General features: G+C 44.6%; 1 protein-coding gene across 8 annotated transcripts; it reads left to right on the forward strand.

Moving 5' to 3' along the window:
- Positions 1–44,054: 44,054 nt before the first annotated feature.
- On the forward strand, positions 44,055–121,229 carry ESRP1 (epithelial splicing regulatory protein 1). 8 transcript variants are annotated; one of them, XM_029063276.2, is made up of 17 exons: positions 44,055–44,205; positions 44,347–44,488; positions 45,169–45,297; positions 46,693–46,806; positions 49,248–49,362; positions 68,222–68,320; positions 68,430–68,484; positions 70,340–70,450; positions 70,596–70,728; positions 70,842–70,884; positions 73,056–73,357; positions 81,278–81,496; positions 87,935–88,133; positions 94,328–94,496; positions 106,868–107,018; positions 110,662–110,771; positions 116,600–121,229. In XM_029063276.2, the coding sequence occupies exons 2-16, from the start codon at positions 44,357–44,359 to the stop codon at positions 110,734–110,736; spliced, it is 2,046 nt and encodes a 681-aa protein (XP_028919109.1). In that variant the 5' UTR covers positions 44,055–44,205; positions 44,347–44,356; the 3' UTR covers positions 110,737–110,771; positions 116,600–121,229. The 8 variants fall into 8 exon arrangements, with proteins under 8 accessions (XP_028919109.1, XP_028919111.1, XP_028919110.1 ...); XM_029063278.2 differs by lacking the exon at positions 44,055–44,205 and having other exon boundaries at positions 44,317–44,488; positions 87,935–88,121; XM_029063277.2 differs by lacking the exon at positions 44,055–44,205 and having other exon boundaries at positions 44,318–44,488; positions 119,565–121,229.
- Positions 121,230–130,848: the final 9,619 nt, after the last annotated feature.

Genomic DNA, 130,848 nt, shown 5'->3' on the forward strand with positions numbered 1-130,848 from the left:
GGAAGGATGGTGATGCCATCTACAGTGATGGGAAAGTCAGGGGGAGGACAAGGTTTAGGTGGGAAGATAAGGAGCTCTGTTTAGGATATGTTAAGTTTGAGGTGACGGGAGGACATCCAAGAAGAGATGTTTTGAAGGCAGGTGGAAATGCCAGACTGCAGAGAGGGAGAGAGATCAGGGCTGAAGATGTAGATTTGGGTATCTTGTGCATAAAGGTGATAGTTGAAGCCATGGAAGTGAATGAGTTCTTCAAGGGATTGGGTGTAGATGGAGGGGGACCCAGAACTGAACCTTGAGGGACCTGCCTGCAGTTAAGGGGTGGGAGGCAGAGGAGAAGCCCACAGAAGAGACTGAGAATGAGCAGCCAGAGAAATAAGAGGAGAACCAGGACAGGGTCAGTGAATCCAAGGTTGGATAATGTTTCCAGGAGAAGGCGGTGGTCGACAGTGTTGAAGGCAGCTGAGAGGTCGAGGCGGATCAGGATGGAGAAGAGGCTGTTGGATTTGGCAAGGAGGAGATCATTGGTGACCTTTGAGGGGGCGATGTCTGTGGATCGAAGGGGACAGAAGCCAGATTGGAGGAGGTCGAGGAGAGGATTGGAGAAGAGGAATTTGAGACGGCGGGTGTGGACAACGTGGTCAAGGAGTTTGGAGATATCCAACCTAATTAAAAATCATGGTAAGAAAAACACGACCACACCAACTGCAACCTGGATAGTTACCTGTCTGAGCAAATATTATAGGCACACAGGGCATGTGAGTACATACTTATAAGTAATCTGAGTTATTTAACAAGAAAATAAACTGATCTTTCGACATCTTTTGATCACTAATTGTCCTTTCTTTAGCCCTGAGCACACAATTCAGGCTTTTTCATTTTATGCAGTAAATTTCTTGGTAGTGTATTGTCTTATCTAAATGAAAATACAAAGAATATCCAAACAAAACTAATGTTAAATGAATGAACAGGGTGGGTGAATTGACAGTGAAATGACTGTACTGGGGTGAATGTCAACATACAGCCTCAACAGGGGCAACTGACCAAGTCAACAGACTGACCTTACTAAGCGCTTCCCAAATACCACCCCCACACACACCACACCCCTCCCAACACACACACCCGGCTTGGGATATGTGGGATTGGGTGACTTGCTTACCCCAAATATTCCATGTTGTCCACCCTGGAGACGGTACACCAGATTTTTTTAAAATGGTACTTGTTAAGCACTTCAGTACGTGCCAGGCACTGTACTAAGCACTGGGGTAGGTACCATTTAATCGGGTTGGACACAGTCCCTGTCCCACATAGGGCTCACCGTTTTTAATCCCCAATTTACAGAGGAGGTAACTGGCACAGAGAAAGTTAAGCGACTTGCCCAAGATCACACAGCAGACAAGTGGCAGAGTCAAAATTAGAACCCAGGTTCTCTCACTCTCAGCCCCGTGCTCTTTCTATTAGGCCACGCTGCTTCTCGGTTGTGTGAAAGCATAAAAGTAATTTTGATTACAGACAATTTGATAATCTTGTACCTACCCCAGCAGTTAGCACCATGCTTGACACACTGTAAGCACTTAATGAATAACATAAAGAACTAAAGACAAACACATACTCTGATTCATTACATACGTAATAAAGAAAAATGCATTTGCTTTTTCATTTGTTTTTTTGGCCTGAGTGATCCCAATCTCCTACTTCACTCTGGGCTATGTAAGTCTGGAAGATTACATTCCTTCAAATGTACTTAGAATTCCCTCTTCAATGTATTTTCCACAAAATAAAATCATTTTCCCTTACTGTAATCATTTAAATGAAGGATCAGAAAAGCACAAATGTGTATTAGGATGACCCAGCGTTGTGCATTTTAATATTAACATTTTATTAAAAATATACATGAAAAGAAAAATAGATCCTGACTGCTGGAAAATATGAGTTATTTCCTAACAAGACATCCCCTGGGGTAGTTATTGTAAAACCTGCTTCAAGGTGTTGGACTTCAAAAGGTTGTTGTTATCCAGCTACAGCATCCAAGCCACTATCCAGACAGACAGATAAGAGTTTGGCACTACTAGAGTCCTTTAATATGCTGATTTTAATTATAGACTTTATCATGGAGATTTCCAGCTATATCCTATCACTAGTCTACAGTGCAGGAACATGGATAACTATAGATTCTCTTCACAGTGAAGTATGACTTAGAGTATTTGCTGTAGGAAAGAGAAAAAATGTCTTTCATGATTATTACTCTGGCTGAAATGTGTACAGCATTTTAAAATTTATCTCCATCTAAACTCCCTTGTGGGTTTCTTTGTCTTTTCCTACTGTTTTGCCCCTTTTCTGCTGTTCTAGGTTTCTCTATCCTTCTTTGGATCCATGACCTCTTGGTCTTTCGCTGTGTCCAATTCCGTTTCCTTAACCCCGTTGTCATTTTCCCTTCTGATCCTCTCTGTCATCTTCTTTCAGTGTGCTTCTCTGCCTTTGTTTGTCTGTCTCTTTCCATTTTCCTCTCTCTCTTCCTCTTCCTCTGTTTGCTCTCTGTCACTCTTTTAGCTCTCTCTCTCCATCCTCTTCACCCATCACCCTCTCTCCTCTCCTTTCAGTTGTCCAACTCTTCTCTTATGAAGCAGCGTGGCTCAGTGGAAAGAACACAGGCTTGTGAGTCAGAGGTCACGGGTTTGAATCCCGGCTCTGCCACTTGTCAGCTGGGTGACTGTGGGCAGATCACTTAAATTCCCTGTGCCTCAGTTACCTCATCTGTAAAATGGGGATTGAGACTGTGAGCCTCATGTGAGACAACCTGATTACCCTGTATCTACCCCAGCACTTAGAACAGTGCTCTGCACATAGTAAGTGCTTAACATTAATTTTAGAGAAGCAGCGTGGCTCATTGGAAAGAGCCCGGGCTTGGGAGTCAGCGGTCATGGGTTCGAATTCCGGCTCGGCCACTTGGCAGCTGTGTGATTGTGGGCAAGTCACTTAACTTCTCTGTGCCTCAGTTACCTCATCTGTAAAATGGGGATTAAAACTGTGAGCCTCACGTGGGACAACCTGATTACCCTATATCTACCCCCAGCACTTAGAACAGTGTTCTGCACATAGTAAACACTTAACAAATACCAACATTATTATTATTATTGTGTCATTGAGTCGTCTCTCACCCATAGCGGCTCCAGGGACACATCTCTTCCAGAACGCCCCACCTCCATCTGCAAACGTTCTGATAGTGTATCCATAGAGTTTTCTTGGCAAAAATCCGGAAGCGGTTTACCATCGCCTTCTTTCGTGCGGTCAATTTGAGTCTCCTCCCTCGACTCTCTCCCGTGCCACTGCTGCCCAGTACAGGTGAACTTTGACTTGTAGCAGATTGCCTGCCGCTCGCTAGCCACTGGCCAAGCTAGGAGTGGAATAGACAGGCCTCTGCTTGACTCTCCCTCCCAAAGCCAAGACTGGTAGAGGACTGGAAACGCTCCAGGTGCCATCCTAAGAGGGTCACTGCTTACTGACCAATGGAAAATTGCTAAGTGTTAGACTATAGCCTGCCTCCCATTCAGAAAAAAATGCTGCCTAGTCAGGATTTGGAACGCTAGAAAATAAAACACTGAGATGTTCCCTGTGAAATAAACAAGCACTGCTAATATCTGGGGGTAACTCATTTCCTTAATTCACCTTTTTATCCATTTTTGAAAACAGTATTTTCCCATTTCCCTAGTAATTGTTGGACTATAATTTACCATCGTCCACCTCTGGGACCCGATAATAGAAATAATAGTGATAATAATTGTGGGTTTTTGATAACCGCTTACTAAATTTGGTAAGCACTTCCTAAGCCCTGTACTATCTATCTTTACTGGGATAGATATAAGATCATCGAATCAGACACATTCTCCATCCCACAGAGGACTTACAGTATAAGGGGGTTAAGAATAATAATAATTGTGGCATTTGTTATGCACTTTCTATGTGCCAAGCACTGTACTAAGCTCTGGGATGTATATAATAATGTTGGTATTTGTTAAGCGCTTACTATGTGCAGAGCACTGTTCTAAGCGCTGGGGTAGATACAGGGTAATCAGATTGTCCCACGTGAGGCTCATAGTTAATCCCCATTTTACAGATGAGAGAACTGAGGCCCAGAGAAGTGAAGTGACTCGCCCACAGTCACACAGCTGACAAGGGGCAGGGGTGGAATTCGAACTCATGACCTCTGACTCCCAAGCCCAGGCTCTTTCCACTGAGCCACGCTGCTTCTCTATCAGATAATCAGGCCCCGTGTGGGGCTTACAGTCTAAGTAGGAGGAAGCACAGAGTTGGAGAACAGGTAATCTAATCCTCATTTTTCAGATGAGAAAATTGAAGCCCAGAGGAATGAAGTGACTTGTCCAAGGTCACAAGTGGTGGAGCCAGGATTAGATCCCAGATCTCCTGACTCCCAGGCCCAGGCACTTTCTCAACCCTACCTCCCGAGGACCCTGATACCTATCATCCACCTCCCACTCACCCTGTCTTGTTCCCTCTTCCAGGTCCTCTCTGTTCCCCGAAACTGAAACTCTCGGCTTCCTCAAGGTTTGGCATCTCTCCTTAGAGTGGGGTTATGCTTTAGGCTGTTACTCTAGCAGAGGCAGCATTCTTATCAAGATAAAATAGCTCCTTACCCTCAGCTTTAAAGAAATCAATCTGCTTACCCGCTCCTACCTTACCTCACTGATTTCCTACTACGACCCAACTCGCACACTTGGCTCCTCTAATGTTAACTGTGCCTGGATCTCATCTATCTGACCACGGACCCCTTCGCCCATATCCCCCCTCTGGCCTGGAAGTCCCTCCCTCTTGAATCTGTAACCTTCAAGCACTTGACATTCAACCCACCCCCAGCCTAACAGCACTTAAGCGCTTAGTACAGTTCTCTGCACACAGTAAGCACTCAATAAGATTGAATGAACCCACAGCATTTTAATTTATCTTGATATCGGTCTTTTCCACTAGACTGTAAGCTCATAGTAGGCAGGGAACATGTCTAACAACTCTACTGTATTGTACTCTCCCAAGGACTTAGTACAGTGCTCAGCACTCAATATGTGCTCAATCACGGATTGATTGCTGTTCTAGGAGGGATTTAACATGACAGGACTTCCTTATTCATTCATTTGATTGTATTTATTGAGCGCTTACTATGTGCAGAGCACTGTACTAAGTGCTTGGAATGTGCAATTCGGCAACAGAGAGAGACAAAATCTCTGCCCAACAATGGGCTCACGGTCTAAAAGGGGGAGACAGACAACAAAACAGAACTAAACAAAACAAGTAGTCTGGCGTCAATATCATCAAGATTAATAGAATCCGAGATATATAAACATCATTAACAAAATAAGTAAAGCAATAAATAATATATACAAATATGCACAAGTGCTGTAGGGAGAGGAAGGGGGAAACGCAGAGGGAGGGAGTACGGGGAATGGGGAGGGGAGGAGGAGCAGAGGGAAAGGGAGGGCTCAGTCCGGGAAGGCTTCCTGGAGGAGGTGAGCTCTCAGTAGGGCTATGAAGAGGGGAAAAGAGTTAGTTTGGTGGAGGTGAGGAGGGAGGACAAGGACGTGGGCCGAGGTAGACGGCGGGACAGGCGTGAACGGGGGACGGTGAGGAGGTGAGGGGCAGAGGAGAGGAGCGTGCGGACTGGGCTGTAGAAGGAGAGAAGGGAGGTGAGGTAGGAGGGAGCAAGGGGATGGAAAGCTTTGAAGCCAACAGTGAGGAGTCTTTGTTTCATGCAAAGGTTGACAGGCATCTTTCCATCCAGGGTGAAATCCTAATTGAAGATGCCCTAAGTTTGATTGTAGAGAAGCAGCGTGGCTCAGTGGAAAGAGCACGGGTTTTGGAGTCAGAGGTCATGAGTTCAAATCCCATCTCTGTCACTTGTCAGCTGTGTGACTGTGGGCAAGTCACTTAACTTCTCTGTGCCTCAGTTCCCTCATCTGTAAAATGGGGATTAAGACTGTGAGCCCCACGTGGGACAACCCGATTCCCCTGTGCCTACCCCAGCGCTTAGAACAGTGCTCTTCACATAGTAAGCGCTTAACAAATACCAACATTATTATTATTGTATTTAGTTGTGTTTATAGTTCTTTTATGGTGGTAGTAGTATTCAATCAAGCAGGGGTATTTATTGATTCCTTTCTGTGTACAGAGCTCTGTACTAAGCCTTTAGTATGTATTGAGCACCCGCTTTTGGCATTTATTGATGCTTACCTTGGGTCAAGCATTATGCTTAGTCAGTCAGTCAATCAGTAGCATTATAACAATAATAATAATAATATTGGCATAATAATAATAATATTGGCATTTGTTAAGCACTTACTATGTGCCAAGCACTGTTCTAAGTGCAGGGGTAGATACAAGGTATTCAGGTCATCCCACGTAGGGCTCAGTCTTCATTCCCATTTTACAGATGAGGTAACTGAGGCACAGAGAAGTAAAGTGACTTGCCCAAGGTCACACAGCTGGTACTTATTGAGTGCTTACTGTGAGCAGAGCACAGTGTTTAAGATAGCATTAACAGAGTTGGTGAGAACTGGAGTAAGCACAGGATAATGCATCGCTGAAATAGAAACAGAGATAAATACATTATAACTTATTTTACCTGCCATAGAATGCTGACAAATCACTTAAAAATCTTTTGGTTAACTGTATTTTACTCATTTAGACCTCGGGGAGACTCCACCTCCTCCCTCCTGTTGCCTTAGTCAGAAGTGTGGCCTAGTGGACAGAGCACAGGCCTGGGAGTCAGAAGGTCATGGGTTCTACACCCGGCTCTGCCACTTGTCTGTTGTGTGGCCTTGGCCAAGTCACTTCACTTCCCTGTGCCTCAGTTTCCTCATCGAGACTGTGAGCCCCACGCGGGGCATGGACTGCGTCCAACCTGATTTGCTTGTATCTACCCCAGCACTCAGTACAGCGCCTGGCACATAGTAAGCGCTTAACAAATACCATAATAACAATTATTATTATAAGGCTTTGAAGTGGGGGAGAGTGATTGTCCGTCACTTGGATATGAAGGGAGCAGGACATGGGTGAGGGATTGGTGGTGAGATAGTTGAGACTGAGGGATTGAGAGAAGGTTGGCTTTAGAGAAAAAAAGTGTGCAGGCTGGGTCTTAGTAATAATAATGTTGGTATTTGTTAAGCGCTTACTATGTGCAGAGCACTGTTCTAAGCGCTGGGGTAGATACAGGGTCATCAGGTTGTCCCACGTGAGGCTCATAGTCTTCATCAGAAATCAGAGAGGTAAAGCAGGAAAGGGCAAGGTGATTGACGGCTTTAAAGCCAATAGTGAGGAGTTTCTGTTCGATGAGGAGATGGATGGGCAACCACTGGACGTTCTTTACGAGTGGGGTAACGTGGAATAAATGTCTTTGCCGAAAAATGACTGAGGCAGCAGAATGAAGTATGGACTAGAGTGGGGGGAGAGACAGGAGGCTGGGAGGTCAGCGAGGAGGCTGATGCAGTAATCAAAGTGGGGTAGGAGAAGTGTTTGGATCAAAATAGTAACAATTTCGAAGGAGAGGAAAGGGTGGATTTAGGAGACGTGATAGTTGAACTGACAGCTTGGTGACAGATGGAATATGAGGGTTGATTGAGAGAGATGAGTCAAGGTAACACCAAGGTTATGGACTTATGAGACAGGGAGGATGGTGGTGCGGTCTACAGTGAGGGGAAAGTCGGGAAGGACAGGTTTGGGTGTGAATGTAAGGAGTTCTGTTTCAGACATGTTATGTGTGAAGTTTCACTGGGGTATCCAAGTAGAGATGTCCTGAAGGCAAGAGGAAATGCGAAACTGCAGAGAAGGAGAAATATCAGGGCTGAAGATGTTGATTTGGGAATCATCCACACAGATGATATTTGAAGCCATAGTAACAAATGAGTTCTCCAAGGGAATGGGTGTAGATGGAGAATAGAGGGGACCTAGAACTGAAGCTTGAGGGACTCCCACAGTCAGGGGGTGGGCGGCGGCGGAGGAGGCTAAGAGGCTAAGACTAAGCGGCCTGAGAGATAGGAGGAGAACCAGGAGAGGACAGTGTCAGTGAAACCAAAGTTGGATAATATTTCCAGGAGAAGGGGGTGGTCAGCACTGTCAAAGGCAGCTGAGAGGTCGAGGAGGCTCAGGATGGAGTAGAGGCCGTTGGATTTGGCAAGAAAGAGATCACTGGTGACCTTTGAGGGGGCAGTTTCAGTGGAGAGAAGGGGGCAGAAGCCAGATTGGAGGGGGTCAAGGAGAGAAGGTGTAGAATACAATACACTCAGATCAGTAGATCAGGAGTAGCTTGGCCTGGCGGTTTGAGATCCAGAGGGCCTGGGTTCTAAGCCCACCTCTACCACTTGCCTGCCGGGTGACCATGGACAAATCAATTCACTTCTCTGTGCCTCAGTTTCCTCATCTGTAAAATAGGGATTTAATACCTTTTCTCCTTCCTACTTACACTATGAGCCTCATGCAGGATAGAGACTCTATCAATCTAATTATCTTGTATTCAATAGTATTTATTGAGCGCTTACTATGTGCAGAGCACTGTACTAAGCGCTTGGAATGAACAAGTCGGCAACAGATAGAGACAGTCCCTGCCGTTTGAAGGGCTTACAGTCTAATCGGGGGGTAGGGAGGACCCCTGAACTTGGCACACAGTAAACACTTAACAAATACCACTATTATTTTAAATGAGACAGTCCCTGTCTTATTTTTTTTTAATGGTATAAAGCGTTTACTATGTTTCAGGCACTGTACTAAGTTCTGTAGTAGATACACGCTAATCAGGTTGGACACAGTCCATGTCCCACATGGGGCTCACAGTCTTAATCCCCCATTTTATAGGTGAGGCAATTGAGGCACATAGAAGTGAAGTGACTTGCCCAAGGTCATACAGCAGAGAATGGCGGAGCCGGTATTAGAACCCAGGTCCTCCTGACTCACAGGCCTGTGCTCTATCTACTAGTTCACATTGCTTCTTGTTCTTCCTCTGCCTTAAACGGTGGGAGAGGGCCTGTGTTGGATCTGATTATCTTATTTCTACCCAGAGCTCTGCATAATACTTGACAAATGCCATATTTATTATTTTAAAAAGAGGGGGAAAAGCACACAGACTTTTTTGTGGTATTTGTTAAGCACTTACTGCATCAAACACTTTTCTAAATCCTGGGGTAGATACAGGTGAATTAGATTGGACACAGTCCCTATCCTGCAGTCTAAGTAGGAGGGAGAACAGGAGACCCGAGGCACAGAGACGTTAAGTGACTTGCCCAAGATCATACAGCAAGCACTGGGATTAAAACCCAAGTCCTTTTGACTCCCAGACCTGTGCTATTTCCACTTGCCTAGGCTACCTCTCAAACAAACCTTAATGAAACTGAGGCGTTTATTTATACAGCTTTTCCCCTATGCCAGAAAAATCTCAAGAACATGGCCGAGAAAACAAATAAATAAGTAATTTAACTGTAACTCTGGAAAACCTTCTAAACACCTCCTCACTTGGCCACCAGATGGGCTCTAGACAGTCGAGGCAGGCTTTCCTTTATCCACAGATGTTCCCTTCCTTGGACTTCATTTCCAGGATCTGAGACATTCCTGACCTCCAGCTTCTCCTGGGGGTTTCCTCTACACAAGCCAGCCAGTGGCTCTGCCACCTGTCATCTGTGTGACTGTGGGCAAGTCACTTCACTTCTCTGTGCCTCAGTAACCTCATCTGTAAAATGGGGATTAATTGTGAACCTCACGTGGGACAACCTGATTACCCTGTATCTACCCCAGCACTTAGAACAGTGCTCTGCACATAGTAAACACTTAACAAATACCAACATTATTATTTTCTTCAGATGGATCAGTGTTCCAATCTTTAATATCTGTTTGTTTTCTGCTTCTGCCAAAGTGCTTGGGAGACAGGGGCCTGTGAGATTCGAAGACTAACTGAAGGTCTAGATAATTTCAGCCTCTCCAGCCTCACGATTCAGGGGTCAGCCTGTCAGTCAGTCAGTAGTATGCATTGAGCGCTTACTGTGTGAAGAGCGCTTGCGAGAGTACTATACAACCATATAAGAAGCACATTCCCTGCTCACAACAAGCTTACAATCTAGAATAGATTGCATCTAGTGTAGACTGCATCTAGGAGAGAAACACAAAAAGAGTTATAAGTAGGGTACAGAATGGCACTCTAAGGTTTTATTCCATTCACCTTCAAAATATTTATTAAAAATTAGACATGAACCCAGAAAAAAACCCCAAAGTTTAATTTATTTAAAATGTAATTAAGGTTTTCTTAACATTTTCATGGAAAAGTGTATCGATCCATCCGAATCCTTGTAAAACACTTAGCAGATGTCAAGCACTGTATTAAGCACTGGAGTAGGTACAAGATCATCAGGTCCCACATGGGGCTCACAGCCTAAGTAGGAGGGAGAACAGGTATATTACAGATGAGAAAACTGAGGCACAGAGAAGTTAAGTGACTTGCCCAAGGTCACAAAGCAAGCAAGTAGAGAAACAAGAATTAGAACCCAGGTCCTCTGACTCCCAGGTTTGTGCTCTTTCCACTCGACTTAGCCCTACATTTGTTGTAAGTCTACAGAGAGAAATGTCCCCAACCCTGACGAAAAGCTAATTTACACCTGGGCCTTCACTACTTCTCTGTGCCTCAGTTACCTCATCTGTAAAATGGGGACTGTGAGCCTCACGTGGGACAACCTGATTACCCTGTATCTACCCCAGCGCTTAGAACAGTGCTCTGCACATAGTAAGCGCTTAACAAATACCAACATTATTATTATTCAGCTTTGGAGGACCCCAGAGCAAACCCCAAGAGCCAGGTGGATCCTGGACCCAGTGGTCTAGACTGGGATGGGTCAAGACAACTGGCTTCAATCTGGAAACCCCCGCGGAAAGTGTAGGGGGCAGGTCCAGGGCAGGTCTAAACTGGCCTGTTCCAAGCAAAGGATTCTTAGGTCATTAGGTGCTTCCAGAGTGGGTCTAACCTGCTCAGAGGAGTGACCATCTGTTCAGGGGCACGTGGGCTGGATCCCCCAGATTGGTGTGGAGCCCCTTGTAACCTCGCTGACTTTTTGAGCGGACTGGAGGAGTTGTTGAGGGGGGAGGGAGGAGGAGGGTGTCAATTAGGTTCTGGGTCTAAGACTAGAGGACATGTCCTGGCTTTTAACTGGAGTAGGGTATTATTAGCAATAGTATTATTATCATTACCCCTCTCAGGGTCGCACAAGGAGTTTCCAGGACTCTACTGGTCTCAGCAACGGGAGAGAGAGTCAAGCAGAGGCCTACCCACTCCATTCCCTGCTTGGCCGGTGGCTAGCGAGCAGAAGGCAATGTGCTACAAGTCAAAACTCACCCACGCTGGGCAGCAGCGACACGGGAGAGAGTCGAGGGCAGAGACTCGAGTTTAATGCATGGAAGGAGGCAGTGGTAAACCACTTCCGAATTTTGACCATGGAAACTCTATGGATCCACTACCAGAATGATTGCAGATGGAGAGCGGGGCGTACTGGGAGAGATGTGTCCGTGTTGTCGCTATGGGTTGGAGACGACTCGACAGCATAAGACAAGATTAGTATCATTATTTTTATTATTGTCGGTATTATTATATTTGTTAAGCACTTACTATACGTCAAGTACTGTTCTGAGTTCTGGGATAAATGCAAGCTCTAGGCTCCTTGAGACCTTGGAAAGTCCAAAGCCAGGCCGTCCAATGAGTGGCACGCAATTGGAAAATAGTATCCGCCTTACTCCCCTCCCCCCTCCCCAGACCCCCTGCTGCCCATATAATTGGCAACTAGGGGTATTTAGGTGAAAGAACCTTGAATGTAGAGAAACCTCCCCGCCCCCCTTAATCAAATCATAGTTTGCTTAATTTGCCTACTCAGTTTTTCCTTGTAGCTTCCTGGAAAGCCACTCTCTCTTCATTCATTCATTTATTAAATCGTATTTATTGAGTTCTTACTGTGTGCAGAGCCTTGTACTAAGCGCTTGGGAGAGTACAGTATAACAATGAATACCTTCCCTGCTCAGAATGAGTTTACAGTCTAGAGGGGGAGACAGACATTAATATAAATAAGTAGTTATGCCGATGGATCTTCTGAAAGTTACTTGACCAATTGTATTATCATACTGCTTCTTTCTAGAATGTAAGTTCCCTGAGGGAAGGAAGCTTACGTATCATCTATATACTCCTATAGGTTCTGTAGCAGAGTGAAGGATGTTCATCACCAACTTCATTAAAACTCAGGGATTACCTTTATAGCAAGTTAGAGACTGTAAGTTGAATAAATTGCTAATTAAAAATAATTACAGTGTTACAGTATTGAAGACTGAGAATGTTGAGTACAAGCCCATAGCAAATCTACTAATGTTCCAATAACGAGTTCACACTTGGAAACAAAGAGAGCGGCAAAAATTTTACCGGCCTCGACAGTTGGTCCTCAAATTAATGATTCGGTTATAATGCCAGTTTATAAATATGAGCTCAAAAGTGTATTCAAAAACAACTACTATTAAATGTCCTGGGGCAGAATCATAATACTGAAACAACCCTGGCCAAGCAGTTTTGGCCAGTATGCAGGACAATTTGTTTGAAAACCCTTTTTGTTGTTTTAATGGTATTTGATAAGTGCTTACTTTGTGCCAAGCACCATACTGAATGCTGAGGTAGATACAGTGTTGTCAGTTTGGACACATTCCCTGCTCCGCATGGGGTTCACAGTCTTAATCCCCATTTTACAGATGAGGTAACTGAGGCACAGAGAAATGCAGTGATTTACCCAAGGTCACACAGCAGAGAAGCGGCAGAGCAGGGATTAGAACCCAGGTTCTTCTCAGGCCCGTGCTCTATCCACTAGGCCACGCTGCTGATTCCATAGAGCGAAGGAGGTGGAAACCAGACTGGAAGGGATCAAGGAAAGAATCGGAGGAGAGGAACTTGAGACGGGTGGAGACAACGGATGGAGACAATTTGCTCCCGGAGTTTGGAAAGGAATGGTAGGAGGGAAATGAGGTGATAACTGGAGGGAGATTTGGGATCGAGGGAGGGTTGTTTTTTTTTTAAGAGAGCGCATATGAAAGCCTGTTTAAAAGTGTGGGGAAGAAGTCTTCAGAAAGTGAACAGTTCAAGATGACAGTCAAGGAGGGAAGAAGGGTAAAGGCAAGTGTTTTAATAAGGTGTGAAGAGGGTCAGAAGCTCAGGTGGAAGGGGTGGGTTTTGAGGGTCTCAGTTCCCTCGTCTATAAAAAATAGGGATTAAGAGTTTGAACCCAATATGAGATAGGGACTATGTCTCCAACCTGATTAGCTTGTACCTACTCCAGTGCTTAGAACAGTGCTTGGCACTTAGTAAGCACTTAACAAGTAACATAATTCTCATCATTATTATCAAAAGTAAAATGAACAACTACTTCCCATTTGCTGACTCAGCTCATTGAGGGCAGGGAATGTGTCTTTTTATTGTTGTACTTGCCCAAGCGCTTAATACAGTACTCAATAAATACGACAATGGAGTGAATGAATGAACCAGGCAACCTAACCCTCTTCCTCTCCCTGCTTTAAGGTTTCATTCCCTTTCATTCACTCAATAGTATTTATTGAGTGCTTACTATGTGCAGAGAACTGTACTCAGGGCTTGGAGTGTACAGTTTGGTAACAGATAGAGACAAACCCTGCCCAATAACGGGCTCACAGTGCCCCTCTCCTGTGAATTTTTTTTCCCTATTTCCCTGACTCTCCTGTGAGCCCCTAGACCACACATGCACCTCTAGAGTGAGTGCCATAGAGCGGACTAGTGTCCTAAAATCTAAAGCAATGTGCTGTAAATCCGAAACATTTAGATTTGTACATCTGGAAATGTTTTAAATTCCACGGGCCCTGCCTGGAAGCGTCTTAGTTCGAGGATGACCTGTAAAATGAATTACCTCAGCACCCGGGGTGGTTCTGCCTACACTAAAAGATCGTAAGGAATTGGGTCTGGGGGACAGAGAATACTCGATACCGAAGACAGTAGTCCTGAAAACCTGCCTCTAAACCAGGAGATGGCAAACTCCTAGAAGGCACGGACTGGAATAATTTATCTTAGTTTGTGCAGCTTCCATCCATAATCTTGGTTAAGTTGGAAATCCAGAAGGTGACCCGTGAGGAGATGGAATGGGAGTTGGAGTCAGTACTCTCCTACTACAACTCAGCCTGAATACTTCACTTCTCTAATGCCAACCTTCTCACTGTACCTCCATCTCGTCTATCTTTTTTTTTATCATATGTATTGAGTGCTTACTGTACAACTCAGCCTGCATGCTTCACTTCTCTAATGCCAACCTTCTCACCGTATCTCCATTTCATCTATCTTTTTTTTAATCGTATTTATTGAGTGCTTCCTGTGTTACCTCCTACCTCTCGCCCAAGTCCTACCTCCTTATATCCAACAATTACCCTCCCCCATCTCCTTCAAGAGGCCTTCCCTGCCCAAGCCCCCCTTTCCTCTTCTCCCACTCCCTTCTGTATCACCCTGACTTGCTCCCTTTATTCATCGCCCCTCCCAGCCCCACAGCACTTACGTACATATCTGGAATTTATTTATTTATATTAATGCTTGTCTCTCCCTCTAGACTGTAAGCTCATTGTGGGCAAGGAATATGTCTGTTATATTGTTATATTCTACTCTCCCAAGTGCTTAGTACAGTGCTCTGCACACAGTAAACACTCAATAAATACGATTCACTCATTCATCGATTTATTCAGTCGTATTTATTACGTGCTTACTATGTGCAGAGCACTGTACTAAGCGCTTGGGAAAGTACACTACAACAATAAATGACTGACTAACTAACTGGTATGCATCTGGACTGGCAGAATTAATCCATTTTCCTTCTGTGTGACCTTAAGCAAGTCACTTAATTTCTTTGTGCCTCAGTTTCCACATATGTAAAATGGGGAGTCAATACCTGTTCTCCCTCCTACTTAGACTATGAGCCCCACGTGGGCAGGGCCTGTGTCCAACTTGAACAACTTGTATCTAGGCCAGTGCTTAATACAGTGCTTGATACATAGTAAGCGCTTTAACAAATACCAAAATGAATACTGCCCAACCCATCCAGGTTCAGCTTTGGGTTGGCTCAATGTGACCCAACAGATTGGAACTCCCCAGGGCCAGGAGGCCAGGTCTGGGCAGGCCATTGACCCAACCCAGTTCCACACGCCGACGACGTCGTAATTTCGCTGATGCTCAGGGGTGAGGAGAGTGTTGGGAGAAGGAACATTTGCTGGGAAAAGTAGGGCAGCAACAAGAGATGGAAAGAAGAAAAAGGGATGGATTGGGGTTATAAAAGAGCAGAGTAGAAAGGAAAAAGCACAAGAAAAGAAAATGTCAGGTGAAACCATGTGGAAAATAAAATGCGTGAAGATCAAAAAAAAAAAAAAGGGAGACAAGAAAGACCAAGAAGAATTTACCCGAATTAAAGCAACGCCTCTTCTCAGCCCTTAAATACTGTTTCCAGAAAAGCCAGTTCAGCTACTCAGAACTGACACAAGCAAATGTTTGCAGTAGAGCAACTTCCATAAGTAATAGTAAAAAAAAAATTCACTGGGACTTGACCCTTTTAAAGCTTTGACCTTTCTTGGCTACTTTGTTCATCTTCAAGCCCTGTCCTTTGAATGATTTTTGAATTGAACCCTCTTACTGATTATGTAATCATTACTACACTTGCAGTGAAATTCCTTTCATTATTTTTAGAGAAATGAAAGACTGGGGGGTGTGTGTGTGTGCAAGTAGGTAACTAGGGGAGCTGCTTGTCTTACATTATTTTGTGAAAGCTGAAAGGTGAAAAAGCAATTGTGGTTTTTTTTTGGGGGGGGGGCTGTTCGCTGAGGTCATGTGACTTATGTTGGGTCATTTTCAGTTTTAATCTTTTACAGTATTTACTTCTACTTTGTAAACAAATTAAAAACGAAAGTCCGTTTCCAAATCTGTAATGCTAAAATCAATTACGCCACATTGTGGACTAATGATTCACTCAATTTGATTTTTACAGTGTGACCCAATGCCTCAGCTTGATGATCCCAAAAGAAAGAGGGGAAAAAACCCACCTCACATAAAAGCCAAGCAAGCCGTGCGCTTTGGCTTTTTAAATTTTTTTTAAAGAAAGCTCAACATTCCTTTTGGAAAGATGTGATAAACCCAGAAGAACAAAACACTGTGCCGAACCTCAAAGTGAACTTGTTTTATTGAGGCTAAAATATGCCCGAATCTTTCATCCTCTAGACTGTAAGTTCGTTGTGGGTATCTCCCAACTCTGTTGTACTCTCCCAAGCTCTTTGTACGGTGTTATGCTCACGGGAAGCGCTCAAAAAATATGATTGATTGCCCGGCAGCTCTGACAAGATAGGCAGCATTGTGACTTCAAGGAACAGGGAGAGTTTGGGGTGATGTGGTGAGCGACACTGTCCCTGTGAGTCAGAGCTGTTGGTCCGGATTTTGAATGAAATACAAGTTCCAAGAAGAATCTCACTGAAGAGATTTTTCCATAAGAAAAATCTTTTAGGTGTCATTTCCAGGTTTTGGCCGCATCAACAGAGTTTCTGAGGGCAGTGATCCATTGTACCCTCCCAAGCTCTTAATACAGTGCCCTGCACACAGTAAGCGCTCAATAAATATGACTGATTGCCAGGCACTTCTGGCAAGGTAAGCGGGGCTGGGACTCTGAGGACCAGGAAGTGTGGGGGGTGATGTGGTAGCCACCCTTTCTCTGTGGTGGGCAACTGTCCCTTTGAGTCAGAGCTGTGGGTGTGAATTTTGAATGAGATACAAATTCTAAGAAGAATCTCGCTTCAGAGATTTTTCCACCAGAAAAATCTTTTAGGTGTCATTCTCCTTCCAGGTTGTGGGGTATCAACAGATCTTCTGAGGGAAGGGATCAGTTTTATACTCTCTCAAGCACTTAGGAGTGTGCTCTGCACACAGTAAGTCTTCAACAGATAGTACTGAAGGATTGTCTGATTACCTCTCTCAGATGCTCCTCCCTGATCTGCTTCAAGGAAATAATGACTGGTACTCTTCTATTTCCTCTCTCCATAATTTATTTTAATGTCTGTTTCCCACTCTGGAGTGTAAACACCTTTTTTTTCAAAAAAAAAAAGGCATTTTCTTAGCACTTACTATGTACTTTTTATGCTATTTGTTAAGTGCTTACTATATGCCATGCACTGTTCTAAGCGCTGGGATAAGTACAAGCTAATCAGTCCATGACCCACATGGGGCTTACAGTATTAATCCCTATTTTATAGATGAAGTAACTGAGGCACAGAGAAGTTAAGTGACTTGGCCAAGGTCACACAGCAGGTAAGTGGTGGAGCTGGGTAGAACCCAGTTCCTTCTGACTCCCAAGACTGTGCTCTATCCATTAGGCCATCCTGCCTCCTTGTGAGCAGGGATCACATCTACCAATTAGGTATTATATTCTCCCAAGTTCTTAGTAGAGTGCTCTTCACAGAGTAGTGCTCATAAATTCCATTAATTGACTGATTGATTGAATAGTGAGAGGGAGCAACCCTCTAGACTGTAAACTTGTCATGGACAGGGAATGTGTCTGTTCTATTGTACTCTCCCATGTGCCCTGCACATAGTATGTGCTCAGTAAATATAAGTGACTGACTGACAAAAACAGTGCCTTCAGAAATAATAATAATAAGAATTAATAGTAATAATAATAATTGTGATATTTGTTAAGTACTTACTACGTGCCAAGCACTGTACTAAGTAATAGGGTAGATACAGGATAATCAGGGTGGAAACAGCCCCTATCCCACATGGGGCTCACAGTCTAAGTAGAAGGGAGAACAGGTATTGAATCCCCATTTTCATTCATTCAATCATATCTATTGAGCTCTTACTGTGTGCAAAGCACTGTAATAAGCTCTTGGGAGAGTACAATCAAACAATATTTTTCATTTTCCAGATGAGGGAACTCCAGCACAGGGAAATTAAGTGACCTGCTCAAAGTCACACAGCAGACAAGTGGTGGATCTGGGATTAGAACCCAGGTCCCCTGACTCCAGGGACCATGTTCCTTCCACTAGGCGACACTGCTCTGGACGCATGTCTCCAAAAGATAAATTCAGTATAGGAGCTTTCAGAAGGGGAACAGAATAACTGGTGCCCAATCTACTCTGGACTCCTCCCCAATAACAGTAAAAGCTCCATGAATGCAGCTGAAGTTGTGCTTCTATTCAAGGACCCTGCAATGGTGCCTAAAAACTTCTTGGGGCCCAATGTCTTTTGGGCCTGAGATCCATATGACCTGAAGTAGTGGTTTGTTTGTTTTTAGGTGCCTGGCGGGATACTAATTAGGCCTTGCAACTCCCCCAGGAGAGATTAACCAACACTACCAAATCAATGAATTTAGAACAAAGCAAATTGGGAATTCTGGGAATTTACTTAGATCTGGAGCCCCATGTGGGATTAATTAATTCACTCAATTGTATTTATTGAGCACATACTGTGTGCAAAGCACTGTACTGGGGGAGTACAATATAACAATAAACTAACACATTCCCTGCCCACCGCCAGTTTACAGTCTAAAGGGGCAGAGGTTGTGTCCAGGCTGATAAACTTGTATTTACCCCAGCGCTTAGAATAGTGTTTGACATATAATAAGCACTTAAATACCATAGTACGAACCAATAATGGATAAACGCAGTCTCACTCTTCAAAGACTTCTCCTATGAAGAGCGGTCCCAGATGAAGATGGATTATTATTATTATTATTATCAGGTGCCGTTGAGTCGTTTCCGATTCACAGCGACTCTATGGATGGATTTTCTCCAGAACATCCTGTCTTCTGCCATAATCCGTAACCTTGCTAATGATTCTTCCGTTATCACTGTTATGTTCTCTATCCATCTAGCTGCTGGTCTGCCCCGCCCCATCCACATTTTCCCTAGCATTAGTGTCTTCTCCAGAGAATTAGTCCTCCCGATTACGTGTCCAAAATATGCTAATATACTAAGTACTGGGGAGAGTATGATACAACAATAAACAAACACATTCTCCTCCCACAGTGAGCTTACAGTCTTGGGCGGGTGGGGCAGGCATTAATATAAATAAATAAATGACAGATATGTACATAAGTGCTGTGGGGCTGGGAGAGGGGAGGAACAAAGTGAGTAAGTCAGGGTGGTGCAGAAGGGAGTGGAGAAGAAGAAAGGGGAGCTTAGTCAGAGAAGGCCTCCTGGAGGAGACATGCCTTCAATAAGACTTTAAAAGCGGGGGGAGAGTAATTGTCTGTTGGATTTGAGGAGAGAGGGTGTTCCAAGCCAGAAACAGAACACGTGGGCTAGGAATTGATGGCAAGTAGGTGATATCGAGGTACAGTGAGATGGTTAGCAATAGAGGAGTGGAGCGTGCAGGCTGGGTTGTAGTAAGAGAGAACCGAGGTAAGGTAGGAGCGAGCAAGATGATGGGGTGCTTTAAGGCCAACGGTGAGGAGTTTTTGTTTGATTTGGAGGTGGATGGGCAACCACTGGAGTTTTTTGAGGAGTGGGGTGACATGTTCTGTTTTTGTAGAAAAATGATCCAGGCAGCAGACTGGAGTATGGACTGGAGTGGGGAGAGGCAGGAGGTTGGGAGGTCAGCAAGAAGGCTGATGCAGTAAGCTGGGGGGAGAGGATGAGCGATTGTATTAACGTGATAGCAGTTTGGATGGAGAGGAAAACGTTATTACTGCTAGTACTTCTGCTAGAGCAGATATTTTCAGACGAAACATGCAAATAATGCCAGGCATAACCATCCTGCAATCCAGACCTGTGGCAATAAAACTGTACAATAGAATTCCTATTTATTTGCATACAATGTACACTCACTATGCATACTGTCATCAGTAGGTCAGTGTATTTATTGAATGCTTACTGCGTGCAGAGCACTGACCTAAAAGCTTGGGAGAGTACAATGTAGCAGAGTAGAAATTTTACCTGCTCACAAAGAGCTTACTGTCTAGGGTGAGAGACTGTACATAAGTGTTGCAGGGGCTGAAGGTGGGGTAAATAAAAGCTACAAAGGCAATGCAGAAGGGAGAGGCTCAAGCATATTATCTAATTTCATTTCATGCTGTGTCTTTGTGCTCGGCTTCTGACATTATCTTGCTTTCTTGTGTGAAACGAAGTTGTACTTGAAGAAATGCAGCTCAGGTCACACTGGGTTCAAGTAGCTTATTGCCAGTACAGAAAATGTGTAGGCCGCCAGACATCGGGGCACTGAGGAGTGTTCATCTCATTATCACACATTATCACTGATGTCAATAGTCATTTTCCCATCTCCACACTCACCAACTCTGAATTAGGACTCTCCAACCACAACTTCCTCTTTCTCTCCCTCACTTACCCTCTCTGCCAAGCGGTTCTTGCCCAGAACAGAGACTTTCGATCTCAGGCCCCTCTTTGTTACCCCAGGCTATCCTGCTTAGTATCTCACTACCCAAACTCTGCTCTATTGAGGCATAAATCCACAGCCTTCACTCCACCTTCTCCGCAAACTTAAGTGGCTCTCCCCCGTCCCTCCATCAATCTTGTGCCACCAACCCCTAACCGCGGATCCCCTCTTCCGTATATTTTGCATCTGCCGCCGAACTCGTTGCGGGCAGGGAATGTCACCGTTTATTGTTGTATTGTACTTTCCCAAGTGCTTAGTACAGTGCTCTGCACATAGAGAAGCAGCGTGGCTCAGTGGAAAGAAACCAGGCTTGGGAGTCAGAGGTCACGGGTTTGAATCCCGGCTCTGACACTTGTCAGCTGTGTGACTGTGAGCAAGTCACTTAACTGATCTGTGCCTCGGTTACCTCATCTGTAAAATGGGGATTAACTGTGAGCCTCACATGGGACAACCTGATTACCCTGTATCTACCCCAGCGCTTAGAACAGTGCTCTGCACATAGTAAGCGCTTAACAAATACCAACATTATTATTATTATTATAGTAAGCGCTCAATAAATGTAATTGAATGAATGAATGAATAAATGAGAGCTGTTGTGAAGATTCCAGGCTAACTTTGGCCATTTCAAGTTCTGCTCTCTCTTCTGCTCAGGTTCATCCACTCTCCCACCCTTTCCTCCCGCAACCCCCATCTATTCCAAATCTTTAACTCCTCCCTTGTTGATTCCCATGCCCACAGCTCACACCAACTATTCCAAGCTCCTTCCTTTAGCCCCCAGTGCCCCTAACCTCCAACAGCTTTGCTATTTACTTTGATGGTAATACTAATAATAACTATGATATTTGTTAAGTGCTTTCTACGTGCCAGGCACTTTACTAAGCGCTGGGGTGGATACAGACAAATAGGGTTGGACACAGTCCCTGACCCACACGGGGCTCCCAGTCTTAATCCCCACTTTACAGATGAGGGAACTGAGGCCCAGAGAAGTGAAGCAGCTTGCCCGAGGTCACACAGCAGACAAGTGGCAGAGTCAGGATTAGAACCCGGATCCTTCTGACTCCTATGCCCCTGCTCTTTCCACCAGACCGTGATAGACACTATGAGGCATCTTTCCTTCCTCACTTTTTTATCATTCAAGAATACCCTCCATCATTACCAATGGTATTTATTGAGTGCTTACTCTATGCAGAACACTGTACTAAGCACTTGGGAGAGTACAATAGAGATGACAGACACGTTCCCTGCCCACAGTGACTTTATTCTCCTCCATCCCAGCTGTCTAGCAAGAGATATTCTGTCTCTCAAGAGATCTTCTGTCCATATTCTAATTCTATCCCCTCTATTGGTGCTGCTGACCCAATTTCCTCTCATCTCTTAAAAATCCTTGCTCCCACTTTCTTCTCCTCTCTTAGGGTTGTCTTCAACCACCCTCTCGGATGACTTCTTTCTCCGTTTACTCAAATACAAATCTACTCTATATTTAAAAAAAACAAAAAACAACCTCTCTAGAGCTCACAGTTCCCTCAGTCAATCACATTTATTGAGCACTTACCATGTGCTGAGCACTTACCGTGTGCAGAGCACTGTACTAAGCACTTGGGAGAGAGCACAATATAACAGACATTCCCCACCCACAACGAGCTTCTAGTCTAGAGGGGGAGACAGACATTAATATAAATGAATCAATGACGGATTGGTATGTAAGTGCTGTGGGACTGGGAGGGAGGATGAATGAGGGAGCAAGTCAGGGCGGCGCAGAAGGGAGAGGGAGAAGAGGAAAAGAGGCTCAGTCAGGAAAGGCCTTCTGGAGGAGATGCACCTTCAACAAGGCTTTGAAGGAGGGAGCCCTCTCAGCCCCCTCCAGTCATCATCACAATCAATCAATGGTATTTACTAAGCACTTACTATATGCAGAGCGTTTTTCTTAATGCCTGGGAAAGCACAATACAACTGAATTAGCACTGCATGTGGATTCTAATCCCCGTTTCGCCACTTGTCTGCTGTGTGACTTTGGGCAAGTCACTTAACTTCTTTGTGCCTCAGTTACCTCATCTGTAAACTGAAGATTAAGGCGTGAACCCCACGTGCGACAGGGACTGTGTCCCACCTGATAACCGTGTATGTACTCTGGCGCTTAGAACAGTGCTTGTCATGTAGTAAGCACTTAACAAATACCATAATCATCATCATTAACAAATACCACAATAATAATAGCTATTATTCTCCCAAACAGTACAGTGCACTGCACAGAGTAAACACTTGATTATTAATATTCATATGATTTTAAAATCACAGCTCCTCCAGGAGGCCTTCCCTGACTAAACCCTCATCCAGAGCTTAGAACAGTACTTGGCACATAATAAGCGCTTAACAAATAGCATCATTATTATTTGCCCTACTCCCTCTCCCTTCTGCATCACCATAGCACTGGGATTTCTACCTTTCATTCACCCTACCTTTACCTCCACAGCACTTATATACATATCCACAATATATTTTAATGCCTGTCTCCCTTTCTAAACTGCAAACTTTCTGTGGACAGGGAATGTGTCTTGCCAACTCTGTTAGACTGTACTCTCCCAAGGGCTCAGTACTACACTCGGCCATCGATGAGTCCATCAATCAATCTTATTTACTGAATGTGTAATGTGTGCAGAGCAATGGGAGAGTACAATAAAACAGAGTTGGTAGACACATTCCCGGCCTGCAGAGAGCTTGCAGTCTAAAGCGGGAGACAGAGCTCATTGTGGGCAGGAAAGGGGTCTGTTTATTGTTGTAGTGTACTCTTCCAAGTGTTTAGTACAGTGCTCTACACCCAGTAAGCACTCAATAAATACGATTGAATGATTGAATGAGTGAATGAATAATGTACATAAATAAATCCTGACTGTGTACGTAAGTGCTATGGGGCTAGGGGAGGGGTGAACTGGGGGAGGGGTGAATAAATAATAATAATAATAATGATGGTATTTGTTAAGCGTTTACTATGTGCAAAGCACTGTTCTAAGGGCTGGGGGGATACAAGGTGATCAGGTTGCCCCATGTGGGGCTCACAGTCTTCATCCCCATTTTACAGATGAGGGAACTGAGGCACAGAGACGTGAAGTGACTTGCTCAAAATCACACAGCTGACAAGCGGTGGAGCCGAGATTAGAACCCATGACCTCTGACTCCCAAGATGGGGCTCTTTCCGCTGAGCCCATCCAAGTGCGAAGGTGACACAGAAGGGAGATGGAGAAGTGGAAATGAGGGCTTAGTCGGGGAAGTCCTCTAGGAGGAGACGTGCTTTTAATCAGGCGTTGAAGGTGGGAAGAGTGATCATCTTTCGGATACGAAGCGGGAGGGCGTTCCAGGCCAGAGGCAGGATGTGGGCGAGAGGTCGGTGGCAAGAGAGATGACATCGAGGTACAATGAGTAGGTTGGCATTATAGGAGTGAAGTGTGTGGGCTGGGCTGCAGTAGAAAATCAAAAAGGTAAGGTAGGAGGGGTCAAGGTGATTACGTGTTTTAAAGTCTATGATAACAAGTTTCTGCTTAAGCAGTAGCAGGGTGGCTCAGTGGAAAGAGCCCGGGCTTGGGAGTCAACGGTCGTGTGTTCTAATCCCGACTCTGCCGCTTGTCAACTGTGTGACATTGAGAAGCACTTTGCTTCTCCGTGCCTCAGTTCCCTCATCTGAAAAATGGAGATTAAGACTGTGAGCCTCACATGGGACAACCCGATTACCTTGTATCTACTCCAGTATTTAGAACAGTGCAGGGCACATAGCAAGCACTTAACAAATACCATTATTATTATTATCATTATTATTATTATTATGTGGAGGTGGATGGGAAACCTCTGGAGGATCTTGAGGAGTGGGGAATCATGGTCAGAATATTTTTGAGGAAAAATGATCTGGGCAGCGGAGTATGGACTGAAGTGGGGGAGAGTCAGCTGACGCAGGGAGGTAGGAAAGGGGTCTGATAGAGTAAACAAGATGGGATAAGATAATCAGTCAGTCGTATTGATTGAGCACTCACTGTGTGCAGGCCACTGTACTAAGTGCTTGGGAGAGTAGAATTAATACAAAGTTGGTAGACACGTTCCCTGCCCAGAACAAGCTTATAGTCTAGAGGGAGGAAACAGACAATAGAGAAGCAGTGTGGCCTAGTGGATAGAGCACGGGTCTGGAAGTCAGAAGGACCTGGGTTTTGATCCCAGACCTGACACTTGTCTGCTGTGTGACCTTGGGTAAATCACTTAATTTCTCTGTGCCTCAATTACCTCCTCTGTAAAATGGGGATTAAGATTGTGAGCCCCACATGAGACATGGACTCTGTCCAACCTGATTAGCTTGTACCTACCCCAGCGTTTAGTAGAGGGGCTGACACATAGTAAGCACTTAAGAAACATCGGAAATAACAAAACAAAATTAAAATATTGATAAATTACAGATGTGTATATAAGTGCTGAGGGGCAGAGGGTGGGGTGAAGAAAGGGTGCCAATCCAAGTGCAAGGATGAAACAGAAGGGAGTGGGAGAAGAGGAAATGAGGGCCTAGTCTGAGGAGGTGTCTCAGAGGAGGATGTGCTTTCAATAAGGCTCTGAATGTGGAGCGAGTGATCGTCTGTCAGTTAGGAAGAGGGAGGATGCTTCAGGGAAGCAGCGTGGCTCAGCGGAAAGAGCATGGGCTTGGGAGTCAGAGGTCATGGGTTCTAATCCCGGCTCCACCGCTTATCAGCTGTGTGACTTTGGGCAAGTCACTTAACTTATCTGTGCCTCAGTGACCTCATCTGTAAAATGGGGATGAAGACTGTGAGCCCCGCGTGGGACAACCTGATCACCTTGTATCCTCTCCAGCGCTTAGAACAGTGCTTTGCACATAGTAAGCGCTTAACAAATGCCATCATTATTATTCCAGACCTGAGCTGGGTAGGATAGTGGATAGATAATGGAGTAGGTTGGCATTAGAGGAGCAAAGTGGGTAATGTGGGCTGTAGTAGGAAATCATGGAGGTAAGCTAAGAGGGGCAAGGTGATTGGGCACTTTAAAGCCGATGATAAGGAGTTTCTGTTGGAAGCGGAGGTAGATGGGCAACCACCAGGGGTTCTCAAGGAGTGGGAAAACGTGGACTGAACATTTTTTATAGAAAAATGGGTCGGGCGGTCAAGTGAATTATGAACTGCAGTGGGGAGAGACAGGAGGCAGGGAGGACAGCAAGGAGGCTGATGCAGTAGTCAAGGCAGGGTGGGATAAGTGCTTGGATTAATGTGGCAGCCGTTCAGATGGAGTGGAAAGGGTGGATTTTAGCAATGTTGAGAAGGTTGAATTGACAGGATTTGGGGGCAGATTGAATATATGGGTTGAATGAGAGGGATGAGTCGAGGTTAACGCCGAGGTTACGGGCTTGTGAGACAGGGAGATTGATGATGCTGTCTACTGTGACAAGAAAGTCAAGGAGAGGACAGGGTTTGGGTGGGAAGATGAGAAGTCCGTACATGACTAATTGATGGACTGATCCACTGATTTTCTTTTAATGGTATTTGTTGAGTGCTTACTATGTGCCAAGCACTATAATAAGCACTGGTTTACAAGTTACAAGATACAAGTTTCTCAGGTTGGATGCCGTTTCTGTTCCACGGTGCTCACAGTCTTAAGCCCCATTTTCCAGATGAGGAAACTGAGGCCCAGAGAAGTGAAGTGACTTGCCCAAGGTCACAGAGCAGACAAGTGGCAGAGCCAGAATTTGAACCTAGGTCCTTCTGACTTCCAGGCCCTTGCTCTATCCACTGAATCACGCTGCTTCTCTGATTCGGTCGAAGAGTGCCAAGCAGAAGAGAGAACTGAGTTCTGGGGGTATTTTAGCCCAGTAGCAGCACTGGTACCAATACTACTAATAATAATAATGGGACTTATTAAGTGCTTACTATGTGCTAAGCACTGTTCTAAGCACTGGGGTAGATACAAGTTAATTAGGTTGGACAAAGACCCTGTCCCACATGGGGCTCACAGTCTCAATCGCCATTTTGCAGATGAGGCTACTGAGGCCTAGAGAAGTGAGGTGACTTGCCCAAGGTCACACAGCAGACAAGTGGTGGAGCCAGGATTAGAACCCATGACCTTCTGACTCCTAGGCTTGTGCCCCATCGACTACGCCATGCTGCTTCTCATCACTGGTAATGATGGAGTCCTACCTCACCAGGCAAGGGCAGGGGAGGGAACGTGTGGAAGGAGATAGGAAAGGGAGCATGGGGAAAAACAGTTTCAGACTTCTTGCAGTTCAGGGTCCTCTCAGACTTCGTCTTTCATGAATTCATTTATTCATTCATATGTATTGATTCATTCATTCAATCGTATTTATTGAGCACTTACTGGGTGCAGAGCACTGTACTAAGCGCTTGGAAAGTACAATTCGGCAACAGATAGAAACAATCCCTACCCAACGACGGGCTCACAATCTAGAGACAGACAACAAAAAAAAACAAGTAGACAGGCATCAATAGCATCAAAGTAGATAAATAGAATTATAAATACATAATTAATAAAATAAATAGAACAATAAATATGTACAATATATACAAGTGCTGTGGGGCGGGGAAGGAGGTAGAGCAGAAGGAGGGAGTAATAATAATAATGTTGGTATTTGTTAAGCGCTTACTATGTGCAGAGCACTGTTCTAAGCACTGGGGTAGACACAGGGGAATCAGGTTGTCCCACGTGGGGCTCACAGTCTTAATAAGTGACTTGCCCACAGTCACACAGCTGACAAGTGGCAGAGCTGGGATTTGAACTCATGACCTCTGACTCCAAAGCCCGTGCTCTTTCCACTGAGCCACACTGCTTCTCATGCGTGATGAGGTGATGGGGAGGGGAGGAGGAGCAGAGGAAAAGGAGGGCTCAGTCTGGGAAGGCCTCCTGGAAGAAGTGAACTCTCAGTAGGGCCGGCACATTCCTGTCCACAGTGAGCTCACAGTCTAGAGAGGGATTCAGCCATTAATATAACTGTGAGGCCGTTACTGGGCAGGGATTGTCTCTTTCTGTTGCCGAATTGTACATTCCAAGCGCTTAGTACAGTGCTCTGCACATAGTAAGTGCTCAATAAATACTATTGAATGAATAAATGAACATAGTTAAATAATTAAATAAATGACAGATGTATACAGATATATTTTTGGCTGTTGGATCTGAGGAGGGAGGGTGTTCCAGGCCAGAGGCAGGACATGGGCTAGAGGTAGGCGGTGAGATGGAGGCAGAGTGAGAAGTTTAGCATTAGAGGAGTAAAGTGTGTGGGCTGGATTGGTAGAAAGAGAACGACAAGGTGAGGTAGGAGGGGGCAAGGTGGTGGAGTGCTTTAAATAATAATGTTGGTATTTGTTAAGCGCTTACTATGTGCAGAGCACTGTTCTAAGCGCTGGGGTAGATACAGGGTAATCAGGTTGACCCACGTGAGGCTCACAGTTAATCCCCATTTTACAGATGAGGTAACTGAGGCATAGAGAAGTGAAGTGACTTGCCCACAGTCACACAGCTGACAAGGGGCAGAGCCGGGATTCGAACTCATGACCTCTGACTCCCAAGCCCGGGCTCTTTCCACTGATCCATGCTGCTTCTCTAATTTAAAGCCAATGGTGAGGAGTTTTTGTTTGATGCGGAGGTGATTGGGCAATCCCAGGCATTTTTTGAGGAGCGGGGTGACATGTCCTGAATGATTTTGTAGAAAAATGGTCTGGGCAGCAGAGTGAAGTGTGAACTGGAGTGGGGAGAGACAGGAGCCTGGGTGGTCAGCAAAGAGGCTGATGCGGCAATCCAAGCGGGATCGGATCAGTGACTGTATTAATGTGGTAGCAGGATGGAGAGGAAAGGGCGGATTTTAACTATGTTGTGAAGTTGGGACCGACAAGATTTCGTGGTGGATGAATAAATATGTGGGTTGAATGACAGAGAGGAGTCAAGGAGGACACCAAGGATGCGGGTTTGTGGGACAGGAAGGATGGTGGTGCCGTCTACAGTGTCGGGAAAGTCCCGGGGAGGACAGGGTTTGCGTGGGAAGATAAGGAGCTCTGATTTGGACATATTAAGTTTGAGGTGACGGGAAGACAACCCAGTTGAGATGTCTTGAAAGCGGCAGGAGATGCGAGGCTGGAGAGAGGGGAGAGAGATCAGGGCTGGAGATGGAGATTGGGGTATCAGCCGCCCAGAAGTGGTAGTTGAAGCCATGGGAACGAATGCGTTCTCCAAGGGAGTGGGTGTAGATGGAGAATAGAAAGGAACCCAAAACTGAACCTTCAGGGGCCCCCACAGTGTAGCGGGTGGGAGGCAAAGGAGGAGCCCATAAAGGAGCCTGAGAATGAACAGCCAGAGAGATAAGAGAAGCAGCGTGGCTCAGTGGCAAGAGCACGGGTTTTGGAGTCAGAGGTTATTGGTTCGAATCCTGGCTCGGCTACTTGTGAGGTGTGTGACTTTGGGCAAGTCACTTGACTTCTCGGTGCCTCAGTTACCTCATCTGTAAAATGGGGATTAAGACTGTGAGCCCCAAGTGGGACAACCTGATTCCCCTGTGTCTACCCCAGCGCTTAGAACAGTGCTCGGCACATAGAAAGCGCTTTAACAAATACCAACATTATTATAGGAGGACAACCAGGAGAGGACAGAGTCAGTGAAACCAAAGTTGGATAAGGGGTAATCACCAGGAGAAGGGGCTGGTTCACAGTGTCCAGATTGAAGAATCCTAATATTTCCAGGTCCTAATCCCAGGTCCACCATTTGCATACTCTGTGACCTTGAGGAAGTCATTTAACTTCTTTGCGCCTCAGTTCCCTCAACAGTAAAATAGGGCTTAAATATTTGTTCTCCCTCCTTCTTCGACTGTGTCCAAACTGATTATCTTGTATCTACCCCAGCGCTTAGAATGATGTCACAATTATTATTTTATTTTATCATTTTTTATTTTATTTTTATTATTTATTGTTTTCAGTCCATCCTCATATTGAAACATCTCTGTCCAACTGATTTATTTAATGTTCCAGAGGCAGACATACCATGATATTTTGTGGAAGCAAAATGATGACTTTTGCTTTTTCTTCCTCTGCCTTCCAGATGAAATTCAAAAGTACAAAGATTTTTTTTTTTTAACCTCAACATGTACCAAATAAAATGAGCTGCCAGTCAATGCAAATGAAGGGAAGTTGGGTTAGGGGGAGATCTCATGAAAGACCTATTGCCTTTCATCATTTGGGACTAAAAAGAATCAGTTGAAGTTATTGAAAATGCATTCTGAGATGCTTAAAGAGTGCAAAAGAGTTCTTTGAGAACTTCCATCTAAGGAAGAGATACAGTTAACCTCTAAACCTGCCCAAATACTGGCAATATCATTCAACTGTATTTATTGAGCGCATACTGTGTGCAAAGCACTGTACGAAGGGCTTAGTACAGTAATGATGAATGGCAATAATCATCAAAGTATGAGGTCACACACTCCAAGAGGAGACCTGACTACTGGTCATAATAGAAGAGTTTTGTAAAGAATAAATTGTTAGAGTAGATCAGTTTTTTTAATGGGATTTGTAAAGTGCTTACTACGTGCCAGACACTGTACTAAGCACTGGGATAGATATAAAGTAATCAGATAGGACACAGTCCCTGTCCCATATAGCGCTCACAGTCTTAATCCCCATTTTAGAGATGAGGTAACTGAGGCACAGAGAATTTAAGTGACTTGACCAAGGTCACACAGCAAACAAGTGGCAGGGTTGGGATAAGAACCCAGGTCATCGGACTCCCAGGACTGTACTCGTGCCTCCAGGCCACACTGTTTCTATGTCTGAGAAGCCCAACATTGTGGCCGAGTGGAAAAAACGTGGGTCTGGGAGTCAGAAGGATCTGGGCTCTAATCCCGGCTCCGCCACGTGCCTGCATGGTGACCTTGGGCAAGTCACTTAACTTCTCTGTGCCTCAGTTACCTCATTTGTAAAATGGGGATTCCTGTTCCCCCTCTTACTTAGACTGGGAGTCCCATCTGGGACCTGATTATCTTGTATCTACACCAGCGCTTAGTACAGTGCTTGACAAATAGTAAGCCCTTAACAGACCCTACAACTATTATTATTATTAGATGAAGGGGAAATGGGCAGGTGCATATTCTGCCTTTAGCAAGGCTGTTGATTCTCTTCCCAATGGCACAGTCAATCAAACAATCAAGAGTATCTACTGAGCACTCACTATATGCAGAGCACTGTGCTAAGCACTTGGGAGAGTCCCAAACAACAGAATTAGCGGACCCGTTCCCTGCCCATAACGGATTTACAGTCTACTCATTACCAAACCTGGGCCACATGGCTTTTAGGTGTGTGTACTACACGTTACAAAATCTTTATTGCTATTGTTCTTGTCTGTCTGTCTCCCCCGATCAGACTGTAAGCCTGTCAAAGGGCAGGGAGTGTCTCTATCTGTTACCGATTTGTACATTCCAAGCGCTTAGTACAGTGCTCTGCACATAGTAAGTGCTCAATAAATACTATTGAAGGAATGAATGAAAGTTACACAGTCCGTGGATCAGGGTCAAGTTGAAAGGAAAAGCTACTGACCTCCTGCTGGAGTTGGGCCCTGATCCAACATTTGCACTGACAATTTAAATAATGGAATTAAAGAGCATTCTCGTTAACTTTGCAGGTGACTCCAGATGGGAGGCCAGAATTTGGAGGATGTGACTGACAAATCGGAGCCCAAGTCAGAAACAAAAACAGTGACGTTCTGGAACGGAGACTGTCATTGAAGTCTGGCAATAATATCAGATTCTAAATTCTTCCATCTTACTGTAAGCCCTTTGAGGGTAGGCACCGGACCTTTTACTTTTATTGTAGTTTCACGAGCGCCTTGTGCCGCTCTCTGCAAAGGACACTATTATTTGTTCAAAGTGTAGCTGCAGCTATGAGAAGTCAGCATGGCCTAGGGGAAAGAACGAGGCCCTGGGAGTTAGGGAACCTGGGTTCTACTCCCGGCTCAGCCACTTGCCTGCTATGTGGCCTTGGGAAAGTCACTTAGCTTCTCTGTGCCTCAGTTTCCTCACCTGTAAAATGGGGATTCAATGCCTGTTCTTCCTCCTTCTTAGACCGTGACCCCAATGTGGGGCAGGGACTGTAACCAACTTGATTATCTTGTATCGATCTCAGCGCTTAGAACAGGGTTTAACCTAGTAAGTGCTTAATAAATATTACAAGTGCTTAGAACAGTTCTTGACACACAGTAAGCACTTAACAAATACCATTATTATTATTATTACTATTAGGTGCTGGGGGAAGATCCTGCTAGTCTGGCATAGAAATTAATAATAATAATTAATGCCAATAATTATGGTAGGTGTTAAGTGCTTACTATGTGCCAGGCACTGTCCAAAGCGCTGGGGTAGATACAAGCAAATAGGGTTGGACACAGTCCCCATCCCACAGTCTCAATCCCCATGAGGTAGCTGAGGCCCAGAGAAGTGAAGGGACTTACCCAAGGTCACAGCAGACAAGTGGCTGAGCTGGGATTAGAACCCATAACCTTCTGACTCCTAAGCTCTATCCACTACGCCATACTGCTTCCCCTCTATGCCATATTGCTTCTCCTAGCTTTCGTCTCATCTCTAACTCTAGTGAAGAGAAGCAGTGTGGCTTAGTGGAAAGAGCCCGGGCTTGGGAGTCAGAGGTCGTGGGTTCTAATCCCGATTCCCCCCTTGTCTGCTGTGTGACCTTGGGCAAGTCACTTAACTTCTCTGGCCCTCGGTTACCTCATCTGTAAAAATGGGGATAAAAAAAAAAAGAGCCCCACGTGGGACAATCTGATGACCCTGTAACTACCCCACCACTTAGAATAGTGCTGTGCACATAGTAAGCGATTAACAAATACCAGCATTATTATTATCAGTGAAACAGATACTTTATGTTTCTCTCATTTGGGGTCATCTTTTATATGTTTCTGCCACTTGTACTATTCTAGATTTGTTCTTTGGAGTTTGTTGTGTTTTCACTATTAGATTTTAATGTTTCTGAGGACACAGACCATGATCTTTTTAAAGTCCTTCTTTGCTTAATGAAGTTTTTTATAGCCAGTGGATGCACACCAAATGCTACTGGGTGACTCACCCATCTCCCTTTCCCCGTCAGAGGCAGGCCATGGAAGTATGATCGACCTTTAAACCCAATTATGATTACTATTATTATTATTGTACTTGTGAAGCACTTACTAAGTGCCTAGCACTGTACTAGGCACTGGGGTAGATACAAGCTAATCAGATTGGACACAGTCCCTGTCCCGCACAGGACTCACAGTCTAAGTAGGAGGGGATTTCATCCCCATTTTACAGATGAGGGAACTGAAGCACAGAGATGTGAAATGACTTGCTCAAGGTCACACAGCAGACAAGTGGAGGAGCTGGGATTAGAACCCAGGTCCTCTGATTCTCAGACCCGTGTTCTTTCCATTAGGCCACATTGCTTTCCTCTAATTGCAAGACTGAGCTGTGATAGGCAGCTCCTTAAATATGAAGTGAGTGTTCCTGAGAAGCAGTGTGGCTCAGTGGAAAGAACACAGGTCTGGGAATCAGAGGACCTGGGTTCTAAATGCCGGCTCCGCCATTTGTCTGCTTTGGGTCCTTGGGCAAGGCGCTTACCTTCTCTGTGCCTCAGTTCCCCCATTTGTAAAATGGGGATTAAACTGTGATCCCTATGGGGAACAGGGACTGTGCCCAACCTGATTATATACACCCAAGTGCCTTGCACAAAGTAAGTGCTTAACAAATACCATAAAAAAAAAACCGGTCTGAGGTCCTCCCATGGCTCCTGGTAGGTCTGAGTTTGGGACAGAGAGAGAGAGAAGCAACCCATGACAATTTGCAACATCCTTGCTAGTTTAAACACCAGGCCCAACCGGAATTGGGCTACGATCCCCCTTCTTTTAAAATGTCCCTATTCTAGAAATACAAGTGCGTGGAAAATCAAATGTACCACTGTCAACTGGGGAATACCTAATATTGCGCAAATACAGAAGGCAAAATTGCAGGGGTAATCATGAAATATAAGATGGTAAAGTAATAATGAGGTGGTATCTTTTTTTAAAAAAAGCATGATACATGAAAATGAGAATAAAGCAGATAGAAATGGAGATGTCATCCTTTAATGGAACACAGTACCGGTCAGACCCTACTGAGGCATTGGGTCCATTTCTGGGCTCCACAAATCAAAAGGGACATACAGAATTTGGAGTAGGGTCAGAGAAGTAATGACGATGATTAAAGGGCTGTAACCCAAGATGAAAGGTTGAAGGAACTCCACTTATTTTGTCTAGGGAAGGGAAGACTAGAAGGTGATTTAATGATAGTCTTCAAACATATGAAAGGTTATTACATACAGGACAACGAGCAGGTTTTTCCAACTTCACTGAAGTATGAATAAGACGAAATGAATTTGAACTGCAGCAGGAGGGATTTATTTTATAAAGAAGAATTTCTTGACCAGGGTGGCTAACTATGGTGTGCGTTTCAGAAAATGGAAGAATCTTCTCTGAAGGGCCTTAAAATCCAAGTCTCACCTAGCCAGAGGGATTTACCTAAAAGGGAGAGTGAAAAGGAGAAATAGATTAGATGGCTTCTCAACGTCAAAGATCCCTCCACCCCTATAATTCTCTTATTTTTATTATTATAATTGTGATTAGGTGACTGAGAATAGTAGAAAAAAAATCTTGCGGGCAGGTCTTTATTGCATCTAGTTCCGAGAATGATGCAACAAAAGACTTTTTAAATTCCATGTGGACTTTTGGTAAGAAAGGTGACAATACATTTTACGGTAAACCTTATCATGGGCAGCACAATTATTTTTCCTTAGAATCCAAGTTAATTTTTATCATTTAAAGTAAACCGGTGGCCACTAGAATCCTACTACTTTCATTTGTATGGAGCTTAGGGGTTTCCTTTGAGGGAAAAGCAAGTTTGTCCTCCTCTGTACTGTAAATTTGTTGTGGTCAGGGAATGTGCCTACCAACTCCGTTGTAACGTACACCATCAGTGCTCAATAAATACCAAGCAATCAATGGTATTTATTGAGCACTTACTATGTGCAGAGCAGTGTACTAAACGCATGGGAGAGTTCAATACAACCGAGTTAGCGGACTCGTTCCCTGATTGATTGATTACTGGGAAGGAAGCAGCATGGCGTAATGGATAGAGCCCTGGGAGTCAGAAGGTCATAGGTTTTAATCCCAGCTCTGCCACTTGCCTGCTGTGTGACCTGGAGCAAGTCACTTCATTCATTCATTCAATAGTATTTACTGAGCACTTACTATGTGCAAAGCACTGTACTGAGCGCTTGGAATGTACAATTTGGCACTTCCCTGGGCCTCACTTACCTCATCTATAAAATGGGCATTGAGACCGCAAGCCCCACATGGGACGGGGACTGTGTCCAACTTGATTTGCTTTTATGCACCCCAGTGCTTAGTACATTTCCTGGCACATAGTAAGCGCTTAACAAAATGCCATTACTATTATTATTAATAAGGAAGTCCACCGTGCTTTTTGTGTCGCTTAACAAATATCGTAATTATTATTGTTATTAGAGAAGTCCACAGTGCTTTTTGGGTATAGTCATTGAAAATGGAAAACGACTTAGAGATTTAAATTTTCTTCAAAGTGACGGCGGCCGACGCTACCTAGGCAGGGACACTTTCTGGATCTTAGTTTCCCGGGGTTCAAATCCGGGAGGCATCCCGAGGGGAAAGGCTGCTGGTGAGCCGGCTTCAGAGGCAGCCCTGCCCGGAGGGAGACGGGCCGGGGAGCACCGGGGGTCGGGGATAGGGGGCCGGGGCTCGTTAGAAATAAGGACTACGGAGCTGGGTGACTCCGGATGCCACCTGCCATTCATGCATTCATTTAATCACATTTATTGAGCACTTACTGTGTGCAGAGCACTGGACTAAGCGGTTGGGAGAGTATAACAGTAAATAGACACATCCCCTGCCCACAGTGAGCTCACAGTTTGGAGGTGGACTGGGCAATGCACACAATTCACCCGGGGCCTGGGCTGGGGGTTTGGGGGCTGGGGTCTGGAGGCTGAGGGCTGTGCTGGGGGTGGGGGGCTGTGGAAAGGGGGCTGAGGTTGGGACGTGAGGCTGGGGGGCTTGGGGCTGAGGCTGGGGGCTGAGGCTGGGGCCTGGGGGCTGGGGGGGTGAGGCTGGGGGGTGAGGCTGGGGGCTGGGGTTGGGGGGATGAGGCTGGGGGCTGGGGAATAGGGGCTGGAGCTGGGGGTGAGGCTGGGAATGGGGGCTGGAGCTGGGGGGTGAGTCTGGGTCTGGGGGTGAAGCTGGGGCGTGAGATGGGATGGGAGGTGAGGCTGGGGTGCTGAGACGGGGGCTGGGGGGGGAGAGTCTGGGGCTGGGGGTGAGGACTGGGGGTGAGCCTGGGGCTGGAGGGTGAGGCTGGGGGCTGGGGAATGGGGGCTGGGGGGCGGGGTGAGACAGGGTGAGGCTGGGGAAATGGGGGCTGGGGCTAAAGGGTTAGGCTGGGAGTTTGGGGGGGAGTGGACTGGGGTTGGGGATGAGGCTGGGGGGCTTGGGGCTGGGGAATGGGGCTGAGGCTGGGTCTGGGGGGTGAGGCTGGGGAATGGGGGATGGGGGGCAAGGTTGGGGGGCTGAGAAATGGGGGATGAGGCTGGGCCTGGGGGGTGAGGCTGGGGATTGAGATGGGCTGGGGGTGAAGCTGAGGGCTGGGGAATGGGGGCTGGGGGGCAGACCGGGGGCTGGGGAATGGGGGGCTGGGGCTGGGGGGTGGGACTGGAGGCTGGGGGGTGAGGCTGGGGGGGCGGGGGGCCGGGGCGGCTGGCAGAAAGCAGGGCGGAGAGCCGGGAGCCGCGCCGCCAGAAAGGCCGTTGGGGATGGGGAGGACGCTCCCGGGGAGGGGACGGGACAGGACCGGCCGGTCTGGGCCGCCCCGCCCAGCCCCCTGCGGGCCCGGGGACGGGCGGGGCTCAGAGGCTCTCACGCTCCCCACCCCCCTGCGCCTCGTTCATTCGTTCAGTCCTACTTACTGAGCGCCCACTGTGTGCCCAGCACTGTCCTAAGCGCTTGGAAAGTACCATTCAGCAATAAAGAGAGACCATCTCTGCCCACAGTCTAGAGAGGGGGGAGACAGACCCCCAAACAAGCAGCCTGGCCAAGCGAAACCGCCTGGCTTAGCGGAAAGAGCCCGGGCCTGGGAGTCAGAGGCCGTGGGTTCTAATCCCGCCTCCTCCACTGAGCAGCTGTGTGACTTTGGGCAAGTCACTTCACTTCTCTGGGCCTCAGTTCCCTCCTCTGGAAAATGGGGGTGAAGACCGTGAGCCCCACGTGGGACAACCTGATGCCCTTATATCTACCCCAGCGCTTAGAACAGTGCTCGGCACATAGTAAGCGCTTAACAAATACCATCATCATCATTATTATTAAAACAAGGCACCAGGCATCAGTAGAAATAGGCTTGGCGGGCCGGCCCTCCCTTCTCTTAGGGGACGGCCAGATCAACTCCACCAACGGTTATATTGTAATAGACATATATTCTAGATATACATATATTCTAGATATCTAGAATATATATATGTTTTAATCAATCAGTGGTATTAACTTTTAATTAGACTGTAAGCCCGTCAGCGGGCAGGGATGGTCTCTCTCTGTTGCCGAATTGTCCATTCCAAGCGCTTAGTACAGTGCTCTGCACATAGGAAGCGCTCAAAAAATACTATTTAATGAATGAACAAGAAACGGCATGGCCTAATGGCTAGGCCACGGACCCGTGAGTCAGAAAGTCTTCGCTTCTCCTCCTGCCTCTGTCACTTGTCTGCTGCGTGACCTTGCGCAAGTCATTTCACTTCTCCGGGCCTCGGTTATAAGAATAATAATGTTGGGATTTGTTAAGCGCTTACTCTGTGCCTAGCACTGTTCTAAGTGCTGGGGTAGATACGAGGTGATCAAGTTGACTCACGTTGGGCTCACAGTCTTCATCCCCATTTTGCAGAGGAGGGAACTGAGGCACAGTGAATAATAATGTTGGTATTTGTTAAGCGCTTACTATGTGCCGAGCACTGTTCTAAGCGCTGGGGTAGACATAGGGGAATCAGGTTGTCCCACGTGGGGCTCACAATCTTAATCCCCATTTTACAGAGGAGGGAACTGAGGCCCAGAGAAGTGAAGTGACTTGCCCACAGTCACCCAGCCGACAAGTGGCAGAGCTGGGATTCGAACTCATGAGCCCTGACTCCAAAGCCCGGGCTCTTTCCACTGAGCCGCGCTGCTTCTCCAAGTGACTTGCCCCAAGTCACACAGCTGACAAGCATCAGAGCGGGATTAGAACCCGTGACCTCTGACTCCCAAACCCGGGCTCTTTCCGCTGAGCCACGAGTGAGCTCTTCTGGAAAATGGGGATTAAGAGTGTGAGCCCCAGCCCCACAGTACATATATAAATAAAATATAAGTTTAAAAATGAGTATATAAATGAAATTACAGATGTACATACATACATCTGTAATTTTACTTATTTGCATTGTTGTCCGAATCTCCCCCCACCCTCTCCCAGCCCCACGGTATATATAAATATGTTTAAGTATATAAATAAAATTACAGATGTATACATATACTTGTGTAATTTTATTTATTTGCATTGTTGTCCGTCTCTCCTCCTCCCCTCCACCCCCAGACTGTGAGCTGGATGTGGGCAGGGACTGTTACTGTTTATTATTGTATTGCACTTTTTCAACCGATTAGTACACTGCTCTGCACACGCTAAGAGCTTAATAAATACAATTGAATTAAAGAATGAACCCTATTAACTTGTATCCACCCCAGCGCTTAGTACAGTGCCTGACACATAGCGCTTAACAATTACCACTATTATTATTATTATTATACTTATTCTGTGCAGAGCTCTGTATAAAGCAGCGTGGCCTAGTGGAAAGAGCCCGGGCTTGGGAGTCCGAGGTCCTGGGTTCTAATTTCAGCTCCCCCACTTGTCAGCTGTGTGACTTTGGGCAAGTCACTTCACTGGGCCTCAGTTCCCTCATCTGTAAAATGGGGATTAAGACTGTGAGCCCAGCGTGGGACAACCTGATTACCTTGTATCTATCCCATCACTTAGAACAGTGCTTGGCACATAGTAAGCGCTTAACAAATATCATCATCCTTATTATTGTAAAGCGCTTGGGGGAATACAACAGAGATTCATTCATTCAATAGTATTTATTGAGCGCTTACTATGTGCAGAGCACTGCACTAAGCGCTTGGAAAGTACAATTCGGCAACAGATAGAGACAATCCCTACCCAACAGTGCGTTCACAGTCTAATAATAATAATGGCTGTAGTTGTTAAGCGCTTACTACGTGCCAAGCACTGTTCTGAGCGCTGGGGGAGATACAAGGTAATCATTCATTCCATTTTACTTAATAATAATGTTGGTATTTGTTAAGCGCTTACTCTGTGCAGAGCACTGTTCTAAGCGCTGGGGGAGACACAGGGGAATCAGGTTGCCCCACGTGGGGCTCACAGTCTTCACCCCCATTTTACAGATGAGGTCACTGAGGCCCAGAGAAGTGAAGTGACTTGCCCCAGTCACACAGCTGACAAGTGGGGGATTCGAACCCATGACCTCTGACTCTAAAGCCCGGGCTCTTTCCACTGAGCCACGCTGCTTCTTCCATTGACTTCGAGACTATGAGCCCGTTGTTGGGTAGGGATTGTCTCTCTTTATTGCTGAAAAATACTTTCCAAGCGTTTAGTACAGCGCTCTGCACACAGTAAGCGCTCAATAAATACGACTGAATGAATGTGCAGAGCACTGCACTAAGTGCTTAGCACTGTAATCAGGCTGTCCCACCTGGGGCTCACAGTCTTAATCCCCATTTTCCAGATGAGATAACTTGCCTGTCTACTTTTTTTGTGGTCTGTCTCCCCCTTCTAGACTCTGAGCCCGTTGTTGGGTACGGATTGTCTCTCTTTATTGCTGAATTGTACTTTCCAAGCGCTTAGTACAGTGCTCTGCACACAGTAAGCGCTCCCCAAATACGACTGGACGTACAGCGCTCTGCACAGTAAGCGCTCAATAACTACGATTGAATGTACAGTGCTTCCAGTAAGCGCTCAGTAAGTACGACTGAATGTACAGTGCGCTCTGCACACAGTAAGCGCTCAATAAATACGACTGAATGTACAGCTCTCTGCACACAGTAAGCGCTCAATAAATACGATTGAATGTACAGCCCTCTGCATATAGTAAGCGCCCAATAAATACGACTGAATGTACAGCGCTCTGCACACAGTAAGCGCTCAATAAATACGACTGAATGTACAGCGCTCTGCACACGGTAAGCGCTCAATAAGCACGACTGAATGTACAGTGCGCTCTGCACAGAAAGCGCTCAATAAATGCTATTGAATATACAGCTCTCTGCACACAGTAAGCGCTCAATAAATACGACTGAAGGTACAGCGCTCTGCACACAGAAAGCGCTCAATAAATGCTATTGAATATGCAGCTCTCTGCACACAGTAAGCGCTCAATAAATACAACTGAAGGTACAGCGCTCTGCACACAGTAAGCGCTCAATAAGCACGACTGAAGGTACAGTGTGCTCTGCACACAGAAAACGCTCAGCAAATACGACTGAATGTACAGTGCGCTCTGCACACAGTAAGCGTTCAAAAACCACGACTGAATGTGCAGTGCGCTCTGCACACAGTAAGCGCTCAATAAATACGACTGAATGTACAGTGCGCTCTGCACAGAAAGCGCTCAATAAATGCTATTGAATATACAGCTCTCTGCACACAGTAAGCGCTCAATAAATACGACTGAATGTACAGTGCGCTCTGCACAGAAAGCGCTCAATAAATGCTATTGAATATACAGCTCTCTGCACACAGTAAGCGCTCAATAAGCACGACTGAAGGTACAGTGTGCTCTGCACACAGTAAGCGCTCAATAAATACGACTGAATGTACAGTGCGCTCTGCACAGAAAGCGCTCAATAAATGCTATTGAATATGCAGCTCTCTGCACACAGTAAGCGCTCAATAAATACGACTGAAGGTACAGCGCTCTGCACACAGAAAGCGTTCAATAAATGCTATTGAATATGCAGCTCTCTGCACACAGTAGGCGCTCAATAAATACGACTGAAGGTACAGCGCTCTGCACACAGTAAGCGCTCAATAAATACGACTGAATGTACAGTGCGCTCTGCACACAGTAAGCGTTCAAAAACCACGACTGAATGTGCAGTGCGCTCTGCACACCTTAAGCGCTCAATAAATACGACTGAATGTACAGCTCTTTGCACACAGTAAGTGCTCAATATATACGACTGAATGTACAGTGCGCTCTGCACACAGTAAGCGCTCAATAAATACCACTGAATGTACAGGCTCTGCACACAGTAAGCGCTCAAAAACCCACGACTGACTGTACAGTGTGCTCTGCACACCGTAAGCGCTCAATAAATACGACTGAATGTACAGCCCTCTGCATATAGTAAGCGCCCAATAAATACGACTGAATGTACAGCGCTCCGCACACAGTAAGCACCCCAAAATACGACTGAATGTACCGTGCTCTGCACGCAGTAAACGCTCAATAAATAAGACTGAATGTACAGTGCTCTGCACACAATAAGCGCTCAATAAATACGACTGGATGGAGGCATGAGGCCCAGGAAAGTGAAGTGACTGGCCCAGGGTCACACAGCCGACAAGGGGTGGAGCGGGATTAGAACCCACGACCTCTGACTCCAAAGCCCGGGCTCTTTCCACTGAGCCTCGCTGCTTCTCTAGAAGAAAGGGGGGTTGCATCTAACGGCTCGGGTCTGCCCCAGCTCTGCGCACTTAGGCGTTTAAGCAGTAACACCATGAGGAGGGGGAGGTAGAAGCGCTTAGTACAGTGCTCTGCACAGAGTAAGCGCTCAATAAATAGGATTGAATGAATGACTCTTGGCACCTTCGATTAGCCTGTGAGCCCGTCGTTGGGCAGGGACTGTCTCCATCTGTTACCGATTTGTCCATTCCAAGCGCTTAGTACAGTGCTCTGCACCTAGTAAGCGCTCAATAAATACGACTGAATGAATGGCACCTGGTAGGCGCTGAAGCAGTAGCACTATGAAGAGGTAGAAGCGCTTAGTCCAGTGCTCTGCACAGAGTAGGCGCTCAATAAATAGGATCAGTGCTCAATGGAAAGAGCCCGGGCTTGGGAGTCAGAGGTCATGGGTTCGAATCCCCACTCTGCCACTTGTCAGCTGTGTGACTGGGGCCCAGTCACTTACCTTCTCTGGGCCTCAGTTGCCTCATCTGGAAAATGGGGATGAAAAACTGTGAGCCTCACGTGGGACAGCTTGATCCCTTTGTATCTCCCTAGCGCTTAGAACAGTGCTAGGCACATAGTAAGCGCTTAACAAATACCATTAATTAATTAAGTAGGTTTGAATGAATGAGGCTTGGCACCTGGTAGACGCTTAAGCAGTACCACCAAGAGGAGGAAGTAGAAGCGCTTAGTCCAGCGCTCTGCGCAGAGTAGGCGCTCAATAAGTAGGAATGAATGAATGTCGCTTGGCACCTGGGGGCGCTTAAGCAGTATCACCATGAAGAGGAGGCACAAGCGCTTAGTCCAGTGCTCTGCGCAGAGTAAGCGCTCAATAAATAGGATTGAATGAATGGATGACGCTTGGCAGTGGTAGGCGCTTAAGCAGTAGCACCCGAAAGAGGAAGTAGAAGCGCTTAGTCCAGTGCTCTGCGCAGAATAGGCGCTCAATAAATAGGATTGAATGAAGCTTGGCACCTGGTAGGCGCTTAAGCAGTACCACCCTAAGGAGGAAGTAGAAGCGCTTAGTCCAGCGCTCTGCGCAGAATAGGCGCTCAATAAATAGGATTGAATGAAGCTTGGCACCTGGTAGACGCTTAAACAGTACCACCCTAAGGAGGAAGTCCAGTGCTCTGCGCAGAGTAGGCGCTCAATAAATAGCATTGAACGAATGGATGATGCTTGGCACCTGGAGGCGCTTAAGCAGTATCACCGCCATGAAGAGGAGGCACAAGCGCTTAGTCCAGTGCTCTGCGCAGAATAGGCGCTCAATAAATAGGATCGAATGAATGCCGCTTGGCACCTGGTAGGCGCTTAAGCAGTACCACCTTAAGGAGGAAGTAGAAGCGCTTAGTCCAGCGCTCTGCGCAAGGTAGGCGCTCAGTAAATAGGATTGAATGAATGAAGCTTGGCACCTGGTAGACGCTTAAGCAGTACCACCCTAAGGAGGAAGTCCCGTGCTCTGCGCAGAGTAGGCGCTCAATAAATAGCATTGAATGAATGAAGCTTGGCACCTGGTAGGCGCTTAAGCAGTATCACCACAAGGAGGAAGTTCAGTGCTTTGCGCAGAGTAGGCGCTCAATAAATAGGATCGAATGAATGACGCTTAGCACCTGGTAGGCGCTTAAGCAGTACCACCCTAAGGAGGAAGTAGAAGCGCTTAGTCCAGCGCTCTGCGCAAAATAGGCGCTCAATAAATAGGATTGAATGAATAAAGCTGGCAAGGGTAGGCGCTTAAGCAGTACCACCCTAAAGAGGAAATAGAAGCGCTTAGTCCAGCGCTCTGCACAAAGTAGGCGCTCAATAAATAGCATTGAATGAATGAAGCACCTGGTAGGCGCATAAGCAGTACCACCCTAAGGAGGAAGTCCAGTGCTCTGCGCAGAGTAGGCGCTCAATAAATAGCATCGAGTGAATGAAGCACCTGGTAGGCGCTTAAGCAGTACCACCCTAAGGAGGAAGTAGAAGCGCTTAGTCCAGCGCTCTGCGCAGAGTAGGCGCTCAATAAATAGGATTGAATGAATGAAGCTTGGCACCTGGTAGGCGCTTAAGCAGTACCACCCTAAAGAGGAAATAGAAGCGCTTAGTCCAGCGCTCTGCGCAGAGTAGGCGCTCAATAAATAGCATCGAGTGAATGAAGCACCTGGTAGGCGCTTAAGCAGTGCCACCCTAAGGAGGAAGTAGAAGCGCTTAGTCCAGCGCTCTGCGCAAAGTAGGCGCTCAATAAATAGCATCGAATGAATGAAGCACCTGGTAGGCGCTTAAGCAGTACCACCCTGAGGAGGAAGTCCAGTGCTCTGCGCAGAGTAGGCGCTCAATAAATAGGATTGAATGACCACCAGGACTCATGCTGGCATGTGTTAAGCGCTTAGTATGTGCCAAGCCCTGCTGTAAGCGCTGGGGTAATCATCATCATCATAATGTTGGTATTTGCTAAGCGCTTACTCTGGGCAGAGCACTGTTCTAAGCGCTGGGGGAGACCCAGGGGCATGAGGCTGTCCCACGTGGGGCTCCCAGTCTTGCGCCCCATTTTACAGGTGAGGGAACTGAGGCCCAGGGAAGTGCAGTGGGGTGGCGGGCCGCTGCCGCCGGTGCGCCGGCCATTGTCCGGGGGCTCCTCCTCCGGGGTTCCCTCCCTCCCTCGGCCTGCCACGTCCCGGTTTGAAGGGGCCAATGGGCGGGCGCGGCCAGGTGCCTCTCACCTGCACCACGTGGGGGGGAGGAGGAGGAGGAGGAGGAGGAGGAGGAAGGGGAGGAGGGGGAGCAGGTAGGGCCACCTCCCCAAGCAGCAAAGGCTGCAGCCATTGCGCGCGCGCGCCTCCCGGGGGGTGCAACCCTGCTCCTCACCCTCTGCGTAGACGCCCGGGCAATTAAATACAAAAGGACCTGCACCTCTCCCCTCCCACCTTCCTCCTTTTCCTCCTTTTCCTGCTGCTGCTGCACGTCCAGGTGCGAGGCAGGGTGGCACGAAGAGGGGCGTGGATCCTTTTTTTCTCCCGGGGGAAGGGTTGGCAGAGTTGCTTTTCTCTCCCCCCCCCCCCTTCCCCATCCCCACCCCCTTCCTCCTCCTTTTCCTCCTCCTCTTCCCAGTCGGACGGTCATGACGGCGTCTCCGGATTACCTGGTGGTCTTGTTCGGCATCACGGCCGGGGCCACGGGGGCCAAGCTGGGATCCGACGAGAAGGAGCTGGTCCTGCTGCTGTGGAAGGTGGTGGACCTGGCCAACAAGAAGGTAAGGCCCGCTGCTGGGGTGGGCATCGGGGATGGGCGGGCGGGGGGGGGGGTGGTTTTCGAGGCGTTGGGGGGCCCCGGTGGGCGTCCCTCCCCAGCTGGACGTTGTGGTCACCTCCCACCCCCTCCCGGTCCTGGGGAATAATAATAATGGGGGTATTTGTTAAGCCCTGTTCTAAGCGCTGGGGCGGATGCAAGTGATTCAGTAGTATTTATCGAGCGCCTACTATGTGCAGAGCGCCGGACTAAGCGCTTGGAATGGACAGTTCGGCCACAGAGACGATCCCTGCCCAATGAGGTGGTCCCACGTGGGGTTCACAGGCTTAACCCCCCCTTTGGCAGAAGAGGCAGCCGAGGCCCAGAGAAGTGAAGTGACTTGCCCAAGGTCACACAACAGATGAGCGGCGGAGCCGGGATTGGAACCCACACCCTCCGACTCCCAAGCCCGGGCTCTTTCCATCGAGCCCCGCCGCCGCTCTGACTCGGAAGGCCTCGGCCGAGGGATGGTCCTGGGAATTTGCCCCGAAACTGGAAGAGAGGAGGCCCGAGTTGGAGCCTTTTCCCTCCCCACCCCCATTTCCCCGAAGCCAGGTCGCCCTCGGAGACAGGTGGTGCCAAGGACAAGGTGGGGTGGGTGGGGGGCGGCCTGGAGGGTGAAGTGTGGATTCCTTCCTTCCGGAGGTGGGAGAGTTGCACGAAGTACTCGTTCGACCGGATCAGTTGGAGCTGACCGAGGACTGCAAGGAAGAAACCAAGATCGACATCGAAAGCCTGTCTTCCGCCCAGCAGCTGGAACAAGCCCTCAGACAGGTAGCCGCCCGGGCCCGGGCAACCACAACCTCATGGCTGGAAGCCTCTGCAGCCGCGCCAGCTGGCCAGGGCAGAGGCCAGGAGTCCCCCCATCTCCTCGATCGGAGAATCCCGAGCTGCCCCTCCTGGAGTAATAACCACGATTAGGGCATTTGTTGAGCGTTTACTGTGTGCCAGCCACCGTAGATTCGAGCAAATTAAGTTGGACACGATCCCTGCCCCACGTGGGGCTCGCGGTCTCCATCCCCATTTTCCAGATGAGGAAACTGAGGCCCAGCGACTTGTCCAAGGTCACACAACAGGCAAGTGGCAGAGCTGGGATTGAAACCCATAATTTGCCCACCCGCCAGGCCTCCTTTTGCCCCGTGATGTAAATTCGTTAAGGGCAGAAACGGGCCTGCGAATCCCGGTGTGCTCTCCCAAAGGCGTAGAAGAGCGCTCTGCACCTAGTGTACGCTCTGTAGATATTGTGGATTGATGTAAAACTAGAGACGACACCCAGAACTCGGGTCCCGGCCAGGAGCTTCTCGCAAATCCACTGCAGCTGGCTTCCCTAGGCCCCTTTCGGTCGCCCTGCCTTTCCTCCCCCGCCTCTCTCCTCCCTGCAGTAAGGAGCCACCCAAGGTTTGGTTGGTGTTTCTCCATTCCTGCGACCTCCGCCCCTCCCCACCCCTTTCTAATCCAGCGGGAAGGGCAAGGCCTTGTACTAAAACCCAGCCCAGGCGGGCTGACAGTTTAGCCCTGAAGAAAGCCCTTTTTCTCTAGGGCTTTCTGGCAGACCTGCTGCTCCGGGCAACAGCTAATAACAGGGGTCAGTGGCGGGCGGAGCAGACGGTACGGGAGAGAGGTACCCTGGAACTGCTTGAGAGAGCTAAAGTTACTCCCTTTGGAGGAGAGCTGTTAACCCTCACCCCTTCACCCAGAGATCAGGGTGTCGGAAACTGAATGATCTTCAGTGGATTGATTTAGGGCTGGGACTGAAGATTGAACAGTGGCCATTCTTGGTCCGGATTTATCGTCCTCCAACTTTAGGCCCCCAAAAAGCAATCTGAGGGCAACCGGCTGCTTGAAAGAGGGAAACACGTATGTGGGTGTTGCATGTTTTAATGCCCTTCTCTCGTTTTTCGGGGATGGGGGAGAAGAAAGGTTGAAGCTCTGTTTCCGGTCCTTCTACCCCATTTCCCTACTCCATCCCCCAGTGAAACTCTAGATGTCGGGTTTTTTAAAGGGATGGGCCGTGAGGGGAAGTGTGAGCAGCAGGTCTTATTTAGTATTGCCCACCCTGGGTTATTGCTGCTTGCCAGAAGGCGGCATCCCATGTGTAACTTCTCACAGCTGAACAGCTTGTAAATCCTGGTAGCAACCGCATTCATGTGGGGCTCGTGTTCCTTTCAGTTTAACCAGTCAGTAAGCAATGAGCTGAATATTGGTGTAGGAACTTCCTTCTGTCTCTGTACTGATGGACAACTCCACGTCAGACAGATCCTACATCCCGAAGCTTCCAAGAAGGTAAGAGACTTCTGTAAAATTGATTTCTGTGTCTCTCCTTTTGGTCTGTGGCAAACTTAATTCCCGTCCACCCTTCCTTTATCTGATACTCATAGAAGTGGAGTGATTGTTTTCCAAGAAAATAGCTAAGGTGGATGAAGTGTGGATTCTAAATATCAATAGTATTACAGAATCTCTGCCTACAGATAGTGGTGAATCTCTAGCCCTTTGACTTAATTTTAAGTATCCAGAACGTTTAGGATTATTTTCTTAAGCTGATTAGGAATCAGTGATCAATTCGGAATGGAAACTTGTAGAAACCTCCAATATTGTTGAAAGCCCTTCTTTTGGTTTTGTGGAATTTGAAGTTGTGTTTTGGAATCTTAATTATTTTCTTATTTCTTGTACTGTAACTTCAAGACCCTTGAAAGAGGGTATGTGGACATACAGCAACTTTTGTAAAAATCATATTACTGTTTAAATTGTTTCTAGCAATTGCTCCTAATTATATATTAAGATATAAAAATAGGTCTACATGAAACAATATTTGCCTGTGATTTTTCGATTGTCCCAGAGTTTAAATGACTGGATCCATGGGGTGATTTAACCTTTTATTTAATTTTTTTCTTCCCCAAAGCATAAGGTGTGAAGAGAACCCAAAAGTCATTGTTAGGCAGCCCTATGTCCTTAGGAAAGGGATGTGTAGGCTATAGTTTTTCCATTGGATGACATTTAAAATGCATAGGGAGGTTCCGTGTAGTAGATTAATTTCAACACAGGAGAAACTTTTCTGATTAGAAACACCTTTGGAAGGGCAATTATAGCTCAACGGAGGGATCTTAGGTGGTAGTGAGTGAGCATCTGTAAGTGATCAAAATCATTTTTATTACACAGGTATTTGAAAATACAGCCATTGTCTAATGTATAGCCCAACTTGCTTTATTTCATGCCTGTCTAGGTAACAGGGTAGTCTTTATTTTCTTTTTTTTTTTAAATTTGCTTATTAGACTATTACTGCAGTAACTCATGCTCACACTAGATGTAACAAAGAAATGATTTCCCAAAGAAACTTATGCTCAAATTCAAAAGATCTGGGAAGTGGGGAGGAAGAAAATCAGACTAATTTCTGTACCCCAGGTCCAAAATCTTATTAAAATTTTGGCTGAGGATTCTCCTTAATGAATTATCAAACACATCAGTCCCTCCTCTTATTCTGGGGGGGAAAGAGCCTTTTTGTTTTTCTTTGACATCAGATAAAACCATAAGTGGAAAAATATGGGCTCTGCCAAAGATAAATTCAGGCAGTTTAGTTCTTACTGCTCTTCTGGCTCTTAATCCAAGAAAAATTTTGAGATAGTGCCCCTTCAGTAACCAAATGCTTGTACCCACTTAAATTCTTTTTTTTCCTTCCCCCAGCCTCTTTCAGTACCCCTAAAGTTACCTTCTTCCTGTTCTCTACACTATATCCTAACATAGGCAATCTGCAAAATGCAAACTGAAGATAGGAACTTTAAATGTCCTTCACTTTTTTGTGTGTGAATTGTAAAAATATTTAATGGTGTGCAGGCTTTTAGTTGCCACTTTGTGGTACTTAATAAGAATGGTATGACCAGAATATTTCCATGAGTAGAAAAATTAGTATTTTTTTTTAATGACCAAATAGAACAGTATCCCTTTGCTATTTGTATTTTCAGACTCTTCAATTTCTCTAGCAAGTTAGATACGGGTTTAAGAATTTAAATTCCTGTCTCGGTCCTGTAGAATACAGTAATAAGTCTAAGTTCGTCTAAGGTACAGTTTGCAATGAGTCTAACCTTATAATTCGGGCTCTTTAATTCTTATTGGTGGGGGATAAAGGAGATTGACATTTCTGGTGGAGGTGGAGATAGAATATAATTAAGAATAGACATTAAATAGAATAACAGAAAATAGGAATAGAAAATTTGAAGCACTTTCTTTTGTAGAGTTACCATTACTAGCTAATGCCAACTTGAAGTAAATTTTTGCCTTAAAATTAGTGTGCAGAACAGAATAGACATAAAACTTCATGGCTTTGAAAATATGGCACAGCATTTCTACTACTGTCTCATGTATACAGTCAGGGCTTAATGGTACTACAATTAAGCCCATCCTTGCGCAAAACACTTCACTAAACTCTGGAGAAAAGTATACAGTTTCACATCTTGCCATAGGCAGTTCTTCTGGCTCTCAAGAGTTTCTCTCCAAAGTCAGGTTGGGGAAAGTGCTGCCTAAAACAGATTTAAAAGTAAAATAGACAAGGATGACAAGGTATACATACACAGCATCTGAAGTTGTAGCAGAAAGCAGATTTGTCTTTGGTCCGGTGTTTCTTTAAGAAGGTATTTCACTGTCTAATGTTGGGGGTAGCAGAGTGTTTTGCAATTAGAAAACCTCAGGTGCAATTCAACTGGGCTAACAGTAACTACCTCATCCCTTCTCAGAATGTATTATTGCCTGAATGCTTCTACTCCTTTTTTGATCTACGGAAAGAATTTAAGAAGTGTTGCCCTGGCTCACCTGAAATTGACAAACTGGATATTGCAGCGATGACAGATGGTATCCTTTGATTAGTGTCCAAACTCATAAACTAGCAATCATTTACAGAAATGGTAGCAAAACATTTAAACTGTGCTGTTTAATGAATTGCATTTTATTCAGTTTCCTCTTCAAAGGCCACTGGGTTTATTGTAGTCATGGGAGTAATAATGATATTTATTGACTACTTACTGAGTATTGCATTTGGGAAAGTATCACAGAAGCAGAAGTCCCATTACCTGCCAACAAGGGGCTAAAGGATCTGACCGGGGAGACATGCAAAAATATTTTCCAGCAGTGAAATCGGAATAATGTAGAATGACTCTATACAAGTGAGAGATAGGTACAAGTGCTGGAGGTAGTTGTTTGGGTTGACACCACTTAAGGTGTTGGGAAATTAATCAGAAAGAGGAGGTGGGATTATTAGGAGGGTGTTGAAGATGGGGAGGACTGAGGTGACAGATTTCAGGGAAAGGGGTTCCAGGCCACTTCAACAGCATGAGCAAGTGGTGTGAAGTGAGTGAGAGAAGCAAGATCATTGAGCTTGGGGAGGGACAAAGAGTATGTGATGGGGATGGTGGTGAAGAGAGGTGTGTGTGTGAGAAAGAAAGAGATGGGCAGGGAGGGTAGAGAGCCTTGAAGCCGAGGGCAGGCAGCTTTTGCTTGATTTGTAGATGTTTGAGGATAGATGAGTACCAAATGACACTTCAAGAAGATGACCCAAGACTGAAGATGGGGAGAGATTGGAGTGCGGGAGACCAGCAAGAAAGCTTATGCAGTAGTCTTCCCATGATTAAAGATCTTAGACCAAGATGGTAGTTCAGGAGAGAGGAAAGAGTTGGATTTAGGAAATGTTATGGAAGAAGAATCAGTAAGATTTAACTGTTGACTGGATGTGAATACTTAAAAACAGGGAAGAATTAAGGACGGTGCAAAGGTTGGAGGCTTCTGGGACAAGGATGGTGGTGGTGGTATCAGAAGATATTCAAATTAGAGAAAGACTGGTCTTATGGAAGATGAGAGTTCAGTTTTTGACATGCTGAGGTGGATATGTTGATGAGATATCTACATGGAGATGTCCTGGATCAAAGAGGAGATGTGATTGAATAGCAGGGGAGAGTTCCAGGCTAGAGGTAGATTGATAAGTCATCAGCGTAGAGATGGAAGCAGAAGTCATATGAGTGGATGAGCTCCCTCAGTCATCCACCATTTGTATTTATTTGAGCACTTACTGTGTGTAGAGCATACTACTAAGAGCTTGGGATAGTATAGTAAAACACATTCCCTTGCCTACAACGAGCTTACGGTGTAGAGGGTGAGGCAGACATGAATATAAATTATGGATATGTACATAAGTGCTGTGGGGCTGGGAGGGGGATGAATAAAGGGAGCGAGTCAGAGTGACACAAGGGAGTGGAAGAAAAGGAAAGGGCTTAGTCAGGGAAGGCCTCTTGGAGGAGACTGTGCCTTGGTTTAGAAGTTAGGGAGAGCAGTTGTCTGTCGGATTTGAGGAGGGAGGGCATTCCAGGCCAGAGGCGGGGGCATGGGCGAGTGGTCACTGGCAAGAGAGAAGAGATCGAGGAACAGTGAATAGGTTGACATTAGAGGAACAAAGTACACAGGCTGGGTTGTAGTAAAATAGCGAGATGAGGTAGGAAGTGGCGAGGTGATTGAGTGCTTTCAAGCTGATGGTAAGGAGTTTCTGTTTTAGGCGGAAGTGATTGGATAACCTCTGGAGGATCTTGAGGACAGGAGGGGGGAGTGATAGGAGGCAGGGAGATCAGCAAGGAGTTTGATACAGTAATCGAGGCGGGATAGGGTCAGTGCTTGGATTAACGTGGTAGCAGTTTGGATGGAGAGAGAAGTGTGGATTTTAGCAGTTGTTGCACTGACAAGATTTAGTGACAGATTCTGTAAATTGAAAGAGGAGTTTATGATAATGCCAAGGTTATGGGCTCGTGAGACAGGAATGGTGGCGGTGCTACCTGTAATGATGGGAAAGTCGGGAGAAGGAGAGAGTTCGGGTGGGAAACGTGGACTTCCGTTTTAGACACATTAAGTTGGAGCTGATGGTAGGTCATCCAAGTAGAAATGTCTTGAAGGCAGGAGTCATCTGCATGAGGTGGTAGCTGAAGCCATGTGAGCAATTCTAGATTGTAAGCTCATTATGGGAATGTTTCTTATTGTATTGTACCCTCCCAAGCGCTTACAGGCCTCTGCTCACAGTAAGTGCTCAAAAAATGCAAATGAATGGATGAATGAATGAATGAATAAGTTCATCTACACCCAGGGAGTAGGTGTATATGGAGAAAGAAGGGGACCAAGAACTGAACCTTGAGGAGCCACCCACAATTAGAGGCTAGGAGGCAGAGGAAGAGCCCATAATAATAATAATAATGGTATTTAAGTACTTATTATGTATCAGGCACTGTACTAAGTGCTGGGGTAGATAGAAGATAATTGGGTTAGGACAGTCCCTGTCCCACAGTAATAATAATAATGCTAACATTTAAACTCTTACTATGTGCCAAGCACTGTTCTAAGCGCTGGGGTAGATACAAGGTAATCAAGTTGTCTATCTGTTGCCGACTTGTTCATTCCAAGCGCTTAGTATAGTGCTCTGCACATAATAAGCACTCAATAAATACTATTGAATGAATGAAAGGTTGTCCCACGTGGGGCTCGCAGTCTTAATCTCCATTTTACAGATGAGGTAACTGAGGCACAGACGAGTGAAGTGACTTGCTCAAGGCCACGCAGCAGACAAGTGGCAGAACTAGGATTAGAACCCATGACCTCTGACTCCCATGCCCGTGCTCTATCCACTATGCCAATGAAAGAGACCTAGAATGAGTAGCCAGAGAGATAGGAGGAGAACCAGGAGAGAGTGACAGTGAAGCCGAGGTTGGATAATGTTTCCAGGAGAGGTGGTTGGTCAGCAGTGTCAGAGGCAGCTGAGAAGTCGACGGGGATTAGGATGGAGTAGAGACCTTTGGATTTGGCAAGAGGGAAATCATTGTTAGCTTTGAGAGAGCAGTTTCTCTGGAGGGAAGGGGACGGAAGCCAGATTGGAGGGGGTCAAGGAGAGAATTGGAGGAGAGGAACTTGAGACAGCGGGTGTAGTCACCTTGCTCAAGAAGTTTGGAGAAGAATGGTAGGAGGGAGATAGGGTGATAACTGGAATTAGCCATGGGGTCAAGGGAGGGGTTTTTTTTTAGGAGAGTTGGAGACGTGGGCATGTTTGAAAGCAGTGAGAGAATGAGTGTAGTGTGACAAGACCAGAGGACCCAGTTTAGTGAAAGAGGATAAGGAGCCAGTGAAAGAAACAGGGGATGTGGGTCTTGCATAAGTCGACCCTGAAATGTAGACCTATGGTTTACCCAAGCGACTCAGACATTTAGTAATATGCCTGAAGGCATATAGGTGGCTATCGTGGGCCTCTGACAGTCTGTGTTTAATCCAGATGGATGACTGTCTTTGTAGATTTTTAGTAGTGCCTCTGCCTGGTAAAGTAATTTGTGTTTATTTTTAATGAGGGTAAAACACCAAAAATACAATGAAATTCTTGCACCTGAAATATTCCAGTTGCATGTAGTTAGATTTAAGAATTTGTGGAGGGTGTATGCGTGAGAGACTTAAGTGTTTTGAGATAGCTAGGAGGTAGAAGTTAGGTATTTTGTGTATGTGTGTGACAAGCTTCTTAGACCTTGTCCACATCATATCCAACAGCTTTGGGTTCACTTTTGTGCTGATCTACAAAGGTGATGATTCCTTGGATCAGGATCTCTTTTTGAGGAATGAATAAATTAGGGTTATATATGGTGTGGATTATGCTTTGTGGGCTTTTTTTTTTTCCTCCTCCAGGTTTCTCCTCTCCCAGGAACAAAACTGGTAATTTAGAGGATGTAATTGAACTAAAGCCCCTGGTTTATAGGAGGGCTTGACCAGGTAAGCAGGCATCCAGTGCTTTGTCTTCAAAGCGTTTGAAAATGCTCCTAGTCAGTGAGCATCGTAAGGGCTGGCTTTCAGTTTGTCAAATTTATACTATTAAAAACTGTTGTTAGAAAACCTACAAGTCACTGAAATATAGTCTTTCCATAACTAATAAAGCTGGTCTCCCTCTCAGTGCACCCAAGAGGCCACTGATAATCTTTTCCTATTGGCTTGTCAACCATCTTCTCCTAACTTCCAATTCTATCCTCAGCAAGCTTACCTTATTCCCTGAAGAGGGTATGTATGTGGTTATAAAACAGAGTTGCAGCAGACACAGCCCCAAAAGTCATTTCAACTTTCTTTTTTTTTGATTCGTCTGCTATCGGCACCTCAGTAGCCTTAAAAAGAACCTACTGTAACGTTCAGCAGCCCCACATGGGGCATAATTGTGGTATTTGCTAAGCACTTACTACATGCCAGGCACTGTACTGAGGGCTGGGGGGGGATACAAGATAATCTGGTTGGACACAGTCCCAATCCCATATAAAGTGACTTGTCTAAAGTGTCACAATAGACATGTAGTGGAGCTGAGTTTAGAACCCAGGTCCTTCTGACTCCCAGGTCCATGCTCTTTCTACTAGGCCAGGCTGCTTTTGATGAAACTTTTTCAGTTAATTCTTCCTTCTGCCTCCTTTTCTCCTTTACTTGTTCTCTCCCGTGCTTTCTGTCTCTCTCCCCCTCCGTCTTTTCTCGCCCTCCTCCGTCCCCCAGGTCAGTGTTTCTGCTTCTTCCTGGTAATGTCAGGGAAGAGTCCTTCTGGCTACTCTCCTGGCATATTTCTTTGATCCCATCAGTGCCTCCTATTGTAAACCTTAGCTCTTTGCTGCCTTCAGAACATCTCTGTGAGAGTCTGCTATTTCACTCTTAAATAAAGCAACTATAGGCTCAGACAGCAGGTGAAGCTTCACAAACCCCACAGTTTAATATAATAATAATGTTGGTATTTGTTAAGCGCTTACTATGTGCAGAGCACTGTTCTAAGCGCTGGGGTAGATACAGGGTATCAGGTTGTCCCACATGAGGCTCACAGTCTTAATCCCCATTTTACAGATGAGGGAACTGAGGCCCAGAGAAGTGAAGTGACTTGCCCACAGTCACACAGCTGACAAGTGTGACAGCTGACAGGAGAAGCAACGTGGCTCAGTGGAAAGAGCACGGGCTTTGGAGTCAGGGCTCATGAGTTCAAATCCCAGCTCTGCCACTTGTCGGCTGTGTGACTGTGGGCAAGTCACTTAACTTCTCTGTGCCTCAGTTCCCTCATCTGTAAAATGGGGATTAAGATTGTGAGCCCCACGTGGGACAACCCGATTCCCCTATGTCTACCCCAGCGCTTAGAACAGTGCTCGGCACATAGTAAGCGCTTAACAAATACCAACATTATTATTATTATTATTAAGTGGCAGAGCAGGTATTCGAACACATGACCTATGGCTCCCAAACCCATGCTCTTTCCACTGAGCCATGCTGCTTCTTCTTGAAATCCTGCTCTGCCCTCAGGCTGGGCTGTGGAGGCCCTTGTGGTTCAGCACATCTCCGGTTTGCAGGCCTTGTCCAGGAGAATCTGGGGTCAGGGCTGGTCACCATAGCCCTGGGGATACAATCCCCTATTGTGGGGTTCTTCCAGGCTGGGCCGGGAAACCTGGACCTGAAAACTCTGTAGTGCTGTTCACTCTTGGGGCAGGATCATAGGTGCTGACCTTCCCTTCTCCCCCGTTGACTTCTTCCACACATGCACTCACATCATGTCCCTCCTACATAGGCAGTGTGAGACCCACGCGGCCCAGGGGACTGTGTCCAACCTGATGAACCTGTATCTACCCCAGCTCTTAGAACATTGCTTGAGACATAGTAAGTGCATAATGAAGACAATAAAAATAATAATAATAATCAGAGCAGATGAAGAACACCCTTGAGAGTGAACTTGGCCCATCCTCAATATTGTTGAGGAGCAGCGTGGCCTAGTGGAAAGAACATGGGCCTAGGAGTTGGAGTTGGGTTCTAATCCTGATTTCACCACTTGTCTGCTGTGTGACCTTGAGCAACTCAATTTCTCTGTGTACTAGTTTTCACATCTGTAAGTTGAGGATTCACTGTTTCCCCCCCTCCGCCTTCTAGACTATGACCCCCATGTGGGACATGGACTGTATCTGATCTGATTATCTTGCATCTATTCCAATCTATTCCAGTGCATGGCAAATAGTAAATGCTTAAGGGATATTAGTGTCATTATCCCACTGGTATTGTCCGGGGATAGTGTCTTTCCGAAGGGGAAACATTCAACCTCCCGCCACATATATCAAACACTTTTTTGACTCTAACCACCTTCCTCTCCTGGAACAAAGGCACCCTGCTGGGACACTGCACTCCGACCTGGTCTACCTGCACTGTTCTAACCCAGCTTCTTCCCCAATGCTTTCTAGGCTTTTCAGGTGTAAATAAGCCCAAAGTAACTATGGGAACCCATTCGTTCAGTCGTATTTTTTGAGCGCTTACTGTGTACAAAGCACTGTACTAAGCTCTTGGGAGAGTACTATATAAAACACATTTCCTGCCCACGTCGAGCATAAGACATTATTCATTATTTATACTAAACTTCTCTCTCTCCATGGGCTTGGGAAACGAGTGGGACTATTCTTCAACTTAATCCTACTGTTGTGTGCCCTTGCATTGATTGTTTGCATCCCTTATTAATGATCATTGATCTGAAACTGTAGCCTATGTTATGGGAGCGCTCCTCCTAAGCACAAAGGATTTTACAGCAAAAGTTATTTCCTTGCTCGTACAGATGGGGAAATTTGGTGTCAGAGAGATCAAATATGTCTCCCAAATCTATCAGTGGAGCCATTGGTGGAACAGGACAGAACATAAGAATCCTGACTCCCAAGCTGTACTCCAACTGTGTCTCTTCTCAAAGTACAGCTCTCCTATTCTTCTCATGGAGTCATGTCTTAAAGCGTTTTTTAATGTTGTAGACAATCTTTCTGATTCTTCTTTTTATCACATATCACTTTGAATGATCTGTTTAATGACTATAACTATAGTGTTCAGGCTCATTTGCTCTATTCCTTTTAAGTGGGCTGGACAGCACTATTTCAGGATCTCTGCTTGGAAGTACTGTGACTGGGTTGGACTTCAGAAACACAAATTAAGAATTTTTTTTTTATTCAGAGGACAGTGTACCAATATATTTTTGTGTATGACTGCAAAATATGAAATTTGGCTTCAATTTTAATCAATCCATAGTATCTATTGAGTGCTTGCTGTGTGCAGAGCACTGTACTAAGCATTTGGGAGAGTACGATGCAGCCAAGTTGGTAGACAGGTTTCCTGCCCACGGTGAATTTACACTTTAGTTGCAATTAAGTTTTCCCCAAAGTTTTATTTTTGCTAGATTAAAAAAGAAAAAAATCCTGGAAAGTCATCCTTAATTAGTAAGACATATTTTAGAAACAATTTCTAGATGTCAATAAGTATAAATTTAGCCAGGACATAGAGGGGGGGAAATACATCAAACACTAAAGTTCTGCTGGTTTATAAGGTGTTTTCTTCTTCAAAGATTGGAAAATGCTTCTACAGCAAGTCATCCTCGGCTAGAAGTGTTAAGGTTTCTTAATGTTGGACACTTGCTCTGTTCGTCTCCTAGAAGTTGCTGTGTTGATTATCTTTGCTTCACATTGTCGTATATACAAAAATAAGATATAGGCTTAGTTCTCCTTAGAGGGACTATTCTAAATTCATAAGTTTAGTGTCTAATGTGACTAGTGTATTTTAGTGTTAAATACTAAATTTAGTTATTAAATGTTAATACTAATTAGAGCCAAGAGCTATAAGTATCAGTAACACTACAACCATACTACCAAATTAAGAGCTGCAAAATGACAGTTAAAATCCCAAACTCAACTTCAGAGTGTCCTATAAATACCAAAGCTGACACCAAAGTTATGAGGTGGTAAAATTTGCTCTCTGGGAATCTGAGGAAATCAAAGCCAAGGGCTGATCTTTAAGTAGACAAAGTGTGTTATCATGAAAGTTCTTAAATTTAGCTGAGAGTTAACCTAATCTTTAGAATGCCATTTTGGGCATTCAGCACTTTGCCATTAGCTGAGTGACTGAGGTAATTGGTATTAGTTAACAGGATGGCATAACTATAGCTCTCTTTAGTGTTCTCTTTGATACATTTGAGGTTTCTGAAAGCTCTTACATTTGTAGCTCCTGTAGAGTCACTTAAAAACAAAACTGCTCTTCAGTTATTTTAGATTTGCTTGCTTTAAAATCTACTCTGCACACTCCTTTTCACATTGGATTCGATTGCTGAAGGCTGTACTTACAGCTTTGTTTGAAGCTTCCCCGGCAGTTGATCAGTGGTGAGAGCAGGGGGTAACTTGATGCCTGTTTAAAGGAGTATGTTTCTTTCCTTGAACAACATACCAGTTCCTTAGGCCAAATTAAACTGTCTAGACCTGAATCTCAGAGCTTCAAAAATACCATTCTAATCTGAACTAAACATCTCTGTGTTGTCCGAATTGTAAATCCATTCGTTGCTTCTTAGGCCACAGAAGATTTTCCTGTCTCTAACATGGGAATTGGGCTAAGCTTTTAACTGACTGTGTCGGGCCTTCAGAGTTAATGGTTCTCGGGGTTTGGCAGTGCTACAGAGTTGCTAACTAATTGGAGAGTCACCCACATGTAGAAAATACCTGGTCTACTTGGTGACGGAGCGTGAGTGAAAGAGCCTTTAGCCGCTCTTGTATAGTGGGAACATTCACTACTATGAATTCGTTTGGATAGGGTGTAAACTGGTCACCTGGATGGTAGAGTTAACCCGATTTGCACATCGTTCTCTAGATCTCCTAAGGCTTGGGTATGTTAATATATAATACTAATGATATTTGTGGTATTTGTAAAGCACGTACTATGTGCCAGGCACTGTTCTAAGTGGTGGGGTAGATAAAAGATAATCGGATTGGACACAGTCCTAAATTTACTTCTTGTAAGTAAATTAGGCACTCTAGGATTAATACGAGCTCTCCCAAATCACTGGGGCTAGTTAATTATGGTATGGCTAGTTAATTATGGTATTAAGCACTTGCCGTGGACCTAAGCATTGTGGTAAACACAAAGTAACTTTTTTAATGGTATTCGTTAAGCCCTTACTCTGTGCCCATCACTGTGCTAAAGTGCCGACGTAGATACAGGTTAATCAGGTTGGACACAGTTCCTGTTCCACCTTGTGCTCACAGTCATAATCCCCTTTTTACAGATGAGGTAACTGAGACACTCAGAAGTGAAATGTCTTGCCCAAGGTCACACAGCAGACAAGTGGTGGAGCTGGGATTTTAGAAACCCAGGTCCTTCTGACTCTCAAGCCTGTGCTCTTTCCACTAGGAACATGCTGCTGCTCAGTTGGGTAATTGGGCCAAACTCACAATACCTGAGGTAAGAAGAGCAGTTATCTTATTCACATTTCATACGTGAGGAAACTGAGTCACAGGGAGTTGGTGACTTGTCCAGAGTCACGCAGCAGTCCGGTAGCAGAACTGGGACAAGCTCTCTTGAGGCCCAAGACTGTATTCTTTGTACTGGGCTGTGCTTCCTCCACTGAATGACATTCACAACTAAGTACCTTTAGCAAATATAAGTGAAAGAAAAAAGTGGAGCCTGTGATAATGTAGTCCTATAAATGTGCATAGAGAAAATGCAGGCTCCGTTTTTCAGAATATTCAAAAAGTACAAAGTTCATCGAAAGAGATACTCTGGTCCCACAGTTTATAGGTCAGGAAACCCAAGGTCAAGAGATCTGTCCCAGCTACTGTTTGTTCTTGGAGAGTTTCTTGATGCAGATACAGCACTTAATACGTTCTGTTTTGTCAATCATTGGTATTGGTTGAGCAGCTAATGTGCAGGGCACTGTACTGAACATTTGAGGAGAGGAATAATAATAATTGGGGTTTCTGTTAACCGCTTACTGTGTGCCAAACACTGCACTAAGCACTGGAGTAGATACAAGATAATCAGGTCCCTCACGGGTCTCATAGCCTAAGTAAGATGAAGAAAAGGTATTTATCCAGTTTTTGCAAATGAGAACTGAGGCCCAGAGAAGTTAAGTGACTTGCCCAAGGTCACACAGCAGACAAGTGGTGGAGCCAGGTTTAGAACTAGGTCTTCTGATTCCCAGTGTTCCAAGCTCATATGTTGCTTCATTACAATAGTTAATAGACACTAACATTTAGGAGAATACAATACAATACAATTAGTGTCTACTAATCTGCCTCAAAGAAGCTGACAATCTACTGGGCTCTGACTGAAGCAAGTATCAGTAGGTGATTCTCAACTCATCACTTATATTGAGTTCTCTGCAGGCGTGGAAACTCTCCCAGGGAATTATTCCGTCTGCAGCTTGTCCTTTCCTTGAATTATGCAGCTTCAGCAAGAAATGTGGAGTAAATCCAGGGGAGGGAAGAATGCAAGTTAGTTAATCCAAGCTGCCTTTCTCCAAACAGGTTAGTTTTGGTAAGGGATGTAGGGTAACGTGATTGACTTTTTTTGATCTTGTGAATTTTCCTGAAAGATCTCTTGAGGAATTTTTAAAATTTTTCTTGAACTAGTCTGTCAAATATACTGTTATTTAAAGACCACTTGTCAATTTGCATTTGGGGGAGAAAAGTTGCATAAACCACACTGACTTTCAGAATTGGTATGAACCTTTTTTAGACTTTTTATTAAAATATTGTTTTTATTAATATAGTGACCTTTTACTTCAGCTCACGAATCATCCCATCCTTTGTGTTTTCTTCCTCCTCTTTTATCTTTGAGCCATTTTACCATTTGTTGGTTGGATTGCCAGATAAAGAGGTGGGCCGGAGAAAAGCCTGGCTTCTAATTTGACCTCCCCAAAATAATAATGTTGGTATATGTTAAGCGCTTACTATGTGCCGAGCACTGTTCTAAGCGCTGGGGTAGACATAGGGGAATCAGGTTGTCCCACGTGGGGCTCACAGTCTTAATCCCCATTTTACAGATGAGGGAACTGAGGCCCAGAGAAGTTAAGTGACTTGCCCACAGTCACACAGCCGACAAGTGGCAGAGCTGGGATTCGAACTCATGAGCCCTGACTCCAAAGTCCGTGCTCTTTCCACTGAACCACGCTGCTTCTCCAAAAGCTAACGGAAGGTTGCCACACTATCTACTGCTGGGAGAGAGGAAGAGGTGCTTTCTCACACCACCTCTTCCCTTCTCTTTCACTGATTTTAAAGACCATTGATTGAAGAAACAAAACATATTGAGAGCTGTATCTGCATGAAGAAGCTCTTATATACAAACAGTAACTGGGATAGCAAAATCTCCCGGGTCACACATTTCCAAAACGCAACGTGCATATTGTGTATTTTTGGGATAGTTTTAGAAGAGGGGCTTGTGCTCTTGAATGTCAGGAGTAGCCAGGAGTGTAGTAGAGAAGCAGCAGGGCTTAGTGGCAGGACTACGGGCTTGGAAATCAGAGGTCTTGGGTTCTAATCCTGGCTCTGCCACTTTGTGACTTTGGGCAAGTTGCTTAACTTCTTTGTGCTTCAGTTACCTCATCTGTAAAATGGGGATGAAGACTGTGAGCCCCACGCGGGACAACCTGATTACCTTATATCTCCCCCAGTGCTTAGAACAGTGCTTGACACATAGTAAATGGTTAACAAATACCATCATTATTATCATTAGTAACCACTGGCCAATTGTTAATAGGCTATAGGGTTATTTTGTTGTTATTGATGTTAATGGTATTTGTTAAGCGCTTACTATGTGCCAGGCACTGCTCTAAGCATTGGGGGAGATATAAGTTAAGTTGGACCCAGTTCCTGTCCCGCCTGGGGCTCACAGCCTTATTCCCCACTTTACAGATGAGGTAACTGAAACACAGAGAAATGAAGTGACTTGCTCAAGGTCACACAAGTTTCCAAGATACCACTGTCATACTCCTTGTGATCTAAATTCCTTTTTAGTGGTATGTCCATCACTTGGCATTATTACCACTTATTGGTTTGTTATCGTCACAAATCCTTCAAAGTTGCCAAAAGATTTTCAGCAAAGCCGAAGCTGGGAACCATAACAGCCTGACGCCTTACCCACATCCCATACGTGCACACAGCTGTTTCTTCTGACATTGAGTCAACTTGCATTAACTTGTGGATTGTATTATTCCAGAACAGACTCATGTTGTGGGAAGAACATTTCCTAATTCCTTCATCATGTTACTCCAAATAGTTTAATGAAAGCCAATGTTATAGCAGAATGGGGATATGTCAGTATCTAAAGTTGTGTACTTGGTGTTAAATTGCAGACTAGTGTTTTACAGTCCAGTGAGGTGTTTCAGTAAGCTTTCCTCTTGATTATGCAACTGAAGGAAAATAATTCATAGTATTTTGTCGTAAGGTTTTTTGCATATATATGTTGGTGTAGATTTGAAGGCAGTGGTAAAGAGGGAGTTGTGGAACTGGATTACTTGAAATATTGTGAAGTGCCCAGGTTAAATAGATGTGGCAATCCTACTTTTTGGCTGATTGTGGGAAGAAATTATCTCTGACATCTCGTGTGGTTAATGTGATCCTCATCAAAAAATACATATTGTGAAGTTCAAGGCACATAACGTCTTTATTAATAACTGAGTAAATCGCCAATAAACACAATCCTAATTTCCAATAGAATGGGGAAAACCATTTTAGGTTTGGGTCAAACTATGTGGTATCTTGGAGAAGGCTTCTTTGTGCTTGGATAGTTAAATATTAGAAATATCAGAACCAAAAATAAATTCCAAAACGTTACAGAATTTTGTTTTTAAATGCATAGGAGCATTTTAAACCACTATTCTTTTTATTTTATTTGACTAGGACAGAATGTAATAATTATGGTACTTGTTCTCTGGTTCCCAGCTCTCCGATTGTGAGAAGCTGTAATCGGGACCTAGTTAAGTGGCATGGGGCTTCTGGCCAGTGGACAAGGGAGGTGTCTAAGTAGATGAATTACTGGTGTAGAAGTTCTTTCTGTTCTGCTCTTCCACCACTACCCAATCCCTGAGCCTTTCAACTCCAGACTTGAGCCCATGAGCTCTTGTTATGGGAATTAATTCGGGCATGTGCCGGTCCCATTTGGTATCACTCACACTAAGAATTTCAGGGTCCCCTTAAAAATGGGTACTGAGCCAGTTGGACCGACTGCTCTGGCCACAGTATACAAACTCTGGTTCTCCTCCTCACAGCCTCCTTTCCTGCTTGTCATCTTGTTGACTTTTCTAGGTTCCAAACATGAGGCCATTTCTGTTCCCTGTACTACTGTCTCCTTGGACAGTTCCTTAGCTTAATCTGTGAATTTTTAGTTATAATAAAGCACACACAATCTTTTTTTGCCTTATTTTACTTTTTCTGATGCATAATTTGCTATATGTCTTTTTTCTTTGAGTACTTCTAAATTTTGGTTAAAAACATCAGTTTTGGAAACAGCTTCATAGTTTTTTAGGGGTTAATCTTTGCCTGCTTTTTTTGTTTTAAAATAGATGTGAAAAACTTATTCAGAAAATCAGGAAACTTGTTTGTGTGAAGCTGGATTTTCTTTATCTTGTTTTTTGTGAATGCTTTGTCATGTAACAACATTGAGAAGCAGCGTGGCTCAGGGGAAAGAGCCCGGGCTTGGGAGTCAGGTCATGGGTTCGAATCTCGGCTCTGCCACCTGTCAGCTGTGTGACTGTGGGCAAGTCACTTAACTTCTCTGTGCCTCAGTTACCTCATCTGTACAATGGGGATTAACTGTGAGTCTCACGTGGGACAACCTGATTACCCTCTATCTAGCCCAGCGCTTAGAACAGTGCTCTGCAGTAGTAAGCGCTTAACAAATACCAACATTATTATTATTTGACTTTCTGTCCCCCTGAAATCAGACTAGTCAAAACTAAAGCTGATCCATTTATCTTCTACCTTTCCCACTTTCAAATTGAATCTCATTCATGTAGAATGTTGTGCCAAACAAGTTAACAGAAATTATGTAAATTCAAGGGTGGAGAATATTAGGGTAGATGAAATAAGATTAAGAAATTATTATAACTAAGCATTTGTAAGTACTATGCATTTAATCCCTATATGCTAAATTCTGGGGCAGGATTTGTGGATCGGCCACAGTCCCACATGGGTTTATGGACTGAGTAGGAGGGAGAATAGGTATTTAATCCCCATTTTGCAGATTAGGAAACAGAGGTCCAAAAGTTAAGTGACTTGCCAAAGGTCACACAGCAGGCAACTGGCAGAGTCAGGCTTTGATCACAGATCCTCCAACTCACAGGCTCATTGACCTTCCACCATACCATACTGCCTTTTTTGCCGGGGGCGGGGGGCTGGTATTAAGTGCTTAATATGTGTTCAGAACTATACTAAGTGCTGGGGTAGATACAAGCTAATCAGGTTGCACACAATCCCTGTCCCACATGGGGCTCGCATTCTTAATCCCCTTTTTACAGATGAGGTAACTGAGGCAGAGAAGTAAAGTGATTTGCCCAAGGTCACACAGCAGACAAGTGGTGAAGCTGGAATTAAAATTTAGATCCTTTGGACTCCAGGCCCATGCTTTATCCACTATGCTTACTGTGTCTTTCTAAAGTAAGCAGAATTCCAGTACCTCAGGTAAAATTAGTGAGATTAAAATGCTTGTAAGGTAAAAATATGGAAGATTTCACTGGTTTCTAGCTTATTTAGGATGATTTTTTTATCAACACCTAGCTGTTTAAGTAAACTAGAACCCAAACAGTACCTCCTGCTCATGTGCCATTAAATGTCTAGCCAGTCAATATCTAATAATAGTAATAAAATTCTGGTATTAAGCACTTACCATGTGCCAGGCACTGTATCCCTGGAGTGGATTCAAGCAAATAGGGTTGGATCCAGTCCCTGTCCCACATGGGGCTCACAGTCCTAATCCCCATTTTACAAATGAGAAAACTGAGGCAAAGAGAAGTGAAGTGAGTTGCCCAAGTTCACAGAGCAGACAAGTGGCAGAGCCCAGGCCCGTGCTCTATAAGCTACACCATGCTGCTTCTACAGCTTCTGCTTCTAGCAGCAAAAGGGCCTGTGGGAGCTTCGCCAAGGAGCAGGGTGAGACTGAGAAGAGACGCGTCGGCATGGCTGGTGGCGAGACGCCAGGATTTGAGGCCCTGGGACTAGTATACTCCTTTCCCTGGCTCCCCTGGACCAGTTCCCAGCTGCTACCCCTTCTGCTGTCTTTGCTTAAACTTTCTCCATCTCATCCTCCTCCTGCCCCCAATCCTTTTCTCCAGTGTTTGGCCAGTGTTGTACTCGGTTATATGGTCTGAAGTTTCCAAGTTTCTCCGATTTATTGAATTATGGTATTTCATTCATCAGATTGTGTTCTACTACTCAATAACTTATGCAGTCATTTTGAAAGAGCAAAATTTGGTTTGGGTCCCTTTAAATGAGGCCTGAAAAGCGAGACCATTTTCTTTTGAATAGGTAAATAGTCTCTAGGTTCCTTTTAACTCTGAAAGTTCTTGATCTTTCCTTTCAGTTTCCATGCTCAGTGTGCCCTTAAGCTTCAAGCATTATGACAGGAACAGGAAAATCCACTCCGCTAATGAAGCCACCAAAAAAATGAGCCTGTTCCTGTTTGGAGAGTATTCCCGATCTATCAACATCTCCTGGCTGCCTGAAAACATGGCACTTTACTTATCAAAGTGGCCAGGAGTGTTCATTTTGCTTCCATTGGGCCTGGCCTCCCTGCTTCTCCCCCCCCCCCCCCCCCGGCCTTTCCTCTTTCCTCATGCTAGCTCCCATTTGTAAAGCTTGTTAAGCCAGTTTTTACTGTTGTGACTTCCCGGAGGGCAAAATGAATAAGTATTGCATGACTAGCCATAAATCAGTAGGCATAAAACTCATCCTCCTTTCACTCAAGATCAGACGTGCATTAAGTCATTAGTTTTCATAATTATAAATCAATGGAGGAAAGAGCTGGTGCTGAACTGTTTTTACTTAATATTTGTAATTCGTGTAAATACAATTAACTCTTCAACAAGGACTATGTAAATGGTGGGATATTTTTGTGGACCTCTTAAAGAAAATAGTACTTTATCTCCCGATCCTTTTTCTCTGGGTAACTTAAAGAGGCGAACACAAGTTGGGACATGTAGAAGTGGAACTAAGATAGCAAAAGAGTGAGAAAGTCATGTGCTCCTCGGTGGAGAAAGAAAGCAAACTCATTGAAAGTTTAAAGATTACTGTGGAATATTTGGTAAATCGATAACCTGAGCTCTAGGACATCATTATTCTAAGAGCAGCAGTTTTGATTTTTGTTTCTGCCCCCAAAAGGCATCATTTATGTTCAATGAGTAAAGTTAATAATTGGGTAGGGGAGAGGGAACAAAGAGGTGGGATTGGAGAAGGGAGGGGAAGGGTAGAAGGGAGTTGGTTAGAGCAGGAAGTGTGATGAAGTGGTGAAACATTCAATCAGCCAGTTTTATTTATTGAGCACTGAATTACGCTTGGGAAATTACAAATGCAATATAGTTGGTAGGCATCAACTCAGTATCCTTTCTGTACTTTGTTCTTGTCCGTACTATGTGCCAGGCACTGGATACAAGATAATCAGGTTTGACACAGACCCTGTCCCACACAGGGCTAATAGTCTTAATTCCCATATTACAGATGGGGAAACAGGCAGAGGAGTCAAGTGATTTGTCCAAGGTCACACAGTAGACAAGTGATGGAACAGGGATTAGAACCCACGTTCTGACTCCCACGCCTGTGCTCTATCCAATAGGTCATGCTTTTCTCTTTATTTACTTGGTTATTTATGCTGGCATTCAAGTTGTTATTCCTGTTTCTTCTGTTTTCCCTAGTTGTGAATAATTTTTGTCTGCCTCCCCCTTTGGAATACACGCTCTTTGAGGCAAGCTAACATGGGTTTTGCTTATTTGTTCACCCATTTAACTGAATTTATTGAGCACTTACTGTGTACAAAGCACTGTACTAAGCCCTGGGAGAGTACAGTGCAACAACAAAGACACGTTCCTTGTCCAAAATGAGCTCACAGTCTAGAGGGGGAGACCGACATTAGTATATGTAAATTAATACATTAGAGATGTATACACATGTGCCGTGGGGCTGGGAGGGAGGACAAATAAAGGGAGCAAGTCAGGGTGACGCAGAAGGGGGTGGGGGAAGAGTAGAGGAGGGTTTAGTCAGGGAAGGCTTCTTGGGGGAGATGTGCCTTCACTAGGCTTTGAAGTGGGGGAGAGCAATTATCTGATATGAGGAGGGTGGGCATTCCAGGCCAGAGGCAGGATGTGGGCAAAGGTTTGGCATCAAGATAGACAAGGTTGAGGTACAATGCAAAGTTTGGCATTAGAGGAACAAACTGTGCAGGCTGGGTCGTGGTTGGAGGGGGCAAGGTGATTGAGTGAGTGCTATAAAGCCAATGGTGAGGAGTTTCTGTTTGATGTGGAGGTGTATGGGCAACTACTGGAGTTTCTTGAGGAGTGGAGAAACATGGTCTGAATTTCCTGAAGGAAAATGATCTGGGCAGCAGAGTGGAGTATGGACTCGAGTGAGAAGAGACAGGAGGCAGGGACATCCACAGGAGGGCTGATATAATAATCAAGGCGGGATAGGGAAAGTGCTTGGATTAATGTGGTAGCAGTTTGGATGGAGAGGAAGAGGTGGATTTTAGAGATGTCGTGAGGGTGGAAGTGATGGGATTAGGCTGCACTCTCCCAAATGCTTAGTACAGTGGCTTGTTCTCAGATATCCAATAATTACCATTGATTAATGGGATGCTGGGGTGAAATCATCTAAGACTTCCTTCCCTTATAGACAGAGGGCTGCCCCTCTCCATGGCAGTAGAGCGATACACTTTAATCAGTATACTCTTTTTGTGCATCTTGCCAGATGGGGAGGGTGTGTATCAGTGGGGTTGGGGAAGGAAGAGATCAGTAACACGGAGAAGAGTATAACTTTGGATCTGTACCCTTTGAGCACTTGGTATTCACCTTATCCTCAAACTTATTTATATTGAAGTCTGTCTCCCCACTTCATGACTGAGATTGTTGTGGGCAGGGAACTTGTCTACCGACTCTATTGTCATGTGTTCTCCCAAACGTGGTACAATGCTCTACACACAGTAAGCACTCAAATTCCATTTACTGATTAGAATGTACTTTTGGAAAAAAAGGATATTTCTGATTTAAAATTCAAACCTCAAAGGCATCTGACCTTAGTCTAGAATCCCATCCAGGATTTATCCCAACAGGGAATTCAGTATCCCTGTCTTCACAGCAAGGAATCTTGTTTCCTGCTTTATCTAGTAGTTTCATTTTTGCATTGAGCATAGTCGAAATGAAAGAGCAATTTTAGACCTCGGATATTCAAAATTTTGGACCCTAGAGCATAAACTGTGTCTTCTGTGTACCTTTAAATTACTTTATAGTAAAATTTTCTTTGCTTAAGTGTGACACAATTTTTTAAATATCCTCTCTTCTCTGCTCCCTAGCATTCTATTAAAGCTTGAAGCTTATTGCCATTTTAATCAGCACATTAATGCTCATCACCCATTTGGTGGAACTCCAGAATTTTTGTTAGTTGTTTTTCCACCTCACTTGGGTATCAATGTGAATTTGTCCATTTTACCAAAGAGGTAGCCTGAGATACAAGGTGGTAGAGGTCAGGGCTGGGGTCACCTAGGGAAACAAGGGAGAAGCCAAACTGAAAAATGAAGAGTTCTCAATGTTCGAGCTTGTGGGCATTCCTCCTGGCCTCTTATCGGCCTTGGCTCGGGACTGAGAGGGGATACTGACTCACCGCGAAGTAACTCTACTTTCCTTCCAGTGTCTTGCCTTAACTCAAACTTGCAGGATTGAGTCTCGACAAGGATGTTTCCGCCTCCCGATTTGGAGCTTCCCAAGTTGAAGATATGGGGAATGTTATCTTAACGCTCATTTCGGAACCTTACAGTAAGCCCTGTCCGTGAAATAATGAGCAATCCCTTACTCCCAGCCACCCCCCACCCTCCCTCCAGCTTTTGGCTTGGGCTACAATAACGCGTGTTCTGTCTTTTTGTAGATCACAGGTTTTCAGATCCAGAAAGAGTAAATTACAAATTTGAGAGTGGAACCTGGTAAGTAATTGTTTGGCAACATTGCCCTTTTTGGCCCTTGAATCCTTTACTTGTTTGGAGGGATGTTACTGAAGCATTCTTCCTCGGCTTATTGTGACCTTCTTTAATTCTTGCTGGGTCTCTCCCCTTCAAGGGTAATGAAGTTTAAAATTGTTATGACTTCTCTGATACTGTTAGGAAATAGAAGATAAGGCTGTCCTTCGAAGCACCTGGAAGGCTCATTGTAAAGAAGAAAGTTTTAGAGTGAGAGTGTCTGGAAGTGGTTTCATGCGATGATTAGGAAAGGTCAGGTGGTAGAGGTACAGCAAGCATTTGCTGATGTGTGTGTGGGCAAGGAATGTGTCTGTTATATTTTTATATTTTATACTTTTCCCAAGTTCAGTGCTGTGCACAAAGTGCTCAAACCACTGATGCACAGGAAATAAAATTGAGTTGTCCTTGATCGACTCACGTCCCGGGAGTCGGTCAGCAGGTTGCGGAGGGGTTTGCAAGTAGAAATTGACCTCCCTGAGGGATATAGCTGAGTGGACTTCCATTTCTTTTCTAAATGACTACATAATTCTTCATCCTCTTTACTGTAAACTCATTATGGTCAAGGAGCGTGACTTCCAGCTCTGTCTATCGTACTCTTCCCAGCGTTTCTTATAGTGCTCTGCACACAGTAAGCTTTCAATAAATACGATTTATTGTACATAAATATTGGTTGCTACAAAGCAACTTCATCCCCTTGTTTAAACTGGCTGTTGCTCTCTTTGGTCTGAGGTGACTGAGGTGTAAAAGGTTCTGGGCACAGGGTGACGTGGCACGTAGCCGCTATGGGGCCTCCCTAGTCTAGATGTTTGACCAGCAAGGAACTGAACGGTGCTGGGCCAGGCTACATCCTGACAGCTTGTCTCCTTGAAGGAATTTTGAGTGACCCAACTGACACAAAAAGAACAGGCTCTGCCCCTTCTACGAGGAATGTCAGGACCTGCAGGTGCTGGGAGGGATATGGAATGTTTCCCTTGGTTATAAGGAGGGACTGGTAAGTCCGGATGTGAAATGACAACTCGCCCAACAAGTGGGTATCTCATTGGCAAAATCCTCATAGCTACTCAGAAGAGAAAGGGGTGAAGTGTTTCACAGGTTTCTCCATTTATTTTTTTCCAATGAAGTTAAGGTTATTATGACTTACTTCTCTGATACCTCTGGGGAAGGGGATGTAATTCTGTCTTCAAGCCGTTCCTCTCCCTCTTACTCCTCGTGTAAGGGAAGGAAAGTCAGGGAAGAGTTAAGGATCTCTAAGAAGTCTCCGGCAACCTTAGCATTAAACAGAGTTGATGATGTGCTTATGATGCCACTGAGACCTATGAACAGTGGCAAGTGTTTAAAAAAAAACAAAACCCAAAAAACAGTGAATTACAGTTCATGAAATAATTTTAAAGTGTCAAAAATTACAGAAATCTTATTTGGTCTGTTTTTTGACCATGGAACTTTTTGCTTGGGCAAGTGAAATTTTGAGCCCCGTGCAAGTTGTTTTGGATGATCGAGACATCTTGGAAATGTTCTTGGACTATTGAAGAATAAGTATATAGGGAAAGCAAACATTAGAACATGTTTAACGTTTGGGTGATAGGCGGGTGACTCATTGTGGAAACAATTGGGCGTTCCCACACCACCTTTTCTTCAAAATGGTGTCTTCCTGGCCTAACGCTGTGTGGCTGTCAGTAATGCCCCGTCCTCCACTGTAACACAGTTCCAAAGTCTATGACTAAAGTTAAAATCCCAGCAAGGGAATTGGTGGTTCAGATTTCAGGTGTAAAATGCAAGGTCTGTGGTGTGTTGAAGGTTCTAAAAGTGTTCATTTGATACATAGCAGCAAGATGGAACTTATTGATGATAATACCATAGTCAGAGCAAGAGGCTTACCCTGGCAATCATCGGATCAAGACATTGCAAGATTCTTCAAAGGCCTTAATATTGCTAAGTAAGTTTTGGGTGTGTCTTTTTACCAGAAAAAATCTATTTTTGACTTTGCAACGAGAGAGGGATTCTGTTCTCTTTCTTTTCCCACCCTATTCTCATCACTCCCATCCACCTGTCTCCTCACTGCGAATTTTTTATCCTTTAAGGGGAGGTGCTGCACTCTGTCTCAATGCGCAGGGCAGAAGGAATGGAGAAGCTCTAGTCAGGTTTGTAAGTGAAGAGCACAGAGATCTAGCACTACAACGGCATAAGCACCACATGGGGAATCGGTACATTGAGGTATGTTACAGAAACCCGGGGCTTCTTTCTCTCTGTCAACACTCTGGTGTTAGAGGATGGTTGGGCTGGTCAGAAAGCCTGACTCTTTGAATTTCCCCTCTCGCTCACTTCAGGTTTACAAAGCGACAGGTGAAGACTTCCTGAAAATTGCAGGCGGTAAGTTGATGCTTGAACGATCACTGTTCGTGATTTATTTATTCATTTTTTTTATTGGTGTTTGTTAAGCGTTTATGTGCCAGACACTAAATCCTGGGGTGGGTACAAGTTAATCAGGTTGAACACAGTCCCCCTACCACATAGGACTCGGTCTCAATCCCCTTTTTACAGGTGAGATAACTGAGGCATGGGGAAGTTAAGGACTTGCCAAAGGTCCGACAGCAGCTATGCGTCAGAGGCGGGATTAGAACCCAGGTCCTTCTGATTCCCAAGCTTGTGCTCTATCCACTAGCCCGCACTGCTGCTCGGTATTCGTAAAGTAACAATAAATTTCCAGCCGAGTGTTGCGTGATTTAAAATTGTTTTTGACTACTTGAGTACAGTTTTAACAGTCCTTTTGGCATCTTTGTAATTCTGGTGTTTGCATATTGTGGGGTCCCCTTTATATTTATTTTTTCAGGTTTCTACCATATTATTTACATGTGCTTTCGAAAAATGGAAAGCTTACTAAATTGTGCATTTAGTAGAGCTGTAACAGTGCCAAGCAGATAAATATTTATGCTTAGAGTTAATATTGTTCCGGTCAAACCACCATATGGCTAAATTGTTTAAAAATGAATTTGCATCATGTGACATGCCAGTCTTTGCTACATATATACTTCAGTGAATTGATTTCTTTAGAAAGGGAAACAAATCACAATGCAACCTACCTTTGTCGTTTACTTTTTAAAATGGTCTTAACATTATTTTAAGATGACCTGCTTGGCTCCCTTTTCAACACTTCCCAGTGTTGTAGTAATAGTTTTTATTAAACACTGTACTAAGCCTTGGGAGAGAGTACAAAGGTGGGAATTTAAAAGCAGCATGACCTAGTGGATAGAACATGGTCCTGGGAGCCAGAAGGACCTGGTTTCTAATCCTGACTTAACCATTTGTCTGCTCTGTGACCTTGGGCAAGTGACTTCACTTCTCTGTGCCTCAGTTACCTCATATGTAAAATGGGGATTAAGAGCGAAACCAATGTGGGAAACCTGTTTAACTTTTATCTACCCCAGCGCTTAGTACAGTGCCTGGCACATAGTAAAGGCTTAACAAATACCATAAAAAAGATAAGGTCCTTTTGGGCTCACAATGTAAGAATTCCAGCCAAGTGGTTCTGGTGGAGCAGCCAGCAGCATAAACCCATAATCTGCATCCAGGAATAAAAGAAAGCGACAGAAGGAAGCTCTTGCAGTCATCCTTGAAGGAACAGTCAAATGGCCACAGTAATTGTGACATAGCATTGGAAGAGGACAACCATTATTACAATAAGGAGTGACCGTTGCTAGTTCTGGCCATTGAAGAATGCTTGAAGTTCATTTGCCCACACCCAGTATCTAAGTTCATGTGTGGTATCCAAATCCCTTTTGAACAGAGAATTTGGGACCAGTTGACATAAATGAGTTTACAGGCAGAAAAATCCAACAAGGAAAACATGTTCCCTGACTTTTGATCAAATAGGGACCAATAGTTCCTCCTCTGCCCCAATCAGTCACTAGTATTCATCGAGCGCTTACTGCCTGCAGAGCTCTGTACTAAACGCGTGGGTGAGCACAGTAGAACATAGTTGGTAGACACATTCCCAGCCCCCAGTGAGCCCCAATGACCTGTGCTTAAAGCTGGAAAAGTATTGTGAAATCCAAACACCTGAGTCCTAAAGGCTCATGGGATTCCTTTTGTGTGGGAGAAGTGAGCTTACGTTCCCTGAGATGTTGTTCATCACAAAGGGTTATGGACTTACGGGGTTCCAAACAAGTCCTGCAACTGACTTAAAGGGAGCCACTAGTTTGGGGGTTTTTAAGGTGGCTATCCACAGTTAAATAGAAGGTGCAATATCTCCCCTCTCCCTGCCCCAATCCTCCAAAGGAAAAAAAAAATTAAAAAACAAACATTTCAGAACAAGTGTTTAGTGTTCCAAACATCCTAGTCACGTTTTCAGACCGCAGTGATGCTCTGGTAGAGATGTTAGATATAGGTTTCAGAGAAAAGGGTACCAAATGGGAAAGATCTGACAGGGAGACTGAGAAACTCCCTCTACTACAGAAATGGCCTAGGATTATACTTTCCAGAATGGTGTCTTGACTTGTTCTCTCTCTCTCTCTCGTGTCCCCTCTCTGTGTGTGATTCTCTAGGTACCTCCAATGAAGTAGCTCAGTTTTTGTCCAAAGAAAACCAAGTGATTGTCCGTATGCGAGGACTCCCGTTCACTGCCACTGCTGATGAAGTGTCGGCCTTCTTCGGGCAGCATTGCCCCATCACAGGTGGAAAGGAAGGAATTCTTTTTGTCACGTACCCTGATGGCAGGCCGACCGGTGATGCTTTTGTCTTGTTTGCTTGTGAGGAATACGCTCAAAATGCGTTGAGGAAACACAAGGATTTGCTGGGTAAAAGATACATTGAACTCTTCAGGAGCACAGCAGCCGAAGTTCAGCAGGTTGGTTTGGTAACGTGTGGACTGTTGTTGCTTAAAATCTTCAAGTCTAAGAAAGCCTTTTGATTTCCTTTAAGATGTTTTTTAAGGGTGGCATGGATGAGAATTTGGTACTAAACCCCTTAATAAATAGCATTTCAACTACAAAATACTTGGCAACCTGATATCTAACCCTGAAATTCTACCTTTGGGTGAACCGATCATCAGTTTTATCAATTTGGGTACCTTCTGTACATAAGGTACAGTAGTTGGAACACATACAGGATATAATATCTCAAATCTATACCAAGTTTCACATCTTTTCCAGAACACTTTCACATCAACAGCATCTCTGTGTGTGGTGGAGGTGCTGAGGGGGGATGGGTGCATAGTCCTACTCCTGTTTACAGATTGTGAAATCGAAGCTCGGAGAAGCTAAGTGAATTGTCCAAGGTCACATAGCAGGCCAGTGGTAGACGTAGACTGAAACCCAGAGTTTTCTGACTCAGACCTATGTTCTTCAAACAGGCTTTACTCCTCCTAGAAGTAGAGACTCAAGTCCTTCACTTGAAGAGTTTCCAGTCAGTGCTATTTATTGAGCACTTAGGCACTGTCCTAAGCTTCCAGTATAAGTAGAACCTTCAAGCTATCTAGTCGGTTTCCTTTCATCACAAACCATCTCTGAGAGAGAATTGCCCAATTCTAGAAATGCTGTCAAGGAGGGAAGTTTCTCCAATCTTCTTTGGTGACCTCTTCTAGTTTTTCAGTAACCTGGCATCACACACTCCTGGACTAAAAGTGAAAGAATTTTCTAAAAAAGTGAGAGGGTAATGCCACAGGTGTATAAGTTTCTATATACCAGGGAGGGAGAAAATGAGAGCTGGTGGAACTTAGATAGCAGGGACTGTGTGAATTTTAAAGATGGAGTTTAGATCACAAAGAGACTGACACTTTACTCCTGGTTCATGATGCAGTGAGGAAAATCCAGACATTGAGCCTGGGCTTTCTGACCCCCGGTCAAGGCCCTGGAAAACAGATTAGATACCAAAGCCTGTATTCTCGGTTATCTCCTGTTTTTTCCATTTAATTCTGAATAAGACATAGATTTCTGTTCAAAGATTATTCTTTTAGTATGCCTTTTCATAGCAGTTGAGAAGAAAAGTGGAGTTGTGGGCTTTTGCATTTGCATATTTTTAAATTTCTTTATTACTGTGTGTAAAGCACTGTTCTGAGCTTTGGGGTAAATACAGGTTAATCAGGTTGGTCACAGTCCCTGTTGCCATAGGGCACTTAGTCTAACTAGGAGAGAGAATAGGTATCGAATCCCTATTTTCCTGTTGAGGAAACTGAGACCCAGAGAAGTTTTGACTTGCCCAAGGTCATACAGCAGAGTCAGGATTAGAACCCAGATCCTCTGACTCCTAGGTCTGTGCCGCTTTTTTTAAAGTGGAAGTTCATTTAGCACAGGTATTGCCTTTATGGTGTTTGATTTTTTTCAGAGCACCCATTACTTGCCAAACATGGTATTTACATTGATTACCATGATGGGAGCATGGAAGAATGAGTATTTTCTGACTTATTTTGCAATCAGCAAACCAGGTCACAGCTTGGCTTTCAGGGGTTGGTCAATACTGAATATATTGAGTGTTTACTGCATGCAGTACGCTGTACTAAGCGTTTGGGAGAGTACAATATAACCGAGTTGATAGACGCATTCCCTGCCAAAGTGAGCTTACATTATAGAGGTACAGACGTCAATATAAATGCATTTACGGTATGTACGTAAGTGCTGTGCGAGTCTCTTACTTGATCTGTGGCCCAATGTATATGTAAACCCAGTTTTACCAGATTTGTCCATTTCAGTTATGTAGACCAGCTGACCTAGGTAAGGTGACAGATACACCTCTACCGGATTTTATAAATAGTTTGATTCCTATTGAATGGGAAATGATGGCAAGTTGAAAACTGTGCAGTATACCTTTGGGTTAAATCAAGTGCTCCTGGGAAATCCTTGCTGTCTTCTCATAGACCATGGAAAACTTAAATCATTTGGAGTCAAGACACAGCTGTGGCCCAGTGGAAAGATCATGCACGGGCTTGGGAGTCAGAAGACTCGGCTTCTGATCCTTACTCTGCCAGTTGCCTGCTATGTGACTATGGGCAAGTCACTTGATTTCTCTGCCTCAGTTCCCTCATCTGTAAAATGAGGATTTAAGTGCCTGTTCTCCCTCCTACTTAAACCGTGAGCCCCATGTGTGATAGAGACCGTCCTTCCTGACTAACTTGTATGTATCCCAGTGCTTGACACATAGTAAGCACTTAACAACTACAGTAATAATATTCATGATGATAATTCAAGCTAAGAGGGAGTCGGGGGAAGGGACCTAAGAGGGAGCCAGCCCCAGATGCTGTTATAAGTGAGCATAGATGGACTCACTCAGCTGCTTCCAGCATTGTGCCAGAGTTCAGCTGGGCAGGTGCATGTGCCCAATTGTATGGTAGCTATACACTGTGAGGACCCTCCCTTCCTCCCCCACCACAAGTTAGGTGGGAGCCAGCCTAGTGCCAGCCTAACCCAATTCTGCAGAAATCTGATAAGGGGGACTCCTTCCATTTCTCCCCTACCACATCTCCATAGAAAATTTTGTGGCAGTTTCCTTATGGAGTAAATTGTTTTGATGATTCTAAAGAGGAAACATATATCATTGCTTAACTGAAAACTATGCGTATAATTCAAATGACTTTCAAAATTCCAAGTCTCTGTTGTACAGAATATATGCTGTAGGTACTTATTGAAGTTGACTGGTGATAAAGGGAAAATTCGTTGTAAAATTGAATTATAAATTAGGGAGCAATTCTGATGTTAATGTTGTGGGGATCCAGAAACCTCAGTGGGCAGGCTAAGCATGTATTAATAGATGTGAAAGACCATAAATATGTTAAATCTGTCCTCAAGTGTCCTTTAGGATGTGGTGCCTAATATTTATCTCTGGAAATTAGATTCAGTTGAGCCCAGCAGAAGACAGTCTCAGAGAAGCAGCATGGCCTAGTGGAAAGAGCATGGCTGAGGAAGTAAGGGGACTAGGTTCTAATATTGGCTCCACCATTTGCCTGTTGTATGACCTTAAGCAAGTCACTTAACTTTCAGGCTTCAGTTTCCTTATCTGTAAAATGGGACTACAATAACTCCCTTTCTCCGCCACAGACTGTGAGCCCAGTTTGGAACAGGGATCACTTGATCTATTTATCGAATTCCTACCCTACTATTTAGCACAGTATTTGGTACATAGTAGTACTATTATTTTCTTTTAAGGCAAAGTTAATTTGACACAAATAGCATCATCTCAAGGTGATGGGAAATTAATTTGGGAATTTGGAGGAGGAAAGATTTGAATGTTGTGTATGTGATGTAAGGAGGGAAGGAGTTCCACGCCAGGGAAACGGAATGAGATGATGGAGGCAGGAGAGACTAGAGCAAGGTACAGTTAGATGGCTTACAGTTAGATGGTTGGCCGTATGAAGTTGTGGAGTTGGAGAAGAGACAGGTGAAGAAGACAAATAGGTTGGGGTCAGATGGAGGAGAGTCTTGCGAGGAGTTGGGTTTGATGTGGAACCACACAGGAAGCCAGAAAAGGGTTTTGAGGTGAGGAGTGGACTGAGTGATGCTTCAGGATGACGATCAGTGCAGCTGTGGGAAGTAGAATCTGACTGGAGTTGAGGCTGGGAGACCAGTGATGAGCCTAATGCAGTAGGTCCTGCCATGGCAAGATCAGACCTCAGACCAGGGTGGGAGCAGTTTGGCCAGAGAAGAAGGGGCAGGTCTGGGAGTTTGTAAAGAAAAAACTAGCAAGAATTGGCAGTAGATTAATGTGAGAGTTGCCCAATAGCCAAAAGTTGAGGATTATGGCGAGATTGTGAGCTCATTGTGGGAAGGGAACTGTCTACCAACTCTGGTGTAGTGCTCTGCACATGGTAAGCGCTCAAATTGGATTGATTGTGGCCTTTTGGGATGAGATTGATACTGGGTGGTTGTGTTTACAACACAACAGTTTGGTCAATTGTATTTATTGAGCGCTTAGTACAGTGCTCTGCACACAATACAACGATAAGCAGACACATTCCCTGTCTACAACGAGCTTACAGTTTAGAGGGGGAGATGAGCATTAATATAAATAAATTACAGGTATGTACATAAGTGTTGTGGGACTGGGAGAAGGAATGAGTAAAGGGAGCAAATCAGGGCGACACAGAAAAGAGTGGGGGTTGAGGAAATTGAGGGCTTAATCAGGGAAGGCTTCTTGAATGAAATGTGCCTTCAAAAAGGCTTTGAATGGGGGAGAGTAATTGTCTATCGGATGTGAGTTGAGAGGGTGTTCCAGGCCAGAGGCAGGATGTGGGCAAGAGGTCGGTGGTGAGATAGATGAGATCGAGGTACAGTGAGAAGGTTAGCCTTAGAGGAGTGAAGTGTGCAGGCTGGGTTGTTTACAGCACAAAAAAGGTAAGTTGAGGTGTGCTATTTTAGATACACTTAGTTCAAGATGTCAGCAGGTCATCCAAGTGGTGAGGTTTTGGAGAAAGGCAGAGATGTGAGATGTCAGGCCTGGACATAAGTGTGAAAGTCACCAGAATAGAGGTGGTAGCTGAAGCCATGTGCGGGATGACATGTCTGAGAGAGTGCGTTTGAAGTGACAAGAGTAGAGGATCTAGAACAGAGCCTTGGGCCATAGTGAATGAAATTGAGGAGTGGTTAGAGAGGTAGGAAGAGAATAAATATTACTGTTAGCAAGCTGAATCTTGAAAGCTTCTCGATGAAGTGGGACTAGTCGGGGATGTCAAAAGCAGAAGAGAGATTAAGGAGAATCCAGATGGAATCTAGTCCTTCAGACTTGGCCACGAGAGGTCATTGTGACTTTGGAGGACGCAGTCTGTTGAGTGAAGGGGTTGACAAGTAGATTGCAGAGGGTCAAGAAGAGTGTTGGCAGAGAGGACGCCAAGCCACTGGGTTTATGCAACCTGCTTTAGGAGTTTGTATAGGAATGGGAGCAGGGAAATGGGGCAATAGCCGGATTAGGGAACATTCTCCCAACAACGCAAGCCTGTTTGGGCTTGCTGAGCTGCATTATCGAAAAAAACTGCTTGTTTCTGCTTGCAGTTTCAGAACACAAGTTTTCCTTCAACAGGAACTTATGTGAAAACATAGCTATAGCACTGTTGAAGAACTATTGGTCAATGACCATTATTGAGCCCTTACAGTGTGTGCAGCACTATACTAAGCGCTTGGGAGAGTACAACAGAGTTGGCAGACACATCCCCTGCCCATAAGTTGACAGTTTGAAGGGGGCGGTGGACATGAATTTAAGTAAAGACAGGTACATAAGTGCTTTGGGGTGAATATCAAATGCAAACTAGATATGTATCAAGCTAGGTATATTGCACGTATGATACATTCCCAGTAAAATGGATTTCTTGAACAAAGCGGTTGAATCAACTGGATATCCCACAGTCAATCCGCCCAAAACTCACGAGTAGCTTTCAATCCCACTTTTTCACCCAGTAATACTCTCTGGTCTTGCCTTTCTTTTTATGGGGGAGGTTAAAGGTTTTTTTGTGAGTAGAGGGCCCAGGTTTGATATAGTACTTTGTCTTGGAAATCCTACAAGTAGAAATTCAACTTCTTATCTCTATTCTGCAGATAAGCTAACTCAAAGACTCCTAACAATCAGGGCAGTGTTATGATATGGGTAAATGCATCATGTGCACCGATGAAGTTGAATGACTAGTGCATGCACCATAATAAAGGTTGTCTAACTTTTGTTGAGTACAGTGTTACTGAATCAAAAACACACTGGGAGGGTTATTTAGTTTTTATTTTTTAGAAATGGTATTTGTTGAGCTTACTATGTGCCAGGCACTGTTCTAAGTGCTGGGGTAGATAAAAGCTAGTCAGGTTGGAAACAGTCCCTGCCCTACATAGAGAACTCACAGTCTTAATCCCCATTTCACAGATAAAGTAACTGAAGCAAAGAAAAGTGAAGCGACTTGCTCAAGGTCCCACAGCAGACAAATGGCAGATTGGGGATTAGAACCCAATTCCTTCTGACTCCCAATCCCATGCTTTAATCACTAGGCCTTGGGTCTTCTCATGGCCTTGATATTCCCAGTGAAGGGGATGCTGAGGGGTTTTTTGTTGTTGTTTGGAATAGGAGACCCACCTGTTTAGGAAAGTTAGGACCTGAGTGAAGAAGCCTCATTAACGGCAGCCACAAATCAAATACTGTCCACCACCAGCTTGCCATTTTTATTTGCAGTCCTCAGACATGCTATGTAAGTGGTGGAGAGCAGGCGTTCTTGGGTCAGCAGGGTGTGGTGGCGGAGGTGAGTGACACAGCCAGGGAATCAGGGCTGTTGGGAGAGGAAGAAAGGGGGAAGGCTGGGGGATGGGGTTGTGCCCCTCCCAGGCTGGGCCCACGTAAATTGGGGGCTAAAGTGCTGCCAACAGTACATACTTATTTACATTACTGTCTGTCTCCCCCCGGACTGTAAACATTGTGAGCAGGGAACGTGTCTGCCAACTCTGTTGTACTCTCCCAAGCACTTAGTACAGTGCTCTACACACATAGTAAGTGCTCAATAAATATAACCGATTGGAGCCATGGCCCGTTGCAACCCCCACTGCAGATATGGTGAACATGATAAACGGCGAGCCACAGAGCATGTGAAGATCTGCAGTTGGCGTATAGCCACTCCAGCTTTAGACTGAACCCTACCCAGTACAAGAAAACACAAAATGATCCCTGGAGAGTCTAGCCTTGCAGGGTTATTAGGATTGAACTGAAGATGCAGTGACGCTTTAACAATTGGGCATACTGGGAGTGTTTTTCACCCGCTCCTCTCCTGTAACTCTCCTTTGAACTTCATCTTGCCCCTGCTGGGGTCCAAAAAAGAGCCAGAAGCACGGCGGGAAAAGCACTTGATGTTTGGACTGGGAATTTTCACCGTTGAGCTTTCGCCAGAGCCTTTTTACTGACCTTCAGCGGAGGATGGAAAATGCTGAAAAATTCTCAGTAAGGTCACGTTTCATGAACTCTGGCTTTAATCACAAGTCTGGGGATGGAACAATCAATTTGATGTTGTCTTTATCCCTCTCCCCTCTTATGGAGGTTCTCTCTAGGGGCCGTGCTTGCTGCAGTCTCACCTGAGCTGTCGCTTCCTTTTGAATAATCTGGTGGTGGCAGAACTGCACAGTCCAATCCCTTGGGTGTTAACAAGTCACTGTTCAAGAGCCACAGTGATAAACTCAGGATTCTGCAAGACAGTGAAAATTTTAATAGGTTTTTTTTTAAGCACTTTTGACTTCAAAGAGTGCTTTGTATCTACCCCAGTGCTTAGAACAGTGCTTGGCACATAGTAAGAGCTTAAAAACCATAATTATTATTATTATCTGATCTTGAGAAAGCCCTGCAGATCTATTTCCCTTCAAATTCTTCATATTGGCAGTCATTTAGGGAAAGCTGTACCCGATTCCCATGAAAAGAAACCGTCTTAAATTCTTTCTTCCAACCCCCCAGACTGCAAGCATGTTGTGAGCAGGGAACCGTAGTGGATAGAGCACGGGCCTGGGAGTCAGAGAGCCATGGGTTCTAATTTTGGCTCCGCCACTTGTCTGCTATGTGACCTTGGGCAAGTCACTTCACTGTGCCTCAGTTACCTCATCTGTAAAATGGGGCTTGAGACTGTGAGCCCCATGTGGGACAGGGACTGTGTCAACCCAGTTTGCTTGTGTCCACACCAGCGCTTTGAACAGTGCCTGGCACACAGTAAGCACTTAACAACTACCACTATTATTATTATTATTATTATGCCCTCCCAAGTGCTTAGTACAGTGCTCTGTGTGCAGTAAGCACTCAAATACAATTGATTTTTCTCAAACTGTTTTGCGTGCAGGTGCTGAACAGATTCTCTTCCGCACCTCTCATTCCACTTCCAACCCCGCCTATCATTCCTGTTCTACCTCAGCAGTTTGTGCCCCCTACTAATGTCAGAGACTGCATCCGTCTGCGAGGACTTCCATATGCTGCCACCATTGAGGACATCTTGGAATTCCTTGGGGAATTCTCCACGGATATCCGAACACATGGAGTTCATATGGTACTAAATCATCAGGTAAGTCAGTCACTTTAGGGATAGCCCGACTGTGCCTTGTTGCACATGACAAGGTCTAGAAAAGGTATGTCCTTAAGTGTATAGAAGCAGTGTGGCCTAATGGGTTGAGAATGGGCCTGGTAATCTGAAGGACCTGAGTTCTAATCCTGACTCTGCCTCATACTGCTGTTTGTCTTTGGTTAAAAAGTTGCTTCATTTCTCTGTGCCTCAGTTTCTTCATCTGCTAAATGGGGATTAAGACTGTGAGCCACATGTGGGACAGGGACTGTGTCCAACCCGCTTAGCTTGTATCAACTCCTGTGCTTAGTATAGTAACTGGCACATAGTGCTTGAGAACCATTAAAAAAAAAGTCTGGCTTTAAAGAAGAAATCTCAGTAATATCTGTTTATGGAAGTTCTGGATGAACTATTTCCTTTATGGAGCAACTTTTTTTATGGTATTAAGCCTTTACTATGTGTCAGACACTGTTCTAAGCACTGGGGTAGATACAAGCTAATTAGATCGGCCACAGTCGCTGTTCCTCAAAGAGCTCTCGGTCTAAATAGGAGGTAGAACAGATATCCCCATTTTACAGTTGAGGAAGCTGAGACATAGAAATGTTAAGTGACTTGCCCAAGGTCATAGAGCAAGCAGTTGGCAGAGCTGGTTTAGAACTCAGTTTCTTCTGACTCCCAGGCTCATGCTCTCTCCACTAGGCCATGCTGCTATGTTAATTTTCCTTACTATATCCCTTCTATGCACCAAGGAGCTAATCAGTCTTTTAAGGAGCCTAACTAGTTAAATAATTTTTAAATTGTGCCAGATCCTACATAACCTGTGCAACAAATGAACTGGATCAATAAATGCAGTTTATCAATTCACCTGTATATCATTTTTCCACTACCATCCTAGTGAGGATTACTCTGGTTTAAAAATCTAAAGTGTTTCACAACATTGATGAGGAAGCCATCTGATACTAATGAGATTTAAAAGCAGTTTAGTTCTTAATTGTATTATACCTTGAATGTGTGGTGAAATAAGTGAAACTTAAAAGTCTCCTGATAAGGCAAACCACAGCAAAAATGCTACTGTCAGGAAGATAACAGATACTTATTGAATGTGATACACGAAAAAAAATTACTTTAAACAAGTTGCTCTTTGTAGGCATATTAATCTTTCACCAGAATTCATGACATTGCCTTTTTTTTTTTAACCTGGAAAAAGTAAAGACCCTTAGAAATTTTGAGGCATAATGTTTTGCAATTTAGGTCTGTAAAAAAAAAATCTAAATTCTCACATTTCATTTGATTAAAAAAGTAAAAAGAAAACTCTTCAGGACATTACTTTGTAATTCATATAGTTGTATCCACACTCCTCAGTCTTTTAAATATTCTCAGTGTATGAGTTGCATTATGAATGCCTTTTTTTTGGGGGGGGGGGGATTTTTGTGATCATCAGTTATCTTACCTCTGGTGTACGTATGTGCAGAGTCAATTATGTAAGCCAAGGGGAAAATGGGTAGGCTGCTCCCCTTGTGTTAGAAATCTACCCCATTACTATTTTAATACTACCAGATTTTGATCCTGTCAAAAGTGAGTTTAGAACTCAATTTAAATGCATCTCATTTCAAACGTTGGTTGAAAGCGGTCTGACCCTTGAAGTGTACCCAGCAGGTCTTCACTGGCTACTTTGATGGAAAGGCTCAACAGTTAAACCCGTATAATGACTTGTTTGTTCTAAAAGGCAGGGCATCCGGGCAGATGTCTTTAGGGCATTTGTCCATATGAAAATAAATTGATGTTGCGGCTGACTTTGCCAGCAGAACCTGCTGAAATGGGACCTGCTCCTAAGGGAGTAACTCCCTCGTTCTGTGCCAAATTAAAAGGTGTGCAATAGCGAATTGAACACAGCGTTATAGAAACACCCTGAAAATAAGAAGAAAACCCTTCCCCAGAACGTCCCTCGTTAGGGTGACAACCAAAGTGACCCAGGACCCATCTCTCCTGAGAACTGAGCCAGGAGGGCTTCTCACATGCTGTTCTTCTGGCGGAAAGTATGTTGGCACCCCACGTGACCCCAGAGGTCTCCCGTAAGGAGATGCCACCCTAAGCTTAAGGAGCTGGCAGCACCGCGTGGGGAACCTGACTGGACCTGAGAGGGATGGGATAAAGGGAATGAGTCACCCGGGCGAGCATGGCTATACAGGCTTAGGCCATGACTCCAAAGAAACTCGTGTCAGTGTCAACAGTTCTTTAATCACCGTTTTGACAATCAGCACTTCTGTAACGTGCACCATTTAAATCAAGGCTGTGGGAGTGATGTCTCTCCAACTGACGATTATTCATTTTATTACGAATAGATTCTGGAAGCCATTTTGATCGGATCCTCCCCAGGTTCTACTAGCCCAACACTACAGCTCTGCTTTTTGTTGTTTTTCCAGATCCAGTGGCCCTCAGGGCCACTCCCTCTAATTTGAATGGATGATGTAACTTCATTTGGGGACTTCTTTCCTCATTGAACGTATTCTCTGTGCTACAGAGAAGAAGTTAATCTCTTTTGGCTGAGTTGTCTTTTCTGAATTGCACAATAATTTTAGAATTAGTGATCCAAAGGGGCTTCGAATGAAGTGTGTCACTGAAAAGAACGAAAGTTTTATACCTGATAATTTCAGTCACATTTCATATCATTTTTCATTAAAGGCTGAAACTTGGAGCATGCAACTGCTGATTGGAAAAAGGCAGTGTAAGCCAATTATCTGATGATTATGGTATTTTTTTAAGCACTTACTATGTGCCAAGCACTTTTCTAAGCACTGGGGTAGATACAAGGTAATGAGGTTGTCCCACGTGGGACTCAGTCTTAATCCCCATTTTTCAGATAAGGTAACTGAGGCACAGAGAAGTTGTGACTTGCCCAAGGTCACACAGCAAATAGGTGGCGGGGCTGGGATTAGAACTCACATCGTCTGACTCTCAAGCCCATGCTCTTTCCACTAAGCCACACTGCAATTCTCTCTCCCCTAGAAATATAACTTGGCATTCCAGTCTGTGCTGTTACTTTTGGGTCGTGTTGGATAATTTCAGGAGGGTCAAAAAGTTCTAGGTCACGTCCTGCCAACTGCCAACTGATTTTTCTCAAGCTTATTTATGCCCAAAATGTAAATTAAGGGTTTGAGGATTGTCAGGCTTCCCTACATATAGTGAGCCAGACTTTATATCTGATAGTTCAGCTTTCAACTTGTTAGTCCAGTACAGACTTGGCACCATAAATGTTGCTATGTCTGGTATCTCCACTTTCAGTACCACTGGTACTGATAACACCGGTATCTCCATTTTTCAGTACCAATCCTCCCTGCTGCCAAGTTCTGCAGCCTGGAAGTGGCAGCTGTATTATTGATAATAATAGAAATAATGGTATTTAAGCACTTAGTATATGCCAGACTGTTCTTATTGTGGGAGGCTCTGTTTCGGAAGGCAGGGGCAGGGGAGCACAATGGGTTTGAATCGAGGGAGTGTCCGGTAGGCAGGGTATGCTGCAGAAGTGCTCTAAATTCGGTGTGACTGGCAAAAAGGCATCTATATGACATCATAGTATTACTCTTGCTTCATTCAATAGTATTTATTGAGCGCTTACTATGTGCAGAGCACTGTACTAAGCGCTTGGAATGAACAAGTCGGCAACAGATAGAGACAGTCCCTGCCCTCTGATGGCTTTACGGTCTAATCGGGGGAGACGGACAGACGAGAACGATGGCAATAAATAGAGTCGAGGGGAAGAACATCTCGTAAAAACAATGGCAACTAAATAGAATCGAGGCGATGTACATTTCATTAAAAAAATAAATAGGGTAATGAAAAATATACAGTTGAGCGGATGAGTACAGTGCTGAGGGGATGGGAAGGTAGAGGGGGAGGAGCAGAGGGAGATGGGGGGAAAAGAGGGTTAAGCTGCGGAGAGGTGAAGGGGAGCTCAGTCTGGGAAGGCCTCTTGGAGGAGGTGCGTTTTAAGTAGGGTTTTGAAGAGGGGAAGAGAATCAGTTTGGCGGAGGTGAGGAGGGAGGGCGTTCCGGGACCGTGGGTGGACGTGGCCCGGGGGTCGACGGCGGGATGGGCGAGACCGAGGGACGGCGAGGAGGTGGGCGGCGGAGGAGCGGAGCGTGCGGGGTGGGCGGTAGAAAGAGAGAAGGGAGGAGAGGTAGGAAGGGGCAAGGTGATGGAGAGCCTCGAAGCCTAGAGTGAGGAGTTTTTGTTTGGAACGGAGGTCGATAGGCAACCACTGGAGGTGTTTAAGAAGGGGAGTGACAAGCCCAGATCGTTTCTGCAGGAAGATGAGCCGGGCAGCGGAGTGAAGAATAGACCGGAGCGGGGCGAGAGAGGAGGAAGGGAGATCAGAGAGAAGGCCGACACAGTAGTCTAGCCGGGATATAATGAGAGCCCGTAGCAGTAAGGCAGCCGTCTGGGTGGAGAGGAAAGGGCGGATCTCGGCGATATTGTAAAGGTGAAACCGGCAGGTCTCAGTAACGGATAGGATGCGTGGGGTGAACGAGAGAGACGAGTCAAAGATGACACCGAGATTGCGGGCTTGAGAGTCAAGAAGGATGGTCGTGCCATCCACGATGATAGGGAAGTCTGGGAGAGGACCGGGCTTGGGAGGGAAGATGAGGAGCTCAGTCTTGCTCATGTTGAGTGTTAGGTGGCGGGCCGACATCCAGGTGGAGACGTCCCGGAGGCAGGAGGAGATGTGAGCTTGAAGGGAAGGGGAGAGGACGGGCAGAGATGTAGATCTGTGTGTCATCTGCGTAGAGATGGTAGTCAAAGCCGTGAGAGCTTGCCAGTATAATACATCTGTGTGTATGTGAGTGTGTGTGTGTGCGAACTGTCACTAGCCAGCCGATCTAAAAACATGTCACAGTTTAAGGCGAAATTTGTTGGCCCTAAAAATGAGGTGGTGCCTGCAGTATATTGTTAGCAATTTACTACTCTGGAGGTCTGGTCAATATCCTATGTTACATAACCTGTTCATCACCTGCTTTTTGTTGGAAAAACTCATGCTTATAAACCATTTCGAGGTGCAAGTTGGTAAATCTTGCAGCTTGCTCAATCAGTGGTATTTATTGAGTGCTTACTATGCAGAATGCTGTACTAAGCACTTGGGAGATTACAGTACAACGGAGTTGGTAGAAATGTTTCCTGACCACAACGAGTTTACAGTCTAGAGGATTGCAACTTGTTCAGTCAGTGGTACTTAATGAGCACTTGCTGTGTGCAGAGCACTATGTGTAAGTGCCTGGAAGAGTACAAATCAGTTGATGTGATTCCTGCCCTCAAGGAGTTTACCTATTTAATGAGAATCGAGTAATGAATTAGGAGGTTTATAAAATATTTGCAAAAACATTCCAAAGCAGGCATAGATTATCTCAATTCTAGCAACTAAAAACCAAAGGAAAACCCACAATCTCCAGATATTTTATGAACTGCTATGGGATTTAATCTTGAAGAAATTATTTTTCATCCAAGTATTTGAGGGAGAGCTGGCAGAACCACTGAATGATTTGATCAAATGTGGTTAAAATGGGTTTCACTTTTTTATGGTATTTAAGTGCTTACTATGTGCCTGGCACTGTGCTAAGTACTGGCGTGGAAACAAACAAATCAGGTTGAATACCGTCTCTTGTTCCATATGGGGCTCATAGTCTTAAACCCCCATTTTATAGCTGAGGTAACTGAGGTACAGAGAAGTGAAGTGACTTGCCCAAGGACACACAGCAGACAAATGGCTGAGCTGGCTTTAGGACCCAGGTCTTTCTGACTCCCAAGCCCTTGCTTTATCCACAAGACCATGCTGGTCCCATGAGATTCATTTAGTCAATCAAGCAATTGTATTTATTGATCTCTTACTATGTGCTGAGCATTGTCCTAATAATCTTCTTAGGAGAGCACAGTACAACAGAATTAGCAGACATGTTGCCGGCCCACAAGGAACTTACAGTCTAGAGGGGGAGAGAGACATTAATATGAATAAATTAGTAATTTATAATATATAATTTAAAGATATGTTCATAAGTGTCTCTGGGGTTGAGGGTGGGACGATTATCAAATGTCCACAGGTCAAATTTAGATTTAGGGACCCTTTATACTGTGAGCTTGTTATGGGCAGGGAATGTATCTGGTAATTGTTGCACTGTACTCTCTTAAGCGCTTAACTTAGTACAGTGCTCTGCATTTAGTAAGCACTCAATAAATCCGATTACATTTCTGTATCTCACACCCCGACTTTTGATTTGAGGGGCAACAGCTCTTTCTCCACTTCCATCTGTATATATAATGCAAATGTATTTTTCAAGGTACTTCTCGAGATCACACAGGTGACTCTTGATTTTCAGTAGCACAAAAAAAAAGGCCATTTCTCAGTTTCAGAAGATGACAGCCTCGTGAATTTTTCTTGTCTTTGTCCTTCAGGGCCGCCCATCAGGAGATGCCTTTATCCAGATGAAATCTGCAGACCGAGCTTTTATGGCTGCCCAGAAGTGTCATAAAAAGACTATGAAGGACAGATATGTGGAAGTCTTTCAGTGTTCAGCTGAGGAGATGAACTTTGTGTTAATGGGGGGCACTTTAAATCGAAATGGCTTATCCCCACCGCCATGTAAGTTACCATGTAAGTTTTGCTTGGGTCTTGGCGCTCCTCTACGCTGTGTGCTGGTAGGTGCTTAAGCTGCTTTCATAACTTTCTGTGGCCCTGGTTCTTTCTGAGGCAGGTGAAGTGGTTACCCATAGCTTTCTCATCTGAAATCAGTAGGATCTGGTGATAATTGAAGACTTCTGGTTGCGGATGCCCCTAATTAAAGAGAAATGCTATAAATGCCTCCTGTCCAATTATGTTCTTTTCCAGTGGTAAACACTTGATTACTAAAGCTTAATGTGCGTAAGATAAGCACTGACTCTGGAAGGCAACATGGCTACGTAGATGCTTGTGATACGCATTTGATTAAAGTGGCAAATTCAAAATTTTCCATAGAGCATTGGGTTTGGTGATGAGGGGGGATAGGCATGCCACTCGTGTATGATTATTTTTTTTCTATGTTAAAGTTTTATTTGCTGAGGGAAGAAAAGCTCCAATTTTTTTTTTCATTTGAAAAATTTTGTCTTGACTATGGAGCATTTCTATTGATTTGGTGGGGTGTGGGGTGGAAAGTTCCAATGGTTTTACTTTAAGAAAGGAATTCTGTTGATTCATGGGCGAGTTTATCAATCTTCACATCTGTTTGGAGTGAATGAGTTGGAGAAATGCGTGAACGAGCCAAGTTTTCATTGGGTCTCAGGATCAGTGCTTCATGCCAAGCCTTGCTGTTGCTCACTGGAATATGGGTAGAAGTCCTCGGGTGGTGTGTTGTGATCTGAATGGCCTTTTAGTCTTCTCGGCACATTGAACCCAGTTTGGACTGTTAGGATGTCAAATAATTAATCAGGGAAGCTTCATGCAGATGAGGAGGGGAACATTTCCGAAGTGTCTCGACTCTAACTCATTCTTTCCATTCAGGTAAACTCTCTATTAGTCAAGCATAACTTTGGTGCATGAGGAAGAGTGTCAGAAGCCATTTTTTTTTTTTTTTACAGGGGTGGATATGAGAATTACACCCAAGGAAAGTTAGCAGCTGAAATTCAGTCCAGGAACAATGAAGGGTGGCTATCTTAGTGGCCTGAGTAGATTCAAGTGGGGACAAAAATTGACCTCCAAAATTTCTCAGCAGGTGGCGGTCCATGTCACTTTAATCACCGCCTCCAGTCAGCCCTATTGTTTGAAAGAACCCAGGTTTTGCAACTGACAAGGGGACTTAACCCTCCCACTCTAGGGAGTGATCCTCTTTGGCTGTAGGTGAGGGAACACCCTCTCAAGTCATCCCTGTTGTTGGCAGAACTGATGCAATGGGGCTCAGAATATTTCCCCCTTCCCCCCCCCCCCCCCCACAAGCCCCAGGATGTTTCACCTTGATCGTGGATAAGGTATTTGGGACAGGGTAGGTGCCCTTTCTACCTGAACTCTCTCGCTCTTAAGAAATTTTATTATTATTAATGTATAGCGCTTCCTAAATGTTAAGCACTGTACTAGGTGCTGATGTAGATATAAGATCATCAGGTTGGGCACAGTTCCTGTACCTCTTGAGGCTCACAGTCTAGGAGGGAAAACTGATAGTTAAATTCCCATTTTTACAGATGAGGAAACTGAGGCACAGAGCAGGGATCAGAACCCAGCTCCTCTGCTTCCCAGGCCTGTGCTCTTTTCTGTTAGGCCATGTTGGCAGAGAGGGGGGTTCCCTGCCACCACCCATAGGATATGTGGAATTAGAGCAGTTGAGATACTTCTGAAAAATGAACAGTTTTAATAAAATCTATAGCATCAGTACTGGGAAGGGTCCTAAGAGGTCATTTAGGGACCGCTTTGTTAGTTGGGCACCCTGAGGCTGGGAAGGAAGTTCTGTGTTGGCCCTGGGGTGACTGTCCCAAACAGGTAGTGCTGTTGGGGGTACACTTGGCTTCCATGCATTTCCCTTGGTCATTTGGAAGACCATCGGAAGCTGGAGTAGGTTTGTTTTTGTTTTCTAGGAGGCCCTTTGATACCTCTCCCCCTCCCCCCCCCCCCCCCCCCCCGACCAAAAAAGAACAATTAAACCCAACACACACTTCTTTTGCTCCAGAGCCATTGTGTACCCCTCCCAGTTGCCTGGTCACAGGGGTGCCATTTCTGACTGACAAAGGGAGGATGAGAATTTGGAAATTTTCAGCCATGCCACCTCCTCTGATGGTCTCACATAGCAGCTATCTTTCTCTCACTTCATAATAATGGTATTTGATTGCCCACTGGAGCAGGGCACAGTACTAAGCATTTGGGGAAGTAGAGAGTGAAGGAGTGACTTTTTTTCCTTGACATCAAGGAATTCCATCAAGTCAATCCTTCCCTTCTTTACCTTTTCTTTAGTTACTTAACTTCAATTTCTTTAGCCTCTTCTAAGGAGACCAGTCTCCCAACCATTAAATTATCTGGGACTCTCGTAGTCCTTCATTCTAGTTTAAGTTCTAGGGCCAAGAAAGGACAAAATCAAGTACTTGTTAATGGAGGCATCAGTATTGAGCACTGAAGAAGTTACTTCAGTTTCTTTCCCTTGTAGACAGTGTTACATGCACCACAACTTTCATTTGGTGAGGAGTTGTCATATTGTGGCCGTCATTCACCCTGGTTGGCTAGAATTTTTTTTTTTAAATAACTTGCTGGAACCTGTGAAATTGACATGTTATGTAGGTACATTAAATTAGAATTGTGTGGATTGAGGATGTAAGATGTAAAGGGAAGGGGTTAGGTTATTAGGGGCAAGTCTGCTAGGCTAATTTTATAGTTTCCGCTGCTCCAAGGAACACATACCTTGGATTTTTTCTGATATACTAAGCCTCAAAAACTTCCAATGGCTGCCCATCCCTTTCCTTTTCAAGTAGAAACTCCACACCTTTGTCTATCAGACACTTAATCAGTTCTCTCTCCCCTACTAATTCTTACTCCTCCCATTATAACCTGCATGTTTTGCTTCTCCAGTATCAAGCAATATCACTGTGCCTCCAACTTGCCCCTCCCGCCATCAACCTCTTGTTGACACCACTCCCTCCTGCCTGGGATTCCCTCCACCTTCACATCAAACGGCACTATCCACCCCATCTTCAAAGCCATACTAAAATCACATCCCAGTGTCTCTCTCCAGCTAGACTTTAAGCTCCTTGAGGATAAGGATCATATCTACTTTATTGTCCTCTCTAAAGTTCTTAGTACTGGGCTCTGCACAGAGTAAATGCTCAAATTCAATTGACTGAGTAGGGACTCAGCTCAAGGTGGAAACAGACCAGAAATTTGGGAACTGTGTAGTCCTTTAAACTAAAATATAAAATAGGTTTACTCCATTATTGATCCAATACAGGGCTAGGTGCCAAATGGGACCCGACTTCCTAAGGGCATTCAGTCTATGATTTGGCTAAGCCCATTTATATGTGTCAGAGAGGGGGGCTGAATTTGGTTCCTTGAGTGTAGTTGGTTTGTTTTACAGGGAATGAAAGCATTCTTGTTGGAAGACTTTGGATTTGACACCATTAAGACGTACAAATGGTGTCAAGTCAAAGCCTTGTGTGTCGGAACCAATTTTCTCATAGGAATAATGTTCAAATGGGGTTCCGGTTCCAGAATCAAGATTAGATAACCCTGTCCTTACTGAAGTCACCCCCGATCGAATATTTAGTCAATTATAGTTGAGCGATGGAGGCTCATCGATGGAGGATGAGCAGTGTTGAATTGGAGAAGCTCCATGGTAAAATCGCTGACTTTCGCTTCATTGAATGTAAAATGGGCTGGTCTGGCCTCCCTGTTAAATCCTCTTGGCGATCAGATGGGTCCTGGTGCTCTACCCATTCCACTCCTCCTCACCCTCTTTCTCCTTCACTTGAAGCTTCTAAAATTTCCCCATTTTCTTGTGACTCCTTTTGTGGGTCTCCCTCTGTCCCCTGCTTCGTACCATCCGAATCCTTGAAGCTGACCCCTGACAGTAATAGTAATTATGGTATTTAAGTGCTTGCTTTGTGCCAGGCACTGTACTAAGCACTGGGGTGGATACAAGCTTAATGGGGTTGGACCCAGTCTACGTCTCCTTTGGGGCATAGAGAAGACTGGTCTTTTTGAGGGAAAACCGTTGGGTCGTAAAACTAAAACGGACTGTACATTTAAACATGTGAATGCTATTTGTCTCGACTCCAAGTGACTTAAATCAAAAGACTTCCTGAATTATAACTCATTTGTAGGATGAAATGGTTGATCGTTATTTTCAGATTTAAAAGAAGGGGACAGAGAATAGTCATCTTTATGCAACGCAAAGCTCTCTTTGCTAGTGGGGGCTATGGCTAACATCAGACTTTCAGGATTCTGTAACTTTGCCTATAATCTGTTAGTATTAAAACTATTTTTCCTCTTTTCCCTCTCCCCGCTCCCAACCCCATGAAAACCCTGTACTAGTTAGTAATATCTAGCAAAGTTTAACTTTCTCGGCCCATCCCCTAAGTTAATGAGAAACAGAATGTCCAAAAATGCCGGTAGGAAGTCGTAGGTTGAGCAAAAGGATATGCCCACCCATCTCGTCACCTGCAGTTCTGCGGTGCTTTCTAGTTCTGCGGTGCTTTCTAGCCAGGGCTTGTGGAGGCAAACCAGGGACTACCAGGGTCTGACTGGGCAGACTGTAGCTCTGCTGCCCATTGCCATGGCAGGGCTCCATGCCGGACTTTTTCTTTCAGATGGCTGTCAGATGTGACAGCAGGGTTGGTCTTAAAGGCTTGAAACATTTTGGAGCAACACAAAAGTGTGCGCTCTGCGCTGCGTACCCTGGAGCACAGGTCCTGAGTTTGATCAGAGAGCTGGGGGCCGGGACCCTGCCTCACACCAGAAGGAGCTTGGGAAGGGGTATCTTATCTCCTGGCAAGGAGCTCCCAAAGAGATATAGAGAAACATGAAAGAGATCCAGGTTCATGGGGCAGATTTCTCTGCCCTCACCAATCTGTTTTTAACTCCCTAGTGATTGACCAGGACTGAACTGGGTGTAAGAACAGTTCTTTCTCTGATTCCTTGGCATAAACTGAAGATTTTTTTTTTTGGTGTGTGTGTGTTTGTGTGTGTAAGCGCTTACTATGTGCTAGGCACTGTACTAAGCACTAGGGAAAGTACAAGCGAATCAGGTTGGACATAGTCCCTGTCCCAAGTGCTCATAATCTAAATTCCCATTTTTCAAATGAGATAACTGAGACATAGAAAAATTAAGTGACTTGGCCAAGATCACACAGCAGTAAGTGGCAGAACTGGGATTAGAACCTGGTTCCTCTGATTCCCAGACCTGTGCTCTAACCACTGGGCCACGCTGCTTCTCAGCTGGGGGAACCAGACCCTCATTTTGAACACAAGTGTCAGGACCACTCCAGTATCCACTCTGTACTTGGCAGATAAATTTGGAAAATGGCAACTGGTTTTCCACAAAATGGCAACTGGTTTTCCACAAAATTTTGAATAGAATGACAACTGGAAGTATTGGTGGTACGTTCACTACTAATAATGTTATTGGGTTGGTCTTACTCTTGTCACTGTGAATGGTCAGCTTTACAATGAGGAAAATGTTATTGTATACCACATGAGAGCCAATAATCTATCATTTGTCCAGAACGAATCAATCAATCACAATATGCAGTGTTTAGCAGAGCACTTGCTTAGGAGAGTAATAATAATTATGGTACTTAATTGCTTACTGTGTGCCGAATGACATACAGTCTAGAGGGGATTTCCTCACTGTTAGCTGTGATTGACCTCTCTTCTCTGGTCACAGTTTTCATTGATTTGTCCAAATGTAAGTTTTATAAATTGCCTTGAAATTAAGACACTTTTCTCTGGCAGTGATAGTAGCTGCATTTTAGCAAGTGCCCACTTAATGCAGCGTATTAAGTGCTTAGAGAATATAAGATAATCATTCCTTGCATACAAGGAACTTACAGCTTGAATGGGGGGAAGACCAGCATATTAAATTTATAACTACTAGTCAGAAATAAGTTAAATTCACAAGTGCTGTACTTCCAAAGCTAGAAACTGTTAGCCAAAGCACAGGTCTGTGGTATTCATTGATGAGCGTATTCTTTTGGTTAGCTCTCAGTAAAAATTAAGGGAATTATCTGAGCATTTGGGCTGTAGAGTTTGGAGAATGTGTACTTTGTGACTTTTTACTGTAGTGACAGTGCAGACCTATGAAGCCTAACATGCCTGATGAGTTTCTCTTCTCTGCTTATTAGGCCTGTCTCCTCCCTCCTACACGTTTCCAGCCCCTGCAGCAGTTATTCCTACTGAAGCCGCCCTTTACCAGCCCTCTGTGCTTTTGAATCCGCGAACGCTGCAGCCCTCCACGGCCTATTATCCAGCTGGCACTCAGCTCTTCATGAACTACACGGCATACTATCCCAGGTAAGTCCCAGGAAAGTGGAAACGAGGGGCAGGAACAAAGGACCCCTTTTAGAGCGGGCCTGGAGCTCACAATAGAATACTGTCTGTCCCTCTGAAGGTTAGCACTGCGGGGAACAGCTTGTTGATGTTTCTGACTGAAGGAGGTTCTTCAGAATAATGCCTGGTCAGAGCCTGTGAAACTTGAAGTAGTCCTATTTGTTGTGTATGGTGCTAAATATGTGGCTAATCTCTGGGTGGTGGTGGCCTCTGCTTATATAAACACGTGTGTAATTTACCGGGCTCATTATTGCCCTATCACAGAGTCAGAAGTGAGGAGCAGTGTAGTCAGGTGAGATAATGGGTATTAATTACAAATCAGGACATTCATCCCTGGGCTTTTCACAGCAAGTCACAAAAGCTGAGGACTTGACAGAAGGAGGGCAACTTAAGAGTTTAAAGTGGCATATGTAACTGGGAACCTTGATTTGTAGAGTTGATACTAGACAAATGCTTAAAGTACACTGTAAAATTCCCAGAGAGCCTCTTTTCCTTCAAGTTAGATTTTAAAACCTCAGGGTGAAATCTTTACCTTTGTCTGAGGTGTGCATTTCCTCGCTGGTTTGTGGTGGTTTTTTTTGGTTTTTTTTTTAAATTAGCTGCCAGGCATTCACCTTCTGAATTAAGATAATGAAATGACACCTGGGCTTTTCTGGGCCGGTGGTGTTAATCTGACTTTTTGGTTTTATCACTAAGAGGAATGCCAACCTCAAGGAGAAGGTGGGTCTGGGTCAGGGCTGAGGTCTAGGGAGCCAAAGAGAAAAGCTTCCCAATATTGAATTTGAAGAGGCCTCTCCTAGAGCATGTCAGGTGGTGTGTTTTTTTTATTTTGTTTTTTCATTTGTTTTGGAGGCAGCAATTAACCTCAGAAGGGGGAGTTCTCACTTTCTGAAATTCACTACTAATATCACTTAGTTGAGGGGATTGAAGCCCAGTGAGGCCACCAGGTATGGTGGAGGGCAAGTGGGAACTTACCACTCTTTCCTTGTCCTTGTCTTTCCTTATGTGTGCGGGTTGGGGTGAGAGACAAATTAAGAGGAAGCAGACAGCAGAGGGACCAAGCCTCATTTAACAATTCGAGCCTAATGAGCCAGTGCCCTAGGCCTTCTGAAGAAGGATGAATTAACACCCACTCTGGCTATCTCGAGGGTCTGTAGTCAGTGGATCTGACTTCTTAACCTGGTCCTGCTGTGTGACCTTGGGCAAGTCATTTAACTTGTCTATGCCTCAGTTTCCTCATCTGCAAAATGGAGACAAATTGCCTGTCCTCTCTCCTTTAGACTGTGTCCTACCTGATTATCTTGTATCTACCCCAGTGCTTAGTACAATGCTTAACAAATACCACTGTTGTTCTTATACCCCTGATGCTTCTGTAGAGTTCAATGCCCCATACAGGATCAGGAAGGAGCATGTCTGTCAGGGCAGGAAGATGCATATACTCTGGAAAGGGTGGAGGAAACAGGTGAATTTGGGCCTGGGAGTTTATCGGAATATTAATTCGGTCTTGGGAGGGAGAGCAATTTACGGCCCCTCTCTGCAGACGGTTGTAGTCATGGCATTTGTATTCTGGTTTGCTCCAAATTGGCCTCGTAATTGTTCATGAATCCACTCCCAGCCCTTGTCCTGTGGGTGGACCCTTTCTTTTCCCCCACCCACCAGTACCACCACGGGACAAAGTAAACCTGGACCGAGGCGGTGGAATCCTTTGCTTTCCCTCCCGTCCCTGCTAGGTTTTGAGAGCTCAGGCCTGGAACACCAAGCAGCCCAACCAGTTGTTGGGTAACTGGCAGGGCCCCTGCCAGCCAAAAGCCCCACTTGTGCCACTGCTGGAAAACATTATATGGATTTATTTCAACCAGAAATCCTGGCTATTTCCAGCTGAACTTGCTCTGTGGTATATTCAATGAGCCCATCTGAGCACCCTGCAGTGTATGAAGTACTGCAGTAAAAAACAACAAAAACCCAAACCCATTTGCTGGCCTAAAGGAGCCTTCTGTCTGTAGTGGAACCAAGCAGCATGGCCTAGTAGGAAGAGAATGGGCCTGGGGGGAGGCCAAAATCCTGCGTTCGAATTCTGGCACTTCCACTTGTGTGCTTTGTGACTTCGGGCAAGTTGCTTACCTTCTCTGTGTCTGTTTCCTCATCTGTAAAAAAAAAAAAAAAAAAGAGGCTAATCCTTACTCCCTTCCACCTAGACTGTGAGCCTTATTTGGGACAGGAACTGTGCCCAATCTGATAACCTTATATTTATCCCAGTGTTTGGCACATAGCAAGCACTTCATATAATATTTTAAAAAATTTGTGAGCATCTGCCTGTTATATTGCACAGGCACTTCCTGGTATTCCTTGAGGTAGGCAGTTGGCTCCTTTTGAAAAGGTCCAGCTCCTCCACGTAATGTCTGGTGATTTAACTAATCCCTTAGACACCCAACCCACGCCTGTCCTTCTGTTCTTCAACTCTGGACTCCACGTCAGTGCCAGCATGGTGTAACAGAGTTCTTGGTCTTACATGAAGACTGTTCGTGTATCTGAAAGACCATTTGGAAACCTGGGGACCCTGTTTCATAGTCAGTAACCACTTCGACCTTATAAGCTGTTCTACCCTGCAGAAAGTGCTGTAGATTTTGTAGGAAGGTAGTTCCTGCACAGTGAACTAAGAAGGAAGCTCTGGGTTCTGATAAGTGGAAAACCTTCCTGTGTATATGGAATGAACAAGTCAGCTTGGAGAAAGTAGGGAGGCCTCCAGTTATGAGAACTTTCACTTGGATGAGGTTGCACTTTTTGGTGCATTGTTTGTACTTGTGATCCCTCTCGCAGAAGAAGAGGCGTTATTCACAGCATTTAGGTAAATAGCTCCCACTCATTTCTTGCTTGCCCCCGTTCCCAGAGCTAACGTGACAAGGATTAACCTATGCCATCTCCTCCTTGGAGGTTGACAGGAAGGATTTCTATAAGTCATGCAATTTAACGGGCTGGGCTCCAGCCCTTCCAATCTTTACTTGCCTCAGAGTGGCAAACAAACCCTCCTGTGGCACAGATCTGCTTGGACACTTTGAAATGTTAGAAGGCAAAGACAAAAGACTTCAGGATGTGTAATGTGGCACAATCACCTGATCCCAGAATGTGTGTGTTTTTGTTGTTTGCTTGGTGGTTTTTATTTATTTTTTCAAAAAAGCTCGATGTTTAGCCAGTGTTCCTTCAGAAGGCTACCTGCCTGGTAAGATTTAGGTTTCTCTTTGGTAGTCTTGCTAGAAAAGAGAGAATTTGCTTCATCAAGGTTTACTCCGGTGCCGGTCCTTACGTTTTGTCCCTAGTTCCACTGTTGACTAAACACCTGAGCCTCATTAAAGAGACAGGACCTGCCAAAAGGAAATCCTTCCCAAGACTCTTTGGCTGGAAGTGTGACTTTGAAGTCCCAACAGGCTGTGTGTGTCATCTTCTAATCCACCAGGACTTGGGGGGATTTGAAAGTTCTGAATCTTTAAGTGGGGGGGGGGGGGGAACTGGGTCAAATCCACTGGATTTTGTGCCTCCCAAATCAAGGACCTTGGGATACTTTAATAGATAGTTTTAATGTGTGAAGTGGAATATTGCAATAAGCTGAGGTAGAAATTGCTCATGCCAAGCAACATTCTGGTGTACATTCCTAGGGTGACCTTGTAGGAAGGCTCCATTTTTGAGCCTGAAAAATTGTATTTGGGATACCCACTTATTTCACAGCCCTCTGAAACACTTTGCAATGGAGGTACTTGCCTTTAAATTCCATCCCTCTCCCAAAGAACCCCTTAAAATATACAGGACTGACTGATACGTTTGCTTAATCCTCTGCATCTTAGTAAAATATTTATTCTCTACTATTGGAGTGGCAAATGAGTATTTGAATGGTTTGGCATTTCAAGTGTAAGCAATAATAAAAGGAAAAACTTTTTGAGCGTTGGAAAGAATCCAGATTCGCTAATATTTGCTTTGGAAATTTTTTCCATTTTTATGCAAGAGAATTTTAGTAATCCCTAAAATAAGATGGAATATCCCTTTTTAATACTCTAGGAATACAGCTAAATTATTTAAGCACAAATGGACAAGTGCATTAAGTGGATTCGACAGGTTCTTCCCTGTTTGTGATGGAAAATGACAAGTTCTGAAATGTTATTGACATCTTCCAGTAGTACCTTGCGAATCAAGCATATGTTCCGTACTATTATACATAAGGACTTTAAAATCAGGTTTCAAATGGGCAACTCTTCATGGGTCACTGAAGAGAAGGGTTTGAAAAGAGAGTAGTTGGAAACTGAACCCAGTAGTATAATTGCTGCTGTAACAGAGTGATGTGACCTTGTGGTATGGAAAGAATTCATTTATTCATGATGATGTCTTTTATTCGTATTAATGCCTGTCTCCCTTTCTAGACTGTAAGCTCATTGTGGGAAGGGAATGTCTGCTAATTCAGTTGTATTACGCTCTTCCAAGCACTTAATTCAGTGCTCTGTGCAGAGTAAGCACTCAGTAAAGGTGATTGAAGGTCACAAATAGAGTAACTAGATTCAGAGAGAATTTGTAGATTATGGGGTTGATGGTGCGAAGACAGCAGCATGGCTGACAACTTTGAATCCAAATGAATAATTATTGTTTTTAGTATTTACTATATGCCTGAGTACACTTATTCCTATATTATGTTTATCACAAGTAGATTGCTTCATACACTTACCTCTCATTGTTGCTTGTAATAAAAAAATTTAAAATTGCAAAAGCACTAAATATCGTCTAGTGCAGCAAGACAGACTGGCTGGGGCAAAGGCTGGGAAGCATAGCAGTATCCCACTTTGACCAATGCTGCTTGTCTGAGTCCACATTGCTGCTTTTCATATTTCGTCGTCTTGTGCCACTATGGAGACCATTAAATCTAGAGAAGCAGCATGGTGTAATGGACAGAGCACAGGCCATGAGAGTCAAAAAGTCATGGGTTCTAATCCCAGCTCGGCCACTACTCTGCTGGGTGACCAGGGGCAAGTCACTTTATTTCTCTGGGCTTCAGTTACCTCATCTGGAAAATGGGGATTGAAACTGTGAGCCCCACGTGGGACGGGGACTGTGTCCGACCCGATTTGCTTGTATCCATCCCAGTGCTTAACACAGCACCTGGCACATGCTATGTGCTTAACAAATACCGCTATTATTATTATTATTATCATTATTAGAACAGCCTTGTGTTATGGGACGATCTTTCCCTAATATTTTCATCATGCCCTATCCCAATCATGTAATTGAAAATAATGGAAAAGACTGTTCAGATTTATGTTTCCTTTTGCTCTGTTTCTTATTAAGCCTCTCATTTCTCTTTTAATGAGCAGGTTGCTACATACTTGGGAGGTCAGAGTGCAAGTGGGATCATGGTCTCTTCTCTCCCCCCTCCCCAAACCTCCTGCCAAATACCACTTTGGCACTGGGGGGAAAGGATAGAGTAGATTTCTCCCTTACATTGTATGCTCCTCGAGGGCAGGAGTGAGGTGTCGTATGACTGTTTTATATTCTCAGACATTGAAAGTGGTGCTCTGAACACAGGTTGTTCAGTCCCTGATGATCTGAAGTGCCCGTTTCCCTTTGTTAAAGTATTTGTAATGCTTTGGGATGTAATTATAATCAGAAGGAAGCCACAGTTCAGTGCAGGGAATATGTTTACCAACTCTGCTATATTGTACTGTCCCAAGCTCTTAGTACAGTGCTCTGCACATAGTAAACACTCAATAAATACGATTGTTTCACATGGATTGACTTTTAAAAACCATCGTCAACAAAAGCTGTTCTACTCAAATATGGAGGGAGGGAGGGAGGAGTCAGTGTGGGCTGGGGTCTACTTAAAGGAATTCAAGATTCAATTTCTAATGCAAATTTATAGATTCTTTTTTTGGGCACAGAAGCATCGTTGGGTGATGTGTTAATTGTGTGGAAGTATTCTGTAATATTTCACCCTCCTTTTTAGAAAGAAAGTTTAAAATACATTTGGCTACCTTGAAGGCGCAGAACAGAGTTCCCGTCACACAGAGTTTCCCCCTCACTGATATCAAAAGGAGAAGCTATAATGCTTCTTCACATTTCTAGGTACAAGATGAAAATATCTTGAGGGGATATGGAAGCCACTTCTATATTCCCAGTCATAGCTGAGCAAGCTACCCCTGATTACCTTAAAATCTCACATTTTTGATCTCCAATATATCCAAAACAGAAGCGGCATAGCTTAATGGAAAGAGCACGGGTTTAGGAGTCAGCGGTCATGGTTTCTAATCCCACCTCTGCCACTTGACCTCTGTGTGACTTCGGGCAAGTCACTTAACTTCTCTGTGCCTGTTACTTCTTCTGTAAAATGGGGATTAAGACTGTGAACCCCACGTGGGACAACCTGATTACCTTGTATCTACCCCAGTGTTTAGAACAGTGCTTGGCACATAGTAAGCGCTTAACAAAAACCATCATCATCATTATTTTCCAATTAAGGGAGGACTTTAGCACTTCTTCTTCAAATGCCATCAAATCGTTTCTGACCCATAGTGACTTCATGGACACACCCTCTTCAGAATGTCCCATCTTCTGTCATAAAGTTGTTCTGATATGTGTATCTGTAGAGTTTGCTTGGTAAAGATACAGAAGTGGTTTACTAGTGCCTTCTGCACAGTAAAAACTCGAGTCTCTGCCCTTGTCTTCATTCAAAGTTTTGCTCACCTGATCATCCGCCTTTGACCCTTATCGCATGTGGCTGCGACCCAGTGCAGGTGATTCGACTTTGACGCTTCGGCTTAGACCTTTTCATTCTGGGTAGCCCTATATGGCGTAACTCTTAGCTTCATCAGTATACACAAACTCTCCTTCCACATTAAGGTGTCATATCATAGGAGAGACTTTAGCACTAGTTGTGTACATATAGTGTCTTGTACTGGACATATGTAAATATCAGTGAAGGAAGGATGGAAACATTGAAACCTATGTGATGTGACATTGTGACCGTGAGAATGAGTGGCAGGGTGGAGTGCTGCACTGTACCGGCAGACCTAAATAATAACACAAAAGGGGCCCTTTATGTGCATTTCATTGTCTCCACATCCAGTATACAGTGATTACCTAGCTGTATCTGAAAATATTATATGGTGGCTTATTGTCACAATATTTTTCTCAAGGCAACCAGGAAAAATATTGACCTAGTGTCGTGTTTAGCTTGCTCAGTGCCAAAATGCCATTTTTGATGCTGTTCCAGCCACAATGTGGACTGCACATGCGTGGTCTAGTGGATAGAGCACGAGCCTGAGAGTCGAAAGGACCAGGGTTCTAGTTCCGGCTCTGTCACTCTTCTGCTGTGTGACCCTGGGCAAGTCACTTAACTTTTCTGGGACTCAGAACTCTCACCTGTAAAATGGGGATTAAGAGTGTGAGCCCCAGGTGGGACAGGCACCGTTTCCAGCCCTTGTATCTACCCCAGTTCTTAGAACGGAACTTGGCACGTACCATTCGCCTAACAGATACTGTCGTCGTTGTTGTTATTATGAACCTTAATAGAAATCCAGTCATCTTTCGTTGAAATGAATATATTAAACAGAAGCAGGCATTTTCCTGAAAATCGTGAAAGCTTTGAAAATGAATTCTGATGATTTCGTGTAGGTAGCTAAATATCGATTAACTAGTGTTCGGATGTGCAGGAGCAGTATGTCTGGAAGATTCTGGGCGCTTCATGAACTCTTACAGTTCAGATAGTTGAACTTTATATTTAAAGTTGAAAGCCAAGAAAATATGGTGTTCATTCAGTGGTCACACTTGATGATGAACTGGCTGAAAAAGTCATGGACTCGATTGGTATAAACATCTGGAGAAGCAGTGTGGCCTAATGGATAGAGCACGGGCCTGGGAGTCGGGAGGTCCTGGCATTTAATCCACCACTTGTCTGCTCTGTGATCTTGGACAAGTCACTTAATTTCTCTGCCTGAGTTATCTCATCTGTAAAATGGGGATCAATGCTGTGAGCCCCATGTGGGAAGAGGACTGTGTCTAGCCAGATTAGCTTGTATCTACCCCAGTGCTTAGTACAATACCTGACTCATGGTAAGCACTTAAATGTCATTTAAAAAAAGAACACCACACACACACACACAAACACACACACCAGTTTTCTGGTGCAGAGTGAGGGAAGGAGTAAGGTACAGAAGGAGTTTTTTGGTTGAGAAATCTCTGTAGATGTCCCACTTTTGGCTACAGTAGTTATTCTTATCCAAAAGTACACCCTACCAAAGATTTCACAGTGGGGTGACAGCATAGAAGCATAACGTATTTCTGGGAGCTTTAAGAAAAATTCATTTTCAGTCTCTGAAGACTTTAGGCTAAACCACGTAGGGTGTGGAGAAGAGGTGGGGCTTTACCATTTTTATCAAATTGTTGCTACTTACATGGTGAACGTGTCTTAAGTTTTCTAATTCTGGCAATACTTTAGTCACCTAGTATAATGAATGGAATTTGCTTGGTTCTTTTGTTCTCCGATTCAGCTGGGGAAGAAGCCAGGGGCTGTTAAAACTAAAAACTTGTGGGAAATGCTGTGGTTTAGTGACTTGGATATTTGAGCTCCTCTAAATTTTGGTCTAAAGGAGACATTTTCAGCCCCATAATATGGTCATCAAAATTGGAGGAAAAAGGTCCGTCATGACCTCCCCACCCCCTTCTCCACCCTTACCTCACTTGTGGTTGACAAAGTCATCATCTCCAAGACTAGAGAGCCCAGCCCTGGGGAAAGAAGTGAAAAGTAACTTTCCTGAAATAACTATTGCCTGAAGCTTGGAGATTGATTGAATTTTCCAGGCATTTGAATTTGCTTCCTTTAACTGTGACTCTCAATCTGTTACTGCCTTCAAATGAGTTACGAAACCTGAATATCTTGTGTTTACTAGCCATCTTATTGGAGTGCTCTTTAGTTTCCTATTTGGCTTAGGGTAGCTGTGATTTTTTATCATTATTATTTACCATTTGCAGCTACAATCCCCATTGTCCTTTTCTATGTAAACATGAGAATACACTTGGAAAGAAGCTATTTTCATTATTGCCCAGAGAAACTCAGCCTAACAGCTGACCTCAGACAGTAGTATTTGAGTGCCTATGTTCAGAGCCCTGTAATGAGTGCTTCGGATAGTCAATCATATTTATTGAGCACTTACTGTGTGCAGAGCACTGTACTGAGCTCTTGGGAGAGTACAATAAAAACTTGGGAGAGTACTTGGGAGAGTACAACAAAAACTCCTCACTCTAGGCTTCAAGGCTCTCCATCACCTTGCCCCTTCCTACCTCTCCTCCCGTCTCTCTTTCTACCACCCACCCCGCATGCTCCGCTCCTCTGCCGCCCACCTCCTCACCGTCCCTCGGTCTCGCCTATCCCCCCGTCGACCCCCGGGCCATGTCCTCCCGCGGTCCCGGAACGCCCTCCCTCCTCACCTCCGCCAAACTGATTCTCTTTCCCTCTTCAAAACCCTACTTAAAACTCACCTCCTCCAAGAGGCGTTCCCAGACTGAGCTCCTCTTCTCCCTCTACTCCCTCTGCCATCCCCCCTTTACCTCTCCGCAGCTTAACCCTCTTTTTCCCCTTTTCCCTCTGCTCCTCCACCTCTCCCTTCCCATCCCCACAGCACTGTACTCGTCCGCTCGACTGTATATATTTTTCGTTAGCCTGTTTATTTTGTTAATGAAATGTACATCGCCTCGATTCTATTTAGTTGCCATCGGTTTTTACGAGATGTTCTTCCCCTTGACTCTATTTATTGCCATCGTTCTCGTCTGTCCGTCTCCCCCGATTAGACCGTAAGCCCGTCAAACGGCAGGGACTGTCTCTATCTGTTGCCGACTTGTTCATCCCAAGCGCTTAGTACAGTGCTCTGCACATAGTAAGCGCTCAATAAATACTATTGAATGAATGAATGAATACAATATGAGACATTCCCTGCCCACAATGAGTACAGTACAGGTAAAAGACTCGATCCCTGCCTCCAGGCAACTTCCAATTTAACGTGGGAGATGTATGTAAAATTTACTAATAGCGTGTAGTACGGTGCCTGGCACACAGTGCTAAAATATTGTTTTTAAGAGAAAGGGGAAGTTTTTCAAATTGGACTCTTGTTCGTATTTGTAGTGAGCAGTTTGGGTTGTGCATGCCAGACTGGTAAATAGACGGGATCTGGGGGAGAATAAAAACTAAGGAAAGCCTCTTAGAGGTGTCATTTCAGTACTCTGCACACAATAAGCGCTCAATAAATACGATAGAATGAATGAATAAGGGCCTTGACTATATGAACCTTGTGGCCTGATGATTTGAAAGCAGAGGGGCAGGGGTTCCAAGCAGGAGAAAGAGAGGAGCTGAGCTGGGGGTGGAGGAAGGAGAGACGAGAATGACAGCTTCGAAGGAACAGAGTTTGAGATGGAGCAGAGTAGGAGAGAATTGAGAAATATTTTCTGAAGTGGTCGGATACTATTTTTTTTGAGTGATGATCCCCTCTTCCTCATTACCCTTCTCACCCTCATGGAGTAGACCTCAAAGTGCCTAAGGGCGATTCAATCCTGTGTTCTTTCACTAGGATGTTGCCTGCCTGTTTCTCCTATAAAATGGAAACATCTGCTTCTTAACTCAGATCCCAGATTGAGCTCCTCTTCTCCCTCTACTCCCTCTACCACCCCCCCTTCACCTCTCCGCAGCTTAACCCTCTTTTCCCCCCATCTCCCTCTGCTCCTCCCCCTCTCCCTTCCCATCCCCTCGGCACTGTACTCGTCCGCTCGACTGTATATATTTTCATTACCCTATTTATTTTGTTAATGAGATGTACATCGCCTCAATTCTATTTAGTTGCCATCGGTTTTTACGAGATGTTCTTCCCCTCGACTCTATCGCCATCGTTCTCGTCCGTCCGTCTCCCCCGATTAGACCGTAAGCCCGTCAAACGGCAGGGACTGTCTCTATCTGTTGCCGACTTGTTCATCCCAAGCGCTTAGTACAGTGCTTTGCACATAGTAAGCGCTCAATAAATACTATTGAATGAATGAATGAACAAGCACTAATTAATCTTAAAAATGTGAAATCAGAAATCAAAACACAAACTCTAATGTTGAGGTCCCTGGAATCAAGTGCTATATAAACACAAGATGCTAACACATTTTTAAAATACCGCATCTGTGGTAGTCTGCTCAAGACAGGGAGGTTGTATTTTTAAATGTTGCCTTAGTGCAGTGATGGGTACGGTGAATCAATGGACCCTGTCTTCAAAACTAGAGCTGCCCGGCCTTATACTGTCTAGGACTCAAACTCTGGACCAGGCCCCAGAAGTGTTTGTCAGGTAGAGGTAAGAAGCAGCGTGGTCTAGTGGGTAGAGTATGGGCCTTGGAGTTAGAGGGACCTGAGTGGTAATCCCCATTCTGCTGCTTGTCTGCTGTGTAACCTTGGGCAACGTCACAACTTCTGTGAGTCTTAGTTCTCTCATTTGTAAAATGGGGGTTAAGACGTGAGCCCTGTGTAGGACATGAACTGTGTCCAACTTGATTAGCTTGTATCTATCCCAGTGCCTGGCCCTTCGGAAGTGCTTAATAAATACTGTGTTTTGAGGCTTTTGTTTTTTTTAAGGTATAGCCCCACATTCCTAAGGCCCTCTCATTTCATTCAGCCTATGTCAAATTCTACCATGTCAACGCAAGCACCTTCCTTTGACTATCGTTTTTCTTAAAGATCCTCTGGAGAGAACATTTGGGGTGACTAGTGATTGGCTATTGTTCAAATGAATTGGAAACAGGGTTCTCTGAGTGTGAGGTTTCCATGATCCCAGTGCAGAAATTAGAGCACTTGGGTCTGTAACTTTTGGGTACTTGATAGTCACCCCACCCTCAGCTCCATGGCACTTATGTATGTATCCATAATCTACTTATATCGTCTAATCCTCCATCCCCCACCCCCTCCCAGGCTGTGAGCTCCTTATGGGCAGGAAACATTTCTACCAACTCTTATATTGTACTCTCCCAAGCACTTAGTACAGTGCTCTGCACTCAGTAAGCACCCAAATACCATTGATCATTCTAAAGAAAGTAACTGTTTCCCTGCTTTTGAGTGGGCAGGGAACCGCCTTTTAGCTATTACCTCTCTCCCTGATGTATCGGCCGACTGGGAATGATGAGCAGGACTGCTAGGAGCTCTGTCCATCTGCCTCAGGCAGGAAGGATGTTCTACCTCAAACAGAAATGTGGAGAATTTTTTTTCTTACTCCTTACATTATTATATATTTAAAGAGTATTTGGCATGATAAGTTCCTGTTGGTTCACTGTGCTTTTTCTTCCTCTAGCCCGCCAGGTTCGCCTAGTAATCTTGGCTACTTCCCTACAGCTGCTAATGCTAGCGGCATCTCTCCCCAGCATGGTGCGGTGGTCAGAATGCAGGGCCTGGCCTACAATACTGGAGTTAAGGAAATTCTTAACTTCTTCCAAGGTTATCAGGTCAGTAGCTCTAAGAAGGCAATCCTTTAGTGCCCCTATTGCTTCGATACATTGGTTTACTTAACACGAAGGCCAGGAATCTTTCATTTCTGTAGAGAAGCATGTACGATGACGTGCTGCGTTGTAGAATTGCTCTCTGAGTGAAAGATGGTGGTGGTGAGCCTCTGGAGACCAGGCATGTGTGTGTGTTTAACCTATATCTACCCATGAAAATGGGGTTCAAGGGTTCTACCCTGTCCTCTTAGACTGCTGCTGTTCTCTTTGAAAACTGAACCACGTCTGTCTCTCTCTCTGCTGTATGGGGAGTGTTGAAACATAAAACATAGGAAAAGCCAAACTGTATCAGTCCAGTAGCCTAGCCAGATCATTTTTCTCCCCCAACTGGTTGTATCAAAGGAAGCTTGTTCTTTGTAATAGTGTCCCTCTGTTCCCCTAAATTGGGTTAACAATGAACAGAATGTACAAGTTTGACTGGTAAATTCAGGAAGCCTCCATAAATCAGAGAAGCGGAGAAGAACCCTGGGATTTTGTTGCTTACTGTACAAGAATCACCTCTTTCGAAGTCTTAAGTAAAGCTGGGAGAGATTTTTAGATCACAGCACCAGAAGGCTGGGGAAATTGGTTGCTACTTGTGAATGTGGACATCTCCTCTGAAAACGTTTTGTGATTCTTGGAATTCCTGATTGCCCCCAATCATCCCTTTCATGGTAGTCGTCCGGGTGTTGCCTCGTTTCCACCCGCTCTTCCTTTCCTCGTGGAATCCAGAACTGGAGTGCCATGGTAGGGGGAGAGCAACCCATCTCTTGATGTGAGCAGATTTTAGCCCTTTCTTCCATATTGATGAGCTTTCTGTGGATCAGAATTCAAGCCTTCCTAATCTCTTTGCTACTACAAAATTGAAAAAAAAAATCACCCCTTACTTTGAACTGAAACACAAATTTTAGAGTTTGGGCAGTGCTGAGCTTTATTTCAGCCTTGTAATTTGATGATAAAGGACAGAAACAAGAGTGGAGTCAGTTCTCAAGAAGGAAACTGGAAGGGCTTGTGTGACAGAATTACCAGTTGGCTCAGTTCTATAGTGCTTTCCTCCACGCACAGGCTAACGTAAAGATTCTTGGGACTACTTTGAAACTTGAGTACCTCAAAAGGTCCTGCACACCACAGTCAACAGATTTGTCAGAACAACTGTGTCTGTGATGTATCTTGAAGACATGTTCCATCTTGAGAATCAAGTCCACAGTGAAACCACCCAAACTCAAAAGGTGTAGTTCAAACATGTTTTGTTTTCCATCTGCTTGAGTTCCTGTTTGCTACCTCTGTTGTCACAAACCAAAACTGAAAGGAGCATGGAGGAAGTACATGGAAGCAACTCAGGGTGGAACTGTACTAAAGACACTTAATTTCCTAACCATCTCCTTTCGATTAGCTCCCTAATGTAGTTGGCAAATCCTGTGAAGGATAGAAAGTGAGAGAATTGTTCTCTCCTTATGCTGGAAATTTTTTTTTATTGAATCTTCAGGGTGCAAACTGAAGAAAAGAGGAAAACTGGACCAGGTTCTGGTGCTTATTTGCTACAGAGGAAAGTTCTGACTGAGTTTGTCAGGATCTTTTTTTTGATGTAGGACCTAGAAGTTTTATTCTTTTTTGGCATAGGTTTTGTCCAATTAATACATTTTAGAGCACAGTTAAAACTCAGGTCCAACTTGGGGATCAATTTTACCTGAATTTTTATTTCTTTCTTCATTGTTTCATGACCATCTAACTTAAATTCAGTTAATTGTACTATAGCCTGGGAAGGGTTTCTTCATTCCAACCCTGAATAAGGATCATTCCTAGTGATTAGATTAGTTGGATGAACTAGATGTCCTATTTGCCCTGAACTAATTCTTCTAGGAATAGCCTGAAGAGAGCATTCCAAGAGGACTGAAACCATCTGGTAGGGTTTTATGAGTTTAAATGAGATTCTGTGGCCAGAAACTTTTTTGTTTTTTCCTCCGAGGGTGGGGGCAGTGAGCAATTGACTTACATTTCTAAAGAGGAAGCATTTAAAAACTCAAACTTGAAGTCATCAGAGGGTGAATATTATGGATTCTGCATGATATTTAACTATCAATTCTTCAAACAGAGTTTATTCCTCATAACAACAACTTTCTCCAAAAGGCTCTGAGACCTGTGCAGAGTTTGGGATTTCTCTACTTCATTTCTTTTTCACTTTCCTTTTAGCTTATGCTTCTGTCCATAAGGGTCACATGCCTTGGCTCCAGGTGTTCTCAGGAACACGGCAGTTGCTTCTGAGAAGCGATTCTTTTTTTTTAGTTAGCCTGACCATATGAGGTTCAAAATTTTGAAAACAAGATTGAAATACCAATATAAGTTTTCTTCTAAAAGAATCATTGGTTTAGTGCACTCTTCCTCCAGATGGAAGTGTACATTGTGTTTGTGTTTCAGAGATGAGTGTCCCTGCTGCTCATCAGCATTTCTGTTTGCATTCTAGTAACTTGGGTTAAACTAAAATTTAAATCAAGTAATTTGTTTCATGGAATGCCTTGAAATAGACCTTCAACAAAGTTGGGTTGTTGGTTGAATTCGTGAGCAAATCCTGAGTGTTTTGTTTTTTTGTCCCTGAGCATTACAGCTTGATGGGTTCATTTACATTGTTGATCTTATGTAGTGTTCAAAACCTTGGGTATTTACAGTTGGCAATTTTGATACTTCATCTGAACCCTCTGGGGAAATGAGGTTTTTTTGTTTTATTTTTAGGTGAATTTCCACTTTTTGTTAGCTTAAAGATAGTCATTTCAAGTAAATCTGGAGGAGCTTAATGATTAAGTGCTTTAGTAAACTGCTCTGAACAGAGTAAGTGCTCGCATACCCTTGATTAATGGGAGGATAACCTCAGGATCTCTTGGGGTTTTTTTTTCCATCCTACTTGCTAATACCTTGAGTGCAAAAACCTGCCTCAGTTCCTTCCCCATTGGAGAATGGAGATATGAGAATATTCAGAAAAATTACTTCATGACTACAAATCAGTTGGAGATACATCATTGAATTATTTTGCCACTAAAATTCATTTGTAAGTCTGTATAAGATTTGTCTCTCTATTCAAATGGTCTCTTAACAAGTTCTGTTTAATAGTTTATTACATCTCATTTCTTTCCTAGTTTGAGGTGATCTTGTTTATGCACAGGAAGGCTTCTTCTGGCCTTTAAATATAATGAATTTAGACAATCTTGTGAGCCACTTTTGCAGAACAGGGTATTTCTTTTTTCCTGTTTATAGACCTGAGGCATGATTTGATACATACTTTTGCCTTCAAAACTGCTAGTGATGCTGCATTAGTCATGTTTGGGTAGCGATTCTGTGTCAAAGACATTGTACAATCCCAGAGTTTAATGGAAGTGGTTTCCAAGAGCAGGTTGGATTATTTTTACTCATTGTAGCAAATGGCTGTCCTATTGACTTAGGACTATATACTAGGAGAGCTGAATCATTTCAGGACATTCCTCCCTGTGACCTGGAGTCTCGGTGCCTTGGTTCATGGTGAGACAGTTGGAATGGTAGTGGAGCAGAGGTGTTAGGAACACGAATGACAGAGGTGGATTTAGTGCCCTTCTGATTGCATCTGTTTTAACTTACGTTCTAGTATGCAGCAGAAGATGGACTTGTACACACAAGTGATCAAGCCAGGACTCTGCCCAAAGATTGGGTTTGTATTTAAGGGCCCCAGCAGTTAGATCATCCTCAGAAGAGAAGGTAAGGCTTTGATGTGTGATAATCTCTTGCACTGGAAAATGGGGCATTGGAAGTTAAGTACCGAAGAGTCATGGAAGTGAGGCAGTATAAATTCTCATGTCTTTGGTTTGGAGAGTTCCACAGGGCAGTGTAAGGAAGGAATGGAGAGTACAGCAATACGTGAAAGATATATTCATGGGTGGATTTTTTTTGTTGTTGTTGTTTTATATTTTGATAGTAACTTTTTTGTCCTCTGGGGTTTGGATACTTAAGAACCCTAGATCAAGGGTCAGTAAGACCTAGGTCCTGGACCAGCAAGTGGTCTGATAACCCGTTGAGGCAGGCGAGAAGGCTTCTTCAGCATTGACAGTGCTGCTTTCTGATAGGAGAGTTGACTTCAGAGATCCATGCAGCTGTAGGTTGCCAGGATGGAAAATGTGACTCCCCCTGGGAGCCTACTATATGCTCTGTCCTCTTGGATCTCTCCCAAATGATATGGTATTTTAAATACTTTCTTTCACTGCTGTCTCACAGGCTTGGGTGGTGTTTAAGAAGTCTTTGGATAGAAAAAAAAAATGGGTAAAGCTTGGTGATAAATCACTTCTTTGTGAACTGTTAGTCTAAACTTGGAAGAGAAAGAGGTCTTGGAGGGCTCCTTCAGGTGATTTTCTGGCTTTCTAACTGTTAATCCACATGCCATCTATGAAGACAGATAAAGAAATGATATAATGAAATTCAGTGATTTATGGAGGAGGTGGTGTGGCTTGGAACTTTCCCAACATGGCTCAGTTGTTGTATGGAGGGACTGCATGGCGAGGTGATGATGGTCTCGTCAAAGTAATGGCCTTGAGGCCCAGGCCATCTGCTTTCCCTGAACAGGAGCTTGGGGAAGTGGGTCCTGGGGAAATGTTAGCACAACTCAGAAGTTCTGGCCTGAGCTCCTCTTCTTACACCAGATATTCCAGGGGGTTTCCAACTCTTGAAATTACTTGAGTATGTTTCCCCCTTTAAGACCACATACCAGGCCTGGGAGCCTGGGAGATCCTGCCTAATTTGAGTTTAGGGAATTTATGATTTTTGCAAAGGCAGCAACCTATGGAGAAGGTATCAGTTTATTTGTACTAAGGTTGATGCCATTTCCAAAAAGAGAAATAGCTGGATTAATAGTTTGAAAGAGCATCTTTCATTTATTCACTTGCATTTTATTGGGTACTTACTGTGTGCAGACCTTGGGAGAGTACAATAGGGAAGCATGGTCTAGTGGTAAGAGCACGGGCTTGGGATTCAGAGGACGAGGGTTCTAATCTCGGCTCTCACTTGCTATGGTACCTTGAGCAAGTCACGTGACTTCTCTGTGCCTCAGTTACATCATCTGTAAAATGGGGTTAAGACTGTGAGCCCCATGTGGGACAACCTGATTACCTGGTATCTATCCCAGGACTTAGAGTGCTTGGCACACAGTAAGTGCTGAACAAATACCATTATTATTTTAAATTATTATTGCATTTGTGCATCTTTTTAAAATGTTCTCTGCTACGGAGTGTTCAATATAGCATGGGATGAAGAAGTCAGTTGAGTTTTGAGGCTGCCTTGCAGGCCTGCTGCCAGGTAGTACTGAACCTCGGGCGAGAAGCAGAGCAGTGTGGCCTAGTGGAAAGACCGTGGGCCTGGGAGTCGGAGGACCTGGGTTCTAATCCCAGCTTCTTTGTGACCTTTGTGAGCTTAGACTGTGACCTTGGGCAACTCACTTAACGTCCCTCTGCCCCAGTTACCTCATCTGCAAAATGGGGATTAAGATACTGAGCCCTGTGTGGAACAGGCATTATCCTGATCATATTATATCTATTTCAGTGCTTAATATTGTGCGTGGCACATAGTAAGCGCTTAATAAATACCATTAAATCTTCATGACACTGTTACCTGGTGCTCAGATGGATGATGATAGAGATAGGGACTATGGTGTACATTTTCAGCCACACCTCAGAAGTGACTTCTTCTTTCCCAGTTCTTCAGGTTCTCTGCACTTGTGCAAAGCTATGCACATCGTCCTACCTCTTCCTGAGCCACTAATCGTGGGCTCTTAATGTGCCCTCCTCCCCGCCCACCAGAGTTCTCCCTGCCTCCTGACTAATGAGTTAAACAGAGTGGGAAGGAGCAGAGAGTCGGCGGAGGTGTAGATGAAGTCCATCTCGCCCTCTAGACTGTGAGCTTGTTGTGGGCAGAGAATATGTCTTATTGTTACATTGTACTCTCCCAGGCGCTTAGGGTGCTATGCACACGGTAAGTGCTCAGTAAATCCGACTAGTGAGCCACTAAGGGGGTGGAAATCAATCTGGGATCTATTGAGCAGTGTACTAAGTGCTTGAGCACTGTAAAGCAATCCATCCATTCCAGAGGTCTCAGTTGCCAGATGACAAGCTCAAGGGATGTGTGGCTACTGGTGCCACACCCAGACTTGCCGGTTCAGCTGTGGGGGTAGCCCCGGGCACACCCAATCCTCCGCCACTAAGGCCGGCAGTGCTGGCAGGTTGGAACTTGGAGACTCTGTGGGCTTGCGAAAACCCACATGCTTGGAAGACAAGGGCAGCTGGATGATTTCGATCTCTCACTGGTATCTGAGTGCTTGCTGTGTGGTGAGCACTGTACTGAGCGCTTGGGAGAGTACGTTGTAAAGTTGGTAGAGCCGTTACCTGCCCACAGTAAGCTTACAGTCTGGATGGGGAGCAGACATTCATATTTGTCACTAATGACAATAAGCTGAGAAATGTCTTGGATTCATCTCGAGTGTATATTTTTGCAGTTGAACATAAAATGTTTTCATTTAGTCCTAATTGCTTGAGATGACAAAAGTAACCAGGGGTCAGTTCAGTAATCCAGGGATTCCCGGGCTCTGCCTTTTTAAATATATATTTTTTAAAATCCAGTAAGTGCACCATTCTCTTGTAGCGCAAGGGCTACATTTTTGGCAAACCTTGCATTAAGGAAAACTCCCAATATAGTACATGTCCTTGAGCGACTGTCCACACACACACACACACACACACGTGTTTCTTCTAAGCACTTAGTACAGTCCTCTGCACACAATAAGCAGTCAATAAATACCCTGTATTTCAACATCACATCACATTCTGTCCAGGTAGTATGCTGTCAGGGGATTCCCTGATTTTTTTTTTTTTACAGTGTTTATTGACAAAATGCTTAGCCAAAAATAAGTGTTCATTAAGGGCTGAGTGCAGTCTCCTAATGTGAGCCTCTCTAAATGGGGATCTAGTATTCTGTTCGGCACCGTCTACGTGGCCGTGCCCCAAAGCTTACTTTTTTATTGAGATCTCCCTGGTTAATAGCTGAGAGGATGAACATGTAAATTCCTTGAAGACAGGTAATGCATCTTCTGTTGTCCTCTTCTAAGAGCTCAGTAAAGTGTTGTATGCTCAATAAATACCACTGGTTGGTATGAGTTTCCATTAGTCTATCCAGGGTACTAGCTTTTGGAACAGAAGTTATTCTGGATCTGAAGGGGATGTTCTCATGTTTGGTGTCAGCTGGGAGAGATCCAACTGGAAGGCACCTTTAGTCTAAAGGGTTAGCAAGTATGTGGGAAGGGGAAATTGGTTTTGAGGCAAAGGTGTAATACAGCCTTAAAACTGAACTTTAATCCATGAATTGAATTTATATACCACTTTTCGTTGCATACTATATTAAGTGCTTAGGAGAGTACAATGTGATAAAGTTGGTTGATGACACCTGCCAACAAGGAGCTTACAGTCTAGAGACCAGCTGTGTGACTTTGGACAAGTCACTTAACTTCTCTGTGCCTCAGTTGCCTCATCCGTAAAATGGGGGTTAAAACTGTGAGCCCCACGTGGGACAACCTGATCACCTTGTATCCCCCCAGAGTTTAAAACAGTGCTTTGCACATAGTAAGTGCTTAACAGATACCACCATTATTATTATTATTATTAGACGGAGAGAGAAACATTAAAGTAAATCACAGGTAGGAGAAGATGGCTTAGTATAAGGAGAAGTACATAAATGTTGTGGGACTGGGGTGAATATCAAGGGTTAAGGGGTACAGACCTAAGGGCATAGGTGATGCGGAAGGGAAGGTGAGTAGGAAAAATAAGAGCTTAGTCAGGGAAAGCCTCCCGAAGGGGTTATTTTTTTATTTTATGTTTTTAAAGTAAACCTGAAGGTGGGGAGAGTAGTGGTTTGTCATATGAAGGGGTGACAGGTTCCAGGTCAGAGAGAAGGTGTAGGTAAGGGGCCTGTGGCGAAGTAGACAAGATAGAGCTACAGGGAGTAGGTTAGTGTTAAAGGGTGAGGAGAGCTGAAAGTTCCTTATAAGGGGTTTCTGTTTGTGAAGATGGATGGGAAATAATTGGAGTTTAGAGAGGAGTGAAGAGTTATGGCTTGAATGGTTTTTTGTTTTTAAGGAAAATACAGGCAACAGAGGGAGAAGTAGAGAGATCAGCAAGGAGGTTGATACAATAGTCAAGGCAGGATATTAAGTGCAAATTCCTGATGTGGGCATAAATAGTTTGCCCTGAACCTTTTAAATTTCTAGAACATTTCTCTAGTTTCTAGAACTTCCTCTAGCTCTGACTAAATTACTGATTTGGCTTGCTTTCATCTGGAAGAATACATATTTACTCCGACTGTGAAGCGGTAATGAAAATTAGCATTGTTTTTAAGATGGAGGAAACTAGTTCAGACAAAGTCAGGGTGGCTGAATGATTTTAATTGAAATAGGGCTCACTGTGTGACACCATACTTCACTCTTTGGGCTACTGATCCTGCTGCTATCAGTTGCCCCTTTGCAAAAATACTGGTGACTATGGAAAGAGCCAGTGGAACTTTTGTAAGTTGGTAAGGTCTTCTCAGACTTGTAGTGTCAAAAAAAATCTGAGTTGGCGACTTTAGAAGGTTGGAGATGCACATTATCGTATAAAGAAAGGACCCTTTTCTTAGAAAGAGCCACCCAACAAGTCCTGTTACTGTGTCTCCAATAACCTATATGGCCTCTGTGTTTACCAAAGTTTTGCTTCCAGTGTCACCCTGTTCACCTGAAGGAAGTGAAATGGATACTGACATCTAGAACTATAGCAACGCTAATGTCGTCAGTAGGCCAACAGCCTAGATGACATGCCTGCTGTGCCCAGAAGCAGTGTGGCTCAGTGGAAAGAGCACGGGCTTGGGAGTCAGAGGTCATGGGTTCGAATCCCAGCTCTGCCACTTGGCAGCTGTGTGACTGTGGGCAAGTCACTTAACTTCTCTGTGCCTCAGTTACCTCATCTGTAAAATGGGGATTAAAACTGTGAGCCTCATTTGGGACAACCTGATTACCCTGTACACCCCAGCGCTTAGAACAGTGCTCTGCACATAGTAAGCACTTAACAAATACCAACATTATTATTATTACTATTATTATCTTTTGGGGAAAGAAGTATAAAATATAATCCCTGCCCCTAAGCTTACAATGTAATTAATATAGTAGGAAACCAGGAAAAAAAGTGTTAAACCTCTCTGCTAGAGTATTCTTGTTTACTGAAAATAAGCAGAAAGTCATTGAGGGGAGGAAAAAATCAGAAGTGTCTGTTGCATCTTCCTTTGTTTATTTCCATCAAGGAACTAATTTTGTATTAATTATGGATTGCAAGGGCTTCTTGGAATACAGTTGGACTGTTAAGGTGTATGAAATGATTCTTCCGTTAACCTGTAATGGTCATCCCTGGAGGGTACAGTGAGTTTCTGTGTGTCATGTTTAAGAAGCAGTGAAATATTAAGTCAATCCAATGAGAGAGCAGAAGATTGTGTGTAATGTTCTCAAGTCTGTTGTGTGCTTTATGCAGATGTCTCCCGACTCTCTGATGTTTATGAACAACTACAGCCGGCTAAATGGAAATTCTGCTGTTCATCTCTCAATCGATGAAGCTGTGCAGGAGAAAAATCACCCCCCTCCCCCCACCCAGAAAATCTTCATTACTTGCGTTTCCTTGACTGGGGGGGACTGAGGAGAGCACCCTCCTTTCCTTCCCTTTCTCAGCCTAATACCACTCATACCTACATTTCTTCTCTAAACTAGTCTGGAACCACTGAGCCTTCCCTTGAGGCATAGGAACAGATCACTGCACTTCTCTCTGAGATGCCGCACTGAGCAACTTAATTTAAAAAAAAAAAAAATGATCAGCTTAACCTGGTACATCTTTAAAGTGAACTTTTCTGAATATCAAAACTTTTATCAATCCAATTTGCTCAGGAGGTCTTCTATTTTAGGGCTTTGTGCATTTGATATTCTATAGAAATATTTTCTTGCACCTTTGGGTTAGAATTCTCTTTCTTCCAACAATTTTAAAAATATCCCTCCGGGAAACACAGAATATACTTCTTGATAGATTCTGACTGGGCTTGAATTTTTATAAGTGTAGATATTGTTGAGAGATCTTACATAAACAAACTAAAGAGAATGTGTCTCTCCGCAACATAAGCATGTAAAGCATCACCGTTCTCTCTCCTTGTAATGTTGTATGTCTGACAGTTTCTTAATGGGTTTTGCAGGAAACTCCAAACTTCTGTGATTTACTCTTGAAAAGGCACTTATCTTTTTCTAATCTGATCTGGATGGGCTAAAAGAGATCCACAGGGACATGTTGTAAATCTCTCTAGTGAACTTCACGGGGCTGAATTTTTGGCACCTTGAAAATACGTTAGGTCACGTATTCAGATTTTTGTTGGTATCCAAAATTGGTCCCCATCTTCTTGGTGATCCATATTTCTGGGTTCCATTTCTAGACTCATTTGAGAGGAATGATCTTACAAAATCTTCTCCTAAAATGACTTTCAGATAACAGGCAGAGGATTCAAGAGCCCTCAGACTCCTCTTCTGGGGGTAAGGGTAGACTTGTGAAACTTCACATACTCTGTAACTACTATAGTTGCTTTGAGGATTCAGTTCCAATTACTGTCAAGCTGATAGACTTTTGTGCTAGTTTAATGATCATGGACAACTCAATTTGGTGATGGGATACAGGGGCTCACAAATCACAGGCAACATTCGTGGTCAGTGAATGAAACAATCATACTTTTGTGTAAGAATTGAATTGACCATAATCCTGCGTTACAGTTTTACTTGGTATTGTTAAGTAACTCTTGTATCTTCTAAACACTGGTGGGGCAAAACAGAAAAAGGAAAAATTACTATCTGCAGAGAGAAATTCTGTAAGATGAAGAGGCTTTGGCAGGTTCTGATTTAACTTTAAACACATTTTTGTTTTTCGAGGCTGGCATGAAACAGTCCTATCCTAGAGCACAAAGTACTCCTTCTTTCTTAGAAAGAGACATATTGGAAGGAACTATTCATTTCTGAGAAGACAAACCAACAAAAATATAGCATGAATATGAAGTGCCCTTTTTTTAAAAACAATTAATTTGATTTTGGAGAGTAGATGTTTTATATGATTAAAAGCCAAGAGCCTGTGTTTAACATAAACATCCTATTGCCTCACCTCTGTTTGGCAGAAACTTCTTTAAAAAAATGCCATAGTTGATGGATTATCATGTCACCTGAATATAAAAGTGCCTGTTGAATTGATATGACAAAAATATCATTTTAGAACGGTGGAACACGTGGCTCAAATGGTCTTACCAAAACTCAAAGCAACCCCTGGCTTCCCAGATAGCTCAGATGTAATGAACCGACGTGGTGTGTATCATTGAAAACTTTGAAATATCTGAAAGTGTAAACTACTCTACTCTTTCGAAGCCAGGTTCAGTTTACCTTTCAAAGACTGAGAAGCATAAAGGGGGTCATTTTTGAAAGGAAAACTGGCTAAGGCACCTTTCACTCGGGCTGTTGAACCCAAGGATCGCGGCTAATGCTTGCCCTGTAAGTTAAGAGTTATTTGGCATAACTTTTGCAGTGTATTTTCTGAGATAGGAACGGGAAAATGGTGTATCTATAAGAATTGAAGCCCTGGGAAGATTTAAGGAATCATAAGTTTCTTACTCATAAATTGACTTGTATTTCTTTGAGTTACTACTTTTGCAGGTCATTGTGGCATGCCAATCTGCCAGTGGTTTTCTTTCGAACTACGGCACTCGGAGGAGACTAGAAGGTTACCCACATGGAGAATTTTATTACGCTGTGCGCCTGTTTACAAACCATTATGCTTTACTGTGCACTTTTGCATATTCAAAACCAATATGGATTTCTTAAATCTGGATTTGATCAGGCAGATATGTCGAGAAGGTTTAAATAGCTACTATCCCTAATTACAGAGCTGAGTGACTTCAATCAATGGAACATATTTGCTGTTTAAGATTCTAAAGATGGCAAAACAGATCTAGAGATAAAGGGACATTCCCTCTACCTCCTCTCATTTTGGGTCTTTACTTTGAAGTTTGTTAAGCATGAGCTGTTATGTAGCCAGAGCTTTTATTTTGCATTCTGTTTTTTATGGTTTGTAGTCTACTTTAAGCCCTCCCTGATCGAAACAGATTTTTGTACTTAAATATTTATGTAGAAATGATTTTTAAAATATTCTTAAAAGATCCCAGTTGGTCTATTGTTGAATTATTAGTTGCCTTCCTTGTCTGTCTATCTTGTTCCAAAGCCATGAAGAAAGCTGTATTGACTCGCTTTGTTGGTTACATGTTTACAGTCTGAGATCCAAAGTCCACTGTATCGTCATCTTGGTTTTGAGGCCTCTTCTATGCAAGATCCAAGGACTCCTTTTTACTAGAGCATCAAATGTGTGTTGCCACTCAATTGCAAAACCGAGATAGATTTATTTATCTTTTCCCTGTGTCTCCTTACAGTTTTTGAGAGACTTACGGTGAGCCCGATCCCCTCAGCCATCAGAGAACTCCCGGCAACTTGAGGGCGAGTTTTGTCTACACTCAGGTGGCAGTATTCTGAGCAACACGATTGGCAGGGAGTAGGCGCCGTACATTTTGGTGGAGCAATTTGCTGATCAAGCCAAATCCTCTAGCTTTTAATGCCTCTTTAGGCAGCACGCAGTTCTCTCGGCTCCTTGCTGCTTCAAGCTGGCACTTAGAATGTGAATTTAACATCAGATGTGCCTGTTCCCTTTCAGCCAAAGATGTCTATTACGCTTATCATCATTCCGGCATCCCGTGTTTCCTATCTGGAACTCTTTAGTTCAGTAAGGGGGGAGAAAAAAATATCCCAACATCTGACATCGGCACCGAAGAAGAGGCTTCTCGTTTAAATGTTCTTATCCTTTTCCTCCTCTTCTCAGATTCCCCACCTTCCATTTAGCCGTCAGTTCTATTCCCCCACTTAAAGGTCTGAAATTATTTAAAGCTGCAGAGTCACAAAAGTGGGGCTTCAAACCAATATGATTTTCCCTCAATATCTTCACCTAAACCCTACAAGGTTTTTTGTTTTACGTCTGAGGGTAAACAATGATCTTTAAGAAATGCAACTGAACTAGAAGTGCAACTTTTCTGTAAGCAAAATTCATTTGTGAATTACTGAGCTAGGGGCCAAAACACCCAAAAGACCAAAAAGGAAGTAACTACAGTACTTCTCCCACTTGGAACGGTAATTGAATATTGTGATTTCAGATTTGACAATTTTGTATTTTGTGCCTTGAACATTATTGCCTGTTTTGGACTCGGAAGAAATATTCTGTAATTTTTAATGTTGCAAGTGGCGTTATCTTGTCGGGGGGGTGGGGAGGGAGGGAATGAATATTACGTGCTGGATAGCAATAATTTGTAACTCAAATGTTTGTGCGTACTGAAATAGCCATAAGCATTTATGTCTTTTCTGTTTGACGGCTTAATTGACAGTTATAACTTGCTAAAACATAGGGCTCTGATCAGTGTACGAGGTGGACAGGAAAAGTAAACACTGATGCAGTATATGAACAGTTAAGATAGTGTCGATGTTCTTTAGCACTAAGTGTGTTTAGCTGTGTTTATGCTACAGAAGTGCAATATTTGAAACACTGTAGATCTCTTAGAAAGTAGTTTGGCTGCATCATCTAACTCCAAAGAGGAAACCAGGTTTGATTAAATTAATTGCACATATCTCATTAAGTTACTCCTCTGTCTTATGCTTCGATGCAAATGTCTGTCAGGTAGATTGATGCAGATGCCTAGTGGCTGCTATTTTTGTTTATTTACCTTGCATTGTTTTTGATCATTAACAATTCGACTAGACAGTCAAACAGTTTCCCTCTTCGTCTGGCCAGAATTGAACCTTAAAACTGCAGTAGGAAGGAAGAGGAAGATCCCTACGTAGAGGAAAATTGAGTCCTGGCACTTAGTCAGAAAAGAGCATTCCTTATACTTGAGAAAAAAAAAAATGCCTTAACATACATACCACCTGCCCAGAACTTTGAAAGTCTTTAGATGGCAGGTTTCATTAACACAAAAGCTATGTGTACTGATAATGATGTATTTTTTGTAGAATTGTTACATTTGATAATAAAAAAAACTCCTGACTAATCTCAATGTTGGTTTTGATTTTTTTCATTTCTGCCAATGATAGGTTAATAAGTGGGAGGGGGGAAGAAATCTCATGATATCGGTCGCCAGTTCCCATACGTCGGGTCCGCTCCTGCAATTCATTGGCTTTGTTTTTCTGGAACCGTCAATAAGAAATGCAGAACTTTTCAAAGCTGTAATTGTCTCAGTCCAAAGAAGGTAAAAGAATAAGCCAGATACACTGGCTCCGAAGAGCCAGGGACAGCATTCATTCATTCAGTTGTATTTATTGAGCCAGGGGTCTACAGAGGAGACCATCTGGTGCAAGAAGCAGAGGGATCATACCGAAGAGTCCACCAACCATGACCCACATAGGCCTCTGTGTACTCATGCTTCCTTGTTATATCCTCTAGCCCATTTTTCTCGCTCCCTTCCGTCTCTCCTTTGCAGCAGCTAAACAGGAACAAGGAGGCGCATGCGCGCGCACACACACACACACACACACACACACACAATGTCCCCCCACCCCCCCAAAAATGGCAAATGACCCAGCAAAGAGGTGAAAGACTTTGAGTCATTATTGGCCAAAGAAGGATGGGGTTGGTGAGGACAAGGACAATAAGAGTAGGAAATCAGGGAGGTGAGGTAAGAGAGGCTGAGGTGATTGAGTGCTTCATAGCTGATGGAAAGGAATTTGATGCTGAGGTGGATGGATGAGAGGGAAAAGATAGGAAGCACTTAGAACAGTGCTTGGCCCATGGTAAGCGCTTAAATGCCATCATAATTATTATTATTATTATTGTTAAGGGGGGCATAGGCTCAAGTAGAGAAGCATGTGGCTTAGTGGAAAGAGCGTGGGCCTGGGAGTCAGAGGATCTGGATTCTAATCCTGGTTCTGCCACATCTGCTGTGTGACCTTAAGTAAATCATTTAACTAGGCCGTGCCTGTTTCCTCATCTATAAAATGGGAATTAAATTATATACCTTCATTCATTTGTATTAAGTCCTTACTGTCTGCAAGGCACTGTGCTAAGTGTTTGGGAGAGTACAATATAAAAATGCATTCCCTGCCCCCAATGAGCTTAGTACTTCTTTGAGGCTCGAGTGGGATAGGGGCTGGCTGACCTGATTATCTTGGCACAGTGCTTGTACCCACTTGTAGTAAATGTAGAATTACAGGAAAAATAGGATATTTGAAAAAATAAGGCCAGGAAAGTACAAGTCAGTGGGATAATGGATGACAGGTGAAGGATGACTGAGTTGGGAGGAGGAAAAAACATCTCAAGACCTAACGAAAAGAGGTTTAGGGAGGGGAGGTAGCAGGTTGGGAAAAATCCAGAGAGCTATGGGAAACTGCAGTGGAGGAGGAGATGACATTTTCATCACCTACTTAAGCCAAGTAGAGAATGGACATTTCTTTTAGTGTTCACATATAAATGAATGGAATGATAAAAGAGAAATGTACTGAATCAATGTTATTGAGCACTTACTGAGTACAGAACACTGTGCCAAGTGCTGGGGAGAATCCAACAGTTGGTAGACATGCCCTGCCCACGGTGAGCTTACAGTCTAGAGGGTGAGGCACATTAATAAAAATAATTTATAATACATAGATTATAGATATGCACCTAAGTGCTGTGGGGTAAATATCAAATGCCCAAAGGTCATAGAACCAGTGGAGAGATGATACAGAAGGGAGATGGAGCCTGGGAAAAGAGGACTTCAGCGGGGAAGGCCTCTTGGAGGAGATGTGACTTCAATAGGACTTTGAAGGTGGGGAAGGCGGTGGTCTGGTGTATATGGAGGGGGAGAGGGTGTTCTAGGCCAGAGGGAGGATGCGGCAAAGGGGTTGCTCAATCAGTTATTTGTAGCGGGTCCTTACCGTGTGCACAGTGCTGCATTAGGTGCTTGGGAGAGTGCACTATAACAGAGTTGGTAGACATGTCTAGAGGACACAGACAGTATAAATAAATTTCAGGTATGTACATAAGCGTTGGGCTGAGAGAGGGGAAAATCTAAGTGCAAAGGTGACAGAAGGGAGCGGGAGAAGAAGAAATGGAGGGTTTAGTTGGGGAAGGCCTCTTGGAGGAGATGTGCCTCTCATTCATTCAATTGTATTTATCGAGCGCTTACTGCGTGCAGAGCACTGAACCAAGCGCTTGGGAGAGTACAATACCACAATAAGCAGAGACCATTCATTAATTCATTCAATAGTATTTATTGAGCGCTTACTATGTGCAGAGCACTGTACTAAGCACTTGGAATGTACAAGTCGGCAACAGATAGAGACAGTCCCTGCCCTTTGACGGGTGCACGGTCTAATCGGGGGAGATGGGCAGACAAGAACAATGGCAACAAATAGAGTCAAGGGGAAGAACATCTCATAAAAACAATGGCAAATAAATAGAATCAGGGTGATGTACATCTCATTAAACAAAATAGATAGGGTGATGAAGATATATACAGCCAACCACGAGTTTACAGTCTAGAGGGCGAGACAGACATTAATATAGTTAACAGTTATGTACCTAAGTGCTGTGGGGCTGGGAGCGGGGATGAAGAAAGGGAGCAAGTCAGTGAGATGCAGAAGGGAGTGGGAGAGGAGGAAAGGGGGGCTTAGGGAAAGGCCTCTTGGAGGAGATTTGCCCTCAGTAAGGTTTTGAAGTGGGAGAGTGTAATTGTCAGATTTGAGGATGGAGGATGTTCCAGCCCAGAGGCAGGATGTGGGTGAGGGCTCAGAGGTGGAGGCACAGTGAGAAGGTTGGCATTTGAGGAGTGAAAAGTGCAGTCTGGGTTGTAGTAGGAGAGTAGTGCGGTGAGGTAGGAGAGGGCAAAGTGATTCATTGCTTTAAAAGCCAATGGTGAGGAGTTTTTGTTGGATGCGGAGGTGGATGGGCCACCACTGCAGTTTCTTGAGGAGTGGGGAAACACTGCTAGCCACTGCCCAAGCTGGGAATGGAATGGGAATGCCTCTCCTTGACTGGTAGATTACTGGAAACTCTCCAGGTGCGGTCCTGAGAGGGGAAGAGATATGTACATATCTATAATTTATTTAATTTCTATTAATGTGTCTCCCCCTCTAGCTTGTAAGCTCCTTGTGGGCAGTGACTGTGTCTATTGTTATACTGTCTCAAGTGCTTAGCACAGTGCTCTGCAAACAGGAAGCACTCCATAAATACTAATGACTAAGTTTTCACTTTCCTGTATTTGCTCTCCTTTGGGTCTGAAACACTTTGATATTTTCCCCACGGCACTTAGGTACGTATCCATTGGTAATTGATTTTAATTCTGGCTTCCGCTCTAGTCTGTAAACTCCTTGTGGATGTGAATTGTCTATATTGTACTCTCCCAAGTGCTTAGTACAGTGCTCTGCCCACAGTAAGTGCTCCATAAATACCACTGATTTTTTTTTCCCCAAGAAAAGCAATCGATCAATCGATTTATTGAGTCCTTGCTTTAGGCAGAACACTGTACTAAGCGCTTGGGAGAGTACAATATAATAAGACAGACACATTCCCTGCCTGTAATGAGCTCACAGCTTCACTTGTACAAAAAATGGCATTGTGGACAATTGTCCATCTAGCTCGATATTCTGTTTCCTTGGAGAAAGGGTGTGGTAATGGCTGCCCACCTTTATCTCATTTCTCCACCATTTCCAATTTCTGCGCTTCGCTTCTCCAAAGCTAACTTTCTTACTTGTACCTCACTCTGCCTCTAACTCCTTGTTGTCCCCGTTGCCCCTAAATCCCTTAAAGTACACATGAAAACTGTGGTGATCCGAATGTTACGCTACGGTAGCCCAAACGGCCTGCTTCTTTTTTAATGTAATTATTAAATGTTTACCGTGGCCCACTTCCAACAGATTAAGAGAATGGCCAACTGTGGATTCAAAACCAGGACATCAATGTGATCCAACATTTTTTCCCTCTCTAAAGAAATAACAGAATGTCATTGTTAGAATATCTCGAGTCCTAATAGCGAGAGCCAGCCCACAAAGTCTGGCTTTTTCCCAAGATCGCCTGACTTTAAACATACCAAGGTCAGCGACTATGGCCAGTTATCTGGTTTTATACCGGGCATCCTAGTTTTGAGCTGGCCTTATCTCTGGCTGGGACAGTTCGAACCAAATACTTGCAGCTCTAGATTTTTAAGGCCATATTCTGCAGCTCCAACGTGATACTAGAGTTCAGAAGGTTCTGGGAACGGGGGGGCGGATGAGGAGGCAGTGGAGCAAATGGTGGGATTCAGGGCCTCCGCCCCAGCACAACACTCTGGGAGCCGCTGAACTTGGGTGTTGTTTTGCACCTTGCCACCTGCAGCAGCTTCACCGTTTCACGTTACACCGTGTGTTGCGCTCCGAGTGTGATGTCCCGTGCATCTCCCTGTTGAGAATTTCTGAGAGGAAGTGAGTCACCTTGAGACCGGCCCCGATGGTGAAAAACTGGGTTACCTCCATCTGGCCCGATCCGGTCAATCAACTCCATGCTTGGGAGAGTACAGTAGGATTCCCGGGCCTGGGAGTCCGAGGTCACAGGTTCGAATCCCGGCTCTGCCACTCGTCAGCTGTGTGACTGTGGGCAAGTCACTTCACTTCTCTGGGCCTCAGTTCCCTCATCTGTAAAATGGGGATTAAGACTGTGAGCCTCACGTGGGACAACCTGATTACCTCCTATCTACCCCGGCGCTTAGAACGGTGCTCTGCACAGAGTAAGCGCTTAACAAATACCAACATTATTATTACAGTAGGATTAGGAGACGTGAGCCGTGCCTTCCAGGAGTTCACGGGAACAGTGAGGCCCAGTGCAAAGAGCACAGCCCTGATGGTCAGAGGATCTGAGTTCGAATCCTGTCTCAGTTGCCTGCTGTGTGACCTGGGGTGAGTCACTTAACTTTTCTATGCCTCAGTTTTTTCACCTGCAAAATGGGGATTCATTGCCCCCTCTCCCTCCCACTTCAACTGTGAGCCGCAAGTGTGACAGAGACTATCCTTCTTGATGAACTTGTATCTACCCCAGTGCTTAGAGAAGCAGCATGGCTCAGTGGAAAGAGCATGGGCTTTGGAGTCAGAGGTCATGGGTTCGAATCCTGGCTCTGCCACTTGTCAGCTTGTGACTGTGGGCAAGTCACTTTACTTCTCTGTGCCTCAGTGACCTCATCTGTAAAATGGGGATTAAGACTGTGAGTCCCACGTGGGACAACCTGATTCCCCTGTGTCTACCCCAGCGCTTAGAGCAATGCTCTGCACATAGTAAGCGCTTAGCAAATACCAACATTATTAGCGCAGTGCTTGACATGTAGTAAGCATTTAACAAATATAATAAGAATACAAACTGGGAGGGTGAGGTGGCGAGGGGGAGGTAAGAGACGTGAAAATAAATGAGGGAAGCTGCCTCATTTGCTGCCAGAAATGAGGACGAGTGGCTTCACTTATAATAATAACAATAATATTGGTATTTGTTAAACTCTTACTATGTGCCAGGCGTGGTATTAAGCATTAGAGAAGTAGCGTGGCCCAGTGGAAAGAGCACAGGCTTGGGAGTCAGAGATCATGGGTTCTAATCCTGGCTCCGCCCTTGTCAGCTTTGTGACCTTGGGCAAGTCACTTAACTTCTCTGGGCCTCAGTTCCCTCACCTGTAAAATGGGGATGAAGACTGTGAACCCCACGAGGGACAACCTGATCATCTTGTATCCTCCCCAGCTCTTAGAACTGTGCAACCTGATTACCTTGTATCTACCGCAGCGCTTAGAACTGTACACATGGTAAGCACTTAATAAATACCAACATAATTATTATTATTATTATTATATGGCCTCTCTGGCCCTCCACCTCCTGATGATTCATTCATTCATTCATTCAATAGTATTTATTGAGTGCTTACTATGTGCAGAGCACTGGACTAAGCGCTTGGAATGGACAAGTCGGCAACAGACAGAGACCGTCCCTGCCCCATGACGGGCTCACAGTCTAAACAGGGGACACTGATTCATTCGTTCATTCATTCAATAGTATTTATTGAGCACTTACTGTGTGCAGAGCACTGTACTAAGCGCTTAGAATGTACAATTGGGCCACAGATAGAGACAATCCCTGCCCAGTGACGGGCTCACAGTCTAAACGGGGAAACAGACAGCAAAGCAAAACAGAACCAAAAAAAAAAACAAGACAACACCATCAAGATAAATAGAATCAAGGAGATCCCCCACCCATGGAGATCAAGGAGGCCCCGCCCCGATAATAATAATAATGATAATAATGCTGGTATTTGTTAAGCTCTTACGATGTGCCGAGCACTCTTCTAAACGTTGGGGGCGATACAAGGTCATCAGGTTGTTCCACGTGGGCCTCACAGTCTTTAATCTTAGAACGAGTCGTCTACAATCGATGCCTAGAATTCCTTAACTCCCATTCTCTCCTAGACCCCCTCCGATCTGGCTTCCGTCCCCTCCACTCTACCGAGACTGCTCTCTCTAAGGTCACCCGTGACCTCCTTCTTGCCAAATCCAATGGCTCCTACTCCATTCTGATCCTCCTTGACCTCTCTGCTGCCTTTGACACTGTCGACCATCCCCTCCTCCTCCATACCTTATCTCACCTTGGCTTCACGGACTCTGTCCTCTCCCGGTTCTCCTCTTACCTCTCTGGCCGATCATTCTCGGTCTCCTACGCTGGAACCTCCTCCCCCTCCCATCCTTTAACTGTTGGAGTTCCTCAAGGGTCAGTTCTTGGCCCTCTTCTGTTCTCCATTTACACTCACTCCCTCGGTGAACTCATCCGCTCTCACGGCTTCGACTACCATCTCTACGCAGATGACACGCAGATCTACATCTCCGCCCCTGTCCTCTCCCCCTCCCTTCGGGCTCGCATCTCCTCCTGCCTCCGGGACGTCTCCACCTGGATGTCTGCCCGCCACCTAAAACTCAACATGAGCAAGACTGAGCTCCTCATCTTCCCTCCCAAGCCCGGTCCGCTCCCAGACTTCTCCATCACCGTGGATGGCACGACCATCCTTCCCGTCCCGCAGGCCCGCAATCTCGGTGTCATCCTTGACTCGTCCCTCTCGTTCACCCCACACATCCTATCCGTTACCGAGACCTGCCGGTTTCACCTCTACAATATCGCCAAGATCCGCCCTTTCCTCTCCACCCAGACGGCTACCTTACTATTACGGGCTCTCGTTATATCCCGGCTAGACTACTGTGTCAGCCTTCTCTCTGACCTCCCTTCCTCCTCTCTCGCCCCGCTCTGGTCTATTCTTCACTCCGCTGCCCGGCTCATCTTCCCGCAGAAACGATCTGGGCCTGTCACTCCCCTTCTTAAACAACTCCAGTGGTTGCCTATCGACCTCCGCTCCAAACAAACACTCCTCACTCTAGGCTTCAAGGCTCTCCATCACCTCGCCCCTTCCTACCTCTCCTCCCTTCTCTCTTTCTACCGCCCACCCCGCACGCTCCGCTCCTCTGCCGCCCACCTCCTCGCCGTCCCTCGGTCTCGCCTATCCCGCCGTCGACCCCCGGGTCACGTCCTCCCGCGGTCCTGGAACGCCCTCCCTCCTCACCTCCGCCAAACTGATTCTCTTTCCCTCTTCAAAACCCTACTTAAAAATCACCTCCTCCAAGAGGCCTTCCCAGACTGAGCTCCTCTTCCCCCTCTACTCCCTCTGCCATCCCCCCTTTACCTCTCCGCAGCTAAAGCCTCATTTTCCCCTTTTCCCTCTGCTCCTCCACCTCTCCCTTCCCATCCCCACAGCACTGTACTCGTCCGCTCAACTGTATATATTTTCGTTACCCTATTTATTTTGTTAATGAATTGTACATCGCCTCGATTCTATTTAGTTGCCATCGGTTTTTACGAGTTGTTCTTCCCCTTGACGCTGTTTAGTGCCATTGTTCTTGTCTGTCCGTCTCCCCCGATTAGACTGTAAGCCCGTCAAACGGCAGGGACTGTCTCTATCTGTTGCCGACTTGTTCATCCCAAGCGCTTAGTACAGTGCTCTGCACATAGTAAGCGCTCAATAAATACTATTGAATGAATGAATGAATAATCCCCATTTTCCAGATGAGGTAATTAAGGCACTGAATAATAATAATAATAATGTTGGTATTTGTTAAGCGCTTACTACATGCAGAGCCCTGTTCTAAGTGCTGGGGGAGATACAGGGTCATCAGGTTGTCCCACGTGAGGCTCACCATTTAATCCCCATTTTACAGATGAGGTCAGTGAGGCCCAGAGAAGTGAAGTGACTTGCCCACAGTCCCACAGCTGACAAGTGGCAGAGCTGGGATTCGAACCCATGACCTCTGACTCCCAAGCCCGCAGCATGGCACAGTGGAAAGAGCACGGGCTTTGGAGTCAGAGGTCATGGGTTCGAATCCCTGTTCTGTTGCTTGTCAGCTGTGTGACTGTGGGCAAGTCACTTAATTTCTCTGTGCCTCAGTTCCCTCATCTGTAAAATGGGGATTAAGACTGTGAGCCCCACGTGGGACAACCAGATTCCCCTGTGTCTACCCCAGCGCTTAGAACAGTGCTTGGCACACAGTAAGCGCTTAACAAACATTATTATTCTTTCCACTGAGCTAAGCTGCTGCTCTAGAGAAGTGAAGTGACTTGCCCAAAGTCACCCAGCTGACAGGTGGGGGAGGCGGGATTAGAACCCACGACTTCTGACTCCTAAACCCGGGGTCTTTCCACTGAGCCACGCTGCTTCTCAGAATAATAATGGTATTTAGACTGAAGGCGGCTGGCCGGAGGTGCAACAGGTCAAGTGAACGCTCGTTGAGGGCAGGGAAGGCGTCTGCCACCTCTGTTGTACTGGACTTTCCCCAGCGCTCACTACAGTGCTCTGCACAAAGTAGTAGTGATAATAATAATAACAACAACAACAACAACAATAATAATAATAATATTGTTGGTATTTGTTAAGCGCTTACTATGTGCCAAGCACTGTTCTAAGCGCTGGGGTTGACATAAGAATAATAATAATGATGACAATAATGATGATGATGATGATGATAATAATAATAAAATAATGTTGGTATTTGTTAAGCGCTCACTATGTTTCAAGCACTGTTCTAAGTTCTGGGGTTGATAATAATAATGAAAATAATAATAAAATAATGTTGGTATTTGTTAAGCGCTTACTATGTGCCGAGCACTGTTCTAAGCGCTGGGGTAGACATAGGGGAATCAGGTGGTCCCCCGTGGGGCTCACAGTTTTAAGTGTGAAGTGAAGCGACTTGCTCAAAGTCACCCAGCTGACAAGCAGAGGAGCGGGATTCGAACCCATGACCTCTGACTCCCAAGCCCGGGCTCTTGCCACTGAGCCACGCTGCTCCTCCACTCCATGAGGCCCCGCCCCTCACCGGATAGGCCCCGCCCCTCCCCGGAGCCCCCGCCTCTCATTGGATAGGGCCTCCGCCCCTCATCGGCTAGCCCCCGCCCTCCACAGGAGTGCCCGCCTCTCATTGGATAGGTCCCCCGCCCTTCATCGGATAGTCCCCGCCCCTCCCCGGAGCCCCCGCCTCTCATTGGATAGATCCCCCCGCCCCTCAGCGGATAGGCCCCGCCCTTCTCAGGAGCCCCCGCTTCACATTGGATAGGTTCCCCCCCTCACTGGATAGTCCCCGCCCCTCCCCGGAGCCCCCGCC

This window comes from Ornithorhynchus anatinus, chromosome 4, assembly GCF_004115215.2.
Source record: "Ornithorhynchus anatinus isolate Pmale09 chromosome 4, mOrnAna1.pri.v4, whole genome shotgun sequence".
NCBI lineage: Eukaryota > Metazoa > Chordata > Mammalia > Monotremata > Ornithorhynchidae > Ornithorhynchus > Ornithorhynchus anatinus.

Excerpts from the sequence above, each read along its gene's own strand:
- ESRP1 (XM_029063276.2), top strand. The coding sequence starts at position 44,357 with ATGACGGCGTCTCCGGATTACCTGGTGGTCTTGTTCGGCATCACGGCC. Across the intron at positions 44,489-45,168 it reads TGGACCTGGCCAACAAGAAG|GTGGGAGAGTTGCACGAAGT; the intron begins GTAAGGCCCGCT and ends TTCCTTCCGGAG. Across the intron at positions 81,497-87,934 it reads ATATGGTACTAAATCATCAG|GGCCGCCCATCAGGAGATGC; the intron begins GTAAGTCAGTCA and ends TTTGTCCTTCAG.